This window comes from Aegilops tauschii, chromosome 2 (genome assembly GCF_002575655.3).
Source record: "Aegilops tauschii subsp. strangulata cultivar AL8/78 chromosome 2, Aet v6.0, whole genome shotgun sequence".
NCBI lineage: Eukaryota > Viridiplantae > Streptophyta > Magnoliopsida > Poales > Poaceae > Aegilops > Aegilops tauschii.
Window position 1 is genome coordinate 619,410,134 of NC_053036.3, and position 144,179 is coordinate 619,554,312.

The window sequence follows — 144,179 nt, forward strand, 5'->3', positions numbered from 1 at the left end:
GTGCGTGTGTGTGTTCATAGGGGTGAGTGTATGCACGTGTATATGAGCGCTTGCGTCTGTACTGTATTCGAAAAAAGCCAAAACTATACTTTCACCAAACCAAAAGATGAATTCCCCTTACGAATCCTTGGTGCATCTTGTTACTCTTGGAGTTATGGGGAATCCTATAAGGTTAGAGTCCTTCTGAAATCACCTATATGCAGATTTTCTGTGGAGAAGTTTGTGAATGTGCCAACCACTAGGGCGTGTTTGGTTGCCTGCATGAGGCCCAACCAGGCCCGCGCGGGAAGAAAACGACATGTTTGGTTGGCTGCATACACTGTTGGGCCTGGATGACACGATGTTTAAAGCACTCCTCGGCCTGGCTCCCTGGAACGCTCGAATCGGCAGTTTCTCCAGGGCCAGGCCCGAGCGGTGCACGTGGGCGGCGGCGGCTGCACGTGCGCGGCCACGCTCGAGAAGCCGCGTTGCTTTCCGAAGCGCCGATAGTTATTAGCCTCACCGCCCCTCACCTCTCCCTCTCCCCACTCTCCCCACTCTCCCAACTCTCACCGGTGGCGGCGGATCGGACGAGAGCAAGAAGACCACCGGACTCCATCACCGGCGACCGGACCATCACTTGGCTTGCGGCAATGGCGGTAAGCACTTCTCTCTGTTCGTCATGCACTACTTTTTCCCGTTCGATCCGGCGATAGATTCGATCCACGGCGGAGAGGGGAATGGGAAATAGAGGTAGATAAGCATGTAGAGATAGTTCATACGAGTTCATACTACTTCATACTAGTTCATGCAAGATCGGAATAGAGGTAGATGCGGATGCAGTAGCAGGGGGATTGGGGGATTGGGTGTACACAACGGACACCGGCTAACCGCGGTGGCCGTCACAGGCGTGCGGAGCAGCGGGTCGAGTGGCTGGCCTTCGTCTTCTTGTTCATCGCTCACTTCTACAAGGGCATCCTTGCACCGAAGCTTGAGTGCATCCCCATGCCCCTGGACTTCACCAAGCACTTCGTCGTGGTGCCGACGGAGTTCAAGCTCAGGAACAACACCGGCTGCTCCTGGAAGGTGACGGTGAAGCTGATGAACGGCAGGGTGACCCTGGATCAGGGTTGGTCCACCTACGCAACCGTTCATCAGATCAAGATCGGCTACATGATGACGTTCAAGCTCCTCACTCCCGACACCCTCAAGGTCATCATCTTCGACGACGAAGGCATTGAGGTCGTCAACAAGTGTGGGAAGCACGACGAAGCCTTCGCCGCCAAGGACTAGGGCCGGGGCACCTCCTTCGTAAGTACTATTGAGTCTGCTTTGAACTGTTTATGTTTATGGTTTATGAGTTGAACTGTTATGAAGTGTGGTACTGCTTATCTGAAATATGTTGTTAAGTTGATCCTCTGTTTATACTCTTCTCTGCTTATGATGTGTGCTACATGGTTGTGCCGAAGTGTGCTGGTAACCTCACCAACTAGCCAAAGAGGTTACCACACACCAGGTGTTGCATGCAATCAAACACCATGCCTTGGGTTTGTCCACTAACATGCAGGCAACCAAACACCAGACAGTGTTGTTCAACCCATGCAGGCAGCCAAACAACTTGCAGATGATGCATTTGAGGCTGCATTTGCATAGCCAGGTTGAGTTGAGAAGGCTATGCAATGCAGCTACTGTAGACTACGGCAACCAAACACGCCCCTAGTGATTGAGCTCTTACTATGTGTGGGTGCCCCAAGGAGAAGAATGTGAGCCTATTTTGGTGCTCATTGGCTTTGGCGGTGCCTACTCTTCTCCAACAGAGGGTAGCACTTCCCCAAGAGTGTGAAATTTGGGTTAAATCTTCGTCTCCGGCTTATGGTTATTTTAATCCCCTTTACTTAACTTGTGCAAGTCTTACTCTTGCTAGTTTTGCTTACTTGTGTAGCTAGATTTGCTTTGTAAAATAGGTTGAATCATGCAGTTGCATATTTAGAGAACTTACTCTATCTACCATCCTTAAATTTGTTAAAGGAAGGATAGAAAAAAATTGTCACCTATTCATCCCCATCTAGTCGATATCTTTGATCCTTCATAGAAGATAATACATGTGGTTGCAGAGTGAGAATGTAGTAGTACTAGTAATTTGATGTCGTACAAATGTAGAGAGAAGGGATGATGTCATCCACCCACATGACACACCTGGTACCATCGCCGCCTCCTCGGATATCAGCGGCAGCGTAGGCCAATCACGCACTACTAGGAAAAGGCCTACTAGTGGCGCATCAGTTTTGCCTACTAATGACGCACTACTCGTGCGCCACTAGTACCACGCCACTAGTATTTTTTTACTAATGGCGTACTAATGACGCACCACTGGTGCGCCATTAGTATAGGCCACGGTGCGCCATTAGTATAGGCCACTGGTGCGCCATTAGTATAGGCCACGGTACGTCATTAGTATTTTTGAATTTTGAAGGCGGGAAAATAGTAGTGGCGCACCGTCTAACCCCCACCGTGCGCCATTGCTATTTTTGAATTTTGAATTTGGATCTGGATCGCGATTTTTTGCCCATTTTTTGCTCGTTTTTTTGCACGATATTATTTCAAAATTTGTTCCCGTTTTTGGATCTTGTACGTTCTTTTGACGTGTTCTTTTGCCGGAGAGGAGTTCGCCGGAGAGGAGGAGGAGGAGGTCACCGGAGAGGCGCTCGCCTACATCGCCGGAGAGGAGGAGGAGGTCGCCGAAGAGGAGTTCACCGGAGCATCGGAGAGGAGGAAGGAGAAACCATGAGGGGATGGGAGGAGAGGAGGGAGGAGCAGCTCACCGGAGAGGAGGGAGGAGGAGCTTTTTTTTTTTTGACGTTTCCATCATTTTTTTATTTTTTTTAAACTGAAAAGGCGGTCCACGGGGGGGACCGGGGGGGGGGGTGCATTCGGTGGAAGTGGTGGCCAAGTTACTAATGGCGCACCGTGGGATGGTGCGCCATTACTAGTTCGACTAGTAATGGCGCACCACTCCCACGGTGCGCCATTAGTAGTTTAAATGGCGCACCGTGGGAGTGGTGCGCCATTACTAGTTGAACTAGTAATGGCGCACCATCCCACGGTGCGCCATTAGTAGTTTTGAAAAAATAAAAATAAATTTTACTAATGGCGCACCATGGATGTGGTGCGCCATTAGTATGCAATACTAATGGCGCACCAACACATGGTGCGCCATTACTATTTAGTAATGGCAGTAATGGCGCACCACATGCACAGTGCGTCATTAGTGTACATATTGGCTATAGCTGTTTTTGTAGTAGTGACGGGCAGTGGGCTAAGCACCTCGCACTGCACTCCTCCAGCTCGACGCTCATGTCCACCGATGAGTTGTGTGTGTCAGGAAGCATCGATCACCCCTGTCACCACCTTGAAGTTGTCCGTCGTTGTCCTGCCGGCACAGTCCAATGCCGTATCTTGTCGGCACCCGCATGTGGTATCCTTGACCTCCCACGTCGACGGTGACCCCGGACAATGCTGTTCCCAGCGACGCAGCCGCAGAACCCCGATGATGCCGCGTCGGGGTCGCAGAGGCCGAACGGCCCCCACTTCCCGTAGTCATCGCAAGGATCCCTCGGCCCCTGGAATACGGTTCCACGTCAAGCTGCTCGCGTCCCACTCCAGCCGCTCCACTTTGACGTTGTAGTTCAGAGCATCTCCAGCCGTTCGGCCCCCCAGGCACCGAAAAAGAGCGGCATGGGGGCGAGCCGGCGCTAGATCGGTCCCTGGGGTTCGTTTCTCCCCAGCCACGCCCCCAGGTGCCGCCCCCCAAGGCGCCCCATATTCGAACTCCATCGTTCCCGCTCAAAGAAAAGCGATCATCGCAATAGTTCGGCGATTCAGTGCCACAGTTCGGCGATCAAATAAAAGGACACGCAGTAGTTCGGCGTACAGAAAAGGAAGGACGCGGAAGAAGTACATCAAACGTCGAGCTCAACCTCCGGCGGCGTCGTCGGCGGCGTACGCGGGCTGGAAGGAGTCGGCGCGGCTTCCGGGCTGGTCGGCGTGGCTTCTGTGCTGCCGGGCGCGGCGGAGGCATCGTCGGTGGGGCTAGGCGTTGCGGAGGCATCGTCGGTGGGGCTGGGCGTCGCGGAGGCATCGTCATCAGCCGCCGGGCTGGGCGGCGGCGTCGGCGTCGGCGTCGCCGGTATCTGATTCAGGATGAGGCCGCGCTCCGACAAGAACCACGCCTTGAGCTTCTCGTCGCCGCTCTGGAGCATGTCAGCGCCACCCATTAAGAAGGCGAGGTCGTTGTTCCTCTTCTTCGCGTCTTGAGCTTTGAGTTTCGCGGCGGCGTTGGTCCGGAGCAAGTCGAGTTTGACGGCGCTGCTCGTCATCAAAACAGCCCACCTCGCCTCAGTTTTCTCTTCTCGCTGGGCGGCCCTGGTCTTGGCGTCGGCGAGGCAGTGTTCGATGGACTCTTGCACGCGCGAGGCAGCCGACTCGGCGTATTTCGCCATCTTGGCACCTTTGTTGCCGCCCGGTCGCCCGTCAGCCGCGCCCGCGGTCGGCGCGTCCGGCTTGTACGTCTCTTTGGCTTTGGCGAGGGTGCACCGGACGGCCGCCCATTTCTCGCACCTGTCGATCCGCCTGAAGACGTGGAGGTACTTGAACTCTGCGTCGCTGTTGTCATCGCGGAACATGGCGAACATGCGTAGCAGCTGCGCCGAACGAAAGAACATCAGTCGGCGTGCTCGGCGCGCGCGCGGCGCGCACGACGGAAGGCAACAGTATGAGATACCTGATCCTCGACGCTGGTGCCGCTCTCTGGGCGAGCTGCGACCTCCTCGACGATCCCATGCCATTTATTGCACGCTGTCTGGATGAGCCCCCAATGGTTCGCCATCGTCTTCGCCCCACGCTTCATGTGCACGCTTTTGAAGTAGGGGTCGACGAGCTTCCGCTCGTCGAAGTCGGCCTTGATGCGGTCCCAATACATCTCGATGCTCTGGTTCATGCCGGTGACCGGGTCGAGGCAGACGACCTTCCACGCTTCGGCGAGGCACTCCTGTTCCTTGGACGCCCACTTGATGCGTGGCTCGCCGGGCTTGGCCGCCTTCTTCTTCCTCTTCTTCTTGCCTTTCCTCGTCGGCGCCGGTTCCTCCTCCTCCTCTTCCTCGTCCTCCGACTCTTCCTCGCCGTAGTCGAGCTCGTCGTCCATGTCGCCGAGGTCAATCGAGTCGTCCTGGGTAGTGAACCCGGGGGAAGCGGCGGCGGCAGCCGAGCCGGCTGCGATGATGTCCTCCATGTCGGCCTCCGTCGAGTCGGCATCGCCGAGATGCGTCAAGGATGCGGTTGCGAGTAGAGGACGCGGCAATGGCGTCGGTGAGGCTGCGTAGTCCGGCGGCGAGTACGTGTATGGCGGGTACTGCACGCCGGCGAACGCGGGCGAGGGCGTGCGCTGGACAGGGCGCTCATGGGGGAAGGTGATGTTGGGGTTGAAGCCACCATGGGCGTCCCCATCGGCATAGCCTGGCGACGACGTGCTCCATGGGTGCGGCGACGACGAGAACCCTGCTGGAGAGCCGACGCTTTGCTGGCTCCAGGCCGCGTACGGGTGCCCACCGGGTGGATTCATCATCGCCGCGCGCACCGCCTCCGCTTGTTCCGCCGCCGCAGCCTGCGCCGCTTTTTCCCTGGCCTTCTTGGCCCTGTTGCGCCTGTCGGTGGTGACGGCCTCCCGGCGCTCCACATCCGCCTTCCACTCGGCGTTGCTCATGCCGGGGGCTTGGATAGCGGCGCCCTCGGCTTCCTTTGCTTCGGCTGGGCGGCGGCGGCTGTGGGATCCGTCGCGGCGCGCGGCATCATGTACTTCTTCGGCGGCATGGCGGGCGTTTGGCGGGAGGAGCCGAGCGTTTGGTGGGAGGAATGGAGAAGAGAGGGGAGCCTAGGGGGAAAGCGGGAGAAAACGGCGGGAAAGGGCTTCAGTCGCCGACGGAGCGGCCCCACGCCGCTTTTCGCTTGTGCCGGCGCGCCCAGGCAACACCCGGCCTCTTGGGTTCGGGGCGGGATCGCCGGCTCTGTATTTCGCCCAAACAGGCGCTAAACGAGATCCTGGGGTCGCGACTGGGCCGATTTTCGGTCACCGGCGCTAAAAATTCAACGGGGAGGGGGGGGGGGGGGGGCTGTTGCGGACGCGGCTGGAGATGCTCTCACCACGACGGGTCTGCGGTGCGCTGGGTGAGGCGGGGTACCTATAGGTGATCTCCCACGTCACGGGTCTGCAGGTACATCATGTGGGCGGATGGTATCATTGATCTTCGCTTCGTCGACGATGGGTAGAACTCTACCTCAGGCTGTCAAAATCAGAATTTGGTATGTACATAATTCTCTGAACCCATTAATTGTTGGTGGATCTTCAATCTAGACAGTCTAGTGTTGATAGAGATCCGTTCTTAACGTCATAGAAATTCTGTTTTTTCTTTTTCAAGCGAGAAAACATATAAACTTGAAACTTTGCAAATCCACAACATATATATTAAAAACAACATGTAAAATTGTTTATGGATTTGTTTGTGGACCATAAATAATTAAGTGACAGAACTTATTCAAAAATTTCTCATTATAGATATTTTTATTTATCACGCAAACATAAACATGAAACATTTCTATATGTTGCCCCGCAAAAATATATTCTACATACTGTAGTCCCAAGGAGGCATTAACGTGCGGTTCTTAACACAAAACAGATATGGGGAAGCGGATAAACTAAGCTTGAGCTCATATGAGTTTGATGAACAGTAAAATCCGAAAAAATGAACACAAATTCAAACAAATCTGATTTTTTTGTGGCAACATTTGACTAATGTTTTGCATGCTTGCAAAATTTTATCACAAAATAACATTCGTGGAAGTCGTGGCAAAAAAAATTGATGTGGCTATATACGACGATTTGAATAAAGTTTGTCCGGTTTGTTCAAACGTTGTTTGAAATGTATGTGGATAGTCCGGCTCATGCTTCTGTGTCCGCGGACTAATCCTACGTACCGGATGCGGTGTCCGTTTCGCGGTTAGTGTTGGAGATGCCCATCCATAATGTTCATGGGTATGGATCCATCGTGAAGGATATCAGGATAAAAACTATATACTTTCCTCAAAGAAAATCTGTCTATTTCACGCGTGATGCAACCTGCAACTTCATGATCCTAAGAGGATAAATATCGATTGACAATGTCTCGTCGTGCATGTTGCTTTCGCCTCATCTCTTTTTCTTGCTACATGATATGCCTATGCCTTGCTGATAGTGCTAGCCCAAGTAGCCAGGTCCGTGAAACACACACCGAGAAAAAGTTGCTAGCCACATAACACAGGCACCAACGGTCCAACGCACACGCATAACCTTGATTGTTTTCATCTCCAATTTAAAATCACACTGAGCATCTCCTTGATTGTTTTCTTCTCCAATTTAAATTTTTTTTTTTGCGGGTGCTCTTCTCCAAATTAAAATCACGCTGAATTCATTGGTGATCTGTCAACCAACCAAAAGAGAAGAAAATTTCAAAAAAAAAAAAAAAAGAGAGAGAAGAAAGAAGGCAAGAATCCTTGCTTGATTTGTCCTGTTTGCTTGACAAACACAGTACGACGACATGCTTGACTTGTTTATCCATTTTTCTTCTTCTTTCTCTACAATATCCAATCGCAATAAATTGTTCGTTACTTGCATTCAAAGAAAGGAAGACAATTAATTCACGAGAAACTCGACCTTACTTGACAAAATATTCATCAGTTTCTCTTAAGTCCAACTAATTAAAATCGTGACCAGTTCCTCTTAAGACGTGTCATGTGTACAGTGTATATATCTATCTACTTATAGTAGAGCTTAATCAATCAAGCTAGCAGAGGAGGAGCAGAGGAGCGACGGTGACAAGCAAGAGCAGGATGGCCGTATGCGTCGTCGTCGTCTTCCCGGGCGACCTGGTGGTGGCCACCGCCGGGGCGGCTGAGGAGGTGTCGGGCTCGGAGAGGGAGCTGAGGCTGAAGCGCGGGTTGGAGCCGTAGAGCGCCTGCACGCCGCGGACGTCGTCCAGGGTGAGGTCCGCCTTGCGGCTGCGCGGCTTCAGGCTCGGGTACATGACGGCGTCCGGGACCGACGAGTGCGCCAGGCCCAGCACGTGGCCGATCTCGTGCGTGGCCACCGACTCGAGGTCCACGGCGCCGGAGCCGGGGTCGTCGCCGTCGTGGCCGAGGACGGCCCACCGCTCGGCGGCGTCGAGGTGGAGCTGGCCGCTGGGCGGGGAGAAGGCGTGGCCGAGCACGCCGAGCGGGCCGTCGAAGGGCTCGCCGTCGCCGTGGTCGCCCGCGAGGAAGCCCACGCGCACGTCCGCCGTGTTGTAGTCGCGCATCTCGCGGAACCGCACCGGGATGACGCGCGCCCAGCGCGCGAACGCGCGGCGGAAGGCGGCGCGCACGGCCCCGCGCGGGAGATGATCAGGGAGGGGCTGGTAGGGAGGGTCGGAGAGCACGGCGTAGGTGAGCAGGAAGTGGCCCGGCGCGCGCGCCCAGCGCGGCTGGCCGGCGAAGAAGGCGAAGCGGGCGGTGGCGTTCGTCTGGAAGTCCGGGACGCCGCAGCGCGGGGTGGCGAGGAGGTCGAGCGTGCGGGCGTCGAGGCGGCCGGTGACGGGGAGGCCGAGGGTGGACTGGTAGAGCCGCACCACGAGCTGGCCGTCGGCGTCGTCAGGCGTGGACGCGTAGCCGAAGCGCGCCAGGTAGCGCCTGAGGCCGTCGGTGACGTTGCCGTCCCGCGCCTGGAGCATGCCCGCGAGCGAGGAGGAGGGGTTGGCGTCGCCGTGGAGAAGAAGGTGCCGGGAGCAGCAGCTGCAGCATGGTGGAAACAGGAGCAGGGCCAAGAAGAAGGAGAAGAAGAAGATGGACATGGGCGCGCGCGCATATGGCTACTTCTAGTTCTACATGACTGCGCGCATATAAGAAGAAGAGGAAAGAATGTCGAGGGCCACACCGTAGGACGAAACTTTGACTAGTGTGCTGCTAGTATTGTTGTCCCCTGTCTTATAATTTTGGTGCTCAGCTCTGGCTTCGAAAAAGGAGGAGGAGAACAAAAGAACAAAATGGGGTGTTGTTTGGAACTTGCTGCGTGTCGTTTCTCCTGAGAGACACGGAGTTTTCGTCTCCAGTTCCTCGCCACCTGGATTATGTTCCTGCCCCCATATTTCAAGCTGATGGATGGATGGTCTCGTTGGGAGCGTGCTTCCCGTATGGGGCGTGCTTCGAAATTACATGAAGGCTGTCGAGGCAATGCGCAAACTCAGAGTCACTATATTGGATGTCTCTATTTTTTTTCCATCAACTCGGTAGTTACACATTTAGAAGAATTAAAACACTAATCAGAGCTAGCATTGTATTAAAAATTCTTACGTAGGGGAGAAGGGGATTAGTGACATTTTCATGTCATAAGTTTAAAATGTGTCACTTTTAAGCGACTAGAGGCACTCGTGTACTTGGAAACAGGGGAGGTGCAAGAAGAAGAAAGAATGTTGAGGGGCGGGCTCGTGTACTTTGGCTCGGGCCACACCGACCGCAGGACGAAGCTTTGTTGTCTCTGTCTTAATTTGGAGCTCAGCTCTTGCTTCCAAAAAGGAGATGCAGAAAATGGGGCGTTGTTTGGAACTTGATCCGTGTCGTCTCTTGCTCAGAGACACGGAGCTTTCAGCTCCAATTCGTCGCCACTCGCCACCTGTGTAGTGGAGTATGTTCCTGCTCCCATCTTTATTTCTTTTCTTTCGGAAGCTGATGGGCGGATGATCTCTTTGGAGTACGGACCGGACTCACGCTGCTCCTGATTTTGTGGGGATTGTGTTCTGTTGTTTTGTTGGTGGCGCCAGTTTATGTAGTAGTACTATGTTCTTTTCAAGGTTGACTCGAAACCTTTAATTCATGAAACACAATGTCACACCACTTTTACCCATCTAATAGCAAATTTAGCAGAATCGACGTATTGACCTTCTCCATATCGCAGAGTGCATGGAGCGCGCTTCATAATACAAATATGAAGGTTGTCGAGGCGATGTGCAAACTCAGAGGCGCTATATTGAATGTTTTCATATCTTTTCTCTTCTTTCCTATTTTTGTTGCATCAACTCAATAGTCACACTCAATTAGAAGGATTAAAACACTAATTTTCAACTAATGTTACATTACAAAGTTCTTACATAGGGGGAGAAAAGTTTCTAGTGAAATTTTCATATAGGTTCAAATTTTATCCTATAGCATGATTTTGAGCCCCACGACGTCGATGTGTGAATGCTCTACACGGGGCACATGCATATGTGACGAGTCCACTCGCCCTCCATGTACGGTGGCGTGTCGGTACGGCGACCTTGTCTTCGTTTCATTCCTGTCCCATGCGGTCGTGAGGTCGGAGACGGCTTTCTCAACTCGGAAAAGGCTCAATATGGTGTTAGTTGTTTCCTCGAATCTCATCATATTAGCATCGAATTAGCACACTCCACCGGCCACCGCGAAATTCTCCTATACTTCCTCGTAGTGGATCCATACTTGGGCACTTTGCTCTACGGCCAGTGCCTGCCAAGCGACAGTCTGCTCAAAGATTTTCCTTGGGCGGATTGCCTACGCGTAGGCGGCGTACCACTCATCTCATGCCTCCTTTACAGTGAAGTTGGACACTAGACGTTGCATCAGAGAGACATCTCGGGCGAGTTTGGGATCTTCACATAACCATGCTAGTTATCCCAAATCAGCGCGTGCATTTTGGGATCCCAACCCTTCCACTCAGTGAAGATGGTGAGTTCCCCCTGTAGGGTCTCCTTCATGTCGTAGTGATCCCACTCCTCCTCAGCGATGCCGACAGCCTCCTACGCCGTTTCCTCCTTGTTGAGCAGTCGTTCCTCCATATCCGAGAGTGAAACCTAGCCTGGCCGAAGGGGAGGCAACATCGCAAAAATGGTTATGGAAGTAGAGAAAATGAGGAACTCGATGCAATATAGTGGAACGGGTGACGCGGAAACGTGGCGGGAAGAGGCGTCGGCAATTGGGCACGTGGCGGTCTCCATCAATTGGCCCACTTCCCGATGTCATAGGCGTCTAGCTATCTGCACCATTGAGAGGAAGAAGAGATGAGCCCCGCAGAAGACTGGGAAGGTAGGTGAAAGTTCCCTCCCGCGCGAGCAGTTGGCAAATGGACCACGCTCCGAACCAACACCCCACAACCTTCAAAATATGGAGGATCGTCTTCTTGATATGTTGCGCCCTTCATAAATCATAGTGATCCACTGCCAGATGGCGACTCTACTAGAGCGGATTTTCAATTAAAACCGACATACATATGATTATTATATGGATTGGATCGATATGACGATTTTGCTAGAGTTGCTCTAATATACCTGACCAGACTAGACAAGACCAAGACCATATTTTCGATAAAGGGCATTATTATTAACTCAAAATATAGCATCAAATGGATACAAAGCATGATAAGTCACACCGCACCTCTGCATAAGCATAACTAAGATGCACACAAGCAAGCACCAACAGTCTGACAAAGATTTTTTTTAAATGACATATGCGCAACAATAGACGAAAACTTCCTATGGAGGCCCAGCCCCAGGGAGCTCGTTATTTCAAAAAAAAAGTCATATTTCAAAGTTCCAAATTTTTCCATGGACTGTTTTCTTTTGTACAGCCTACAAAACACAAAAGTTTCAATTTTTTTCACCTTGTGGAATTACATTTTTTTTCAAAACGAGCTCCAAGGAGCTCGGCCTCCAAAAGCCCTCACCCCAACAGTAGAGTCATATAAGACCGATACTATGCCTATGTTAAAGGAGGAGGTGGAATGATCCATAGATTATGTTGTCAACCATATTCGGTAAAAACCTTCATGTCCACCCGCTCCAACCGCATACGCACCGCCTTGAACAGCGGTTAGTACCCCGTTTGGTGTAGCGTAGACCACATATGGAAGAGTGTGTACATCGGAAAATAACCTGCATAGGAGATGAGTTCTTTCATCAAAAATCAAATCATTTCTACATAGACAAAGCGGCCATAATAAGGTATACACTCTCACCCTTGTAAGTGTTTTAAACCTATTTGAAATACCATCCAACCAGTGACCAAAAATATTTGCAACACTTGTGGACGGATACAAGTTGGATGCTATTTGGATGTTGACCATGTCAAACCCAAACGTGCACTAAAAAAAGAGGTGTTTGATTGACTCGTCGCGTGTACAACAGCCACACTTCATACTTCCATGTCAATTGCGATTGGCGAGGTTGTCTTTGGTAAGCACAACTCCATTCGAAGATATCACATAAGTATTTTGACTTTTGGTGGAATCTTAGACCTCCAAATTTTCATGTTATTATCCACCGTGACCTCTGAATGCGTGAGCGCATGGTACATAGAGTCAACTGTGAATGACTTAATTAGATGTAGTGAGGTTACAACGAAACACATCCTTTCTTTCTGCCATGTTAATCGAATCCAAACAGGATAGAAGATTTTTCCATGACATAACACGAAGGATCAATCAAGTCTCGTCTAAAAGAAATATCTGACGGGAATAAAATGAGCAACCACGCAAGAGTATCATTCTTAACACGAACATTGTGGTGCAACGTCGGATATTGTTCTAGAAGGATGGCATTGCCTAGCCAGATGTTCTCTCAGAAATAAATTTCCGACCCATCTTTAATCGTGAAAAATCCAAAGAGGAAAACATATTTATTTGCCGTCGTTAGACCAATACAGAGTGGGAGTCTCAGGTTTTCAATAAGCCTGAGACACAACCTTTTGGCTTAGATATTGTTGCGCAACAAGGCTTGCCAAACGTCATCCTTAATAAGTACTCCCTCCGTTAAAAAATATATATATTTAGAGATTTTAAATGGACTATCACATATGGATGTATATAGACATATTTTAGAGTGCAGATTCACTCGTTTTGCTCCGTATGTAGTTACTTGTTGAAATCTTTAGAAAGACAAATATTTAGAAACGGAGGGAGTAGTTTAAACAGCCATTTTTCAAGTAAGACATCATTCTTGACCTGCCAGTCATGAATGCCAAGACCACATTGGTCTTTTCGCCTACAAACCACGCTTTATTTGACTAATCTATACTTTCTTTTTTATTTAGTCTCCTTGCAACAAGAATCTGTATTTGAAATAATCCAGTCTTTGCAAGATCCTTTTGAGAGTTAAAAAAAGCATATAGAAAATCATATTTGTGAGGACAGAATTGACAAATACTAACTGTCGAGCAACATGCCTTTCTAACTGCTCAATCATTTCTCTAAGCGCTACGAAACATGTTTCTACTCTGCATTAGTGAGACGTTGATAATGGATCGGAATTCTCAAATATTTAATCAGAAATTGGCCTTGCGCACATCCAAACAGGTCAGCGTAATCACCGGCCTACTCGCACAATTCACTTTTTATGAAAGTTAATTTTAAGCCGACATGTGCTCAAGTAGACCAAGACCATACAGACATGTTTAGCTAAACTCAGCTCCCTTATGCAGCTTGCGCCCTCTTTACTTTTTTCATATAAGCCAAGACTAGACGAGGCTATCTTCGGCCAACTTTCTCACCGAACAAAAAGGGAACTAGCTAGCTACTACTAGTTGGAGGGCTCGAGACAGCAGAACCAATTATCAATGTCTTTGAGAAAAGCAAAGGTTACACATATGTCTACTATGATATCTGAATATCTGAAGGAGAATGATGCGGGACCAACAATATGGTTTATTACCTGCTATGGCGCTGCTAGCTAGTTCAGCTTCGGCCTGTCCAAGAAGCTCTTCCCCTAGAGCTTCGTCGCGAAGAACAGCTAGCTGAAGCTCTCATGGTCCACCGTCTCATAGGCTTCGTCTTCGCCGGCCGCCGCCATCTCCGGGTGGGGAGTTCATTACGTACCTGTGGGCTTTGCTTACTCATTCAGATATCCTTGAGAGGCAGGAGGATCATCAAGTTGGAAGCGTGTAGCACTGCACCACCCATTTGTTCATCATGGTGTGGGTCTGTACCGCTTGTTCTTCAGTGACTGCGTTTTCTGTTATTTTTCCTAATAGAAGTGGCATGTAATGTCCGGCAGCATGCCTTTTTTTGTCGGATACACGAACCTCGTGATTGGTTAGTTCGTGACATCTCATGTTTCCAAGCTTGAACATAACTTCTCTGTATTTGGTGATTGGTTAACTTGATCTTATTGTGATGTATTGCGTGCCTATTTACATGATTATCACATCTATTACATGTCTCTTTTTTTTGACAAAGGGTGGATTTTATTGCCCAGAATGAAGCATCAAGAAGATACAAACACAATGAATACACACCCGGCCTATGCATAACTAAGATGCACACAGCCAACACTAACCCACACAAATAAATCCGTCGGCAAATAGCAAAGTAATACAAGACCAAAGCCATGCCTAAGCGAGGAAAAAAAGGACCTGAAGCGATCAACAACGATCGACAAACTACAACAACGACCGTATCCACACGAACTATATCTTGACATCACAAGGACCACGAGATTCTTCAACAGCAACGTCTTCAGGAAGGAAACGACGCTCAAGTGTCGCCGTCACCGAATCAAACCATTAGAGGCCATATTTTAGGTTTTCACCCTGAAAAACAAATCCGAGCATATCCGAGTAATGCCTTCAACAAGGTAACGATGCAAACACATCATCATTGCCAGATGTAACCAACTTGGGTCAAACCTAGGATTTTTCACCCTGGAGCTCAAGATCGGGTACTCGAGAAGTACCATCAAATCGAAGTCAATCATGTGTTGTCGCCACCACTTTCCCCCGATCCCAACAGCTGCATGCTTGGCGAGAAATACCCGACGCTGCTGCACATTCATACCCTCTGCGTCAAGTGTCGTCCATAGATTGCATCTTATCATCGAAAGCAAACTGGCCGGAATAAGAGCTACCGGAACTCACAAAGGAGCCATCCGGCCACATCGCGCAACGCCGTCAGTACGAGCCGCTGGTAGCCGCCATCGGATCTGGAGAGAAAAAACTCACAAAGAACTTTCCATGGCCACCACAAAACTTAGCAAGGTCACCACTGCTGTAGCCAGTCCAAGACCAATGTTCTGCTCAAGCATGGCCGAAGCACATCAATGGTAGCTACAGGAAACACTAGCAGCCCGCCCGTCCCAATGTGGAGACCTACAACACGATGCACCAATCATCTGTTGGTCAAACCACGAGCCCATGGGCATCAGATCGGGGGAAGGATCCAGCAAGCTTTGCGTGCACCCTCGCCCAATTCAGCGGTCGACGCTGCAGACGTCCAGCACAGTACGCCATGGCCTCAAGCCCGGACGCGACGAATCACCAACTCCACCGAGGCAGCCGCCGCCGCCAGATCCAGCAGCCCACGTGGGGAACTGCGCCCAATCACGCGGCCGACGCCGCGCACACCGCTGCCACACCATCCCGAAAAGCGCCCTGCCGCCGCCATCCTAGGAGCCAGCCGAGCTTTGTCGGTCGGCCCCTCCGGCGACGGCAAGACGGAGCAAGGAAACTGGCGGCGCTAGGTTTACATGTCTGACTTCACACTGTGGTATTCAGAAATGACAACAGAAGATCTTCATTGGTTGGCTTAAACGATTACCTCTGCAAATTGTGTGTAAGGTTTCGTTCCAAGTAAATCATACGAAATTTATCTTATCATTCTGTGTGCAGGTGCACCGAAACAGTCGGCTAGCAGAGAATACCTGGTTATGTTGTTGTCAGCAACTTAGGCCCTGTTTGATAGCAAAGTATTTTCTAAGTTTTTGACAATACTACAGTTTTTTAGATTATCATAGTTTTATTTACAATGAGGTGTTTGGCTGTCCTTTAAAACTGTGTTTTCAATACTACAGTATTTACTAAATCATGGTTTTTTCTCTGTATTAAAAAAAAAGCCCCATACCTCTTTTTTAAAAACAGAGCAGCGGTAAAGAACGGCATGGCACTCCGTTATCCTCTCCCCCGCTATTCTCAACAACTCGCCTTTGCTCCCTGCCGCGGCTGCTGCCCTGCCCAAGCGTCCTTTTTTATAACCTGCAAGCCTTGAGCATGGCTGTGTAGTGGAGTTCAGTTTGTGCAAGCTTCGGTTGTTATGCATGCGGATGGTAAGGAGTGGCCAGCTGGGTAACTAGATAGAAAATGCCTCTATGGCCGTGTGCATGGCCGTTCTTTGGCCGGTCGCTATGCAATGGCTAGCTCCTTTAGAAAAACGGACGTGTTTGAAGCAGTACAACTAATTTTACAACGCTGTGTCAAACAGCTTCTCTGTATTGTTAATACTTTAAAATACTCTGCTATGTCAATACCACGGTATTTCATACCAACTGACTAAATTACTGTAGTTTTTGATACTGTAGTTTTTTTAATACTTTGCTATCAAACGGGGCCTTAGTGTTGATAAGTTGTTGCTGTGCCCTGAAGACCTGAACAACATTTTTGTGCGGAGCCAAGCTGATAATGAAAGCCGAAAGGAATGGTATCTTGAGAAGCAGGACCTTGATCAGTCAGCTGGGCGTGTACATAAGAAAGAGGAACGCGGCACTCATGGTTTCCTCGTGGCACAGAGAAGAGGGTACCTGTTATGGCGCTCCTGTTAGAAGGAGGGTGCGAGAGGGCCGGCCGGGGCCTTTTTGCCCACGGCCGGACAAGAGGGAAGGGATTTTCTTCTTAATTCTTGCTTGATTAGATTAATACATCTCCTCTCTTTATATAGAGAGGTTTACTTGACTTCCAAGCAAGGCTTACTTGACACCTAAGCAAGCAATCCTTATCTCTAATTAACCCTAAGACTAACGGGCTATACCGCCAGCCCAGGCCATTAGGCCCATTACATACTCTAACACTACACTCCACCTGGACATGCAGCTTGTCCTCGAGCTGCAGCCTAACCAACTTATAACCATGACTCTACGCAACACAAACCTAACATCTAAAAACAAGCCTTTTACATCTCGACTTGTTTTATTACTCTCAACCTGAAATGGACTGGGACGATTTATTTTGGACCCCTTAACAAAAAGTGGACACCATTCGCACGTCGGACGTGTACGTGTACAGCCACCTGGATCCCATGGACACCATCTGGACAAAGGAGTGCATGTGTATGGGCACCTGGAAGTAGTCGCCAGAGCGACCAGCAGAGACACCCTCGCGGCGGTCAGCGGAATGCAGTGGTGCTACGCGATGCGCTCCTGTTGGTGACACCCTGCCTTCTCCCTGTCGGATGGCTGTTGGTTTGCACCGCACAGAGAAGAGTGGAGGGCTTGCGATGGAGAATGACGAGGAGGGGTGAGCCCCCCCAACCGCCGATGTCGCAGACTTTGAGGTCGCTGCCCGCGGGGAAAATAGCATGCCCAAGATCCTCGACGCAACGGACGAAATCGGGGTCCTTTGCGCAATTTGGTATCAGCTAACTTTGCTTCGATCATGTCTTCCTCCATCGCGCCCGCCCCCGCCGTCCTCACCCTGGAGGAGGTGTCCGGGGCGCTGCGGGACCTAACCCAGGCGGTCCAGGAGATCCGCCTGTTCTTGGTCGGGTCCTACAGGCCGCACCCGGCTGCGCCGCCTATCGCCGCCACCGCGCCGCCGTGGCTGCCGTGGCAGACGCCGCACCAGGCGGCCTCCGCCGCGCTCACCTGGTCGCACCCGGCTGCGCCGCCGTGGCTGCCGTGGCAGCCGCCACATCAGGCGGCCTTCGTCGCGCTCGCCGGGCCGCTGCAGCAGCCGCTGCAGCTGCCATCCACCGCCACCATCGCCCCACCCTGGCTGCAGTGGCAGCCGGCGCTCCTGGCGGGCTCCGCCGCGCCCGGCGCTCCGCCGCAGCAGCCACTGCCACTGCCCGGCGCGGCACCGCAGCAGCCGCTGCAGCCACCGCCGGTCAGCTCCGGCCCCTCATCGACCGCACCTGGGGAGTCCCGATCCACCAGATCAAGTTCCTGCCGTCGCCATCACCGTTTCCCCAGGGCATCCCCATCCAGCAGATCAAGTTCCCGACGTCGCCGTCACCGCTTCCGGCTTGGATCACTACCCGCCACGTGTCAGCAGCGGTGAGGTTGCAGGCTGCTGCGCGCGGCCTCCTAGCGCGTCGGCGTGTGCGGGAGATGTGTGGTCTGCAGCTGTCGCTACTCCCAGTTGCGCTTCACTGCGCAAAGGACCTCGATCTCGTCCACTGCATTGGGGATCTTGGGCATGCTGTTTTCCCCACAGACAGCGACCTCAAAGTCTGCGATGTCGGCGGTTGGGGAGGCACACCCCTCCTCGCCATTCTCCATCAATAGCCCTCCACTCTTCTCTGTGTGGTGCAGACCAATAGCCGTCCGGCGGGGAGAAGGCATGGTGTCACCGACAGGGGCGCACCACGTAGCACCACTGCATTCCGCCGCCGGCTGCCGCGAGGGCGCCTCTGCTGGTCGCTCTTGCGACCACTTCCAGGTGGCCATACACATGCACTCCTTTTGTCCAGATGGTGTTCATGGGATCCAGGTGGCTGTACACGTGCACGCCCGACGTGCGGATGGTGTCCACTTTATGTCAGGGGTCCAAAATAAAGTGTCCCAGTCCATTTCAGGTTGAGAGTAATAAAACAAGCCGAGATGTAAAAGGCTTATTTTTAGGTGTTAGGTTTGTGTTGCGTCGAGTCATGGTTATAAGTTAGGACTAACGGGCTATACCACCAGCCCAGGCCATTAGGCCCATTACGTACTCTAACAGTACCACATCTCACGTTGACGCGGTTATTGTTCTTTGCCTTCTCCTAGTTGCCATTCAGATGGTGTTATCTGAAGCGGTCTTATCAGTATCTGTTGCGCCATAATCATGGCTTTACTTGCACCGGCTGCCTGTGAGTTCCGCTTTCCTTCATCCAAAGAGATTGATCCATTGTTGCCTGCATCTTTCTTCATACTAGAAAAATAAAGTACTACTACACTTGCGTTCACACGTTCACATAGCAGTTCACAGGCTTTGTAGCTAAACTAAGCAACCTTCAGAAACCGAACAACAATTGTACATGCGTTGAGCATCAACAACCATGAGAGGGTACTTTGCCTTAATTTTTCGAATATACAGCTCTCACACCGATTTTTGCTGACACGAAAACTGACAGTACAACTATTTCAGTGTGTCTAAGGACGACTGAAATGCAAAAAACAACCGTAATAGTGATGTCATTAGCGAAAAACCACCACTTTTCAGGCCGTGACAAAAATCACCAGACCAAAAAATCACCGCACCGTTGAACAGGGCTGATTCCGATGGATCTTGCAGTTTGCCAGTGCATCTTCCAGCTGTTTGGGGAAGCATCAGGCTTAAGGATCAATGTGAACAAGTCGGCTGCCTTGCCGATTCGATGTACAGAAGAAGAAATCAACTTGGTATGCACACAGCTTGGATGCCCCTTGGGTTCGTTCCCTATTAAGTACCTCGGGCTGCCACTGTCTTTACGAAAGCAGACCGCGCCTCAACTGCAATATCTCGTGGATCAAATGGCTAATAAACTGTCGAAGTGGAGTGCCGCTCTAATGCCGAAGAGTGGAAGGCTGACCTTGGTGCAGTCCGTCCTATGTGCCATGCCGATCCATGCGATGATGGCGTTGGACTTGCCCATGAAAACGATTGCAGCTATGAACAAGATATGTAGGGTATTCATATGGTGCAGAAGGACGGAAGCTAACGGTGGAAACTGTGCAGTCGCTTGGGAGACAGTTTGCACACCAATGTGGGCAGGTGGTTTAGGATTGCCAAAACTTGCGCTGGATGAACGTGGCCATGCAGTCTAGATGGCCCTGGCTCAAAAGAACAGACACGACCAGGCCTTGGAATGAGTTCAAAATCAAAGTGCCAAATGATTCCATGCTTCTCTTCCAGGCAGCCACGAGGAGCATTGCACACAACGGGGTCACGACACTCTTCTGGGAGGACCGTTGGTTACATGGGCAGAGGGTTCAGGAGGTTGCCCCCTTGATTTACAGCATGATACCAGCACGGACTAGAACTACCAGGATGGTCGGGCATGCCATAGAGGATGGATCATGGGCCCGGGATGTGGGTCCGAATCTAGGACCGGAAGCATTGCAGGAATTTCTTTTGCTTTGGCAGAAAGTTATCACTTGGTAGCCTACGGAGAACATGCAGGATGAAATTACATGGTCCTGGGAGACCAACGGTCAGTTCTCGGTTCGCTCGGCATATGCGGCCAAGTTTTGGGCGAGAGAAGCGGTACATATGACGGATCTAACTGCGTGCGCCGTCACAACGCAAGTTTTTCACTTGGCTTGCTCTACGAGATAGATGCTGGACACCGGATCGCCTGGCACGGCGAGGGCTACTGCACTAGGACGCGTGCCCCTTTTGCGACCAGGAGCGGAAAACAATCAACCATCTATTGCTCATGTGCGTCTTTGCCAGGACGGTCTGGACTGTGATCTGTGAGGCCCTGGGGCGGCCAGATTGGGTGCCGGCACAACAGGACAATCTTACACCTTGGTTGAGCAGCAAACAAGGATCAAACAACATGAGCATGAAGGATCTGCGCACCATCCTAGGGCTAACAATGTGGGAACTATGGAAGCACAGGAATGCCATTGTCTTTGACGGCGCACAGCCTTCGTGTGAGGTGCTGCTACGTAGAATTAGGCTAGAGGGTTTAGTGTGATTGTCGGCAGGCCTACTAAAGGGCGATGTAAACCCCTTTTTTAGTCAGGTAGCGAGGTGGGATAGGCGTGAGGAGTAGAGTGCCTTAAATCTCTTGTAACTATGGTGAAGGCATTCTTTTACCCTTCTTCTTTAATATATGATATGCACATTCGTGCATATTCGAGAGAGAGAAAAAAAGACAGGGCTGAAAACTAAACCATTGTCAATTTTTTTGCTGCAGTGATTTTTGCCATGGTTTGTAAAAAGACCTTTTACGATACATCAGATCAATATTGGCCGTTTATTTTATGTGTTTGGACGGTCCAGATTTGAAAATACGACCAGGGGCAGTTTATGCCGTTTATTGGTAGTATATTTTATGACCAGGGGCAGTTTCGGTAGTTCTGTTTAGCAAATACGCATCTATGGCGTCTTGGGAGCACCAGCAGGGCCAGCTATGCGAGGGATCTCCACTACGACATGCGGAGGAACCGATTTAAGGCGCCGTCCGAAGAACTGCGACGGAGAGAGGGCTGTTGGCACAGGCCCGACCTCGACAACGGAGAGAGAGCTAATCGGTTCCATCAGAGAGGTAGACGTATACACGAAGCAGACTAGTAGGCTCCTGGATCGATTCTTCCCCTGGCTTGAAGGTGCACGTACACGGCTACGAGCAGCCGGCCGGCGGATCGATCTTGGTAGCAACTAGCCGAAACAAGGGCCGTGTGGCGGTTGCGCCGTCGAATATCTTGAGGTGACGACCACAGGCCGGGAGACGCAGCGGCCGGCCCTGTGCGGCCGTTGGCTGCCGGAGCGCCTGCGTCGACAAAATAATGATGAACTGTACTGAGATTTTTCTTTTTTAGAACAGGAGGAATACCCCGACCTCTGCATTTGGACATGCATACGGCCAATTTATTAATTATTAACTCAAGACCTTATAAAGTCGTACAACGGTAAGACCAAAGCCACCATCTGAGCAACCTCTATCGCTACTCCTATCTAGCTGATGAAGGGGCACTGATGATCTGGGCGTAATACCAAACAGACCTCGCAGCCAAACCTAACATCTAAGGCCTGAGGTCCCAACCAGGACGCCTGCCGGGTATGGGCACCCACCAGTCCGGCGTGCTCCTCAACCAGGACGCCTGCCGGGTATGAGGCCGCCACAGCCACCTGCCACATATCCATCTTCAGAGCTGTACTGCTGCATCGGCCTTGCCCGGTCTCGCTGCCGCCGACGCCACCATGACACCAGACAACGTCGACCTCCTGCGCGTGTCCGTCATCACACATCTGACGCCAAGCCTCCGCTGCTCCATGCCGCCAAGAGCCGCCGCCAAGAACATGTAGAAAAGAAACACCGCTCCACCGAAAGGGAGGCAGCACACCCCCACCCCTCACCTGCAGACCCTCCCATCCGATCCCAATGTCCTTGGCGCCGCCTCCAGGAAGGTTACGGTGCACGGGGCGCCGCCGACGCCCGATCCGCATCGGATCTTGGGCTTTCGCCAGGACATGGGTCGGAGTGGAGAGATGGTGTCCTCAGCAGCGCCCCCAAGGAGGAAAGCGGCGCCAAAAGGCGGCGGCGCCGCTGCCGGCCAGCCAAGGCGGCCAAGGTTTCCCTCGGACACCGATCTGCTCCACCAGAACACACCGGAGGTGGATCCGGCAAGATCCAAAGCCAAACCGGGGACTGGGAAGGGATGCATGGAAGGGAGGGGCAATACCTCCAGATCAGGCACGGGAAGATCCGCGCCGCGCTCGGCCACCACCTGCGGCTCGCCGTCCTCACGGCCGAACCCCCAGGCACGCCGCACGCCGCACGCCCCGCCAGTAGGGGCCGCCGCCCCTGGATCCGAGGGCCTCCGCGAGAGAGGAGCGCCGAAGACCCCGCCGCCACCTTCCCCGGCGCCCGCGCGGGCTTTCCCGGCGGTCGTCTCCGGTGGCGGCGAGGGGGGTGGCGGTGGGGGGTGGCGGTGGGGGAGAACCCTAGACTCCCCTGAGTCGCCCTAGGGGCGACGCGAGGGATGGGAGGGGCGGGAGACGTGAACTGTACGGAGAGATGAGGGGCAAACTTATGAACTGTGTGAGAACGAGGGGCCAACCTACGAACTAAGATGAGGGATAATTCTTTTCTTCAGGTGTCAATTGCAATTACTCATATAGAGTACTTATTAATCATTACAATTATAAGAGTAAGAAAGGTCAAATCCCCTAACAGACAATTACCAAAATGTCCTGCAGAAAAAAAATTGGATTAATAATGACCATTAGATCACTTATATACTACCCATTGTTTCCGGTAGTATGATGTACCGTAAAAAGTCTTTTTGTAAAGTGGTGGTTTTTCGCTAACGACACCGCTACTGTGGTGCTTTTTGCATTTCACTCTCCAAGGACATTGCAGGGGAATCACAACACCCTCCGGTAACAGGTTCGGGACATCTCACAACTCTCTACTGAAAACTACCACTTAAACCACATAAGCATACAGAAAAACTTGCACAACAACAAGAATTTTACTATCTTTCTACATGTACTGATTTCATCGCTAGTCAGCAATTCTTCTCAGCAAAAGTCCCCAGCCACGGCTTTGCATGCTACTGTAGAACTCAATTGCCATTTGTTGCAGTCTTGTTATTCCTTGTCGCTGTAGCTCTTGGTAGCTATAATGTTACTTAAAAAACACTGGCATTTAGCAAACTGCTATCGAACTAGAAACGCCTTGGCCCTCTCCGGGTCAGCTATACTTTGTGGCTTTGTAGGCCACAGCACTCCTGTTCCATGCATCCAACGCGATTTTTTTTCTGCGGGTAGGCTTCCAACGCGATTGAATTGGAGGCTGTTAGAACTTCGAAAAGCATCTCGTGTCAACACTTCAGAAGATTAGAGCTGATTCATATCAGGCTGTGTATATACTACCTGAATGCATTTGGGTTAGTGTGGACAGCAACTCTCTGCACCATATGCCATTAGGGTGCATTCTTGAACGGTGAGTGCTCCTACAATTTGTTGCTCTGTGTGACAAACTGCCAAGGAAACACACAGGCGCGTGCGTTCATGGGCCGGCTCAGTTCGGGGGTCTAGCACTGTCTGCACGCCATCTGCGGTTTCTTGTGAGTTTTCTTTCCTTTTCAAATTTTCCAATTGGTTTTTTGTTATTTACACAGAACACAATTTTTTAAATGATTTTTGTGTAATTACATGTACTTTTAAAAAAATGCGTGAACATTTTTGTAAAAATACATGAATACTTTATTAAATAATCACAATGTATTTTTAAAAATGTTCATATACACACAAGAAAATATATTTTACAAACAGAAAATAAAAGGATACATAACAACAAAATAGATGCTTATCTATACCAGAGGGGGTAGCAAATCAAGCGTTTATCCCTCCACAAATAAGCATGGTGCTTTAAATAAACCGATTTATTTTTAAACATCTCACGCATCTTGCTTTGTAGACTAAGACTATCCCCATCGGTCTCCATGGTTTCCATTGGCGAACGGCTGGGGATGGAGAGCTGTGCCGACAATTCCACATTATATGCTAACAAGGGATATAACCGTGCCTCCCATTTTTCTAGGTGAAACTAAAAGGCCCATAAAGGTACTATCATAACTATTTTGAACCTATGATATTTTTGGTACCCGGCCAGAAGGCTACACACAAAGAAAAGTTGGTCGTTCATTGCCACAGGCAGGCCACATAAAGGGGAAAATCAAATAAAACATGGCGCGGCCGCAGCACCAACGGCATTCTCGGGGCGGTCTCGGGAGCTCCTATATGATGCTTTAAGCGTCAAGTAGTCGCCCCATCTCACAGAGGACGTGTCGCCTGGGCCGGCCTATTGGCCACAAGGTGTAGTGAGCGGGCGCATGTAGCGGAATGAACGACGGGTATGAACTAGCTTTTGTAGCGGCCGCCACTGTAGCGACTCGAAGAAGTGTAGCGGATTTTTTTTGTTCAATAAACAAACATTTTTTGAAATTCCGAATTATATAAAATTGGGAATATGTTTTGGAAACGTGAACTTTTCTTGAATTTGTGAATAAGATTTTGAAAAAGGGAATGTTTTTTAGAATTCTGAAAAAAAATTGGAAACAAAAAAATCTGAAATTCTGGACAATTTTTGAAAGTAAACAATTTTTTAAAACTTGAACATTGTTCAAATATGTGATCACTTTTTGAAAACGTGATAATTCCTCAAATATGCCAACCTTCTTTCAGTTTTCCGAACATATTTTGAGAAGAAATATTTTTTTGAAATTGTGAACAGCTTTTTGGAAAATCAAACATTTTTTTAATTTGCAAGCATTATTTTATAAAATTTGAACGTTTTTGAATTGTGAACTAATTTAAAATTTACAAACATTTCTGAAATTGTGTTTTTTCTAAATTCACGAAAAGTTTATAAAAAATTGTGATTTTTTGCAAAAAAGGGAAAAAGAGAAGAAAAAGAAACAAAAATAAAAGGAAAAAACTATAAAGGAACAATTGAGAACGGAAAAACCATTAAAGAAAATAATAGAAAACGGAAAACCGGTACAGGAGCCTTCTGGAAGATTCCTTTCCCAAACTCAGTCAGGAACCTTCTGGAAGGTTCCCAAACCAGAACGTGTGGAAATGTGGTCTGGCCCATCTAACTCTCATTCGCCCCCTCTCCTCCTATGCGTTTCAACGGGGAGCTCCTATTTGACGCTCGTTAGCTTCAAACAGCAGAGCTTCCGCGCAGGGCTCGCGCAAACGGGCCGGCCCATTACCAGGCCACGAGTGAACATAAGAAAAAACGCTACAAACGAAATATTAAAGCCTGGTTGGATTCGAACCGGCGACCTACGCTGTACGGCTGCATCCTCAGCCACTGCACCTAGCGACTTGGATTGGTTGTAAGTACAACGTAAACTTGAAGTACTATGTACGGAGGCAGATCCGGTTTTTAATCTTCATTCAAAAAAAAAGAGAATTCCTTATTTGGCCCTTTCTTAAATTTTGAAAATAAAAATAAAACTAGGAAAACGAGAGGAAAACCAAAAGATAAAAAGGGTTCAAGGAGGTTGTAGAACTTTCCCGAAATCAGTGGGGAAACTACTCGGAATGGACTGACCCATACAGAGGACGAGGCGCGTGGGTTGTACATGTTTCATCGTTATTCCCCGACCTACGCTGGGAATGGGATCTGCATTAGCTACATGTGAGTAATGGGACTGACTATCGAATAATCACCTTTATTTTTTTCTTGAGTTTCGTTGGACTGAAATTCCAGCAATTGCAGGCTTTCTCCTCCACCGGCTCAGGATGCACATATCTTCTCCGTCTGAACGCCCCACCCCTCCCTCCCGCCTCTCCTCCAACGGGGACACCATGGTGAGCTGTGTGTCCTCATCTTCGAGAAGGTCCTGGTTAGCCCTCGCAGCGACATCACTGTCTCGAGCTCGGCTAATGTTGAATCTGATAGACCGTCAAAACGCCCCCCTCCCACCCGAACCAATCAAGCCTGCACCGGCCCTGTCTTGGCCTAAAAAAATTCCAGGCTCCAGATCATTTGCAAACGTGGCGGATAATTAGCAAAATAAGTTGTTCACCTCCAAAAAAAGAAGAAAAAGAACTTGTATCTTTGTACACTGCCCAAGGGAATTGAACTAGCTTGACAAGGCAATATCATCTCCTAGCTAGTTTGTCCAAGGGTCTACTCGAAGAATAATACATAGCTGCCCTGGAAAGAGACTTCATGTTTTGTCAATGGACTACCCAATAGTCAGTCCTGATTTTGGTGTCTACCTGATGGCCAACAACTTCTTAAAGCTAACTATAAGAAATACACAAAAAGACAAATATAATAGTACATACAAAAATCCAACAATAGAAATGTGTGGACCACTGTCCAAGTTCTATAATAGTGTGTCGTGAGTTGGGATGAATGGATAACCATGAACAAGAGATGGTAGGGCAATAACTTTCCAACGACCAAAACTTGGGTCAACTCCCTAAGAGCTTTTGTTTTTCGTTGTGATCGAAATGCTGCAGGTTGCAACAACCTCCATAAAAATACCACAACCATGCATGACTAGTCTATCAAGAAAGATACGTTACGATCGCGAAGAAGATTCAACCGGAGTAGCAATAAAAATCAGAACAAAATTATATAGGTGCCCAATTAGATTGACAAGGACTCTTCCAAGTCCACTTGATCGACGACAAATCAACCTCTCGTACAAGACTTGATCGAGAGTAGTTTCAGTTACATGCCACGTTTATAATTACGTCGCCGACATGCTTGAATCCCAACGGTGATAACAACAGATGCTTGCTTGGCATTTTGCTGGAATAACGCATGCCGCGGTCGACTTGGTCCAGTCAATGAGTGTTGAACCACTTGTCTTGTTCTTCCAATTAGGACCACTCGTTTGAGCTCATTTCTTAACTCTATGGTTGCTCTATCATCACTCCGTACATGTACAATCGAAAGAAATCAACTGAGACTGCAACTTCCAGGAAATTTGGCTACTCCTGGCAGCGAAATGGAATTGTTCCTATTTTCTGTTCTTCCAATATAATGGCGGTGTTCCTGCCCTCTTGATGACTTTCGTCTGATGAGGAAGAAGTTATTTTGAATCTTTTTTTAGATAGTTATTTTGAATATTTATCAGGAACCCTTTTTTTTAACACCGTACAGACGCAAACGCTCATATACACGCACATATTGTCACCCCTATGAACGCACACACACACAACCTACTCATATGAGCACATCCGAAAGACTGAGCCGACATATCATCTTGAAATTTACGAAGTCACCGTAGGCACCTCGTCGTCGACGGAAACGTCTCCTCCCACTGAATGTGCATCGCTGAAAATTCTGAAATAAATCCAGGAATAAATGCAAGCACCAGGACTTGAACTTTGATGAGCTGGGGATACCACGGTCCCTCTAACCATTCAACCATAGGTTGTTCGCATTTATCAGGTTCCTTATGGTGTACCCTGCTCCACCAGATTAAGTACTGCGTAGACTTGCCGCGGGTGTACACATTTTCCAGGATGTATTGTATGCTTTTTGGTAATATTAATTTCGTGGTATGCCGTGCACGTCAACTACGAGCTGTCTGTGGCAATTTCATAAATCTCAAGATTATCAGCTCAGTCTCTTGAATAAGACTAAGATGGATGTAGGTGGGTTTATAAGAGTGAGTGTGCGTGTTAAACAGTGTTAAGTAATATAAGCGTGTTTTTACACTACACTAGTGTCAAAAATTGATATTATGGGACATAGAGAGTATGTTTCTTTTTTACGAGAACATTTTCAATCTATTCATCTTCAATCATGGTTGTACAACAAACACCAGAAATAAGAAAAATTACATCCAGATTTATAGACCACCTAGCGACGACTATAAGAATTGAAGCGAGCCGAAGGCGGTTATTGTGATTATTAACGAAGGCTTAAGACGAGCCCAACTTTGAATTAAGAATTTCATCAATAAGCAACTTCAAAAAGGTCAGCAACCAACAAGAATTACATGGACCCAAAAATTACATATAAAAGACAAGAAAGGGGCAAAAGGTTCATAGTGCAATTTTAGCTTACAACCGAGTGGTGATACTGACAAGAAAAATAAAGAAATAAAGTGCAGCGTGGAGCACCACGTCACAAATGTCCTGAAGGGAAGTTAACACCAAATGACAAAAGGGATACGCTGGCAATCACCTGATTGGTTGCTCAGGCGATTCGGCGGCGAGGTCCATTTAATGCGTGTCCATGGGCCCGTGCAGACGCACCCCTCTCTTCCTCGTCTATCCTTATCCCTTCTTTCGTTGACCCACCTTATCCCTCCTCTCTTTTTCCTTCTCTCAACTCTTCCGTGCAATTGGCCTTCTCCTCTCTCCGTTCCCTCCGGCTGCGACCCAGAGCATCCCCCTATTCAATGTTTCCCTTCCCAATCCTTAGCCATCCCTCCGCGTGAGAAGCATTGCTGCGAGAGGAGTCAGCTGCTGCAGGCGTCCATTGAATCTTCATGGGGTGCGTTGACAGCTAAGACCGCAACACCATCATTGCAGAGGCCCACGTGTTTTGCAACGTCATGCAAGCTGAAGATTACCGCAACATGATGCATCTTGCTGAAGGAAATATGCCCTAGAGGCAATAATAAAGTTATTATTTATTTCCTTATTTCATGATAAATGTTTATTATTCATGCTAGAATTGTATTAACCGGAAACATGATACATGTGTGAATACATAGACAAACAGAGTGTCACTAGTATGCCTCTACTTGACTAGCTCGTTGATCAAAGATGGTTATGTTTCCTAGCCATAGACAAAGAGTTGTTATTTGATTAACGGGATCACATCATTAGGAGAATGATGTGATTGACATGACCCATTCCGTTAGCTTAGCACTTGATCGTCTAGTATGTTGCTATTGCTTTCTTCATGACTTATACATGTTCCTATGACTATGAGATTATGCAACTTCCGTTTACCGGAGGAACACTTTGTGTGCTACCAAATGTCACAACGTAATTGGGTGATTATAAAAGTGCTCTACAGGTGTCTCCGAAGGTACTTGTTGGGTTGGCGTATTTCGAGATTAGGATTTGTCACTCCGATTGTCCGAGAGGTATCTCTGGGCCCACTCGGTAATGCACATCACTATAAGCCTTGCAAGCATTGAAACTAATGAGTTAGTTGTGGGATGATGTATTACAGAACGAGTAAAGAGACTTGCCGGTAACGAGATTGAACTAGGTATTGAGATACCGACGATCAAATCTCGGGCAAGTAACATACTGATGACAAAGGGAACAACGTATGTTGTTATGCGGTTTGACCGATAAAGATCTTCGTAGAATATGTGGGAGCCAATATGAGCATCCAGGTTCCGCTATTGGTTATTGACCGGAGACGTGTCTCAGTCATATCTACATAGTTCTCGAACCCGTAGGGTCCGCACACTTAAAGTTTGATGACGGTTATATTATGAGTTTATGTGTTTTGATGTACCGAAGGTAGTTCGGAGTCTCGGATGTGATCATGGACATGACGAGGAGTCTCGAAATGGTTGAGACGTAAAGATCGATATATTGGACGACTATATTTGGATACCGGAATGGTTCCAGGAGAGATCGGAATAATACCGGAGCACCGGGAGGTTATCTGAACCCCCCGGGGGGTATATGGGCCTTAACGGGCTTTAGTGGAAAGAAGGGGAAAGGAGCAAGGGAGGGGGCGCCCCCCCAGCCCAATCCGAATTGGGAGGGGGGTCGGCCCCCCTTTCCTTCCTCCCTCCTTCCTCTTCCTTCCCTCTCCCTCTCCAAATAGGAAAAGGAGGAGTCCTACTCCTGGTGGGAGTAGGACTCCCCCCCTTGGGCGCGCCTCCTCCCCTTGACCGGCCCTCTCCTTCCCCCCTTTATATACGGAGGAGAGGGGCACCCCATAGACACAACAATTGATCGCTTGGATCTTTTAGCCGTGTGCGGTGCCCCTCTCCACCATAGTCCACCTCGATAATATCGTAGCGGTGCTTAGGCGAAGCCCTGCGTCGGTAGAACATCATCATCGTCACCACGCCGTCGTGCTGACGGAACTCTCCCTCAAAGCTCGGCTGGATCGGAGTTCGAGGGACGTCATCGAGTTGAACGTGTGCAGAACTCGGAGATGTCGTACGTTCGGTACTTGATAGGTCGGATCGCGAAGACGTACGACTACATCAACCGTGTTGTGCTAACGCTTCCGCTTTCGGTCTACGAGGTACGTGGACACACTCTCCCCTCTCGTTGTTATGCATCACCATGATCCTGTGTGTGCGTAGGAATTTTTTTGAAATTACTACGTTCCCCAACAGTGACATCCGAGCCAGGTCTTATGCATAGATATTATATGCACGAGTAGAACACAAGTGAGTTGTGGGTGATACAAGTCATACTGCTTACCAGCATGTCATACTTTGGTTCGGCGGTATTGTTGGATGAAGCGGCCCGGACCGACATTACACGTACTCTTACGCGAGACTGGTTCTACCGACGTGCTTTGCACACAAGTGGCTGGCGGGTGTCAGTTTCTCCAACTTTAGTTGAACCGAGTGTGGCTACGCCCGGTCCTTGAGAAGGTTAAAACAACACTAACTTGATGAACTATCGTTGTGGTTTTGATGCGTAGGTAAGAACGGTTCTTGCTAAGCCCGTAGCAGCCACGTAAAACTTGCAACAACAAAGTAGAGGACGTCTAACTTGTTTTTGCAGGGCATGTTGTGATGCGATATGGTTAAGGCATGATGCTAAATTTTATTGTATGAGATGATCATGTTTTGTAACCGAGTTTATTGTATGCAATGCAATCGTCCTGTAATGCTTTACTTTATCACTAAGCGATAGCGATAGTTGTAGAAGCATAAGTTGGCGAGACGACAACGATGCTACGATAGAGGTCAAGGTGTCGCGCCGGTGACGATGGTGATCATGACGGTGCTTCGGAGATGGAGATCACAAGCACAAGATGATGATGGCCATATCATATCACTTATATTGATTGCATGTGATGTTTATCTTTTATGCATCTTATCTTGCTTTGATTGACGGTAGCATTATAAGATGATCTCTCACTAAATTTCAAGATAAAAGTGTTCTCCCTGAGTATGCACCGTTGCGAAAGTTCTTCGTGCTAAGACACCACGTGATGATCCGGTGTGATAGGCTCTACATTCAAATACAACGGGTGCAAAACAGTTGCACATGCGGAATACTCAGGTTAAACTTGACGAGCCTAGCATATGCAGATATGGCCTCGGAACACTGGAGACCGAAAGGTCGAGCGTGAATCATATAGTAGATATGATCAACATAGTGATGTTCACCATTGAAAACTACTCCATCTCACGTGATGATCGGACATGGTTTAGTTGATATGGATCACGTGATCACTTGGATGAATAGAGGGATGTCTATCTAAGTGGGAGTTCTTAAGTAATATGATTAATTGAACTTTAATTTATCATGAACTTAGTCCTGGTAGTATTAGCATATCTATGTTGTAGATCAATAGCTCGCGATGTTGCTCCCTGTTTATGTTGATATGTTCCTAGAGAAAAACTACGTTGAAAGATGTTAGTAGCAATGATGCGGACTTGGTCCGTGATCTGAGGATTATCTTCATTGCTGCACAGAAGAATTATGTCCTTGATGCACCGCTAGGTGATGGACCTATTGCAGGAGCATATGCAGACGTTATGAACATTTGGCATAGCTCGGTATGATGACTACTTGATAGTTTAGTGTACCATGCTTTACGGCTTAGAATCGGGGCTTCAAAGACGTTTTTTTGAAACGCCACGGAGCATATGAGATGTTCCAAGAGTTGAAATTGGTATTTCATACTCATGCCCATGTCAAGAGGTATGAGACCTCTGACAGTACTTCGCCTACAAGATGGAGGAGAATAGGTCAACCAGTGAGCATGTGCTCAGATTGTCTGGGTACTACAATTTCTTGAATCAAGTGGGAGTTAATCTTCCAGATAAGATAGTAATTGACAGAATTCTCTAGTCACTATCACTAAGTTACTAGAACTTTGTGATGAACTATAATATGCAAGGGATGACGAAAGTAATTCCCGAGCTCCTCGCGATGCTGAAATCAACGAAGGTAGAAATCAAGAAAGAGCATCAAGTATTGATGGTTAACAAGACCACTAGTTTCAAGTAAAGGGACAAAGGGAAGAAAAGGGAACTTCGCGAAGAACGGCAAGCAAGTTTCTGCTCAAGTAAAAAATCCCAAGTCTGGACCTAAGCCTGAAACTAAGTGCTTCTACTGCAAAGGGACTGGTCACTGGAAGCGGAACTGCCCCAAGTATTTGGTGGATAAGAAGGATGGCAAAGTGAACAAAGATATATTTGATATACATGTTATTGATGTGTACTTTACTAGTGTTTATAGGAACCCCTCGGTATTTTATACTGGTTCAGTTGCTAAGAGTAGTAACTCGAACGGGAGTTGCAGATTGAACAGAGACTAGTTAAGGGTGAAGTGACGATGTGTATTGGAAGTGGTTCCAAGATTGATATGATCATCATCGCACACTCCCTATACTTTCGGGATTAGTGTTGAACCTAAAATAATTGTTATTTAGTGTTTGCGTTGAGCATGAATATGATTGGATCATGTTTATTGCAATACGGTTATTCATGTAAGTTAGAGAATAATTGTTGTTCTGTTTACATGAATAAAACCTTCTATGGTCATACACCCAATGAAAATGGTTTGTTGGATCTCGATCGTGGTGATACACATTTTCATAATATTGAAGCCAAAAGATGCAAAGTTAATAATGATAGTGCAACTTATTTGTGGCACTGCCGTTTAGGTCATATTGGTGTAAAGCGCATGAAGAAACTCCATGCTGATGGGATTTTGGAATCACTTGATGCTTGCGAACCATGCCTTATGGGCAAGATGACTAAAACTCCGTTCTCCAGAACAATGGAGCAAGCAACTGACTTATTGGAAATGATACATACTGATGTATGCGATCCGATGAGTGTTGAGGCTCGCGGCGGGTATCGCTATTTTCTGGCCTTCACAGATGATTTGAGCAGATATGGGTATATCTACTTGATGAAACACAAGTCTGAAACATTTGAAAAGTTCAAAGAATTTCAGAGTGAAGTGGAGAATCATCGCAACAAAATAAAAAGTTTCTATGATATGATCGCAGAAGTAAAATATTTGAGTTACGAGTTTGGCCTTCAGTTAAAACAATGTGAAATAGTTTCACTACTCACGCCACCTGGAACACCACAGTGTAATGGTGTGTCCGAACGTCATAACCGTACTTTATTAGATATGGTGCGATCTATGATGTCTCTTACCGATCTACCACTATCATTTTGGGGTTATGCATTAGAGACAGCTACATTCACGTTAAATAGGGCACCATTTAAATCCGTTGAGATGACACCGTATGAACTATGGTTTGGCAAGAAACCTAAGCTGTCATTTCTTAAAGTTTGAGGTTGAAATGCTTATGTGAAAAAGTTTCAACCTGATAAGCTCAAACCCAAATCGGAGAAGTGCGTCTTCATAGGATACCCAAAAGAAAATGTTGGGTACACCTTCTATCACAGATCCAAAGGCAAGATATTCGTTGCTGAGAATAGATCCTTTCTAGAGAAGGAGTTTCTCTCGAAAGAAGTGAGTGGGAGGAAAGTAGAACTTGATGAGGTAACTGTACCTGCTCCCTTATAGGAAAGTAGTTCATCACAAACCGGTTCTTGTGACACCTACACCAATTAGTAAGGAAGCTAATGATGATGATCATGAAACTAGATCAAGTTACTACCGAACCTCGTATGTCAACCAGAGTAAGATCCGCACCAGAGTGGTATGGTAATCCTGTTCTGGAGGTCATGTTACTTGACCATGACGAACCTACGAACTATGAGGAAGCGATGATGAGCCCCGATTCCGTAAAATGGCTTGAGGCCATGAAATCTGAGATGGGATCCATGTATGAGAACAAAGTATGGACTTTGATTGACTTGCCCAATGATCGGCGAGCCATTGAGATTAAATGGATCTTCAAGAGGAAGACGGACGCTGATAGTAGTGTTACTATCTACAAAGCTAGAATTGTCGCAAAAGGTTTTTGACAAGTTCAAGGTGTTGACTACGATGAGAGTTTCTCACTCGTATCTATGCTTAAGTCTGTCCGAATCATGTTAGCAATTACCGCATTTTATGAAATCTGGCAAATGGATAAACAAAACTGCATTCCTTAATGGATTCATTAAAGAAGAGTTGTATATGATGCAACCAGAAGGTTTTGTCAATCCTAAAGGTGCTAACAAAATATGCAAGCTCCAGCGATCCATCTATGGACTGGTGCAAGCATCTCGGAGTTGGAACATACGCTTTGATAAGTTGATCAAAGCATATAGTTTTATACAGACTTGCGGTGAAGCCTGTATTTACAAGAAAGTGAGTGGGAGCACTACAGCATTTCTGATAAGTATATGTGAATGACATATTGTTGATCGGAAATAATGTAGAATTATTCTGCAAAGCATAAAGAAGTGTTTGAAAGGAGTTTTTCAAAGAAAGACCTCGGTGAAGCTGCTTACATATTGAGCATCAAGATCTATAGAGATAGATCAAGACGCTTGATAAGTTTTTTTCAATGAGTACATACCTTGACAAGATTTTGAAGTAGTTCAAAATGGAACAGTCAAAGAAAGAGTTTCTTGCCTGTGTTACAAGGTGTGAAATTGAGTAAGACTCAAAGCCCGACCACGGCAGAAGATAGAAAGAGAATGAAAGTCATTCCCTATGCCTCAACCATAGGTTCTATAAAGTATGCCATGCTGCGTACCAGATCTATTTGTATACCCTACACTGATTTTGGCAAGGGAGTACAATAGTGATCTAGGAGTAGATCTCTGGACAGCGGTCAAAATTATCCTTAGTGGAATAAGGATATGTTTCTCGATTATGGAGGTGACAAAAAGGTTCGTCGTAAAGGGTTACGTCGATGCAAGTTTTGACACTGATCCAGATGACTCTAAGTCACAATCTGGATACATATTGAAAGTGGGAGCAATTAGCTAGAGTAGCTCCGTGCAGAGCATTGTTGACATAGAAATTTGCAAAATACATATGGATCTGAATGTGGCAGACCCGTTGACTAAACTTCTCTCACAAGCAAAACATAATCACACCTTAGTACTCTTTGGGTGTTAATCACATAGCGATGTGAACTAGATTATTGACTCTAGTAAATACTTTGAGTGTTGGTCACATGACGATGTGAACTATGGGTGTTAATCACATGGTGATGTGAACTATTGGTGTTAAATCACATGGCGATGTGAACTAGATTATTGACTCTAGTGCAAGTGGGAGACTGAAGGAAATATGCCCTAGAGGCAATAATAAAGTTATTATTTATTTCCTTATTTCATGATAAATGTTTATTATTCATGCTAGAATTGTATTAACCGGAAACATGATACATGTGTGAATACATAGACAAACAGAGTGTCACTAGTATGCCTCTACTTGACTAGCTCGTTGATCAAAGATGGTTATGTTTCCTAGCCATAGACAAAGAGTTGTTATTTGATTAACGGGATCACATCATTAAGTTGTTATTTGATTAACGGGATCACATCATTAGGAGAATGATGTGATTGACATGACCCATTCCGTTAGCTTAGCACTTGATCGTCTAGTATGTTGCTATTGCTTTCTTCATGACTTATACATGTTCCTATGACTATGAGATTATGCAACTCCCGTTTATCGGAGGAACACTTTGTGTGCTACCAAACGTCACAACGTAACTGGGTGATTATAAAGGTGCTCTACAGGTGTCTCTGAAGGTACTTGTTGGGTTGGCGTATTTCGAGATTAGGATTTGTCACTCCGATTGTCGGAGAGGTATCTCTGGGCCCACTCGGTAATGCACATCACTATAAGCCTTGCAAGCATTGCAACTAATGAGTTAGTTGTGGGATGATGTATTACGGAACGAGTAAAGAGACTTGCTGGTAACGAGATTGAACTAGGTATTGAGATACCGATGATCGAATCTCGGGCAAGTAACATACCGATGACAAAGGGAACAACGTATGTTGTTATGCGTTTTGACCGATAAAGATCTTCGTAGAATATGTGGGAGCCAATATGAGCATCCAGGTTCCGCTATTGGTTATTGACCGGAGACGTGTCTCGGTCATGTCTACATAGTTCTCGAACCCGTAGGGTCCACACGCTTAAAGTTTGATGACGGTTATATTATGGGTTTATGTGTTTTGATGTACCGAAGGTAGTTCGGAGTCCCGGATGTGATCATGGACATGACGAGGAGTCTCGAAATGGTCGAGACGTAAAGATCGATATATTGGACGACTATATTTGGATACCGGAATGGTTCCGGGAGAGATCGGAATAATACCGGAGCACCGGGAGGTTATCGGAACCCCCCGGGGGTATATGGGCCTTAACGGGCTTTAGTGAAAAGGAGGGGAAAGGAGCAAGGGAGGGGGCGCGCCCGCCCCCCCTCCCCAAGCCCAATCCGAATTGAGAGGTGGGCCGGCCCCGCCTTTCCTTCCTCCCTCCTTCCTCTTCCTTCCCTTTCCCTCTCCAAATAGGAAAAGGAGGAGTCCTACTCCCGGTGGGAGTAGGATTCCCCCCTTGGGCGCGCCTCCTCCCCTTGGCCGGCCCTCTCCTCCCCCCTTTATATACGGAGGAGAGGGGCACCCCATAGACACAATAATTGATCTCTTGGATCTTTTAGCCGTGTGCGGTGCCCCTGTCCACCATAGTCCACCTTGATAATATCGTAGCGGTGCTTAGGCGAAGCCCTGCGTCGGTAGAACATCATCATCGTCACCACGCCGTCGTGCTGACGGAACTCTCCCTCAAATCTCGGCTGGATCGGAGTTCGAGGGACGTCATCGAGTTGAACGTGTGCAGAACTCGGAGGTGTCGTACGTTCGGTACTTGATCGGTCGGATCGTGAAGACGTACGACTACATCAACCGCGTTGTGCTAACGCTTCCGCTTTCGGTCTACGAGAGTACGTGGACACACTCTCCCCTCTCGTTGTTATGCATCACCATGATCCTGTGTGTGCGTAGGAATTTTTTTGAAATTACTACGTTCCCCAACACTTGCAATAGGTGACCGCAACATGATTCATGTTGCAAGGGATGACCAAAGGCCCACATGGTTTTCAACACTATGCAAGTTGAAGGTGATCATAACATGGTCCATGTTGTAGCATGCTAAACGTGACCGCGGCATGGTCCATGTTGCAATGGATAACTGCAACATGATCCGTGCTACGATGATCGGACGGCTCCATGGAAAATATCCAATGACACCCGGCTCGGGCGATCTTTGCCAAAGATTAGCCGGCCACTACGCTTGATCCAAGGACAAAAGACTTGTTTTTCTTTCAAGAATGATGACAAAGGACTCCCCAAGTGTACTTAAACTGGTCTGGGATTACAGGATGACCAATCAACCTCCTACAGGATTTAATCGAGAGCAGTTTCGGTCATGCGTGACGTTGAAAAATGACGTCCGCCAACATGCTTGGCATCCGGCTGGGATTGATGACATGCTCTGCATTTTTACTAGAATAATAGACACATCACATGCGCCGGCCACGGTGGTCGCCTTAGTCCAGTCTAATGACTATTGAACCACTTGTATTGTTCTTCAAAGGAGAACCGAGCTATTTTTTTAACTCTATGATTGGATTGCTCTTTTCCTTTTTGTTTTTGAAAGGTCAACCGGAGGCTAAACCATTAGAGCAACTTCACAGTGAACGCTTAAACCATCACGTGGTTTAGACGTGTTTTGTCATCCAACACGGCTGTGTATCCGTTCGGTGGCCGGTCCGTACCTCATTTTTCCCTCAAACCGAAAGTAAACTAGGGGGCTTTGCGAAAGACCGGACAACAACTATGTAGGACTCCGACACCACGGCCCACCCAAAACCCCTCCGGGGCTCAGTGTCTCTATTCTTCCCTCTTTCTCTGCATCTGTTTTCTCTCTCGCTGACACCGCCGCACCACCTCCTAGGCCGCCTGCCAAACCCTTCCTGGAGCTCCGCGACCTCCACCGCTACACCCCGGCTCCCACACTGCTTTTAGCTTCGTCGTTGGTCCACACCTCTCCTCCTCTTCCTCCGCGTAGGTACCATTTGGCCGTATGGTACTCACCACGCCCGACAAGTGTTTGGTGAAATGCCTGTGCTAAATTTTTTGTCCCTTTTTCTTTGAAGCAATGGATTCGGATATGCAGTACATATAAGAGCACTACATTGATTCGTCCGACAGGATTTGATATGTCGTTATTTAGAGTTTGCAAGCTTTAGAAAAAAGAGGCGGATGCTTACGGCTACGGCTGGATGACCGGCTTCCGCATCGGTGTTTGAGGATTGGTCCCCATCGATCTGCAGACACATGCGGTTTGAATATGCCCCTAACATCACCTTGCATCTATAATTGAAGAAAATCAACAAAGATTGCAACTTCCTGGACATTTTTGGCTACTCTTGACAGCGAAGGCGCGACGCGGAATTGTTCCTATTTTACTGGTTTGAGATGGGAAGATGAGAATTTTCTCTTCTTCTAAATTCAAAAATAGAATATAACTACAGTGCTCCTGCCCTGATCTTGACGAGTTCCGTCAAAAAAAGAAGTTATTTCAATGAGTCTGTCTAGGACACATCTAGATGTGACATTAATTATGTCACATCTAACCTGATGTCTACTATGTTTGTGGTTTTTTTTTGTCTCAGTTTTTTTTGTTCCTGGTTGTTGTGTTATTTGTGGAAGCTTAGATGTAACATCCTTAAAAAACATCTAGATATGAATTAGACAAACTGTATTGCAATCTCTATCAGTACATGCGGAATACCATACTACTCGTATTTAACAGCTAATAACTTGAGTACATGCGTGTATCCATTGCATTCTCCAAGAGGCGTCCGGCAGCATGAGGGCGACCAGTCTACTGCGGCTGCTCTTGATCTGCTTCTACCTCCTTTCGGTCCACACCTTCGGCGCCGCCGGTGTTGGTGACAAGCTCGAAAAGGGCCAGAACCTCACCGACGGCGACACGCTCGTCTCGGCCGGCGGCTCCTTCACCCTCGGCTTCTTCTCTCCCGGAGTTTCCACGAAGAGGTACCTCGGCGTATGGTTCTCCGTGTCCAACGCCACCATCGCCTGCTGGGTCGCCAACCGCGACCAGCCTCTGGTCGACAAGTCCGGCATGCTGGTGTTCAACGACCTCGGCAGCCTTGTTCTGCTCGATGGCTCCCGCCGGAAGGTCTGGTCTTCAGATTTCTCCGGCGGCGCTTCCGCCGCGGCGGCTCAGCTTCTCGTGTCCGGCAACCTGGTCGTACTCATACACAATGGCAGCAGCGACGTCTCCCTGTGGCAATCATTCGACCACCCGTCGGACACCTTGCTGCCCGACATGAAGCTGGGCAAGAACCGCTGGACCGGAGCCGAGTGGCAGCTCACGTCGTGGCGCTCGGCGGACGACCCGGCTCCGGGGGACTACCGCCGCACGCTGGAAACCAAGGGGTTACCGGAGCTCGTCGTGTGGCGTGGCAACGTCAAGACGTACCGCACGGGGCCGTGGAACGGTCTCTACTTCAACGGCGTCCCGGAGGTGTCGGCGTACGCGGGCAAGTACCCTCTGCGGGCGACGACGAGTCCGTGGGAGGTCACCTACGGCTACACCGCCGCGCCCGGCGCGCCGCTGACCCGCGTCGTGGTGAACCACACCGGCAAGGCGGAGCGGTGGGAGTGGGACGCGAGCAGCTGGACGTGGACTCGCATATTCCAGGGGCCGAGGGACCCGTGCGACGAGTACGGGAGATGCGGGCCGTTCGGCCTCTGCGACCCCGAGGCGGCGTCATCGGGGTTCTGCGGCTGCGTCGAGGGCTTCAGCTTCGGCAGCCCTCCCGCCGAAACTCCGCCGGCGCAGGAGGTGAAGGGTACCACCTGCCAAAGGCACGCAGCGCTGGACTGTGCCGGCGGCACTACGACGGACGGCTTCGCCGTGGTGCGGGGGGTGAAGCTTCCCGACACGCAGAACGCGTCGGTGGACATGGGCGTCACGCTGGAGGAGTGCAGGGCGAGGTGCTTCGCCAACTGCTCGTGCTTGGCCTACGCCGCCGCCGACATCAGGGGAGGCGGCGATGGTTCCGGCTGCGTCATGTGGGCAGATGCCATCGTTGATCTACGTCTCGTTGACATGGGGCAGAATCTCTACCTCAGGTTGTCAAAATCAGAACTTGGTATGTACATAATCTCTACACTCGCCGTGCATGTTTTTTCCATTGTCTTACAAAAAGTTAACTGACTAGATTTACTCACATTGGACAAACAAATATTAAAAAAAAAGTTGACAAAAAAAAATCATGGTTTTGATTTTGAAATACTCACTCAACTGATCGACTTAGAGACAGAATTCTCAGCACCCGAGTGCCCCTACACCCTCTGTGAACAGTAAGTTATTTTTTTAAAAGTCCACAACTTTGGGACATCAAACATGATCAAACTTTTGATGACCTTGCAAAGTTTTAGCTAAAAACAACATTTGAGGAGCCCTCACCTAAAAAAACAAAACCATTGTTCAAAATTTATGTACATTTTTAGCAGTGATTTTTTTGTGAGGCTCCACGAAGATTTTTTTTTTTGCTGAAACTTTGCAAGAACATCAAATCTTTGATTCCTGAAATTTTCATAATTTTTTTTATGAATTTACTGTTCATGAGGGTGTAGGGGCACTTGGGAGCTGTTACACCTTTCTCAATTAGAAATAGCTATTTCACGATCATCTATTGTAGTGGAGCTTTGCTACAGTTACGGGATGAAACTTACGGATTGTAGTTATGGGCTGATGGTGGCCTGATCCTATTGAGTAACTTTGCGCCCCCCCCCCACACACACACACACACCCCGGAAATCAGGGGCGGAGAGGTTAGCGTGGGGAGGACACGTCCGTCCGTACGAGGAGTCCGTAGCTAGTAGTCCGTAAGTGTAGGATTTTTGATTGTGAGCGTGTTGTACACATCCGGAAGTCTGATCAGATTGTTGTGAGCGTTGAATTACAACTTTTTATTTTTCAGCTGCCTAAGAATAGCAAATCTGATAAATATTATCTGCTTTTAAATTTTGTTTCTCTTTTACTTCTAGTCATGCCTGTATAATTTGCCGTATTTTATTATGTGTAAGCTCACTCGGACGCCACATCATGAAATATTATTGAAATAACTATATTAATTCCAATTTGAAATTTTATTTCTTTAATGGATTCTAAGTCTGTATAAGTGCTCAATTGCATTTTGATCTTTCTCTTTTGCTGCGATAACAGATGACCATAAAAGGTTTCCTGTTATACCTGTTGCCATACCTTTAGCTTCCATTGTTATTATTCTACTGGTCGTCTTTGCGATTTGGTGGAGAAGGAAGCGCACAATCATAGGTAAATTCTGCTCTAATGGCTCAATTTTACAATTATTTTGCATGAAGCAGAAATAAGGAAATGCATGGTTACATGCAATGTTGTAATGTATATAAGCTCTGTTGACAGGTGCTATTCCTCAGAGCCATGCCATGGCCGTTCCCTTAGTTAGTCTAGCTATTATAAAGGATGTCACTGGAAATTTCTCCGAAAGTAATATGATCGGCCAGGGTGGATTTAGCATCGTTTACAAGGTTCTCCAAGAAACACATGATTCTTTCATTTGTTGTGGCATTCCCATATAGAAAAGTATCCGTTGACAAATTCATTTCTGACATCTCAAACTCCAAAATCATCAGGGGCAGCTGCCTGAAGGAAGAACAATTGCTGTCAAGAGGCTTAAGCAGTCGGTGCTCACCACGAAAGGCAAGAAAGATTTTGCAAGAGAAGTGGAGGTGATGGCTGGGCTCCGGCATGGTAGTCTTGTCCGTCTCCTTGCCTACTGCAACGAAGGCAAGGAGCGGATACTCATCTACGAGTACATGCAGAACAAGAGCCTAAACTTCCACATTTTCGGTACTCGCTACTTGCTGGAACAAAAGTGTTTTCTCAAGTTGCTACGAGAACTGAACTTTCTCATGTAGGAATACCAGCAGGACCACCATATATATGGTGGGGAAGCTCCTCAAGTTTTCTCTCATATGTTTGTATCTAATGAATGCATATTTGACATTGACAGGCAATGTTAACCTTCGTGCCTCACTGAACTGGGCAAGGAGACTGGAATTAATCCAAGGGATTGCGCATGGCATTGCATACCTACACGGAGGATCTGGTGACAATGTTATCCATAGGGATCTCAAGCCAGGCAACATTCTGCTAGATGACGAATGGAAGCCTAAAATCGCAGACTTTGGAACTGCCAAGTTGTTCGCTGTGGATCAGATTGGGCCTGATCAAACAATTGTAGTTTCACCGTAAGTAAAAAAATGCAAGCATCGATATCCCTAGGATCTTTGTTTCTCCATTCAAATTGAGTGGAATCAACTCAATACAAATATCCTGATATTATTGAGTTTCTTGAAGGGGGTATGCAGCGCCGGAGTATGCGCGGCAAGGGAACATGACACTTAAGTGTGACGTCTATAGTTTCGGAGTTATTCTCTTGGAGACACTCAGTGGGCGAAGGAACGGCGGCATGCAAGGCCTCCTTTCGCATGTAAGTGCTACTATCTCACAAATGCATCTGCATCTTATAATTGGTCGATACACATAATTGCTTTTCTTCTTGAGACGAAGCATCAAGCTTGAACATATTATAAAAAGATTATCTACACATAATCTTACAGTAGTTGGCGAATCTCCTTTTGCAGGCCTGGGGATTGTGGGAGACGAACATGATCGCAGAACTTCTGGACACAACAATGGTGCCACTCTCCGAGTCTGAGCCCGAGCTCTTGTCCAAGCTGACACGATGCATCCAGATTGGGCTCCTCTGCGTCCAGGAAACTCCATGTGACAGACCGACCATGTCCTCCGTTGTTTCCATGTTGACGAGCACGGCGTCGCAAATCGATCGGCCAAGAAGAAGGCCACCATTGGATCGCGAAGGATTTGTGCCTTCAGATTCGTCACATGGGCTCGAGACCGAACTCTTGATCCCAACTACTACGATTGATTTGACGTAGGACCGGGTCGGACCAGCTGTTGCCTCCTTGTTAGCAACCGGTTTAACTAAAATTCTAGGTCTTTGTTCCGTGGTCTTTTTGGGTACGCACGGTACATAAGCTCTTAAGCTCTCTATATAAAAATGTCGGTCTTTCCTTGTGGCTTATGTTACTATGTCATGAGTGGATGGACTTCCACGTTATTGTGCTCTGAAAACGATGCACATTAACATATGCACTAGCTTCGGGTTTGATATGGCCTTTTAATTACATTTACATGTTCGGAAGTCCAATTGATTTCTAGAAGTTGCAACTGTGCACAGTAAGGTATAACTCAACCAACAACTAAGCTAACCCAGCGGTTGACTATACTTCCCATTCTTGATTTCTCTTAGAGAGATTATGATGTAGTTATATTTCCATATAAATTTCACCTTACAAGTCACTAAGGCTATCTAAAAATAATATGGTTTTTAATGATAAAAAGTTCTCCTCGCTACAGGTTATCTATCAATGTACACAATAGCTATGATTCGTTGTCTATTAATGACATTGTGTACACGGTTCGAGTAGGCGGCCAATGATATTTTTATCCAACATAGGTTACAACATAGTCTACTGAGGCATTATCTAGTCTTGAACGACTTTGTTTTTTGCCGCATTTTTCAGAGAATGTGTGATTGTTTTTGTTATGTCCATCCTAGTCATATAGGGTCGGGGTGTGAATTCATTTTTCTTGTATAGCTTTGATGTGGCGGTAATTTAGATTTGGCATGACAGTTAAGGAACATGCATGCTCCATTTATTTCTGACGCTTGAGATAAAGTGTGTACTCCACAAGTCAACTTTACCAAAACTTGGACTTCACAACACAGTAGTATAATGGTAATGCTAAAAATCAGTCGATTGAGACTTCGCGAAGTCTCAGTCGACGGGCCAGCCGTCCGATCTTCAGCAGCTTGTAGATTTGCGCTGGGGGCGCTTTTGTCCTTGTTTCGGCCTGTCTAAGGCGTGGACCGGCCCGCTTTGTTTTTTCCCGTCGAACCGATGATCCCATATGCAAGCGCTGCTGATGGGCTGGGGCTGGGCTGTGTTTTCAGTGCGGGTCATTCTTTTTTTTTTCTTCTGTCTTTGTTTTTTGGGCCGCATTAAAGTGAAGAAGGGGAAGCGGTCACCCCGTGGTGATTAAGAAGAGGGTAACGTGCCCCTCAAAAAAAAGAGGGTAACGTTTGCTCAAAAAAAAGAGGGTAACGAGCAGTCAGGTTTCATTCTACTTCATCTCTCTCCATTCCCTCGGTCTCAAATCGAAAGAACTCCGCAGGGGGAGAAGAGAGGCCGAGCTCGAAGATTGGCGTGCTACTGCACACCCAAAGAGAGAGGGATGGCCGGCGTTGCTGATGGAGCGAGTTTCCCCCTACCATTCTTCTCCATCACTACAAGGAAATACCTTATAGATAGAAGCTTAGCAGTAGCGCAGGGTATAAACCCACGCTACTACTAAGTTGATAGTAGTAGCGTGGTGTATAAATCCCACGCTACTACTAAGTGATTCCCACCGTACCCCCGGGATCGGCCATAATAGTAGCGCGGGGTATCAATCCCACGTTGCTACTAAGTTGAGAGTAGTAGCGTGGGTTATAAGGCCTACGCTACTACTAAGTAGACCACCCGGACATGCTATAGTTGTAGCGCAGGTGAAACATGCCGCGCTACTATTATTTCGTCGCTGGCTGCGCTGTAACTACAACCGTGTATTTATAAAATGCCAATGCGTCCTGTCGCCTCAATCTCTCCCTCCCCCACATCTTATCCCTATCTGGCCTCTGCATCCTCATCCTCCTCCACCACTGGATCCGGCCACAGCCAAGGTTTCCTCTCACCCACCTTAGAGCGGCGAGGTATGCTACTTCTCCACCCGTCGGCGAGGTGCGGGCGCCGGCCGCTGGCCGACGTGGGGGTCGTGTCGTTCCTTGTGCAGCAGCTCACGGTGACCTACACGTCCGCCAACGGCGAGGACGCGGCTGACACGCTACTCAGCATCTCCCTCCCCGCAGCTCATGTCATCCCCCGTCCCGGTTGTCTCCCATCCGGCCAGCAACAGTGAGCCCCCTCTTCTTCCCGTCTCACTCTTCTTCATGCTCCATGTCAGAAAAATTAACAAGGGAGCCCATGTTTTTTTGTTGTAGATCTCGTCCTACCTAGCTTGGATCCGTGGATGGCGAGTGGATCTGGCAACTTGGATGCTGGTGGCTGCGGCTCATCTCCAACCCAATGCACCGTGTACTAGTTAATGCAAGTGATCAATTGATGTTTGGAGCGTATACATCTCAAAAGCAAACATTTGTGTTGTCTGTCCAGTTAATTAAGATGCTGATTGAATTGTGTACATCTCAAAAGCATAAATTGGAATTTGTGGATTTAAAAAAAAATCCTAATTAGTTAGTAGTAGCGCGGGGCAGCATCCTGCGCTGCTGCTATTAGCAGTAGCGCGTGTGCATCCCACGCTACTACTATCACAACTAGCATGGGATCACAACTAGCTGTAGTGCAGGGTAAAAAACGCGCTACTGCTAAAATTTAGCTGTAGCGTCGTAGCATTAGCGCGGGCACCAGTGCTACTGATAGCCAAAAAACCCCACGCTACTAATAGCCTTTTTCCTAGTAGTGCATCTTTTTCTTGTTTGTCTTCTTCTTGTTCATGGTACACCGTAGATCTGAAGAGATTAGGTTCATTTTTTGTGTGGATCAAGCGAAGATTAATAGCATAGTTATTTTTTCATGTCATTATTGTTTAAGCAGTCAATAGATTGGAGGTGTTTTTTCTGTGGTTCATGCAGATGTAAGGTTTGGGGTAGTTTTTGTAGTGCATCAAGAGCGGCCAGAGTGAGCGGGTGCTTTTGTTTTTTTGTTAGGTGATGCAGATGTAACACCAAGTAAACTGCACTCTTTAGTGTTTAATTTCAGTTAGTTTAGTTATTTTGCTTCTTAGTCTGAAATTCATGTCTGCTACACTGTAGGAGTTCGTCACTGTGCCCCTGTATCCATTAGAGTAGATGGGATTTTGTATGTCCATATCCCCCCCCCCCCCCCCCCCCCCGCCCCCGCCTGTTCTTTTTTTGTTTTGTATCAAATATGTGATTAGTAGTTTCAAGCAGAGAATCACCCCCATAGTTTAGACCTTATTTTCTTAGGTTTGATTCTTTTGTGCGTTGATGCACAATAGTCTCTCGCTCTCGCGTGTCTATCGGCAATGTCGGTGTGGTGGATTTTTTAATGATGAAACTGGATTCTTTGCTTGTAGCTAGATTCACTTACCTCGATAAATAAAGCCCCGTTTTTATGTGTCACCTTTTTTGTCATTCAGATTTTTTGCTGCGTTTTTTGAGGTTCTTTCCAGTAAAGATTATTTTACAACCAGTAGCACTAAATTTCTTAGTAGGCCAAGAGACTGAGATGAAGTGTGTTTCTCCGCTGGATTGTACTGGAAGTCGTTTTTTATCAACATGTTTTTTTATGCTTGTAGGTACATATAGAGAAATTTTTACACCGCTCTGTACATCCTCTGTACAGAGAGTATAGTGCACTTTTTTTACACCCTCTGTTCATGAGTAGGTGACAAGAGAGATGTGTGTTTAGGATTTTTTGCTATGTTGAACATTCTTTTTTATTTTTTAGTATATAAACCTCTGCTAGTTATCCTTTTTTTGGACACTTTTTCTTCTTCTTTTTTATCGGGTGAGTGCTATCACTTATACTGTTCTTAACTGGGATATTTTTGGTGTCTCAAGAAGTGCTTCTCTCATATCCCCTCATACACATTACTGTAACCATTAGTGGGAGTGATTCAATCCCTTGTTTTGTTTTATTCTAGTCGAGAGTAGTAGGTCGAAGAATATGATTTTGCTGAAACATTACTTTCGTGAAATCAGTTCCATGTTTTTTGAGGATTATCTCCGAACTCAAATCCCCTCATATGTATTACTGGGCCATCACTAGGAGTTGTATAGTCCTTTTGTTTGTTTTACTTAGGTTTTTCGCTGAAATCTTTTCTCTCGAAACAAGAGAGGTTTTTTATTACTGGATGTATTAGCAGTAGTGTGGTATGTTTATTTTATTTCTCATAATCCCTATCTAATCTGCAGCATGTTTAATCTGAAATCTTTTTTTTGTAAACAGGAGATATTACTGCTGAAATTTATCACTAGGGAGTGGGTTGTTTATTTTTTATTTTATTTTGCTTCGACTCCTTTTTAATTCAGAAGCATGTTCAAATCTATCATTTTTTTGCGTATTCAAAAAGAGAATGATTTAATGAAAGTAAGTTTCTAGCAGCAGCATGTTTTCTTTAGTTTTCTTTTTTTTCGCCCTAAAAACCATATGAAATTAGTGTGATGTTCATTTTTATTTTGTATATGAATTAATCTGGTCTTTTGATATACTCCCTCCGTCCTTTAAAGAGTGTACTTCCAACTTTGTTGGAGGGTCAAACTATCTCAAACTTTGACCGAGTTTATGCAAAAATATATCAATGTTTGTGAAACCAAATGGGCATACGATGAAAATATATTTTATCATGAATCTAAATCTACTCATTTGATGGCATAAATGTTGGTGTACTATTGTATAAATACGGTCAAACATAAAACAGTTTGACTTTCCAACAAAGTTGGAAGTACACTCTTTAAAGGGCGGAGGGAGTATTCATCATCTTTTTTATCTCCACATCGCAAATGTATGTATGCTTCTTTTTTTCATCAGCGGCGACGCTAATGATATATATCATTATCTCGAAATCCTTTTTCTTCGGAAGCATACAAGTTTATTTTGCACTAAAAATCATTTAGCTGAATATGTATGCATATCAGTAGCACATATTTATGTTTTTGGCCTTTTTTTATGTGCACAGGAGATGGTTTGCAGAGTTTGTCTGAGCCCTTGCTACCGTGAGAGCAACAAGCGGCATCAGCATGTATGTCTGGAAGGAGTTCAAAAATACAGGGGTAACTCCACAGCCTCTATATTTTTTTGTTTCTTTTCATTGTCTGATCCTTATTTTTCTAGTTTATACTCATTATCACAGAATATATTTGTTGAAGGTTTATTTTTCATTGTCTGATCCTGGAGTTTTTGAAATAGAGGGGAGCCCATAGTTTAACGAGTTGTTTACATCCAATCATTGTTTTTTTATCAAGCGTGCCTAGCTCTTCTGATATGGTTGGTTCATTTTTTTTAAGTGTTCAGTGTATCTTTTTTCTAGCCATTTTTTTTCTGGCCCATGTATAATGTACAATGTGAGGGCATAGACTTTTTGTAGAATTTTTATGGTATGTTGTTCGTGTTCAAACGATGTAGGTTGTTTATTTTTTTTGTTTCCGTCACTTTGTCAAAAAAATCCTGATTTTGTACCTTGTTTTCGTGTAGGGTTTTTTCATTTTTTTTTCAGTCATGCCTAGTAATATACACTAGTTTCTAGACTGAATTTTAGGTTTGAGGCAGCTTTTTGACTTTTCTATCAGTGCTGAAATGCTTTTTAGGCAGATTCATGATCGTTTTTTTTGCTTTTCTGCTCAACAAAACAGGTTGTGCCATGCAACGTGAAAGAGTTCATTTCAACGACCTGACAGGAGATAGGCTGAAGTTTAAGGCAAACAAATGGACATACACCGTCAAGTGCCACAAGGGGCCCAGAGAGGGTGCAATGTATGGGACTGGTTGGAGGAAGTTCATTTCAGACAACAAGTTGGGGAAGCTCTTCTACTTGGACTGGCCTTCCTCAAGGGCAGCTGTATGTGTGATTTAATTCGGGAATGGCACCGAAGAATGAAGGATTCGAGGATGAGACCCAACGTACCCTTCTTTTTATGCTATGTTGAACTCTCTAACTCGTATGTCAAGATCCGTCGTTGTGTGTTTATGTTTAATGCAACTAAGTTTGTTATGCTTTTTCGTGGGAAAACTATGAGTATGTTCTATCCATGTTTGAAATATTTTCTTTATTTTTTTCCTCCCCCCAATGATGAAGCATCTTTTTCATTCTTTCCTGATGTGCATTTATTGTGTTTTGTAGTTTCATTAGTTTTTCAAAATGCCTCCACGAACGAGAGAAACAATTCTGAGATCATGTTCTGAAACGAAAATAACAATTGCATATGTGTGTTGTTCATTTATTTGGAGGATTTTTTAAAGAAATGTTGGACAATCATTTAGATTAGTTTTTTTTAAAAGGAGCATATTAAAGGAGCGGCGTCGAGAGAGAGGGGGCCAGTTGCATGCCCCACACTAGGCACGCAACTACATGTCTTCTAAATTGGTCGCAACTACATGTCTTATAACTTGGCTGCAGCTCGACTCCATTTTTTGTTGTACGGGGACAAGTGTCAGTTGCATGTCCCACAACCAGAGGGGGTGGCGTCGAGAGAGAGGGGGCAAGTTAAATGTCCCAACACTAGGCATGCAACTGCATGTCTTCTAACTTGGTTACAACTGGGAACCTTTGTTTTGTCGGAGGGAGCGGCGTTGAGAGAGAGGGGCCCAGCCGCATGCTAAACTGTACGCACGCAACTGTAGGTCCTTTTCCAGCATGGGCGCAATTGCATGTGTTATAACTTGGTCCCAACTCGACCTTTTCATTTTTTGTTGTACGGGGTGAGGGGTAGTTGCATGTCCCAAACCAGGACAGGCAACCACATGCTTTCTAACTTGATCGTAACCGGGTGACCTTTGTTTTTGTAGGAGGGGGCAGCGTCGAGAGAGATGGGGCCAGTTGCATGTCCCATACTAGGTACGCAACTGCATGTCTTCTACAATGGTTGCAACTTGGGGGACCTTTGTATTGTCAGAGGTGGTGGTGTCGAGAGAGAGGGGCCCAGTTGCATGCCCCACACTAGGCACGCAACTACATGTCTTCGAGCATGGTCGCAACTGCATGTCTTATAACTTGGTTGCAACTCTGACTTTGCCAGTTTCATGTCCCACAATGGGCACGCAACTTCATGTCTTCTTACTGAAGGAAATATGCCCTAGAGGCAATAATAAAGTTATTATTTATTTCCTTATTTCATGATAAATGTTTATTATTCATGCTAGAATTGTATTAACCAACATAATACTTGTGTGAATACATAGACAAACAGAGTGTCACTAGTATGCCTCTACTTGACTAGCTCGCTGATCAAAGATGGTTCTGTTTCCTAGCCATAGACATGAGTTGTCATTTGATTAACGGGATCACATCATTAGGAGAATGATGTGATTGACTTGACCCATTCCGTTAGCTTAGCACTTGATCGTTTAATATTCTGCTATTGCTTTCTTCATGACTTATACATGTTCCTATGACTATGAGATTATGCAACTCCCGTTTACCGGAGGAACACTTTGTGTGCTACCAAACGTCACGACGTAACTGGATGATTATAAAGGTGCTCTGCAGGTGTCTCCGAAGGTACTTGTTGGGTTGGCATATTTCAAGATTAGGATTTGTCACTCCGATTGTCGGAGAGGTATCTCTGGGCCCACTCGGTAATGCACATCACTATAAGCCTTGCAAGCATTGTAACTAATGAGTTAGTTGCGGGATGATGTATTACGGAATGAGTAAAGAGACTTGCCGGTAACGAGATTGAACTAGGTATTGAGATACCGACGATCGAATCTCGGGCAAGTAACATACCGATGACAAAGGGAACAACGTATGTTGTTATGCGGTTTGACCGATAAAGATCTTCGTAGAGTATGTAGGAGCCAATATGAGCATCCAGGTTCCGCTATTGGTTATTGACCGGAGACGTGTCTCGGTCATGTCTACATAGTTCTCGAACCCGTAGGTTCCGCACGCTTAAAGTTTGATGATGATTTGTATTATGAGTTATGTGATTTGATGTACCGAAGGTAGTTCGGAGTCCCGGATGAGATCGGGGACATGACGAGGAGTCTCAAAATGGTCGAGACGTAAAGATCGATATATTGGACGACTATATTCGGACATCGGAAATGTTCCGAGTGATTCGGGTATTTTCGGAGTACCAGGGAGTTACGGGAATTCACCGGGAGAAGTATTGGGCCTTAGTGGGCCATACGGGAATATAGGAGAGAGGCCAAAAGGAAGGAGGCGCGCGCCCCCCCTCTGGTCCGAATTGGACAAGGGGTGCAGCCCCATTTTCCTTCTCCCTCTCCCCCTCTTTCCTTCTCTCCTACTCCGGACAGGAAAGGGGAATCCTACTAGGACTTGGGAGTCCTAGTAGGACTCCCCACACTTGGCGCGCCCCCTCTAGGGCTGGCCTCTCCCTTGCTCCTTTATATACGGGGGCAGGGGGACCCCATAGACACACAAGTTGATCTATTGATCTATTCCAGCCGTGTGCGGTGCCCCCCTCCACCATATTCTACCTCGGTCATATCGTAGCGGTGCTTAGGCGAAGCCCCGCGTCGGTAGCAACTTCATCACCGTCACCACGCCGTCGTGCTGACGGAACTCTCTGATACGTCTCCAACGTATCTATAATTTATGAAGTATTCATGCTATTATATTATCCATTTTGGATGTTTATTGGGCTTTACTTTTGGGACTAACCTATTGACCCAGAGCCCAGTGCCAGTTTCTGTTTTTTCCCTTGTTTCAGTGTTTCGCGGAAAAGGAATATCAAACGGAGTCCAAACGGAATGAAACCTTCGGAGAAGTTATTTTTGGAAAGAAAGCAATACAGGATACTTGGAGTGCACGGCAGGAAAGAAACGAGGGAGGCACGAGGCAGGGGGGCGCGCCCACCCCCGTGGGCGCGCCCTCCACCCTCGTGGCTCCCCTGACGTATTTCTTCCTCCTATATATACCAATATACCCTAAAACCTTCGGGGAACAGAATGGATATGGAGTTCCACCGCCGCAAGCCTCTGTAGCCACCAAAAACCTCTCGGGAGCCCGTTTCGGCACCCTGCCGGAGGGGGGATCCCTCACCGGTGGCCATATTCATCATCCCGGCGCTCTCCATGACGAGGAGGGAGTAGTTCACCCTCGGGGCTGAGGGTATGTACCAGTAGCTATGTGTTTGATCTCTCTCTCTCTCTCTCGTGTTCTTGATTTGGCACGATCTTGATGTATCGCGAGCTTTGCTATTATAGTTGAATCTTATGTTGCTTCTCCCCCTCTACTCTCTTGTAATGGATTGAGTTTTCCCTTTGAAGTAATCTTATCGGATTGAGTCTTTAAAGATTTGAGAACACTTGATGTATGTCTTGCCGTGCGTATCTGTGGTGACAATGGGATATCACGTGATTCACTTGATGTATGTTTTGGTGATCAACTTGCGGGTTCCGCCCATGAACCTATGCATAGGGGTTGGCACACGTTTTCGTCGTGATTCTCCGGTAGAAACTTTGGGGCACTCTTTGAGGTTCTATGTGTTGGTTGAATAGATGAATCTGAGATTGTGTGATGCATATCGTATAATCATACCCACGGATACTTGAGGTGACATTGGAGTGTCTAGGTGACATTAGGGTTTTGGTTGATTTGTGTCTTAAGGTGTTATTCTAGTACGAACTCTAGGGCTGTTTGTGACACTTATAGGAATAGCCCAACGGATTGATTGGAAAGAATAACTTTGAGGTGGTTTCATACCCTACCATAATCTCTTCGTTTGTTCTCCGCTATTAGTGACTTTGGAGTGATTCTTTGTTGCATGTTGAGGGATAGTTATATGATCCAATTATGTTATTATTGTTGAGAGAACTTGCACTAGTGAAAGTATGAACCCTAGGCCTTGTTTCCTAGCATTGCAATACCGTTTACGCTCACTTTTATCACTTGTTACCTTGCTGTTTTTATATTTTCAGATTACAAATACTCATATCTATCATCCATATTGCACTTGTATCACCATCTCTTCACCGAACTAGTGCACCTATACAATTCACCATTGTATTGGGTGTGTTGGGGACACAAGAGACTCTTTGCCATTTGGTTGCAGGGTTGCTTGAGAGAGACCATCTTCATCCTACACCTCCCACGGATTGATAAACCTTAGGTCATCCACTTGAGGGAAATTTGTTACTGTCCTACAAACCTCTGCACTTGGAGGGCCCAACAACGTCTACAAGGAGAAGGTTGCGTAGTAGACATCAAGCTCTTTTCTGGCGCCGTTGCCGGGGAGGTGAGTGCTTGAAGGTATATCTTTAGATCTTGCAATCGAATCTTTTTGTTTCTTGTTTTATCACTAGTTTATTCTATAAAAGAAAATTACAAAAAAATGGAATTGAGTTGGCCTCATACGCTTCATCTTTTTAATATCTTTCGTGAGTATGATGGAAAGGAAAATTATGCCAAAGTGCTAGAAGAATAATTACATAGAATGCTTGGCATAAAATATGTGAATGATGAGCATGATTGCAATGTTGTTAGTACGAATTCTTTGAATATCCATGATACTAATGATGATTGCACTAGTTATGATGAAAATGTCTCCTATAAACATGTCAATTTTTGTGGAGTGCATTGGGTTTGCAAGTACACACCAAATAGTGAAGATAGATATTGCAAGAGACATAAGCATTTAGAAACTAAATTGTTGCAAGAAAGGCTAGATGTTTGTGCTGAAATTTTAAATTTTCTTGGGCGTACTTGTGGACTTTGCAATGAAAGTGGTCATTTAGCTATCTGATGCAAATTGTTTCATGATCTAATCGTGTCCAAAAATTGTGATGAGTTGATTTCCCTTGCACATTATAATGAACTTAGCTTGCTTATGGGTTGCGAAGAAATGAAACATATAACTAGGCCTCTTCCAGAATTTGCCCGTTACAAACTTCTTGGTTTTGATCTAGAGGAAATTTATATGTATTGTGCGGGGAATTGCATTGAAAATCCTTATATTGCAATTACATAAAGAAAATAAAACAAATAGAAGATGAAGAGAATGCTAACGAAAGGGAAGAGACTTCCCAGTATTCTCCTATTATTTCTTATGATGAATCAGGTAACGAGGAGGAGCCTTCTATTCAACCAATCTCATTAATAAGGAGCTCCAAAAAGAGGATTGAACCCACACATGATGTGGTGAAGAAGAAGAAAAGAAAAAGGAAGAGAGGTAAAAAGATATCTCTCCCAAATAATGTTGCTCCTATTATTGTTGTGCCTCATGAAAATGAAGATGATGCACTTGATGATGATCTCGTTATGCCTATTGCTTGTTGTGATGATTATGATTGGGAAGATAATGATACTTCTTATGATCTTGAAAATCTTTTTGGCACTTGCTTGGAATATGATAATTGCTATACTATTGGTGTTATCCATACTATTAATGATGAGAGTGATTATGCTTATGATATGAAAAGGCCCAAGCTTGGGGATGCTATGTTTGATGAAGATGATGTTTTTGAGAATATATTTTCTGCAATTAATGTTTGTCCCAAGCTTAGGGATGCTACGTTTAATGAAGATGATATTTTTAGCCTCCCAAGTTTTGATATGCAAATTTATAATGATGATAGCATGCCTTCTACCTATGATGATTATATTGATGAAAGTGGGTTTGGAAGAGTGTCAACTTTAGGAAGTAATGATCCCACTATTTTGGAGGATGTTGAATCTTATAATATTTATAAAAGTGGATTTGGAGAGGTCATGACTTTATTTAGTGATGAGTCCACTATCTTGGAAGAGGTTTCAATCGATTATGCTGAGAACAAAGTTGCTACTTATGATGATTATTGTGATGAAACTTATGCTATAAATAGTAGTGATGATTATATTTATAAAACTTGTCATGATTATGATTCCCCTTTTTCTGAACATTACTCTTTTAATGTGTAAACAATTTATAGTATTCAAGTCTCTTATGATACTCCCACTATTCCGAATGAGAAGAATTTTGCTTATGTGGAGAGTAGTAAAATTTCTATGCAAGTAGATCATGAAAATAATGCTTTATGTGCTGGTTATATTGTTGAATTCATTCATGATGCTACTGAAAATTATTATGAGAGAGGAACATGTGCTTTTACATATTGCAATGATATCAAGTTTCCTCTCTATGTGCTTAAGGTTTTGAAGTTATGCTTGTTTTACCTTCCTATGCAAGTTGATTCTTGTTCCCATAAGTTGTTTTCTCACAAAATCCCTATGCATAGGAAGTGGGTTAGACTTAAATGTTCTAGTCATATTCTTCATTATGCTCCCGTTATGTTTCAATTCTTATCTTTTATGTGAGCATCATTGTCATCATCATGCCTAGCTAATAAGGCAATAAAGAAAAGCGCTTGTTGGGAGACAACCCAATATTTACCCTTACTGTTTTTGTGTGTTCACATGATTATGCTACTGTAGTAATCATGTTTTATAGCTTTTGTTTCAATAAAGTGCCAAGTAAGACCTTTGGGATAACCTACGGTGATAGTTATTTGATCTTGCTGTAAAAAACAGAAACTTTGTGCGCACGAGATTAGTTTTAATAAATCACAGGAACGTGCTTTTCAGTTGATTCCAATTGCATAAGATCAATAAGCAAATTATCTAGGTCCTCCTATTTTGGTAGATTTTTCTGAGTTCTAGAAGTTTGCGTTAGTTACAGATTACTACAGACTGTTCTGTTTTTGACAGATTCTGTTTTTCGTGTGTTGTTTGCTTATTTTGATGACTCTATGGCTAGTAAAATAGTTTATAAACCATAGAGAAGTTGGAATACAGTAGGTTTAACACCAATATAAATAAACAATGAGTTCATTACAGTAGCTTGAAGTGGTGTTTTGTTTTCTTTCGCTAACGGAGCTCAAGAGTTTTCTGTTGAGTTTTGTGTTGTGAAGTTTTCAAGTTTTGGGTAAAGATTCGATGGACTATGGAATAAGGAGTGGCAAGAGCCTAAGCTTGGGGATGCCCAAGGCACCCCAAGGTAATATTCAAGGACAACCAATAGCCTAAGCTTGAGGATGCCCCGGAAGGCATCCCCTCTTTAGTCTTCGTTCATCGGTAACTTTACTTGGAGCTATATTTTTATTCACCACATGATATGTGTTTTGCTTGGAGCGTCATTTTATTTTCTTTAGATTTGCTTGCTGTTTGAATAGAATACCAAGATCTGAAATTATTAAATGAGAGAGAGTCTTCACATAGCTAAATAATTATTTAACTACTCATTGATCTTCACTTATATCTTTTTGGAGTAGTTTGTCATTGACTCGTGTGCTTCACTTATATCCTATGAGTAAATGGTTGAATGAATTGAATATCATAAATCTGAAATTATATATGTTTCATATGCCTTTCCCATGGGGAGTAATACCTTCACATATAAGAAGTAGAGGTGGTAAATTTATTTAAGGTTGGCAAACTCTGTATTGGTCACTTGAACAATTCATGAAAGAATATTGAAGGAAGAGAGATTTCACATATAAATATACTATCTTGGACATCTTCTATGATTGTGAGCCCCATTAATTATTTTCAAACTTGAGCAAATTAGTTGAAGTTGGACAAGGAAGACAGCATAATGAGTTATGCTTGGGTATATTTGTATAGAAGTTATATTGTTATGGATCCTCTAACATGTGGTGCTTGCTATTTAGAATCCTTTGCTAGCCAAAATATCTGTACTAAGCGGGAATACTGCTTGTGCATCCAAATTCCTTGAACCAAGTTTCTTCCATGAGTGTCCACCATATCTACCTATATGCGGTATTTACCTGCCGTTCCAAGTAAATTTGCATGTGCCAAACTCTAAACCTTCAAATAATAATCTATTTTGTATGCCCGAATCGCTCATGTAGCGACTACGGGTTAGTAGTATCTTCCATGCTAGGTGGGTTATTCTCACGATGAGTGGACTCCGTTCATCATTCACGAGAAAATGGCTGGTAACTGGGATGCCCAGTCCCATGATCAAAAGATTGAAATCAAATAAAAAATAATTGCAAACAAAACTCCCCCCAGGTTTGATGTTAGTTGGAGGCACCCGTTGTTTCGGGCAAGCCATGGATTGATGATTGTTGGTGGAGGGGGAGTAAAAAACTTTACCTTTCTGTTTGGGAACCGCCTATAATGTATGTAGTATGGAAGATATTGGGAACTCTTGGTCGTTATGTTGACAATGAAAGCATACCTCTCAAAATTATTTTCATCTCTGTTTTTGCTCTGAGCTCTGGCACCTCTGCAAATCCCTGCTTCCCTCTGCGAAGGGCCTATCTTTTACTTTTATGCAAGAGTCCATAGTATTCCTTCTCATTCCAACCTACACTTTAGTTGGCAAGCATCATATGATGGAAATATCTGAGCATATATGGCCATTCAAATATATTTGATCATGAATTATTACTGTTGACATTACCCTTGAGGTAAAAGGTTGGGAGGCGAAACATTAAGCCCCTATCTTTCTCTGTGTTCGATGAATATTATTTGTTCTAAAAATATGCTTTGAGTGGTAGCAATCATGGAAGACTAAATGATAGTTGAGTATGTGGAGTTTGCTAAATCAAAGCTCTGACATAGACTCTTCCTGAAAATAAGATGAATTGTAATTGTTTGATGACTAATAACACGGTTTGTTAGTTTTCAAGAAAGTTTATGATCTATACTTTAACATGTGAATAGTTTGTTACTTGATCATTCAAAGTTCTATGAGTTGAGCTACTGTTATGACATATAATGAAGCTAGAAAAGGTGATTGAAATTATCATTGATCAAACTTGTGCACCTTCTAGCATTCACACTTCATAAATTATTTCTTTTATCATTTACCTACTCGAGGACGAGCATGAATTAAGCTTGGGGATGCTGATACGTCTCCAACGTATCTATAATTTATGAAGTACTCATGCTATTATATTATCCATCTTGGATGTTTATTGGGCTTTACTATGCACTTTTATATTCTTTTGGGACTAACCTATTGACCCAGAGCCCGGTGCCAGTTTCTGTTTTTTTCCCTTGTTTCAGTGTTTCGCGGAAAAGCAATATCAAACGGAGTCCAAACGGAATGAAACCTTCGAAAAAGTTATTTTTGGAAAGAAAGCAATACAGGAGACTTGGAGTGTACGTCAGGAAAGAAACGAGGGAGGCACGAGGCAGGGGGCGCGCCCACCCCCCTGGGCGCGCCCTCCACCCTCATGGGCCCCTCGTGGCTCCCCTGACGTATTTCTTCCTCCTATATATACCAATATACCCTAAAACCTTTGGGGAACAGAATAGATCTGGAGTTCCGCCGCCGCAAGCCTCTGTAGCCACCAAAAACCTCTCGGGAGGCCGTTCCGGCACCCTGCCGGAGGGGGGGATCCCTCACCGGTGGCCATCTTCATCATCCCGGCGCTCTCCATGACGAGGAGGGAGTAGTTCACCCTCGGGGCTGAGGGTATGTACCAGTAGCTATGTGTTTGATCTCTCTCTCTCTCTCGTGTTCTTGATTTGGCACGATCTTGATGTATCGCGAGCTTTGCTATTATAGTTGGATCTTATGTTGCTTCTCCCCCTCTACTCTCTTGTAATGGATTGAGTTTTCCCTTTGAATTAATCTTATCGGATTGAGTCTTTAAAGATTTGAGAACACTTGATGTATGTCTTGCCGTGCGTATCTATGGTGACAATGGGATATCACGTGATTCACTTGATGTATGTTTTGGTGATCAACTTGCGGGTTCCGCCCATGAACTTATGCATAGGGGTTGGCACACGTTTTCGTCGTGATTCTCCGGTAGAAACTTTGGGGCACTCTTTGAGGTTCTATGTGTTGGTTGAATAGATGAATCTGAGATTGTGTGATGCATATCGTATAATCATACCCACGGATACTTGAGGTGACATTGGAGTATCTAGGTGACATTAGGGTTTTGGTTGATTTGTGTCTTAAGGTGTTATTCTAGTACGAACTCTAGGGCTCTTTGTGACACTTATAGGAATAGCCCAACGGATTGATTGGAAAGAATAACTTTGAGGTGGTTTCGTACCCTACCATAATCTCTTCGTTTGTTCTCCGCTATTAGTGACTTTGGAGTGACTCTTTGTTGCATGTTGAGGGATAGTTATATGATCCAATTATGTTATTATTGTTGAGAGAACTTGCACTAGTGAAAGTATGAACCCTAGGCCTTATTTCCTAGCATTGCAATACCGTTTACGCTCACTTTTATGACGTGTTACCTTGCTGTTTTTATATTTTCAGATTACAAATACTCATATCTATCATCCATATTGCACTTGTATCACCATCTCTTCGCCGAACTAGTGCACCTATACAATTTACCATTGTATTGGGTGTGTTGGGGACACAAGAGACTCTTTGCCATTTGGTTGCAGGGTTGCTTGAGAGAGACCATCTTCATCCTACACCTCCCACGGATTGATAAACCTTAGGTCATCCACTTGAGGGAAATTTGCTACTGTCCTACAAACCTCTGCACTTGGAGGCCCAACAACGTCTACAGGGAGAAGGTTGGGTAGTAGACATCACTCTCCCGTGAAGCTCTGCTGGATCGGAGTTCGCGGGACGTCATCGAGCTGAACGTGTGCTAAACTCGGAGGTGCCGTACGTTCGGTACTTGGATCGGTCGGATCGTGAAGACGTACGACTACATCAACTGCGTTGTGCTAACGCTTCCGCTTTCGGTCTACGAGGGTACGTGGACACACTCTCCCCTCTCGTTGCTATGCATCACCATGATCCTGTGTGTGCGTAGTGTTGAGGATGTAGCTACTAGTGTAACCCGCCCAAGATGGGCCGGGTTACGTTGCGACAGCTCTTCGTTCAGAAGCCCAAGGACAGGTTAAGGATGGCGGTTTAGTAATAGGCCTAAGGCCCATAGGCGACTTAAGGCCCGTAGTAGTAAACCGCCGTTGTGGCATGACTTGTAGTGTAAGGCAAGAATAGTTAAGAGTCCAAGCCGGACACAGTTTATGAGCCGGCCGAAACTCTGAGAGCCGCTGGGCGTTAACCTTTCTATATAAAGGGACGACCTGGCGGCGGTTCAGGACAAGGAAGATCAGATCGATAGCCAAGCAGAGCGGTTTAGCTCCTGGTCATCGAAATCCTAAGCAATACCACCTCAACTGGAGTAGGCTTTTACCTTCAACGTAAGGGGCCGAACCGGTATAATCCTCGTGTCCTTTGTCCCGTTTAACCCCTTTAAGCTTCCTAGCTGCGATGGCTCCACGACTAAGTCCTTGCACGAGGACATCTGCCGTGACAATTCCACGACAGTTGGCGCCCACTGTGGGGCCAGCGCACGGTGGATTTGAGTTCTTGAAGGGCAGCTTCGAAGGGCTCAAGGGATACGCTGTGGGCCGGATGACCAAGAGTCGTCGCGGCAAGCTCTACATCGACGACGCAGGCTAGGGCCCCGACGCCGGCTCAATTGAGTACGGGTACCGGGTCCCCTTCGGCAGAATCCACGTTTTCATTGGCAAGATTGGCGAGCCGGGCCCTGAGCCGGACATCTGCACCGACCCCGTCGAGACGGCTCAGCGTGCAAGACCCGCTCGGACTCTGCCGGCCTTGAAGCGTGCTTTCGTGGGATGTGTCCATGGAGAACTCTTTGAAGGATCTGGATCTGGCGAGGAGACGGCCACCCGCTCTGACGGTGAGTCGTCCACAGGTGAGACCGACTCGTTATATCAACTTCAAGATGGCAGGCTCAGGGGTTGTTCCGATGGCGACAGTATTTCGGACCCCTTTGAGCCGCAGAGCCGGGTTGGAATCTTCATGGCCGGCACACATCCTGTCCAAAACTCCGCCGCTGGGGCAGGAGGCCCTGTGCACTCGCCGGCTCAGGTGCTGATGGATCTCACGGACAAGATGACGGCCCTGTTAACCGCTACGGTCGCCCCAGCGGATCAAGCTCAACATGATGCGGAGGTGGCATAGTTAAAGCTGGATATAGCAAGAGCCAAGGAAGATCTGGCAGCGGAAGGGATCAGGATGGCTGCAGAGCGGGCGGCTCTCGACGCCCAGACTCGGCTGATTCAGGCGCAGTCTTTCCGGCTCACGATGGATCAGAACGCATCCAATGAGACCATGAGAAGGAGGCATCAGAAGGCTCAATCTCGACTCCCTCCGGTTTACGATCCTCGAAACCTCTTCAACACGCCTGGTGCAGGGCCCAGTAACCCGCCAGAAATCACGGCACCCGCGGCTGGAACGCCGATTCAACCGCAAGTGATGGGGCCTCCCCGTGTGAACACTGCCCCGCCTCAATACGTGCCTATACCACCGGGTCATTATGCCAACCCGTTGGAAAACATGATCGCCACAGCGGCGCGACTGGCGGCTCTCCCAGTCGAGGGCGACTCTCCGACGGCGGTCGAAACCCGCCGGGTCAGAGAGCTTCTTCAGACGGCTCTGGCACAACAGGAGGCATATTCATATAGCCGGGACAGGATTCATTCAACCCCTCGTCCAAACCGGAGCCCAAGTTATAGCAGACACATGGTTTCAGCGACCGGCTCAAGCAACGTCCGGCGCCGTGACTTGCCAGTTGGCCACGGCCCGGCACATAATGGAGCCTTTAACGCGGTAGACCAAGACAGAGCACGACAAGAGGTGGAGCAGGCGGCTCAGCTGACAGCTTACCAGCCCCTCCCGGTTTATCCGACGGCTTCTATCGAGGCGGGCGTACCTACGAGGACCGGAGGTGTCCCTTGTCTGGTGTCGGCTCTCCGTAATGAACGTCTGCCCAAGGATTTCAAAGGACCTAGGAAGGTACCTGATTACACGGCTGATTTACAACCCGGAGCATGGATCGAGAGCTACGAGATGGCTATGGAGTTGCTGGAGGTCAGCGAAGCGGCAATGGCCAAATACTTCACCATGATGTTGGATGGGACTGCCCGCACTTGGTTGAAAGGACTGCCGCCTAATTCTATCAGGTCATGGGCAGAGCTAAAAGCCCGGTTCATCCAAAACTTCAAAGATACATGTAGGCAATCTATGTCAATTGTGGATTTGACTAACTGCAAGCAGCAAGAGGGCGAGTCTACAACCCATTGGGTTCGCCGGGTCAAAGAGATAATACATTCGTCTAATAAGATGGATGCCGGCTCTGCAGTCTTAATGTTGGAGCAAAATTGTCGTTTTGCGCCCCTGAAGATGAAGCTCGGGCGGCTCAAGCGCGATTGCAATGATATGGGTACGCTGATGGCGGCTCTGGTCAAGTACGCCGACTCTGATAGTACCAAGGATCCCGCGTCTGATGATGAAAGGATAGGGAAGGGAAAGAAGAATGGCAATGGCAAGGGCCCTCAGCATAAGCCGACGAACCAGGGAGGTAACAAACGTAAGGCTAATGGCAGTATGGAGTTTGTGGCCAACACCAATGCGCAGGGTAACAACCACCGACGCAAGGGGAGACCACCTCCCCGAGCCGGCGGGTCAGGCCCGACGCTTGAGCAATTGTTGAATGAGCCCTGTCCAAGGCATGGCTCTAGGGAGAAGTCGGCCACTCATCTATGGAAAGACTGCGCAATCATGAAAGCCTTCAAAAGTTCCAACGCTTTTAATAGCAACAATGGGCAGGGCGGCGGCTCAGGCGCCGGCGGCTTTCATGGCCCGGGCGGCGGCTCTAATTCCAATTCTCAGAATTTTCAAAGGGGTTTTAATCAGCAATCTGGCCAGGGTAATCAGCAGCAGCAGCAGCAGGGGGGATACCAGACCAATCCAAAGCAGCTCAATGGTGGACAGTATCATGTGTTTACTACCAGTCTGTGCAAGCGGGATCATAAGCTTCATAAGAGGGCTGTGAATGATGTTGAGCCGGCGGTTCCACGCTATTTAAGATGGTCTGAGCAGCCTATTGTATGGAGTAGGGAAGATCACCCTCCCCGGGTTGATAATCCGGGTCACCTGGCCTTGGTGGTGGCTCCTCAGGTCGGGGGGTATAAATTCACCAAAGTGCTCATGGACGGAGGCAGTAGCATCAACATCCTCTATTATGAGACCTTCCCTTGTATGGGACTAACTGATAAAAACCTCAGCCAGTCCAACACTGTTTTCCATGGGGTGGTGCCCGGTAAGTCGGCGTATCCAGTCGGTAAGATCGAGCTGGAAGTAGCCTTTGGAGATGAGTACAACTACAGGGCGGAAAGACTGACTTTTGAGGTGGTTAAAATAAGAAGCCCGTACCATGCTTTATTTGGGCGGCCGGCTTACGCCAAGTTCATGGCACGGCCGTGTTACGTGTATTTGCAGCTCAAGATGCCGGGTCACAATGGGACCATTACGGCTCATGGCAGCCGAAAGATAGCCTTGGAGTGTGAGGAAGGTGACGCTGCTTACGCTGAATCTGTTTGTGCGACAGAGGAATTGAAGTTTTACAAGGATAATGTTGACCCGGCGCAGATATGACGTCTTTGAAAAAGCCAACCACGGAGCATGAGCCGGTAATGAAATTTAAGTCAGCCGATGAGACTAAACTTGTTGACTTTGTTCCAGGTGACTCATCTAAGCAGTTCAGCATCAGTGCCAATCTGGATCCGAAATAGGAAGGCGCGCTCATCGAGTTCATCCGTGAGAACAGGGACATCTTTGCATGGAAACCTTCGGACATGCCGGGTGTACCAAGAGAACTCGCTGAGCACACTCTCAATATTGATCCGAAGTTTAAGCCAGTCAGGCAGTTCCTTCGGCGGTTTAATGAGAAGAGGCGGAAAGCCATTGGTGAGGAAGTAGCCCAGCTCTTGGCGGCCGGGTTTATCGTTGAAGTCTTTCATCCAGAATGGTTAGCTAACCTGGTGCTCGTGCTCAAGAAGAATGGCACCTGGCGTATGTGTGTGGACTATACGGATTTAAACAAGGCTTGTCCGGCTGATCCTTTTGCTCTCCCCCGTATTGATCAAATTATTGATGCTACGGCAGGTTGTGAGCGTTTGAGTTTTTTGGATGCGTACTCTGGTTACCATCAGATCAAAATGGTTGTTAAGGACCAAGAGAAGACGGCGTTCATTACTCCCTTTGGAGCCTTCTGTTATGTGTCTATGACTTCCGGGCGCAAGAGTGCACAGGCGACTTACCAGCGTTGCGTGCAGAATTGTCTTCATAATCAGATTGGGCGCAACGTTCATGCTTATGTGGATGATATTGTGGTCAAATCCAGAGAGAAGGAAACCTTGGTAGATGATCTGAAAGAGACCTTTGATAATCTCCGGGTCTACAAGATGATGCTTAATCCGGCCAAGTGTGTTTTTGGTGTTCCTGCAGGCAAGCTCTTGGGTTTTCTGGTTTCTCACAGAGGCATTGAAGCTAACCCGGAGAAGATCAAGGCAATCACCTCTCTGGCTAAGCCGGCGTGCATAAATGACGTCCAGCGTCTGGCGGGTCGTATCGCTGCTTTGAGTCGGTTTATAAGCCGGTTGGGTGAAAAGGCCATGCCACTATATCAGATGATGAAGAAAACAGATGACTTTGTATGGAATGATGCTGCTAATGCTGCTTTCGAGGATTTGAAAAGACAGCTAGCTGAGCCGCCAGTCCTTGCCGCTCCTGTCGATAAGGAGCCTTTATTGTTGTATGTAGCCGCTAACACACGAGCCGTCAGTGTGGCTTTGGTGGTGGAGCGTAAGGAAGCGGGTAAGGAACATTCGGTTCAGCGGCCGGTTTACTACGTCAGCGAAGTACTCATTGAGTCCAAGCAACGGTATCCACATTGACATAAGCTTGTTTATGGGGTGTTCATGGCAAGCCGGAAGCTTAAGCATTATTTCCAGGGCCACCCTATCACTGTGGTTAGTTCTGCTCCCCTAGGAGATATCATCCAAAACAGAGAAGCCACAGGAAGAGTTGCTAAGTGGGCCATAGAGCTTGGGCCTCATGGTCTAAAGTACGTGCCACGTACTGCTATCAAATCTCAAGCGTTGGTGGATTTCATCAACGATTGGACAGAGCTGCAGGTGCCTGAAGAAAAACCGGATAATACATACTGGACTATTCACTTCGACGGGTCCAGGCAATTGGAGGGCTCGGGGGCTGGAGTTGTGTTAGCTTCCCCTCGAGGTGACAAGTTTTGTTATGTACTACGGTTGATGTTTCCCTGTACTAACAATGCAGCTGAGTACGAGGCCTTGCTCCATGGTCTTCGGATGGCTAAGGAGATGAGCTTAAGCCGGGTAATGTGTTTTGGCGACTCAGATTTGGTGGCCCAGCCAGTATCGGGCAAGTGGGATTCCAAGGACCCGCTCATGGCGGCTTATCGCCGCGAAGTTGATGCCATTGCTGGACATTTTCAGGGTTACCAAGTAGAGCACATCGATCGCAGAAAGAACGAGGCGGCTGATGCATTAAGCCGGTTAGGTTCTCAGCGAAAGCCGGTGCCGCCTAATACTTTCTTGGATATTCTGCATAACCCTTCTGTCAAGTTGCCTACAGAGGAAGACTTGGTTGTTCCTGACCCAGAAGCACAGTTGGTGGCGGCTTTCCACGTTATCCCAGATTGGACAGTGCCATACTTGGCTTACATGGTCCGGGGAGAATTGCCTGAGGATGAAACTTTGGCCAGACAAATAACCCGGCGGTCTAAGTCAATGATAATTGTCAATGGCGAGCTGCATCATCGCAGTGTCACTGGAGCTTTTCAGCGTTGTGTTTCCTCTAAGGAAGGTCAAGAAATTTTACGTGAGATTCACGAGGGGGATTGTGGCCATCATGCCGGCTCAAAATCCCTTGTGGCCAAGGCTTATCGTCATGGTTTTTATTGGCTGACGGCTCATGCTGATGCAGAGGACTTGGTCAGTAAATGTGACGGATGTCAGAAGTTCTCAAGACGGGCTCACGTGCCGGCTCAAGAGTTGAGGATGATTCCAATCACTTGGCCGTTTGCAATCTGGGGGCTCGATATGGTTGGACCTTTCAAAAGTTCCAAAGATAAGAAGACCCACCTCTTGGTGGCGGTTGACAAGTTCACAAAGTGGGTTGAGGCAGAGCCAGTTAGTAAGTGTGACGCAGCCACAGCGGTTCAGTTCATGAAAAAGGTGATATTTCGCTTTGGTTTTCCACACAGCATTATAACTGACAATGGTACCAATCTATCTAAAGGCTCCATGGCGGATTTTTGTCAACGAGAGCATATTCGGCTTGATGTTTCATCAGTGGCTCACCCTCAATCCAATGGTCAAGCTGAGAGAGCCAATCAGGAAATCTTGAAGGGCATCAAGCCCCGGCTTTTGGTCCCTTTGCAATGGACGCCGGGTTGTTGGGTGGAGGAATTACCTTCTGTATTATGGAGCATCAACACTACTCCTAACAGGTCTACGGGTTACACACCTTTCTTCATGGTTTACGGAGCTGAGGCGGTCCTCCCTAGCGACATCCGTCATGACTCGCCTCGAGTGGCGGCTTATGTCGAGGCGGATAATGAGCAGGCGCGTCAAGATGCTCTTGACTTGTTGGACGAACAACGTGATGTAGCAGCAGCTCGCTCGGCGATTTACCAACAAGACCTGCGCCGCTATCACAGCCGCCGGGTTAAGTCCAGGGTCTTTCAGGAAGGTGGTTTGGTGCTCCGGCTCATCCAGGATCAAACAGATGCACACAAACTATCCCCACCTTGGGAAGGGCCCTTTGTGGTTAGCAAGAACTTGCACAACGGGTCATACTACCTCATCGATGTTCGAGAGCACAAAGATTCACGTAAGTCGGAGGAGGAGACCCGCCGGCCATGGAACATAGCTCAGCTTCAGCCTTATTACACTTGAGCCACCGGCTCTCATAATGTACATATTTCTATAGCCATGTATATATGGTGATAAATAATAAAGCAGGACCTCTGTCCTTTTTTCCTCCAAAGGTAAATGTATCATTGTTATTTTCATTGTAATATTACATGGTCACTTGGAGGTTGGTCCGGCTTATGATCGTATTCGAATCTAGCTGTTAAAAAATGATCACTTGGGGGCTTCCTGTTCAAACATAGGTCGTATTCGAACCAAAGAGAACATAGCTGTCGATACCCACTTGATTGGCATATTGCCGAGCTCATTGGGGAGTTTTGCTTGATCATATTTGAATCATAGCTCAACCCCCTTTGAGAACCGACGTGGATCGTATTCGAATCAGCGTCGTTAAACAACTCTCAAGGTCATTTGGGGGCTTCCTGTTCAAACATAGGTCATATTCGAACCAAAGAGAACATAGCTGTCGGTACCCTCTTGATCGGCAACGCCAAGCCACTGGGGGCTATATGATCGCATTCGAATCAGAAGCCCCTAAATTTTTGAAATCTTTTTGTTGCAAACAAGTTCTTTTGATCATATCAAAAGTGTTCAAGGGTGGTTCTTATTCCACCGGCTTAACCTTGATTAATAATGTTGATAGCACATAATAAGCATTATATGTGCTGGTGAACCGGAGTTGAGTTCTTAACCTCATTATTCGGGTTACATAAACCGGAAGTATACTCGAAAGCTCGCAGGTATGCTGTTATGGTTATCTCCAAGATATAATTGAGAACCGGGTTATTATGACTCTGATTCATATTCCGGGTTATATGTACGATATATGACTCTCCATGCGGTGAGCCGCCTAGGGACTTGTGATTTGTTTTCTATGCAGGACAATTAAAGACAGCTCTTTAAACTTAAGGAAAGCAGAGGATCAAACATAACCCGGAAGAATATAAAAGGGCAGTTTAAATAGAGTTAAGCACTACACACGTGCACGATGGCACGACAAAATTAAGTGTTCGTCCTACTCTATTACAGGACTCCCCGAGTCCAAAAGGTGAGGCATTGTTTTTGAGACATAACCATGAGCCGCCTAAGAAATCAAAGGTGCTTGTTGGGTTGAAGCTACCGGCTCATCCCTCTCCGCTCCTCCGGCTGTTTCCATGTCCTGGAAGGTTGATGATTTTCAGTCAATGCCACTCAAGGCTTCAAATTGAGCTTCATCATCAATTAACCCGGCCGGGTCAACTTCAGGGGCGAATGTATGCTTACGAGTCGGAGGAATCAGGCTGACTGCTTCATAATGAGGTGTTGGGATCCTCTGATTCTCTGCGTCATAGCCCGGTTGATATTTGGTAAGGTCTGTATCATTACCAATCAAAGTGGCCACCGGGCATACACTCTTCACACAAGCGGCAAAGTCTTTCTGGTCAAAGGGAGTGCCATCTTCCTTCAAGCTAGGATACCCAAGGGCGATGTCGGCCGGGTCTAGCTCCGGTAGAAACGCCTTGGCCCGGCTTAGAGCGGCTATGGCTCCGGCTCTTGCAGAAGCTCGTCTTAACTCTTGGAAGCGTTGAGGAAGCACGGCAAGCCGCCTGAGTACATCTGCCAGATGAGTGGGAACTTTGTTTGACAGAGCCACAACGGCTAAGGCACGCTGTGACCCGGTGTAAAGTTGTTCTACCAAGGTATAAACCGCCTTCAGCTTGGTCAGCACGTTCTGGTTGAGATTGGAACTCCTGGGACCTGCATTACAAAGTCAGGTGAGTTGATGGCAATTGAGATATTTATGGGAAATGAACGATGTAAACTAGTTACAAACTTACAGAGTAACTTACCAAAGATTGCGGAGACCATCTGAGATACATGGCCTTTTAAGCCGGATAGCTCGGCGGTTCTTTCAGTAAGAGTGGCCTCCGCTTGTTCGGCCCGGCTGAGCAAAGCAGTTTTTTCATCTGCCCAGGATTTTCTTTCTGCTTCAAACTTTTTCTTCAGTTTCTCTTGTGCAGATACACTGAATTCAAATTTGGAGTTGGCCTTTTGGGTTTCACTTTCCTGAGTCTTCAGGCAGTTCTTCAGATCAGAGATTTCCGATTCAAATTTCTTACAGACGACCTGCACAAGTTCCGGGTTACGGTTAGGGTGATTATAATGCAACATTAAGTCCCAAGCACTTTGCAAGCAAAGACACTTGACACTTGGGGGCTAATGTATGCTGAAGAGCTCTGTTTACAGTGCCAGATCATGAAAATAAGTCCCAAGCACTTTGCAGGCAAAGGTACTTGGCACTTGGGGGCTAATGCGTAAAGCTGCTCAACTACTTGATTAAAACAAGGTAAGGACCGGTTCAACTATGCTGTTTAAACCGGCCCTCGAGCGTTACCAGGTAAGCCGGTTTTCTTGCAGTGATTACTAAGCCGGCATTAAGTCTACAACATATTTCATCATAAGTAATAGACTTGGGGGCTGGCATGGTAAGGATAATTATGGAGTAAGCAAGAGAGTTATACCTCAGACTTTTGCTGTATTTGCTTCACCATATCAATTTCCAGGTCCCGGCTGTTCTGCACTTGATTAATATAGCTAGAGACAATATCTCCAATGCTCAGATGAGCATAATCAGTGATGTCCAGCCTGGCCCTGCGGCGTTCCAGAAGCTCTTCCTTGGCAGAGCACCTAGCCAACACGGTGGGTCTTCCCGGTTCAACAAACTCGGTCTGGGTAATTACAACGTCCGGATCATCTGGGGATCTCCGGGTTATCAGAACCTTCCATAACTTGTTCATCATATGGAGCAGTGGCGGTTTCAGGAGCTGGTGCAGACGGTGGCTCATGAGCAGAAGCATCAGGTTCAGTCAGGACCGGCTCTTCGGCCGGCTTATTTTTCTTCGCCCTCTTGCTGGGATTTACATGTACACTGAAAGTCAAAGGGTTAGTGCAAAAACATGAGTAAGATAAGCACAAAATAAGCTGATCATCATTACCCGGGTGCGGTTTTGAAAGCTGGCAGACTAGACTGCATGGAGTCGCCGGAGGAAGGTGAAGTTCCCTGGTAGTTTGAATCAGAAGAATTGAGTGGTTGACGAGTGACACCCGCCAAAGGATGAAAAGGATATAAGTCGGAGATAACCTCAGTTTGGCGCTTCCTTGATGCTTCGGGTAAGCCGGAGGAGAGGTCTGCATCCTTGCTGGTCCGGGTCTGCCTCCGATTTTCATAAATCTGTCGCTTCAAAAGAAATTGAGGATCTTGATAAGCTAAAGGATGTGAAAATCTTACTTTCCGGGTTACTCTTCGGCCTTTAAGTCTTGGCAAGGGCTCCGTGTCGGAGGAAATTATAGTTACCTCTTCAATCACTTCATGACTCGTTCCGGTGTCCTCCTGCTGATAATGCATGTCAATAAGATGGTTAAAAAAGGAGCCTAAAGATTCAAGGGCTACCTCTGACTCGGAGGTGTCTTCCAGGTGAAGCAGGTCCGAGGCGCTAGGTTTACTCCCCTTCTTGCGGGGAGCGGCTTTCCTGGCGGCTTTTTAAACCTTTCTGGCTTTCTTAGCAGCTTCATGGTCATACTTGACCTTCCAGAATTTTTCATTAGCCTGTAAAATACAACAAAGGTTTTTGAAGTTAAGACGAAATCGTTAAAATGGAAGGTGAGGTGTTCAGGTCAATAGTTTACCGCTGGGGCCGGGTTAGCCTTACAGAAAGGACTTAAGCCTGTCCTCCCGCAATCTGCCAGGCTCTTGTTCAGAAGAGACTTGGTCATATCATCAATGACGTCCTCAGGTAAGTCGTCGGGACTGTGCCGAAGAGGATCATCCTTCCGGCCCGTGTAATCACACATTAAGCCGGGGCGGCGGCTTAAAGGAATCACCCGCCAGGCAATCCAGACCCGAAACAGATCAATGCCATTTAGGCCGTTCCCCAGAAGAGCTTTGATTTTGTTGATGGTGGGAATAAGTGGTTGACGTTCAGCTGATAATTTGTCTGGCAGGGGGTGATTTGACTCCAGACGCAGGGCGCGAAAGCCGGGCAGAGGGTTTTCATCAGCCGGAGAAGTATCTTGGTAGTAGAACCATGTCTGGTTCCAATCTTTTGGGTGGCTTGGCGGCTCAGCATAAGGGAGGAGACAATCTCTCTGTCGTTGGATTGAGATTCCACCGAGTTCCAAGCTAGGCCCGTTGGCACATTCATTCTGGCGGTTCAGATAAAATAACTCCCTAAAGAGTAGCAAGTTGGGCTCTTCTCCAAGGTACACCTCACAGAACACTTGGAAGTTACAAATGTTTGACACAAAATTGGGTCCAATGTCTTGAGGTCGCAGGTCGAAAAGGTGCAGAACATCTCTGAAGAATTTTGAGCCGGGAGGAGCAAAGCCCCGGCTCATGTGATCAGCAAATATGACAACCTCTCCGTCCTTGGGTTGAGGTCTCTCTTCGGACGGGTCAGGAGCACGATAGGACATGACCTCTTTCTTGGGCAGGTAACCCGTTTTCACGAAGTCAGCTAAGGTGCTATCAGTAACGTTGGATCTAACCCAGTTGCATGTAATGGGCGCCTTGGGAGCCTTGGGTGGCATTGTGAAGGATGGAAGCCTATAACAAAATAAAATTTCCGGTTCAAATTTAAGCCGGAGGAAAATTTTGGTTCAGTATTTAAGGTGGCGGCTTATGAAGGGGCCTAATGATATATGGCCAATTGTGTCAGGTCATTTAAGCCGCTATGGATATCGTGAGCAATTAAGTTATTTGACTCTGTTATGGATGACCCGGAATATTCATGAAGCATCGCCTTTTTTAAGCCGGTGATATGAGCCGCCATAGCTAACAGATGCAATTTTTGCCGGAGTGTTGCACAAACAAGTTTCACAGGTTGCAGTAATTATTTTGGATCAAACGGTCGTCCAGAAAGGAAAATTTTCTAGACCTAAAAACTGGCACAGAGAAGTTCATAAGTTCTAATGAGGTCTTTTTGCAAGCAAAAGGGATCTGCTAGTATTGGAAATGGGTGCGAAACCACTACCGCAGGAGTTCTGTACTGTTTTTCGAATCAAAAGAAGTCGCGGTGGAAGAACTATAAAAGAACTGAGATGAATTACGAAGAACAGGGAGGAACGTGGAACCCTAATGCGGATCTGACGTTTGAGAAGAAGAGGACTTACAGTTGTAGGTTCACTGCGGAGAGTCGCCGCCGTTCTCTAGACTAGTTCAGGTTGATGCAGCGGCTGAGGCTGAGGAAGACGAGAGGCGCGGCGGCGGCGGCGGAGCTCGGGCTCTGAGGCGTTGAGAGGAGGAAGACGATGGAAAGGGAAGAGTGAGAGAGGACCCGGTCGGGCCTATTTATAAGGGACGGCTGTTAAGTGGGCGCGAGAAACGAGGAGGCTGAAGACATGATTATCCAGCTGCTGAGGCTCCTCGATTTTTGGGATAATTATTAAAGATAAGGATCCGTTGAGATACATTGGGCAGAACGTGCATTAATGGCGGATGACGTCATAGCGGGTTACCAAGAATCCAGAGGATGACATCATGGCGGGTTATAACCTTTGCGCAAACAGAAGACGGAAGATTTTTTTCTTAAGGTATTGAAGATTGACATGAACCGGTACAAATCAATCTGGGGCCTAATGTTGAGGATATAGCTATTAGTGTAACCCGCCCAAGATGGGCCGGGTTACGTTGCGACAGCTCTTCGTTCAGAAGCCCAAGGACAGGTTAAGGATGGCGGTTTAGTAATAGGCCTAAGGCCCAGAGGCGACTTAAGGCCCGTAGTGGTAAACCGCCGTTGTGGCATGACTTGTAGTGTAAGGCAAGAATAGTTAAGAGTCCAAGCCGGACACAGTTTATGAGCCGGCCGGAACTCTGAGAGCCGCTGGGCGTTAACCTTTCTATATAAAGGGACGACCCGGCGGCGGTTCAGGACAAGGAAGATCAGATCGATAGCCAAGCAGAGCGGTTTAGCTCCTGGTCATCGAAATCCTAAGCAATACCACCTCAACTGGAGTAGGCTTTTACCTTCAATGTAAGGGGCCGAACCAGTATAATCCTCGTGTCCTTTGTCCCGTTTAACCCCTTTAAGCTTCCTAGCTGCGATGGCTCCACGACTAAGTCCTTGCACGAGGACATCTGCCGTGACAATTCCACGACACGTAGGATTTTTTTTTGAAATTACTACGTTCCCCAACAGTGGCATCTGAGCCTGGTTTTATGCGTAGATGTTATATGCACGAGTAGAACACAAGTGAGTTGTGGGCGATACAAGTCATACTGCTTACCAGCATGTCATACTTTGGTTCGGCGGTATTGTTGGATGAAGCGGCCCGGACCGACATTATGCGTACGCTTACGCAAGACTGGTTCTACCGACGTGCTTTGCACATAGGTGGCTGGCGGGTGTCAGTTTCTCCAACTTTAGTTGAACCGAGTGTGGCTACGCCCGGTCCTTGAGAAGGTTAAAACAACACTAACTTGACGAACTATCGTTGTGGTTTTGATGCGTAGGTAAGAACGGTTCTTGCTTAGCCCGTAGCAGCCACATAAAACTTGCAACAACAAAGTAGAGGACGTCTAACTTGTTTTTGTAGGGCATGTTGTGATGTGATATGGTCAAGACATGATGCTATATTTGATTGTATGAGATGATCATGTTTTGTAACCGAGTTATCGGCAACTGGCAGGAGCCATATGGTTGTCGCTTTATTGTATGCAATGCAATTGCCCTGTAATGCTTTACTTTATCACTAAGCGGTAGCGGTAGTCGTAGAAGCATAAGTTGGCGAGACGACAACGATGCTACGATGGAGATCAAGGTGTCGCGCCGGTGACGATGGTGATCATGACGGTGCTTCGGAGATGGAGATCACAAGCACAAGATGATGATGGCCATATCATATCACTTATATTGATTGCATGTGATGTTTATCTTTTATGCATCTTATCTTGCTTTGATTGATGGTAGCATTATAAGATGATCTCTCACTAAATTATCAAGGTATAAGTGTTCTCCCTGAGTATGCACCGTTGCGAAAGTTCTTCGTGCTGAGACACCACGTGATGATCGGGTGTGATAGGCTCTACGTTCAAATACAACGGGTGCAAAACAGTTGCACACGCGGAATACTCAGGTTAAACTTGACGAGCCTAGCATATGCAAATATGGCCTCGGAACACTGGAGACAGAAAGGTCGAGTGTGAATCATATAGTAGATATGATCAACATAGTGATGTTCACCATTGAAAACTACTCCATCTCACGTGATGATCGGACATGGTTTAGTTGATTTGGATCACGTGATCACTTAGATGATTAGAGGGATGTCTATCTAAGTGGGAGTTCTTAAGTAATATGATTAATTGAACTTTAATTTATCATGAACTTAGTCCTGGTAGTATTAGCATATCTATGTTGTAGATCAATAGCTCGCGATGTAGCTCCCCGTTTACTTTTTATATGTTCCTAGAGAAATATATGTTGAAAAATGATATTAGCAATGATGCGGACTTGGTCCGTGATCTGAGGATTATCCTCATTGCTGCACAGAAGAATTATGTCCTTGATGCACCGCTAGATGACAGACCTATTGCAGGAGCAGATGCAGACGTTATGAACGTTTTGACAAAAGCTCGGTATGATGACTACTTGATAGTTTAGTGCACCATGCTTTACGGCTTAGAACCGGGACTTCAAAAATGTTTTGAACGCCACGGAGCATATACGATGTTCCAAGAGTTGAAATTGGTATTTCATACTCATGCCCATGTCAAGAGGTATGAGACCTCTGACAGTACTTTGCCACAAGATGGAGGAGAATAGCTCAACCAGTGAGCATGTGCTCAGATTGTCTGGGTACTACAATTACTTGAATCAAGTGGGAGTTAATCTTCCAGATAAGGTAGTAATTGACAAAGTTCTCTAGTCACTGTCACCAAGTTACTAGAACTTCGTGATGAACTATAATATGCAAGGGATGACGAAAGTAATTCCCGAGCTCTTCGCGATGCTGAAATCGACGAAGGTAGAAATCAAGAAAGAGCATCAAGTGTTGATGGTTAACAAGACCACTAGTTTCAAGTAAAAGGGCAAATGGAAGAAAGGGGAACTTCAAGAAGAACGGCAAGCAAGTTGCTGCTCAAGTGAAAAGCCCAAGTCTGGACCTAAGCCTGAAACTGAGTGCTTCTACTGCAAAGGAACTGGTCACTAGAAGCGGAACTGCCCCAAGTATTTGGTGGATAAGAAGGATGGCAAAGTGAACAAAGCTATATTTGATATACATGTTATTGATGTGTACTTTACTAGTGTTTATAGCAACCCCTCGGTATTTGATACTGGTTCAGTTGCTAAGAGTAGTAACTCGAAACGGGAGTTGCAGAATGAACAGAAACTAGTTAAGGGTGAAGTGACGATGTGTGTTGGAAGTAGTTTCAAGATTGATATGATCATCATCGCACACTCCCTATACTTTCGGGATTAGTGTTGAACCTAAATAAATGTTATTTGCTGTTTGCGTTGAGCATGAATATGATTTGATCATGTTTATTGCAATACGGTTATTCATTTAAATTAGAGAATAATTGTTGTTCTATTTACATGAATAAAACCTTCTATGGTCATACACCCAATGAAAATGGTTTGTTGGATCTCGATCGTAGTGATACACATATTCATAATATTGAAGCCAAAAGATGCAAAGTTAATAATGATAGTGCAACTTATTTGTAGCACTGCCGTTTAGGTCATATTGGTGTAAAGCGCATGAAGAAAATCCATGCTGATGGGCTTTTGGAATCACTTGATTATGAATCACTTGATGCTTGCGAACCATGCCTCATGGGCAAGATGACTAAAAACGCCATTCTCCGGAACAATGGAGCGAGCAACAGATTTATTGGAAATCATACATACTGATGTATGTGGTCCGATGAATATTGAGGATCGCGGCAGGTATCGTTATTTTCTCACCTTCACAGATGATTTGAGCAGATATGGGTATATCTACTTGATGAAACACAAGTCTGAAACATTTGAAAATTTCAAAGAATTTCAGAGTGAAGTGGAGAATCATCGTAACAAGAAAATAAAAGTTTCTACGATATGATTGCAGAGGTAAAATATTTGAGTTAACGAGTTTGGCCTTCAGTTAAAACAATGTGAAATAGTTTCACTACTCATGCCACCTGGAACACCACAGTGTAATGGTGTGTCCGAACATCGTAACCGTACTTTATTAGATATGGTGCGATCTATGATGTCTCTTACCGATCTACCACTATTGTTTTGGGGTTATGCATTAGAGACAGCTACATTCACGTTAAATAGGGCACCATCTAAATCCGTGGATATGACACCGTATGAACTGTGGTTTGGCGAGAAACCTAAGATGTCGTTTCTTAAAGTTTGGGACTGCGATGCTTATGTGAAAAAAGTTTCAACATGATAAGCTCGAACCCAAATCGGAGAAGTAAATCTTCATAGGATACCCAAAAGAAACTGTTGGGTACACCTTCTATCACAGATCCGAAGGCAAGATATTCGTTGCTGAGAATGGATCCTTTCTAGAGAAGGAGTTTCTCTCGAAAGAAGTGAGCGGGAGGAAAGTAGAACTTGATAAGGTAATTGTACCTTCTCTCGAATTGGAAAGTAGCTCATCACTGAAATCAGTTCCAGTGATGCCTACACGAATTAGTGAGGAAGTTAATGATGATGATCATGAAACTTCAGATCAAGTTACTACCGAACCTCGTAGGTCAACCAGAGTAAGATCCACACCAGAGTGGTACGGTAATCCTGTTTTGGAAGTCATGTTACTAGACCATGATGAACCTGCGAACTATGAGGAAGCGATGATGAGCCCAGATTCCGCGAAATGGCTTGAGGCCATGAAATCTGAGATGGGATCCATGTATGAGAACAAAGTGTGCACTTTGGTTGACTTGCCCGATGATCGGCAAGCCATAGAAAATAAACGGATCTTCAAGAGGAAGACGAACGCTGATAGTAATGTTACTATCTACAAAACTAGAATTGTCGCAAAAAGGTTTTCGACAAGTTCAAGGTGTTGACTACGATGAGATTTTCTCACTCGTAGAGATGCTTAAGTCTGTCCGAATCATGTTAGCAATTGCCGCATTTTATGAAATCTGGCAAATGAATAAACAAAACTGCATTCCTTAATGGATTTATTAAAGAAGAGTTGTATATGATGCAACCAGAAGGTTTTGTCAATCCTAAAGGTGCTAACAAAATATGCAAGCTCCAGCGATCCATCTATGGACTGGTGCAAGCATCTCGGAGTTGGAATGTACACTTTGATAAATTGATCAAAGCATATAGTTTTATACAGACTTGCGGTGAAGCCTGTATTTACAAGAAAGTGAGTGGGAGCACTGCAACATTTCTGATAAGTATATGTGAATGACATATTGTTGATCGGAAATAATGTAGAATTATTCTGCAAAGCATAAAGGAGTATTTGAAAGTAGTTTTTCAAAGAAAGACCTCGGTGAAGCTGCTTACATATTGAGCATCAAGATCTATAGAGATAGATCAAGACGCTTGATAAGTTTTGTCAATGAGTACATACCTTGACAAGTTTTTGAAATAGTTCAAAATGGAACAGTCAAAGAAAGAGTTATTGCCTGTGTTACAAGGTGTGAAGTTGAGTAAAAACTCAAAACCCGACCACGGCAGAAAAATAGAAAGAGAATGAAGAGTTATTCCCTATGCCTCAGTCATAGGTTCTATCAAGTATGTTATTCTGAGTACCAGACCTATTGTGTACCTCACCATAAGTTTGGCAAGGGAGTACAATAGTGATCTAGGAGTAGATCACTGGACAACAGTCAAAATTATCCTTAGCGGAATCAGGATATGTTTCTCGATTATGGAAGTGACAAAAGGTTGGTCGTCAAGAGTTACGTCAATGCAAGCTTTGACATCGATCTAGATGACTCTAAGTCTCGATCTAGATGCATATTGATAGTGGGAGCAATTAGCTAGAGTAGCTCCGTGCAGAGCATTGTTGACATAGAAATTTGCAAAATACATACATATCTGAATATGGCAGACCCGTTGACTAAACTTCTCTCACAAGCAAAACATGATCACACCTTAGTACTCTTTGGGTGTTAATCACATAGCGATGTGAACTAGATTATTGACTCTAGTAAACCCTTTGGGTGTTACATGACGATGTGAACTATGGGTGTTAATCACATGATGATGTGAACTATTGATATTAAATCACATGGCGATGTGATCTAGATTATTGACTCTAGTGCAAGTGGGAGACTGAAGGAAATATGCCCTAGAGGCAATAATAAAGTTATTATTTATTTCCTTATTTCATGATAAATGTTTATTATTCATGCTAGAATTGTATTAACCGGAAACATAATACTTGTGTGAATACATAGACAAACAGAGTGTCACTAGTATGCCTCTACTTGACTAGCTCGTTGATCAAAGATGGTTCTGTTTCCTAGCCATAGACATGAGTTGTCATTTGATTAACGGGATCACATCATTAGGAGAATAATGTGATTGACTTGACCCATTCCGTTAGCTTAGCACTTGATCGTTTAGTATTCTGCTATTGCTTTCTTCATGACTTGTACATGTTCCTATGACTATGAGATTATGCAACTCCCGTTTACCGGAGGAACACTTTGTGTGCTATCAAGCGTCACAACGTAACTGGGTGATTATAAAGGTGCTCTACAGGTGTCTCCGAAGGTACTTGTTGGGTTAGCGTATTTCGAGATTAGGATTTGTCACTCCGATTGTCGGGGAGGTATCTCTGGGTCCACTCGGTAATGCACATCACTATAAGCCTGGCAAGCATTGTAACTAATGAGTTAGTTGCGGGATGATGTATTACGAAACGAGTAAAGAGACTTGCCGGTAACGAGATTGAACTAGGTATTGAGATACCGACGATCGAATCTCGGGCAAGTAACATACCGATGACAAAGGGAACAACGTATGTTGTTATGCGGTTTGACCGATAAACATCTTCGTAGAGTATGTAGGAGCCAATATAAGCATCCAGGTTCGCTATTGGTTATTGACCGGAGACGTGTCTCGGTCATGTCTACATAGTTCTCGAACCCGTAGGGTCCGCACGCTTAAAGTTTGATGACGATTTGTATTATGAGTTATGTGATTTGATGTACCGAAGGTAGTTCGAAGTCCTGGATGAGATCGGGGACATGACGAGGAGTCTCGAAATGGTCGAGACGTAAAGATCGATATATTGGACGACTATATTCGGACATCGGAAAGGTTCCAAGTGATTCGGGTATTTTCGGAGTACCGGGGAGTTACGGGAATTCACCGGGAGAAGTATTGGGTCTTATTGGGCCATATGGGAATATAGGAGAGAGGCCAAAAGGAAGGAGGCGCCCCCCCCTCTGGTCCGAATTGGACAAGGGGTGCAGCCCCATTTTCCTTCTCCCTCTCCCCCTCTTTCCTTCTCTCCTACTCCGGACAGGAAAGGGGAATCCTACTAGGACTTGGGAGTCCTAGTAGGACTCCCCACACTTGGCGCGCCCCCTCTAGGGCCGGCCTCTCCCTTTCTCCTTTATATACGGGGGCAGGGGGCACCCCATAGACACACAAGTTGATCTATTGATCTATTCCAGCCGTGTGCGGTGCCCCCCTCCACCATAAACCACCTTGGTCATATCGTAGCGGTGCTTAGGCGAAGCCCTGCGTCGGTAGCAACTTCATCACCGTCACCACGCCCTCGTGCTGACGGAACTCTCCTGTGAAGCTCTGCTGGATCGGAGTTCGCGGGACGTCATCGAGCTGAACGTGTGCTGAACTCGGAGGTGCCGTACGTTCGGTACTTGGATCGGTCGGATCGTGATGACGTACGGCTACATCAACCGCGTTGTGCTAACGCTTCCGCTTTCAGTCTACGAGGGTACGTGGACACACTCTCCCCCCTCGTTGCTATGCATCACCATGATCCTGTGTGTGCGTAGGAAATTTTTTGAAATTACTACGTTCCCCAACACTTACTTGGTCGCAACTAGGGACCTTTGTTTTATTAGAGGGAGCAGCGTCGAGAGAGATGGCCCCAGCTGCATGTCCCACACTAGGCATGCAACTGCATGTCTTTTAACTTGGTCGCAACTGGGGAGGGGGGCTTTGTTTTGTCGGATGGGGCCGCATCGAAGGAGATGGGTCCAGGTGCATGTCCCACACTAGGCACACAACTCCATGTCTTCTAACTTGGTCGCAACTTGGGGGGACCTTTTCTTTGTCGAAGGGGGGGCATCGAGAGAGAGGAGCCCAGTTGCATGACCCACACTAGGCACGCAACTGCATGTCTTCGAGCATGGTCGCAACTACATGTCTTATAACTTGGTTGCAACTCGACTTTTGCGAGTTTCATGTCCCACAATGGGCACGCAATTGCATGTCTTCTAACTTCGTCGCAATTGGGGGACCTTTTATTCTGTCAGAGGGGGCGGCGCCGAGAGAGATTGGGCTGAGTTGCATGTCCCACACTAGGCATGCAACTGCATGTCTTCTTACATGGTCGCAATTGGGGGGACCTTTGTTTTGCCGGAGGGGGCGCGTCGAGAGAGATGGGTCTAGTTGCATGTCCCACACTAGGCACGCAACTGCATGTCTTCTAACTTGGTCGCAGCTTGGGGGACCTTTGTTTTGTCGGAGGTGACGGCATCGAGAGAGAGAGAGAGAGGGGCTCAGTTGCATGCCCCACACTAGGCACACAACTGCATGTCTTATAACTTGGTTGTAACTCCGACTTTGCCAGTTTCATGTCCCACAATGGGCACGCAATTGCATGTCTTCTTACTGAAGGAAATATGCCCTAGAGGCAATAACAAAGTTGTTATTTATATATTTTCTTATATCATGATAAATTTTTATTATTCATGCTAGAATTGTATTAACCGGAAACTTAATACATGTGTCGATACATAGACAAAACACAGTGTCCCTAGTAAGCCTCTACTAGACTAGCTCGTTAATCAAAGATGGTTAAGTTTCCTAACCATAGACATGTGTTGTCATTTGATGAACGAGATCACATCATTAGGAGAATGATGTGATGGACAAGACCCATCTGTTAGCTTAGCATAATGATCGTTAAGTTTTATTGCTATTGCTTTCTTCATGACTTATACATATTCCTTTGTCTATGAGATTATGCAACTCCCGAATACCGGAGGAACACCTTGTGTGCTATCAAACGTCAAAACGTAATTGGGTGATTATAAAGATGCTCTACAGGTGTCCCCAAAGGTGTTTGTTGGGTTGGCATAGATCGAGGTTAGGATTTGTCACTCCGAGTATCAGAGAGGTATCTCTGGGCCCTCTCGGTAATGCACATCAGATAAGCCTTGCAAGCAATGTGACTAATGAGTTAGTTGCGGGATGATGCATTACGGAACGAGTAAAGAGACTTGCCGGTAACGAGATTGAACTAGGTATGAATATACCGACGATCGAATCTCGGGCAAGTAACATACCGATGACGAAGGGAATAACGTATGTTGTCATTACGATTTGACCGATAAAGATCTTCGTAGAATATGTAGGAGCCAATATGAGCATCCAGGTTCTGCTGTTTGTTATTGATCGGAGATGTGTCTCGGTCATGTCTACATAGTTCTCGAACCCATAGGGTCCGCGCGCTTAATGTTTGATGACGAATTGTATTATGAGTTATGTGTTTTGGTGACCGAAGATTGTTCGGAGTCCTAGATGAGATCATGGACATGACGAGGAGCCTCGAAATGGTCGAGAGGTAACGATTGATATAGTGGACGATGGTATTCGGACACCGGAATAGTTCCAGATCGTTTCGGGTATTTTTCGGAGTACCGGGAGGTTACCGGAACCCCCGGGGAGAGGCAATGGGCCTCATGGGCCATAGGGGAGAGAGGGGACAACCCACAAGGGGTGGCCGCGCCCCCCCATGGGAGTCCGAATTGGACTAGGGGAGGGGGCGGCGCTCCCCTTTCCCTCTCCTACTCCCTCTCCTTTTTCCCCCTTTCCCACTCCGGAAAAGGAAGGGGAAATCCTACTAGGACTAGGAGTCCTAGTAGGACTCCCCTCTCTTGACGCGCCCCCTGGTGGTCGGCCTCCTCCCCTCATCCTTTATATACGGGGGCAGGGGGGCACCCCAAGGCACATCAATTGTTCTTAGCCGTGTGCGGTGCCCCCCTTCACAGTTTACTCCTCCGGTCATAGCGTCGTAGTGCTTAGGCGAAGCCCTCTGCGGATCACATCACCATCACCGTTGCCACGCCGTCATGCCGACGAAACTCTCCCTCGACACTTTGCTAGATCAAGAGTTCGAGGGACGTCATCGAGCTGAACGTGTGCTGAACTCAGAGGTGCCGTACGTTCGGTACTTGATCGGTTGGATCGCGAAGACGTTCGACTACATCAACCACGTTAATCTAACGCTTCCGCTTTCGGTCTACGAGGGTACGTGGACACACTCTCCCCCTCTCATTGCTATGCATCTCCTAGATAGATCTTGCGTGAGCGTAGGATTTTTTTTGAAATTGCATGCTACGTTCCCTAACACTTACTTGGTCGCAACTGGGGACTTTTGTTTTGCCCGAGGGAGCGGCGTCGAGAGAGATGGTCCCTAGTTGCATGTCCCACACTAGGCACGCAACTGCATGTCTTTTAACTTGGTCGCAACCGGGGGGCATTTATTTTGCCGGAGGGGGTCGCGTCGAGAGAGATGGGGCTAATTGCATGTCCCACACTAGGCATGCAACTACATGTCTTCTAACTTGGTCGCAACTTGGTGTACCTTTGTTTTGTCGCAGGTGGCGACGTCAAGAGAGAGAGGGGCCCAACTGCATGCCCCACACTAAGCACGCAACTGCATGTCTTTGAGCATGGTTGCAACTGCATGTCTTACAACTTAGTTGCAACTCCGACTTTGCCAGTTTCATGTCCCACAATGCGCACGCAACTGCATGTCTTCTTACTACGGTCGCAACTGGGGACCTTTGTTTTGTCAGAGGGAGCGGCGTCGAGAGAGAGGGGCCCCAGTTGCATGTCCCACACTAGGCACGCAACTGCATGTCTTTTAACTTGGTCGCAACTGGGTGAGCCTTTGTTTTGTCGGAGGGGGCCGCGTCGAGAGAGATAGGGCCAAGTGTATGCCCCACACTAGGCACGCAATTGCATGTCTTCGAGCATGGTCGCAACTCCATGTCTTATAACTTGGTTGCAACTCGACTTCATTTTTTTGTACGGGTAGACGCACTAGTTGCATGTGCCACAATGGGCAGGCAACTGCATGTCTTCTAATTTGGTCGCAACCGGGGAACATTTGTTTTGTCGGAGGGGGCGGCGTCTAGAGACATGGGGCCAATTTCATGTCCCTCAGTAGGCATGCAACTGCATGTCTTCTAACTTGGTTGCAACTGGGGGACCTTTGTTTTGTCGGAGGGGGCGGCAACGATAGAGAGGTGACCAGCTGCATGTCCAAATATACTCATGCAACCACATGTCTTTCTAGCATGGTCGTACTTAGTGTCTTCTAACTTAGTTTCAACTAGGGGCCTTTGTTTTGTCGGCGGGGTGGCGGTAAGAGAGAGGGGGGCAACTAGTCATGCAATATGCAAGCGCGGCCCCCCAGACTATAACTATGTCTCTTTACAAACATTTTCGCAACTAGACTTTTTTGCTTGGTCGGAAGGTGGCAGCTCCCCCGTGAATCCTCTATCCTCGCTATGTATCACATGAGCACCATAACACCGCCGTTTTTTGCCATGCCCGCAAACACAAATCAAGCACCCGATCTCACAACTAGTTTGTGTTTTTTCTCTTTTTTTTTGAAACCATATACATTTTTTCTTCTTTCCTTTTTGCATTTTTTTGTTTTCCCAAGGATTTAATAAAAAATCTAATTTGTTTTTTGTATCTGATTCAACAACAGAGCTCATTTTCCAAAAAAGGGAGCATATTAAAGGAGAGAAGAGTTACTTGTCCAGATCCTCAGACACATTTTTAGTGTTGTTTGTGAAGGGAGTGACTATAGACGGTTGCTGCTGTTTTCTATTTATTTCTTTTTAAAGTCTCTGGAATGTGGACCCAGGCTCAACATCTTTCTGGAGGCCACATCACTGTTTGAATTGAGAGAAGAGCATACACAGAGAGAGAAAACGCGAGAGGAAGGAAGCCGCATCACGGGGGCGGCCACATCGAAGGTTTCCGCGGCGGAAGTCGCCGGCGACGAGATGCTCGGCGATCCCGGCGCCCCTCCAGAGTCCTCGCGCCCTGCTGGTGAGGTTAGCTACGGCCCCTTTTCCCCTCTCTCCCCTCCACCCCACAAATCATGCCCCCGTTGCGTGTACGCGAGGTGAAATCGAGCTGCGGGTGTCAATTTTCTATAGTCTAGGGTTCCATAATTTGGTGAGAATCACGATTATGAGAGGGACTTGCAAGTCCAGAAGAGGGATTTGGGGGGGGGGGGGGGGGGGGGGGGGCACACCAGTTCACGGCGGACCACGCCAGTTCCCCATCCCGCTGCACAGCAGCTGCGCCGGTGGTGCTGCCCGACGAAAAGGGGGCAGGGGCAGCTCGGCCGTCTTCTCCATCATCCTCCGGCGCCGCCCCGGTCAGCGAGATGGGGAACTTGGTAGGACTACATCTGAATTTTCTGTGCTTTACGAGAGCGTCTGTCTAATTCTGTTCACTGCCAGTAGACATTCTGTGGTTGTGAATTTACAAGTATCCAAGTTCACTGTCAGTAGACATGTCTGAATTACGGCGGACCACGCCAGTTCCCCATCCCGCTGCACAGCAGCTGCGCCGGTGGTGCTGCCCGACGAAAAGGGGGCAGGGGCAGCTCGGCCGTCTTCTCCATCATCCTCCGGCGCCGCCCCGGTCAGCGAGATGGGGAACTTGGTAGGACTACATCTGAATTTTCTGTGCTTTACGAGAGCGTCTGTCTAATTCTGTTCACTGCCAGTAGACATTCTGTGGTTGTGAATTTACAAGTATCCAAGTTCACTGTCAGTAGACATGTCTGAATTACTTAGGTCAGTACTCCTGTAGTACTACCGTGCAAGTGATCTGCACCTGTTAGTTTTTTTACCACTATAGTTGATGGATTTAGCTATCTTCTGTGTCTCTCAAGGTAGGAGATTTGCTGCTGATAGTCTTGACTAATTAAGGCATCTCTTAATCTTTTCAACATCAATTTTTTCATATTCAAAGTTGTTCTGCTTTTAGCTTCCTCTCTCCAACTCATGGAATGTTGGATTTGTAGTGCCTGTTTTGGTTTTGTTTGTCTGAACTACCGAAACAGACACTTGATGTTTTACATTTCCATAAGAAAATCTGGGAGTGTTTCCTTTTACTAGTTACAATTAGCAATATGTGAACGGATTAACCATCCTCACTTAATCTCTACCACAGTTTTATGACAAGCTTTTATTATCTCAGATTTTTTTTGTTTGCCAGCTAGGGGATATATGGTGCGAATCTAGATTCTGGGATGGAGTTTGCAAATGGAGATGACGATTTTTGGGTATGTTTTTTTTTTTTGCGCTTTTTTTGGGTGTGAATCACAAATCTGAGGGAGCGAATTAGTGTTTTGTTTGGCTTGACCTCGTACTTTTCTGAGTGCGAAATGAAGAGAACAAATTCCATGGCCGACGTTGAAATAGAGGTAGGTAGCTGAGATTTTTTCAAAGGTAACTATTGAATTCTGCTGTGATGTACTTGGACTTGGTTGTTACTGATGTCCCTTCAATTGCCTGCTTGCACTGAGCATTGCCAATGCTTGTTTGAATTTTCTGAGGTATTCGGCATACTGAGATTATTATTATTTATTTTCTAAGGCACTCGCATTTGGCATGACCCTGCATTTTTTTACTTTTCTTGCATGCTAGAACTTGATGTGCAACAGAGTACCAGATTATATTCATCAAGGCAGATAACTTAAAGAGTTTATTTTTGTTGTTCATGAAAGCACATACATGTTGTGCAAATGCACTTGAAGATAGCAAGGTGCAGGTGGCAGGTTCCAGCGACGGCGCCACTACCCCTGCTCGACGCGACCCCTTGCGGTGGCTGGCCTTGTTTGGCAGCCATCCGGCGGCTGCTGCTCTGCGCTGGCCGGTGCTTCCCTACATCGACGGTGACGACACGTGGTTTCCCTCTCGGTGCTGACGGTCCTCTCCGGCGGTCTGCTTCCCCGTCTCCTGCCTGCTCTACTTCGGCGGTATTTGGGGTTCTGGTCTTGGGCCGGGGTGAAATCCCTGCGCAGCGATGGCCTGCGCTGACAACGGCGACACCTGAGAGTGCCGTAACCTCCACGGAGGCGCTGTCATGGCCCAGACTGACCCTCTCCTCGAGCACCGGGGGAAACCCTTGGTCCAGTTCATTGGACAAGGCAGCGGCGGCGTCTCAGCGCCATTCCCTTCTTGAAGGCGTTGCTTGGGTCGCACTTGGAGTCCCCGATGCGGCAACTGGAGATGGTGGCCTCCCCGGTCTTCCGGCGAGGCTTGCTGGTAATGCAATGCTGTGATGAGTGCTTCAGCGTAGAGCGTGGGCGTCCGGGGCGCTATGTACGCCGGCGCCGGCATGTCCAAGACGATGGCTTCACTAGTCCTGGTTGGGTCCTGCCATCCACCTGCCGTCTCCTAGGCACTTATGGGTGGAAGGTACGTTGGCCTGGACAGCCCTGGAGATGCGATCTTCTTTGGAGGCGCCTGGCAACGGCTGTGATGTGGCCTTGAGGCTCTGAGTCTAGTTACCTCACCGTTCATGGTTGGAGGCTGGACAAGGCTAAACCTTTCGTAGTTGCAGTCTGTAGTTGGTAGCACCTCCTCGCCTGCTCGTTTGGTGAGGACGATGATGTGTGTGCGTGTGTCCCTCCTCTTGGGAGGTTGTACCTGTACTACTGTTCTCTTCCTGTTCAATGAAATGAAACGCAAACTCTTTTGCGTTTTCTCGAAAAAAAGATGGTTGGGATGCCAGATTCATCACCGTTTGTTGATGTTGCACATGTTGGACACCAAGGTATGGCTGCTGCACATGGAGAATGATGTTCTAAGTTCCTTTTTTTGGCCACCCTTGTGAACAACCTTTTTTCCAAAAAAAAAAGCAATCTTACATGAACCGGTGTCAGCAGATTAACTGGGACTGGTCCGCAGCTGTTTGGAGTTCTTTGTGCCATAGTTCCGTCCAGCACCTACAAAATGAAGAGAAAACATTGTTGCTGAGGTATATTTGGCCATCCACAAGAAAGGTTCATTTTTTCTATGCCTCTGTTTCTTTTTTCTTAGTTCACACTATACATTCTTGATCTTCTGTAGTCACCAAACTAGATGTTAACTATGCTACATTTTTCTCATCTTTTTCTGTACACTAGGCAGGGTCATGTATGATAATATCCTTGTAATACAACCCCACTGTAGCAAATCTTGAAAAAAGTTCAGTCTTTCTTTTTAGTGTCTTGTGCAGGGGAGAGGGCAGCACCCTACTGATTTCTGTTTTAATTACCAAGCCATATTATGCCCTAAAACATGAACCAATCAATCCATATACAACTTTTGTAGGGAGGAGTCCAACATCAATTTTTCATGGACATACAGTTAAAAATAAAATGATTTTCTGCTGTCAGAATTGCTACAACACACATGCCGGTCAAATACTACTTGATTCAGTTTTGCCTCTTCTTGAATTTTTCCTACCAATTATAACTCTAACCTCTGTCCCATCAGGAATCTTCCATACTGCTGCAGGATTGCTGTTACAAACATGAGAAGAGAGAAAAGAAAATCAGATCTAGAACAAATCAGAGAAGAGAAGGCGGGAGGAAAGGTGGGAGGGGGAGAAAATCAGGAGATCAGACGCCCTTACACTAGTGAGTTTCTCCATGCTTGTGGGCATGAGGTTTTGCCTGGGTTCAGTCAAAAAGTACAGTTCATAAAGCAGAGCAGCAAATATATTTTTTATCTTTTCCTATGTCGTCCGGGCCCACAAGCAAACAATGTCATGGCCCAGCCCAACAAACAAACAAACAGGAAAAGAGAAACCAGCCCAGGTGTTAAGCCGGTTCAACCCAGCAGATAGAGAGCTACTTAACAGGCCTAATCTACATATGATGACGTCAGCCGACTGTGAAGTCTCAGAGACCTAGACAGTCCCTTAGTAGTATAATGCATGTAGGATGCTACAAAATCATCAAAATGAGTGTAGTTGTTTTGAAATAGTAGTTACAACAATTAGTACACTTACTAAGATCCACATTCCCGGTGCAATTCAAACAAGAGTTAAATACACTAAGGGTGACTCAGCTTGTTCGGCGCGGTCAGTTTGGTGTCTAAAATTGTAAAATACATGAAACTGGTGCTCAAACTTGTCTAGCTGTGCAAATACGGTGCCTCCTTCCGTTTCCAGGCGTACGCTATGCCCGCATGGCGTGACAGCGTGGCGGTGGTTCACATGTAAGTGACTGAGAGCAAGGGGAGGAGCTGGGTAGCCTGCGCGTGAGGAATCGCCTCATATTTTATTTAATCATGTATTAAAGCCAACAGTAAAAATAAATTGCATGACTTAGAATCCATGTTGAGATCTCACGGTCGCAGATTGCATTATACGCACAGGCTATCAACCACACCAAAATATGCACAGTGGACTTCCATGAGGTCGAATTATATATACAGCGTTGCTTTGCAAAAGGTTACTTTGGAGCACGGGCATTGTGCCTGTTTCTCTGAAGTTCAGAGAATTGGATTTTTACAACTAAAAAAAATTCCAAAATCTTTATACGTGCACACATAGAAGTGTAATATATTGTGTGAATCTTCATCAAAATTCGCATTTGTATGTAGAGATAAAAAAAAAGATACATACATTCAAAATTTTGCTTGTTATTTGGCTGGAATTTTGTCTTTATTGCAAGGCATAATATAACATAAATTTGTATGAAATTTGACAGTCAGAGCACATGCATACGTTTCTGGTGTGAAAAAAAGCTGAACTTTTAAGTGACAGTTTTGAACCTTAAAAAAACATGCCCAGTGGCCACCGTGCTCCGAAAATCCGATTTGGCCGCTATGTACCTCTTCAAGCTATTCTTTTATATATGGTACTCATTTGGGCCCACACAAGTTTTATTTTTATTTTTCAAGTTTGTGTTTATTTTTTGTCTTTGATATCGCTTTACCTTTTGAATGAAGAAATGCAAGAAAAAGTTACAACTGACATAAACTTAAAAGAAAGCGCTAGTGCATTTCATGTTTTCGGAAAATGTTTCACATGTATTCAAAAGTTATAACGTGTTTTCAAAATTCATCAGGTTCAACATGTTTTAAAATATGTTCATCAAGTATTAAAAAATTGTTGTGTAAAATTATCCTTACAATTCTACAAACACGGTTGACATGTTTTGATACATTTCTAGAATTTAATATTATTACACTGTAATTTTCATATATGTTGAATAATTTCAAAAATACAATGCTGTCAATTTTTTGATAATTTTGTATTTCAGAAATACAATGAAGGTACACCATAATCATGTATCCTTCTGGTCTAGAATGAAGATATATAAATTTACACAATAATCTTAAATATTTTTTGAAAATTTTAAATCCATATAATTTTTTGAAAAAGTTAATTACCTCTTCAAAGTACACAATGAAAAGATAAAAAATAAACAAAAATACACAGTAAGTGCATATCGATAATTGTTGTATTTTTTATATGGGAAATTTGCGTGTCATAAAACTAAACAGGAACTTGGAAAAAGGTAAAAAAAAAACCGATGGATTATACATCAGAAAAATTGCAAAGCAACACGTGGAATTGGTCTACATAACTTTCTAGCTATTACTTGTACATACCGGATAGTTTTCCCATGTGGGCAGATCGTGACGTTTGGTAACCTGGAGGTGCAGGTTCAAAACACCGTCATGGTGATTTTTTTAAATATTATTTCTCTCTAGTATACACTGTATTTGAGGGCTTTCCTACATAATTAAATAAAATACAAGGGATGTTTCTGCAAAATAGTTCCTCCCCGCACATATCCACTTACATGTGGGCCATTGCCATGCTGGCACTTCACGTGGGCAGGCCGTATGTTTGAATACGGAAGGAGGCACCGTATTTGCACGACTGGACAAATTCGGGCACTAGTTTTATGTATTTTGCAACTTTAGGCACCAAACAGATCGTGCAAGACAAGTTTAGGCACCTCCGGTGTATTTAACTCTTGAAACAATGGAGTGCTAGGACGTTGAGCGGCAGAGGAAAAAAAAGAAATGAACATGCATCACTACAGTTGTGCAACTGCATCGGTCAAAGGGAGCACTATTATTTGAAGCGGTGAAGCCATGACGAGGTTTTAAAATTTGAAAGTTAGGACAATGAAAATTGGGGAAGAGGGTCGGCAGGAGAACATTGAAGGGAGGAACAGTGGCTGAAGGACAATTACTGTGAAGGAGCGCCGACGGAAAATCAATTGGCAAATTGACTGTTGATATTGTTGGATTAAGGAAAACTGCTTTCCCATGAATACTCATAAAATGATGTCTCAATCAAAAGATGTGAGTTTTTCAAAAATATAAGTCCAAAAATGCAACGAGGTGTTGGGCTTAGGGTGTGTTTGGTTCGGGGGATACTTTAGGGTGGTTGTGGGTATTCCCAACCACCTGGCTAGGGATAGCCACTTTTTTTGTTTGGTTAAGGGGTGAGGGTAGCCACTATTTTGTTTGGTTCAAAGGATGAAAAGTGGTTGAGGATATCCATTAGAGCGTTTGGTTTGAGGGATAAATAGTGGATAAGTGTTACAACTACTTTTTTTATTAAGCATGTGAGGTTACTCCCTTAACATACAAATTTTTAACATACCGCAATAATAATTGCTTCACTCATTTCCCTTTTTCTGGTTACCAACAAATGTCATCGTGTGTCCCTGTCCCTTGAGGGATAGCCCGTCAACCAAACACACCCTTAACGGCAATCATATACAAGAAGAGAAGACAGTGATTCACAGCACGGATCCTTCCAATTGGGCGGCCCAATACCGCACAATGTAGCTGCTCAGGGCCAGGAGGCACTTTTTTTTGAGAACATGGTCAGGGGACACATATGACTCACTTTTAGTAGCCTCACCTGAAGGCTAGTGCGAGATGGACCGGCCCAGGCACAGGAGGCCACAGGTCACAACCTCATTTTTTTTCATGTTTTTTGTTTTCATTTTTTGCTTCAATTTTCTTACTTTCGTTCGTACTTATAAATATTACATAAAACATTTTAAAAATTCAAATTCAGCATTTGAAATTTTTTATTGAAGCATTTGAATTTTTTTCAAATGTTTATAGAAAAATGTTTGCCATATATACAAAAATATACAATGTGTATGGCAAAATGTTGATCATCTATCTGAAAAAAGTTAAACATGTATAAAAATATATTCCTTGTGTATGCAAAATAAATGTACAACATACATTAAATTAAAGTACACATAAAAATTTATATTCAAAAAAATTATTTTGTAATTAAAAATTATTAGACATGTATATAAAAATGCTCCAGACATATACAATAAATGTACATTATGTGTGAAAAAATGTTGATTGTTTACTGAAAAATGTTGACCATGTATTTAAAAACTGGTAATCTTATATTTGAACAATGTTAAACATGTATTTAAAATATATTTTATATATACCAAAATCACAATGTTTATGGACAAAAGTATACATAAAAAACATAAGGTTTCCAAAAATATTAATCATCTATTTCAAAAAGTTAAACGTGTATAAAAAATATGGTTCTATTGTATACGAAAATGTGAATGCGTACTAAATAAAGTTGACATGTGTTGAACAGAAATGAAGCCTCTGAAAGTCGACAAAGAAACAAAATAACAAAGAAACCAAATAAAAAAAGAAAACCAAAAGCAGAAAATAAAACCTGATCAAAACAATGCAAACGAATGGAAATAGAGAAAGCCGAGGAAAAAACAAAGAAAACCGATGAAACCAAGAAATAAACAAAGGAAAACAAAAAAAATAAAGAAAGAAAAGCAAACAAACGAGTGAAAACTGAGAAAGAAACAAAGATAAGAAAAACAAGTGAAAATGGTGAAAGCAACTATGAAAACCTATGAAAAAACATAGGAAAAAAGAAAAATTGAAAAATATATGAAGAAACTGATTAAACTGAATGAAAACATAAAGAAAACCAAAAAGAAAAGAAAACAAAAGAGACCTAACCTGTACGTCCAGCAGTCGAAGACTACATCCAGGACCAAAAAAAACAGTCAAATGGCCGGCCAGTTACAAACGGGGGCGAAAAAAGTTTAAGGGTTGCGCAAGCCTACGACGGAGTGGTCCGGTCCAATTGCTACCCATGTTTTTATTGGTACAGTATTTCTACTGGTTTTCGGACCCTTTGTTCCTGGACCGGTTTTTCCTTGTTGGTTTCTACTTCTGGGTTTTTTCGTTTTTTGTCTTTTTGTCTTTTCCTTTCTTTCTTCGTTTTTTCCTGTTTCTTTTTATTATTTTTTGTGTCCTTTTTCTGTTTTTCATAATTTCAAAGAATTTATAAAAAGTTCAGAATTTCCAAATTTGTTCAATTTTTGAAAAATGATTGGATTGCAAATATTTGGTCACGTTAGAAAAAATATCAGAATCCAAATATTTTTTCATGTTTTTAAAATTTTATTCACATTTCCCAAAAATGTTCGGCAATTTGAAATCTGTTCATGTTTTCAAAAACTGTTCACGTTTTTTACATAGATCTTAAGAATTTGAGTAACCTTTTACAAAAATTGTTTGGAATTTTGAGATTTGTCCACCCTATAAAAAATTGTTCACACTTTTTGTATAGAATTTTAGAATTTTGTTCACACTTTTCAAAATTTGATCACTTTTAAGAAAATGTTCAAAACAATGGAATTTCAAAATTTTGTTCACGTTTTGAAAAGTGTACAGGAAGTCAGTTGTTCACATTTTCTAAAATTGTTCGTGTTTGTGAAAGAAGTTCAGAGTTTCAAAAAGGTGTTCAAATCTTTAGAAAAATATTCAGATATGCTGTTGTAATTAGTTCTTAAAATATCATGGTGCATATTAGTCACTAACAGGTATCTTGTGCCGTGGCTAGCTACACGCCATATAGCGAGGGGAACCGAGTACGATCGCTGGTACTGCGCTCTTTTTTTTTTTGTGAATTTTACACCGCTCGCTACGGCCCACTTGTGTTACCCGCCTGTGCGAACCTCTGCAAATATGCCGCAGCGAGCGGGAGATAGGAGGTCCCCGCAAGGTTTACTCGCTATGTAGTGATGAGATATACCGATAAATCACGAATGGACATGGTGCCACGCGAGGATGTAATCCTGTCCATCAGCTCCCACGTGATTCGTGCAGTTTTAATACACAAAGCATGTATACTAATATCTCTTGACCGTATTCAGGTAGTATAATTTTCTTTTCCGCTCTGAGCGCATTTAGTTCTGTCAGTCTGAATCGGTACCTGCAACACGCATTGAGTTACTCTCCATTTATGTGCTACCAGCTTCAGGCGATAGGGAAAAACATTAGATGCTATCACACATTACATGCTACCATGCACCCATTTTTCAAAAATCGTATTTAAACGTTTCACAAAATTCTGAAAAAAATTGTGTGTCTACAATCTGTAAAAAGGTCGAATCAAAATTCGGAACACACATTGAGAAACAAGAAAGACAAATTTAGTATGAATAGTGCCAAAAAAAGACAAAAGCCAGAATGAAACTATTTACGTTCGGATTTGTACTTTTTGTTTCCCCATGTGTATTTCGAATTTTTGACTTGAACTTTTAACAGGTTGTCGACATATGTCTTATGAACACTCATAATTATTCTCAGAATTTTTTGAAACATCTAAATATGTTTTTTGAAAAATTGTATCATGGGAACACCTAATGTGTGGGAGCATAGGATATCCACCCCAGGCGAGAGGAGGAGATGGGTAGGAGTGGCAGTTGTGAAAATAATCCAAAAACTATGTCAGAGACCAGACGTATGCTGGCCTTTCGTCAACAATGATGATACCTGGCCCACATCTTGTTTGCCATTGATCCCACCATAATGATGTTGATTATGGCTCATTGTCAAAATCCACCCTAGCAGATGTACTCATGTTCATGTAATTTGCTAGTATTATTTGCATCCTTATCATGTTCCTTTAGTAGTAATGAAGACCACAACGCAACTGCTCCTAAATGTAATACTAGATATAGATATTTGTGTTAACATTTTTTATTTCAAGAAAGACTAGTAACTAAATTGTCTCAGACCCCTAACATCATTAGGGGAGGCACTATCACAATCCCGGAAAAAAGTTATCAAGAGTAAGGAAAATTATTTTGTTTCCGTTCGCCCTACAGTGGCATATGAAATGGACGACGGAAGAAATTTAGCAACACTTTTCCCGCAGGATCTCTTGCAAGAACAAGTACTATGAACAACTTAAAAAAAGTACTATGAACAACGGTTGACCAAAGAAGAAGAAACGAGTCGTTAACCCCATGCGGTTTAATTACCAACATTCAAGGTGTGCAGGAAAACCACTGGGCCATTAAAGATGCGCAGCACCTCACATTGATCTCTCAAGTACATATCCAACTTCAATTAAGATGCCCAACCACCAGGTCATATACCCGTATTTGCTGAATTAACCTAGCGTAGCGTTGGCGTATTCATTTAACCGCTATATAAAGTGTTAATCACATAGCATGCATGGATTGCCCAGATTACATCCTCGCGTGGCACCATGTCCTAAAAATCCGCGTCCTGAGATATACAGATTTTGTGGGTCAGGAGTAATGTAGCGTTGGCTACTAGCGATCCTGCAATGTGGCGAGCCGGCTCTACCACACCGCTTTTACTGCAGCAATCGGGGAATGGTACCTATGTTTTTTTTTCAATTTTAGACTTTCCTAGAAATAGATTTTTCTATAAAAACAAATGGTTTCGGAAAATCAAAACAATTTTTATTTCTGCATGTTTCTAAAAACACAAATATTTTTGGAATTCAAAACATTTTTATATTGGTAACAATTTTAGAAAACTCCGATATTTTGCACAAATCTGAAACTTTTGTGAAAATGCTTTTTTTTGGAATTTGTGAACAAATTTTGAAAGCAGAAACATTCTTTGAATTGCTGAAAAATATGTGAAAACTTGATTTATTTATTTTTTGAAAAATTCCAGTTTTTTTTACAATATGCGATTTTTTTGAATTTTTCAACAATTTTCTTAATTGAGAACATTTTTCTGAAAACACGTATCGATATGGAGCACAGTTTTGTTCAGCTTTCTTATTTTCTTCCATTTAATATTTCACTTTATTATTATTATTATTTTCCTTACTTGATTCCGGGTTTAGTTGGTCTTTTCTTTATCATGATTTCTTTTAGGTTTGATTTTCTCCTTGTTTTTCTTCGGTTTTTGTAACATGCACTTTTTTCCTTTCATGTTTCTTTTTTTTGTAGATTTAATGTTTCTCCATCATAGGGTGAATCATTTTTAAATATACAATGAACTTTTTCAAATACACATTCAACATTTTAATATAGAGTGAGCATTTTTTTGTATAAGTGAGAAGTTTAATACAGAGTAAACATCTTTTAAATACATACTGAACTTTTTTCAAACTGTACACTAACTTATTTAAATACATGATGAACAATTATTAAGCACATGGTCATTAATATGTTTATTTACATCATGAACATTTTTCAATATTGAACGCTGCAAAAAAATTACCCAGCTTTAAACATCTAACTGTAAACCCAAAGAAAAAACCCACTCAACAAAGCGCACCACCCATCATCGTCAGAACGAGCTAGACCATTAGGCTCGAGCCTACAGCAGAGCCTCGACCTTTTTTTGGTGGGTTGTTGCATAGCCCGAACTTTATGACGCTACAGAATGTCATATATGATGTCTCGATTAGAAACTTCCTATTTGACAGTCAGTGGCGTCAATTAGTTTTTTTAGGAGAAAGCTAAGTATTATTAATAAAAAAAATCACATGAAGTGGGATACAATATGGATCTTGAGGGTGGAACCAAACAAGGCGGCCCTCATGCAAAGAATTTGAAAACTTAGCTAGACTAACTGCTTCTGTACTCTCCGCTCTTCCTTCAAAAGTAAATTTGCAGTTAAAACTGGACGCTTGCTGCTTGATCTCCCTGGCAATACTCCCATAGCTACTACTCGTCCCTTCATATATATCCTTGATAATCTGCTTCGAATATGATGCAACAACAAAATTTTGGAGTTCCAAATCTTCAACAAGCAACATGGCCTCTCAACAGGTAATTGCTTCCAACGTGGTAGCATCAGAGATTCCACGAAGAACTAGGACCAAACTGCCCATAAATAGACCTTCTGCATCTCGGCACACCGCTACTGCCGAGCCACCCAAGCCAGACGCACTACACTAGCGTCCGCAAGGGTCTTAGCATAACCCGGTGGTGGTGATTTCGGTCTTGTAGCAGCGTTTCTTGGTGTAACATGAGTCTTGGTACCTCTCACCGAGACCTCTCAGTCAGTGGTGTCAATTAGTTGAGGCCATACTAAAGCGACGTGCAAACAGGCCGGCCCACTCTGGCTAGCTCACTTGAGCGATTTTTTGTATTTTTCTCTTCGGTTTTCTAGTTATAAAACGGTTGTAGGATTTATTTATGGAACTAAATATTGGAAAACCTACTAATGTTGAGTGTGTGTTTAAAATAAGATTAGTGTAAATTTAAAAATGTTCATGGTGTCTTAAAAAATAATATATTTTAAAAAGTTCAACATATATTAGAAAATAGCGTGTGTATTTAAAAAAGTTCACCGAATATTAAGAAATGATTATAATACATATAAACAGTAAAGTGCAAAAAAGAGTCTAAAAACAAGGAGAAAAGGATAAAAAAATAAATGTATAAAATAATTTAAAGCAAAAAGGGTCCCAAAAAAAACCACACTAGAAATAAGACTGCAACAGCGCAGTGGACCCCTGAACTGGGTCGGCCGAACTTGCCTCGTTTGCGGGCATGGCCTTGACAAGTGTCAAATAGGAATTTATCTTTTGATTGGTGCACGTGCTTCTGGCGGTTTAATAGAAACAGATGTGACTTGAGGCAGAGACATGCGACCCCCCTACTGGTTGACTCTGGTGAGGCAACGCATATGGGGAACAAAAATACTTTCTCTTTCGAATTGGCGTGGTTCGAAAGAGAAGGCTTTTTGGATCTGATAGCCAGGGAATGGGCTAAAGATGCAGGAGGTCGGACTTCCGTTGAGCGATGGCAGAATAAGATTAGGCACTTGAGAAGCTTCTTACGTGGGTGGGCTAAACATCTTAGTGGGATTTATAAGGCTGAAAAGGAAAGGCTCCTTACACTTATTCAGTCCCTAGATTTAAAAGCCGAGTCCACAATTCTAGAGACCACGGAGCTTCATGCTAAAATTGATGCGGAGATGCGATTGAAAGAACTTCTCCGTGAAGAGGAATTGAAGTGGGCGTTGCGAGCTAAGGTTCGCAAAGTTGTCCAGGGGGACGCGAACACTCAATTCTTTCACATGATCGCTAATGGCAAGCATAGAAAGAAAAGAATCTTTCAGCTTGAGCAAGACGAAGGAACGATTTTAGGATAGGAAAACCGCCTCCGAAGGATAATTGTGTATCCCTGGATGAGTCTAGGATTGAAGATGTTCCTCAACTTGCTGCAGATGAGAATGATATTTTGACTGCCCCATTTTCGAAGAAAGAGGTGTTTGAAGCCATTTCACAGATGAAAAATAATAAGGCTCCAGGGCTGGATGGATTTCTGGCGGAGTTTTATAAAAAGTGCTGGCATATTATTAAGGGGGATTTGATGCCGATGTTCCATGATTTATTCTCTGGACAACTTCAGTTGTTTCACCTGAATTTTGGAACGATAACTCTGCTTCCTAAGAAAACAGAGGCTGTGAGAATTGAGCAGTTCAGGCCGATTCGTCTTCTTAACGTTAGTTTCAAGATTTTCACCAAGGTAGGGACTAATAGGCTCACGCAGATTGCGCATTCTGTGGTGCAGCATTCCCAAACTGCTTTCATGCCAGACAGAAACATCCTAGAAGGGGTTGTGGTCCTTCATAAAACGCTCCACGAAATTCACACGGAAAAACTAGATGGAGTTGTTTTCAAGGTGGATTTCGAGAAAGCATACGATAAAGTCAAATGGCCCTTTCTTCAACAGGCCTTGCGTATGAAAGGTTTTGATCAAGCCTGGCGACGTCAGGTAGAATCTTTCAACAAAAAGGGAGTGTTGGAATTAAAGTGAATGACGACATAGGTCATTATTTCCAGACACATAAGGGCCTGAGACAAGGTGATCAGATGTCTCCTATTTTGTTCAACATTGTAGTCGATATGTTGGCAATTCTAATAGGAAGGGCTAAGGACGCTGGTCAGGTAGGTGGCCTGGTACCTCATCTAGTTGATGGAGGTGTGTCTATCCTACAGTACGCCAATGATACTATCATCTTTATGGAGCATGACTTGGCAAAAGCGAGAAACATGAAGCTGGTGTTATGCTTATTTGAACAATTGACCGGGTTAAAGATTAACTTTCATAAAGCCGAATTGTTCTGTTTTGGAAGAGCCAATGAGGAACAAGAGGCTTATAGGCAATTGTTTGGGTGTGAATTGGGGGCTTTACCTTTTACATATTTAGGTATACCAATTCACCATCGTAAGCTAACAAACAGAGAATAGAAGTGCATTGAGGATCGATTTGAGAAGAAACTGAACTGCTGGAAGGGCAAGCTCATGTCATACGGAGGCCGGTTAATTCTTATTAATTCGGTTCTCATGAGTATGCCTATGTTTCTCTTGTCTTTTTGTGAGGTTCCAGTTGGAGTTAGGAAAAGGCTGGACTTCTATCGATCCCGATTCTTCTGGCAGAGTGATGAACTAAAGCGAAAATACAGGCTAGCCAAATGGGACATTATTTGTAGACCAAAAGACCAAGGGGGTCTTGGCATTGGGAATCTTGAAGTGAAGAACAGATGCCTTCTCCGTAAGTGGCTGTATAAGTTATCTGTTGAAACGGAGGCCACATGGACGCAGATTCTTCGTAGTAAGTACCTTCGCTCCAAAACTTTGTCCCAGGTAACAGTGAGGCCGACGGATTCGCCTTTCTGGAAAGGACTGATGAGAGTTAAATCGTTTTTTTTCAATAGGACAAAGTTTATAGTCAGAAATGGTACCACCACGAGATTCTGGGAGGATAATTGGCTAGGGGAAACACCCCTAGCGCTTCATTATCCGTCCCTATATCGTATTGTTCAACGACGGGATGATTCCGTTGCATCAGTGCTTCAGTCCACCCCCCTCAATATTCACTTCAGGAGGACGCTTGCCGGAAGCCGTTGGGAATCCTGGATCCATCTTGTGAGTAGACTGATGGAGGTTCAGCTTTCTCAACAGCCCGATCAGTTGCGCTGGAAGCTTACTAGGAATGAAGAGTTTTCGGTTAAATCCATGTATATGGATGTTATCAATTCTAACTCTATTCTTAGTTCCAAACATGTTTGGAAAGTCAACGTTCCTTTGAAAATTAAAAGTGTTTATGTGGTTTGTGCATAAACAAGTCATTTTAACTAAGGACAACCTGGCAAAACGCAACTAGACAGGACCTACAAGATGTAGTTTTTGTAATATCGATGAATCCATCAAACACCTCTTTCTTGACTGCATGTTAGCAAAAAATTTATGGCGGTCGGTTCATATAGCGTTTAACATTACTCCTCCGAATTCTGTTAGCACATTATTTGGGACGTGGCTTAACGGGATAGATTCCGAAACAGCGAGACACATTCGCGTAGGAGTATGTGCTTTATTATGGGCAGTTTGAAACTGCAGAAATGATTTGGTTTTTAACAGAACAACAAATATGCATTTTTTGCAGGTTATCTTCCGAGCCACTGCGTTGATCCGTATGTGGTCGCTACTCACTCCGACGGAGGCCAGAGAGCGTTTGGTTACTGGATCTATCCGGTGGGAGATGGTAGCTCGGGCTATTTTCAACCGGTTTGGATGGCGGTCATGTAATAGGATAGGCAATTAGTTTTCCTATCTTTCTTTTGCCAGCCGGTTGTGGCCTCATGTTTGCTTACTTTGTTTTGCTCTCTATGAGCTTTTTTCCTTTCGTTCAGACTGTAAGACCTTTGTTGAACCTATTTGCTTATTTATATAAATTGGCCATATGCATCTTTTTGATACAAAGGCCGGGGAGTCCTCCATTAAAAAAAATGCGATTGCAATGCTAGCTGCAAATCACAAGTCTGTCACAGGCGGGCAAATGGCATCATAGCCGGCAAGAATCGATGACTTGATCGTCGACCGTGCTCGGGCTCCAAAGGCTGGAAGTTGTCGACGAAGCCATAGGGAGGTGAGAGTCTCGTAACATGGCTCTCGAGGACAGCCACATCGTCACCTCTTCGGTTGGGCTTGTGGCAGTGGTCGAGGACGTCGTCTCCATTGGCTTACGCAGTCGGTCTACTCCTAGTGCGCCGAGGTTACCTTACAGCTATAGGCTAACTATTATTCAATCTATAGGGACTTTTTATCACTTCCCGCGCTATTAGCATATACTACTAGCTAATTGCCCCTGTGCTGTAATAGGGGCATACATATTCTAGTGGTTCAATACCAATTGTGTCTGACATATCTTACACCTGCCACATTTTAGATTTTGGTAAGACTAGTTTACCCCCGCGCGGCGGCACGCCGCGCCCGTCGATACAGTGCGGTTATATGGATTATGTTTCTTCTTTGTAATAAGTGTTGTTATTTTAGGATGCCAGATGATTGCATGAAAAACTATGGATGTAGGAAAAAAAGATGGGAGGATGATGCATGTGAACAAACAGGGGAAAACACGATGACACATCTCTAGTAGGGATGATTTATTTTTCCGAACATGGTGCGAGTCATTGCCAGATTAGATCATCTGGTGTAGCCTCCCATTGGATTAGCTCCTATGATGAAGTAGTAAAGAGACGCAAATAGTCGGAATTATATATACACCGTATGTAGTTAATAATTTTTTCCTTCTTTCATACATTTTTTTTACTATCACCGAGAAGTGACCGAGCCAAGCAGGTGGCCAATCTCGTGCACCGTCGCCGACTACTCCAGGGAAGCGATCGCGTCCAGCGACGCCAGGGACACATCGCCGGCGGTAACCCATGCCTTTGAGGCGCCCAAGTGGAACCAGCTCGCTGGCGTGCCCGTCGGCCGTCGAACACCTCGCTATCCCATGGTGGACGTCGACAACCTCCACGTGGTAGCGACAATGATGCAGTTTCTTGATCGGCGGAGTAGCAGCGACGGAGGCTGGACGCAGCTCCTCCCCGCAAGCCCGGAGGTGCAGCGTGGGGAGAGCCCGCGGGAAGCCACTCTGAACCTTGGAGCGCGGCTCCACAACTCGCGATGGCCGAGCTTGCTCCGTGCTGCACGTCGAAGAAAGGAGGAGCCTAGGAGGGAGGGGCATTCCCGGCGAGGCGGTAAACGAAGCTCCTTTCCATCCCACACGAGAGAAGCGGAGAGAGGCTCGATGTTTTGCGCCGACGCTATTTCTCACTGGTGCTTCGGTTGAGATGCGGAAGGGAGTGATGACCACAGAGAAGAGGAAGGAGAGATTTATAGATGCTTATGGCGGTGGACGATTCAACCGGAATCTTCCGGAAAACACCTCGATCATCAAGGCCGGTAAGCCGCAGAGGCATCCGGAAGAAGAAGAGATAAGGAAGGAGAAGTAAGCCGTGAGGCAGATAAGAAAGCTACGAAACGGTGGATTGGACGGGATGCATGCAACACACATGCGAGGGAGACAAAAGGAATGTCACGTATCTAGCCTAGAATCGCGCTCGAGCGGTGCGGTGGCTGTCTTGGCCATATCCCTCTGTCGTCTTGTAACTGGATGTAGTTGCCTGTCCCGCTGCCTGCGCATGTGCCTTGTAACTGGACATAGTTGCCCATTCCCCAATCACCGCTTCGTCAGACTGCTATTGGTCGGCCGCATATCAAAGCAATGTGTACCGATTGGTCTGCATGCATGAGGTGACTGATTGCCCACGTTCCTTTGCTAAGCATCGATTTGCTTGTTTCTTGTTTGTTCCCGACGACGAAAGCAAAACTTGAAACCAACACACCGCATGGCTGACTTAATTACAACATAAATGGCTAGAAGCACACGACAGTGAAGCAAGCACGTTCAAAAAATTTAGCCGGTGCATATACGCCCACACATGCATTTGTACACAGCCACATCCCAGAAAAATGCACGTGTCAACAGCCCAAACGCCCATAGGTTGCTTTCAAGATCAAACAACCATTTGAACCAAAATCGCTAAAGACACCCCAAGTGCACACGGGAAAATGCGAATCAGTTAACAAAATTTTCATCGAAGGCCTACGGCCACCGCGTGATCCTACACGGTAATCTACCAAAAAAAATGCACGTGTCGCCATCTAGCTGATCAAAAAGTCACTTTCACACAAGTGGGTAAATCTGGAGGCAAAAACTTTTCGAGATATAGTGGTTTTGGTATTCGAATTGATTTGAGTATGTGAAGGGAAACACAAGGAAAATTTGGATTTAGAGTAGGTGTTGGTAAGATTTAATTTGATTTAGGTATGTGCAAGGGAAGACAAGAAAAGTTTTGATTTAGTTGAGATTTTGATAAGATTTGATTTAATTTCACTGAGTTAATGTAGGACATGGTTTTTATAAGATTTGATTGAGTTAATGTAGGACATGGTTTTCAGTAGGACGAGGAAAGGAAAATACCAACTTGATTTAGATATTCTAAACCAAGGAGGTGAGGAGAATGTACCAACCCCCTTTAATAATAAAGATTACAAATTAGGAAATGAGCAATTCTTCCTCATAGGACTTCTTGCACACCATAATGCGATATTTGTGCGATGGTGTGAAACCATCACTTGGTCATAGTGTGATGCCCCCTTTATGCGATCCTTCTCATTTTCATCAATCCCTAGTTTGAAAGGTCTAAGCACATGTATGTTTCATCTCCTTTATGCAAACATAGGGGTGACTTATCGTTCTGCAAATCCAGCGTTTAATTCAAGAGCAAAACACATTGAAATTTCATTTTGTTTGAGAAAGAGTAGCACACACGCAGTAAGAAAATAAGATTCATATCTTCACATGACCAAGTGGCAGATAGTTTCACCAATTATCTTCCTTGTCGGACTTTTGAAGAATTCAGTTGCAATCTCAACGTGTCTGCATTGTGATTAAGGGAGGGTGTTACGATATGTTTAGATGAGAAAACCAAACTACATTTCATGTTATGTCTAGTTTCCTTGCGTATCAATCTTTCTAACCATCACATGTAATCTTTAGGCATATGTAGGTATCGAGATAAGCACCCTACGGGGTGTGAGGCGCTTCGTGATTATCCTACAAATTCATCGTCCGTTCGTGAAAGAACATAGGAAAGTTACAAAAATGAGCTCCTTTACGGTGATTGGGGCAGTACTGGGAGTACTTTCGAGTACTTACCCCTCCGATTTTTATTAGCCGTCTGATCTGGTGGGGGATTGAAATGAATTAACCTAATTAGTTTAATCAGAGAAGGGCATAATGGTTCAGGGTAAAATATTTTGTTTTCAACCGATCACGTCCACGACGTCTAGATCCAGTCCTCGTTCTTGTCAAGTCCTCGTTCTCGTCCTCTTCCTTATGTCCGACGAGCCCGACGAGAGGAACCAACACCGTCGTCGGCGTCGTCCTCGTCATCCACCTCGTCCCCTTCACTATAAATGACGTGCCCGGCGGCAGGAAGAAGATTAAGGCGCGACATCTGCGGCGGCAGTGTCGGCGGCGGCGCTATAGGAACTCGCCCCCGCCGATCACATCGCTTCCGGACTTGCATCCTAAGGTATGAATCACCCGAATCTCAACTACTCCCTGTTTGATTGGCCCGTTGGAAGCAACTCTTGACAGGAACTCCAACTTCCTCGTAGATGGATCTATACTCTGCGGTTGGCCCCTCGGTTAGGCCGCCGGGAGATATCAATGCTTGTTCTGAAAGTAGGCTTGTTTTTCTTGATGCAGCAGGATATATCAATGCCTGTGGGAGATATCGCCATAAACTTACTTTTTTCCTAGCCTGCACTTCCTACTTAGATTTGTTTAGTCATCATCAATTTAGGTTTCCCTAGTGCATGCAATTCAATTTAGAATTTTTCATCATCCATGGTCACTTCACTAGTTTATGGGGGACCCAGTTTATGGACGTTTATGATCGCTTGCCATAACATGTACAAGGAGCAAAGTTTAAAATTCCACGCAAGATTTCGTACTGGGTTTTGCATGCATTTATGTTTGTCCCTTCAGATTTTTATTCGTCCGAATTGTAATGCAGGAAGACATGGCGGATGTAAGTCATGAGTCAATGATGGAGTACTATCATATTGCCAAAAAGATGTTTAATAGTGAGGATGAAGGTTATACATTCTATAACAAATATGGTCTTGAGAAAGGTTTTAGTGTCCGGAGAAGCTATGTCGAGTGGGATGGATCCAACTGCCATATAATTTTAAGGAAATTTTTGTGTAGTCGTGAAGGGGTTCGTGAAGAGAAGCAAATGAAGAGGAAGATGGAAGATAGAAAGAGGAGGCCACGGAGTATAACTCGTGTAGGGTGTAAAGCTAAATTGGTGATTGCAAGACAGGAGGAAACAGGTCAGTGGTTTGTGAAGGATTTCATCGATGAACACAACCATCCTCTAGCCCCACGGGATCTGTCGTGTCTTTTGCGTTCACACAGAAGAATTAGCGATGAGCAGAAAGCGAACATTGCAGACATGAAAAAATCTAGGATCAGAAAACACCATATTATGGATATTATGTGCATGCAATATGGTGGATATGATGAGGTTGGATGCATTATGAGGGACATTTACAATTTCTGCCATGCTAACAAGCAGGAAATAATTTCTTCCGGGGATGCTCAAACGGTGATCAATCACATGGTGGCGAGGCAAGAGCGAGATTCAGATTATTTTTTCAGGTACTTGGTTGATGAAGCTGGCCATCTGAAGGGACTGTTCTGGTGTGATAGTCAATCCCGACTTGACTACGAGGCTTTGGGAGACGTTATTATTTTTGATAGCACATACAGAACCAATAAGTACAATCTGCCATTTGTGCCGTTTGTCGGGTTGAATCACCACCGCAGCACCGTTATTTTTGCATGTGGTATCATTTCACATGAAACAAGCCAGGCATACGAGTGGATGTTGCGGACCTTTTCTGATGCTATGGGACAGAAGCATCCTATATCTGTGATCACGGATGAGGACCTTGCAATGCAGAGAGCAATCAGGGTGGTGTGGCCTGACTCAAACCATAGGCTCTGTATATGGCACATTCAGCAGAACATTGTACGCCATCTGCATGATGACGCGGTAAAGGATGAATTCAGACCTTTCATATATGATACATCTTCCATTGAAGAGCATGAGAGAAAATGGTTACACTTCTTACAACGGAATAAAGTAACAAGTGAGGACTCCTGGCTGCATCAGATGTATAAGATGCGAATACTGTGGTGTGCTCCATATCTTGAGGGCCGTTGTTTCCTAGGATTGAGCAGCAATCAGCGGAGTGAGAGTTTAAACTCGGTGCTACATACGCATCTTGAGGCTAAGATGACGTTGTTTCAAATGCTAGAGCACTATGAGCGTTGCCTTGCGTCGCGATGCTTGAACGAGGCTCTCCAAGACGTCGAGGCCTTGCAGTCCGTTCCGTTCACAGAGGAAAATGCTTCAGTTCTTGAGAAACACGCCATGAAAGTTTTCACTCCTGCTGTGTTGAAGTTGGTCTTATGGAGCATAGATGCTGTCAAGAAATGTGAGATCAGAGAGGTAGTTGATGCAGGAGAAGTTACCACATACGTTGTGTCTAAGAAGGCAAGAATGGATAAAAAGATCGAAGTGCGCACGGAGTCGAAGGAAGGTCTGCTTCGCAGTATCAGTTTTTCTTGCCGCAAATTGAAATGCGCAGGCACACCATGTTCCCACATATTTTACATATTGGGAATTTTACAAGAAGAAACACTGCCCAGGTGTTGTGTTCCCACTAGGTGGACAATGAGTGCAAAATGTAAATTCGCACCGACCAGAAAGAGCGAAATGTATGCATACTCTGCAGCCCAACAAAGGTACCGTAAGCTAAGGAATTTTAGTCACGCAGCATGTTTCAAGGCATGCCACTCTGATGAGGCATTTCAGCATCTAAAATGGGTTTTGGAAGGACAAGATGTTTGCAAGGGATCAACAAGTGAACAAGCTGATAGTAAGGGATCAACTAATGCTCAGGGTAACAACATTAGGTTTGGCCCATTGATGCCACAATCGGCTAACCTTGATGGTGAAGGTTTCGAAAAGGTTCTGGATCGCGTGCATGTGCCAGGCCGAGGTGCTCCGAAGAAAAGGCTACAGGCAAAGATGAAGAAAACAAGAACAAAGGGTAGATGTAGCTATTGTCATGAGGCAGATGGTCACAATAGACGTACGTGCGCCAAATTGACAGAGGTACCTAATATGCCGTAATTTAATGTTTTCATGTGTCCAAATATATCCCATGGCATTAATAATATCCTTACGTGTAGGATCTCAAAGCAGAACTATGATAGCTACAACATTGTGCGCACGGTCGGACAACAAGTACGTTCACGATCAACCTGATGTTGGCGTGTGCATTGTTGTCTATGTCTAGTATCGTGTGACCTTTTGTCTAAAATACTTCATTCTGTCAGTTAGTGACTTCCTCACAATGTATGACTCAGCTATTTGGTTGTCCACTCCCTTGTAACAGTATGAGTTTGGGATATTTTTTTGCATTTTATATGTGAGTTTTTGAAGTGCAACCTCAAGAATCATGGTTTCTTCGTGGCCAGTGTGTAGCTTGTTTATGTTGCACGATAAAATGTGGAAATAGATGTAATGGAGGAATTATATTTCGCTCCCGAAAACAAAATAAAAGCTGATAAATCCGAAAAATACATTAGTCATCCATGCTCTCCAATTGAAGAATATACAGGATCAATACAGATGATGAATCATACTCATCCTACATATCCTCCATGTAGAGTGCAAGGAAGACCAATGCTTGTAATAATAAAATAGATGAAGGTATTTAAGCAGGTGCAGGACTTGCTCGGGGGGCGAGGTGGGACTAAAAATGTTAAGTCCGGGCACGAGAAATGGTGAATTTTTTCAACTCCTCAAAGGTTTTATATTTTTTTGATTTTTTTGAATTTATACTGCGCTCTAGACTGACTGATCAAAACATCGGCCTATACCTCTAGGGAGCATTGTAAAACATATATTTTACAAATTTTCTTTGATAGCCATGTTTGGCACATGTGGGTCACCGTGTAAAAGAAAATGTGGGTGATTCAGAGGTGGTGGAAAAAATCACCTTTGTTCAAAAACTGGCTTAAGTTTTAGACCAAATGGTCCTTCCGGAATGCGGTGATTTTTTCGACCTCCTCAAAATAACCAAAATTTGGCACACATGATCTCTTGCACAAACAAAGCTAGGTTTCCAAGGTTTTATATTTTTTAGAATTTTTTTGAATTTATACTGCCCTCTAGACTGACTGATCAAAACATCGGTCTATACCTCAAGGGGGCATTGTAATATTTTTGTTTTCTAAATTTTCTTTCATAGACATGTTTGGCACATGTGGGTCACCGTTTAAAAGAAAATGTGGGTGATTTGGAGGTGGTGGAAAAAATCACCTTTGTTCAAAAACTGGCTTAAGTGACCAAATGGTCCCTCCGGAATGCGGTGATTTTTTCGACCACCTCCAAATCACCCAAATTTTGGCACACATGATCTTTTGCACAAAGAAAGCTAGGTTGCCAATGTTTTATATATTTTTGAATATTTTTGAATTTATACTGCCCTCTAGACTGACTGATCAAAACATCGGTCTATACCTCAAGGGGGCATTGTAAAATATATTTTTTCCAAATTTTCTTTCATAGACATGTCTGGCACATGTGGGTCACCGTGTAAAAGAAAATTTGGGTGATTTGGAGGTGGTGGAAAAAATCACCTGTTCAAAAACTTGCTTAAGTTAGACCAAATGGTCCCTCCGGAATGCGGTGATTTTTTCGACCACCTCCAAATCACCCAAATTTTGCCACACATGATCTCTTGCACAAACAAAGCTAAGTTTCCAAGGTTTTATATTTTTCTGAATATTTTTGAATTTATACTTCCCTCTTGACTGACTGATCAAAACATTGGTCTATACCTCAAGGGGGCATTGTAAAATATATTTTTTCCAAATTTTCTTTCATAGACATGTCTGGCACATGTGGGTCACCGTGTAAAAGAAAATTTGGGTGATTTGGAGGTGGTGGAAAAAATCACCTTTGTTTCGACCACCTCCAAATCACCCAAATTTTGGCACACATGATCTCTTGCACAAACAAAACTAGGTTTCCAAGGTTTTTTTTGAATTTATACTGCCCTCTAGACAGACTGATCAAAATATCGGTCTATACCTCAAGGGAGCATTGTAAAATATTATTTTCCCAAATTTTTTCTTTCATAGACATGTTTGGCACATGTGGGTCACCGTGTAAAAGAAAATTTGGGTGATTTGGAGGTGGTGGAAAAATCACCTTTGTTAAAAAACTGGCTTAAGTTAGACCAAATGGTCCCTCCGTAATGCGGTGATTTTTTCGACCACCTCCAAATCACACAAATTTTGGCACACATGATCTCTTGAACAAACAAAGCTAGGTTTCCAAGGTTTTATATTTTTCTGAATTGTTTTGAATTTATACTGCCCTCTAGACTGACTGATCAAAACATCGGTTTATACCTCTAGCGGCATTGTAAAATATTTTTTTCCCAAATTTTCTTTCATAGACATGTTTGGCACATGTGGGTCACCGTGTAAAAGAAAATGTGGGTGATTTGGAGGTGGTGGAAAAAAATCATCTTTGTTCAAAAACTGGCTTAAGTTATACCAAATGGTCCCTCCGGAATGCTGTGATTTTTTTGACCACCTTCATATCACCAACATCGGTCTATACTGCCCTCTAGGTTTCCAAGTGTACTTTATAAAAAAATAGTAGTAATTCATTTGGGATGAAGTAACATGTGACAGATGAAACATAATACTAATTGATTTGGGTTCAAAAACATGTGACAGATTAAAAATAGTAGCAATTGATTTGGGATGAAAAACATGTGACAGATGAAAAAAAACCACCCTTACTAGCAGTACATTTAAAGACATATATGCAAAACAAATGTGTATTACATGTAAGTGAGTGAGCATGTGTAAAATTTTGTTGGTGATATGAAGAAGATCAAAACTAATTTCAACATGAAAAAAATGCCCACCTACCACTAGTAGAAAACAGGGCTTAGGTCACAGGGCAGTTTTCACATTAGCCCCGGTTCAGTCACGAACCGGGACTAATGTGAGCATTGGTCCCGGTTCGTGAGCCCAGGGGGCCGGCCGGGGCCTCGTGGGCATTGGTCCCGGTTCGTATGGACCCTTTGGTCCCGGTAGGTGGTACAAACCGGGACCAATGGGCCACGCTCCTGGCCCACCACCCTTTGTTGGGGAACGTAGCAGAAATTCAAAATTTTCTACGCATCACCAAGATCAATCTATGGAGTAATCTAGCAACGAGGGGAAGGGGAGTGCATCTACATACCCTTGTAGATCGCGATGCGGAAGCGTTGCAAGAACGCGGATGAAGGAGTCGTACTCGTAGCGATTCAGATCGCGGTTGATTCCGATCTAAGCGCCGAACCACGGCGCCTCCGCGTTCAACACACGTGCAGCCCGGTGATGTCTCCTGCGCCTTGATCCAGCAAGGAGAGAGGGAGAGGTTTGGGAAGACTCCATCCAGCAGCAGCACAACGGCATGGTGGTGATGGAGGAGCGTGGCAATCCCGCAGGGCTTCGCCAAGCACCGCGGGAGAGGAGGAGGAGGGAGAGGGGTAGGGCTGCGCCGAAAGAGAGACGTTCTCGTGTCTTGGGCAGCCCCAAAACCCCAATATATATAGGGGAGGGGGAGGGCTGCGCCCCCATCTAGGGTTCCCCCCCCCAAGGGGTGCGGCCAGCCCTAGATGGGGCTTGGGGGGGGGGGGCGTCCAAAGGGGGGAAGAGAGGGGGCGCCCCACTAGATGGGCCTTAGGCCCATCTGAGCCTAGGGTTTCCCCCTTCCCCCCTTTCCTGCGCCCTAGGCCTCTTGTGGGGGAGGGGGGGGGCGCACCAGCCCACCTGGGGCTGGTACCCTCCCACACTTGGCCCATGCAGTCCTCTGGGGCCGGTGGCCCCACTTGGTGGACCCCCGGGACCCTCCCGGTGGTCCCGGTACATTACCGATATCACCCGAAACTTTTCCGGTGACCAAAACAGGACTTCCCATATATAAATCTTTACCTCCGGACCATTCCGGAACTCCTCGTGACTTCCGGGATCTCATCCGGGACTCCGAACAACATTCGGTAACCACGTACAAACTTTCCCTATAACCCTAGGGTCATCGAACCTTAAGTGTGTAGACCCTACGGGTTCGGGAACCATGCAGACATGACCGAGATGTTCTCCGGTCAATAACCAACAGCGGGATCTAGATACCCATGTTGGCTCCCACATGTTCCACGATGATCTCATCGGATGAACCACGATGTCGGGGATTCAATCAATCCCGTATACAATTCCCTTTGTCTATCGGTATGGTACTTGCCCGAGATTCGATCGTCGGTATCCCGATACCTTGTTCAATCTCGTTACCGGCAAGTCTCTTTACTCGTTCCGTAACACATCATCCCGTGATCAACTCCTTGGTCACATTGTGCACATTATGATGATGTCCTACCGAGTGGGCCCAGAGATACCTCTTCGTTTACACGGAGTGACAAATCCCAGTCTCGATTCGTGCCAACCCAACAGACACTTTCGAAAATACCTGTAGTGCACCTTTATAGCCACCCAGTTACGTTGTGACATTTGGTACACCCAAAGCATTCCTACGGTATCCGGGAGTTGCACAATCTCATGGTCTAAGGAAGTGATACTTAACATTAGAAAAGCTCTGAGCAAACGAACTACACGATCTTGTGCTAGGCTTAGGATTGGGTCTTGTCCATCACATCATTCTCCTAATGATGTGATCCCGTTATCAACGACATCCAATGTCCATGGTCAGGAAACCGTAACCATCTATTGATCAACGAGCTAGTCAACTAGAGGCTTACTAGGGACATGGTGTTGTCTATGTATCCACACATGTATCTGAGTTTCCTATCAATACAATTCTAGCATGGATAATAAACGTTTATCATGAACAAGGAAATATAATAATAACCAATTTATTATTGCATCTAGGGCATATTTCCAACACCTTTACTCCCGGTTCATACCACAAACCGGGACTAAAGGGCTGGTCCTAGTTGCGGCCAGTGTTTAGTCCCACCTCGCCAACCGAAGGGCGCTCACACCAGTTTATAAGCCCGTCCCTCTATGCCTTGTTGAGCTTCTCTTAAAGTGAAAATAGATGCCCTTATACATGAAATTTCACCTAAATTCACGGTAAATTGAAATTTACTGTGAATTTAGGTTTAATTTTCTCTATAAGCGCATCTATGTTCATTTTTTTATATTTATAAAATAAATAAACCTTAATAAAATAAATAAAACTAAATAAACCTTAATAAAATAAAATAAAATAAACTATAGTAACTACAATAAATAAACCTTACTAAATTAAGTAAAAATAGTAGTAGTAAAATAAATAAAAATAGCAGCAGTAAAATAAATAAAAATAAAATAATTAAAGTAAAATACATAAGTAATTAGAAATAAAATAAATAAGTTTCTTGTTGTAAGTAGAAACAAAACCTTTTCAGAGTTCATTTGAAATGCTTTTCAATTTGAGGGTCTTATAGCTCAAAATAATTAGTAAATGCATGAAAAATAACAAATGAAGTCAGAAAGGATTGAAAAATGATGATGTGGCTTTGAATGGTGCATTTTGAACACACAAAAAGTCAGGAGTTCAAATAAGTTTTAAAAAATGAAATCCCTTTGTAACAGACGAGTTTCCGGATGAAATCCTGATACTTTGAAAGAGATTGTCCGTTTTGTACACGAAGTGCATCCAGTTTTTGCCGTAACCCTCTCAACTTTCTTGCACATGCTATGTGGATGAAATGATGATATCATGCCAACTTTCAACCTTTTCAGAGTTCATTTGAAATGCTTTTCAATTTTAGGGTCCTATAGCTCAAAATAATTAGTAAATGCATGAAAAATAACAAATGAAGTCAGAAAGGATTGAAAAATGATGATGTGGCTTTGAATGGTGCATTTTGAACACAGAAAAAGTTAGGAGTTCAAATAATTTTTAAAAAATGAAATCCCTTTGTAACAGACGAGTTTCCGGATGAAATCCTGATACTTTGAAAGAGATTGTCCGTTTTGTACACGAAGTGCATCCAGTTTTTGCCGTAACCCTCTCAACTTTCTTGCACATGCTATGTGGATGAAATGATGATATCATGCCAACTTTCAACCTTTTCAGAGTTCATTTGAAATGCTTTTCAATTTTAGGGTCTTATAGCTCAAAATAATTAGTAAATGCATGAAAAATAACAAATGAAGTCAGAAAGGATTGCAAAATGATGATGTGGCTTTGAATGGTGCATTTTGAACACATAAAAAGTCAGGAGTTCAAATAAGGTTTAAAAAATGAAATCCCTTTGTAACAGACGAGTTTCCGGATGAAATCCTGATACTTTGAAAGAGATTGTCCGTTTTGTACACGAAGTGCATCCAGTTTTTGCCGTAACCCTCTCAACTTTCTTGCACATGCTATGTGGATGAAATGATGATATCATGCCAACTTTCAACCTTTTCAGAGTTCATTTGAAATGCTTTTCAATTTTAAATAATTAGTAAATGCATGAAAAATAACAAATGAAGTCAGAAAGGATTGAAAAATGATGATGTGGCTTTGAATGGTGCATTTTGAACACACAAAAAGTCAGGAGTTCAAATAAGGTTTAAAAAATGAAATCCCTTTGTAACAGACGAGTTTCCGGATGAAATCCTGATACTTTGAAAGAGATTGTCCGTTTTGTACATGAAGTGCATCCAGTTTTTGCCGTAACCCTCTCAACTTTCTTGCACATGCTATGTGGATGAAATGATGATATCATGTCAACTTTCAACCTTTTCAGAGTTCATTTGAAATGCTTTCCAATTTTAGGGTCTTATAGCTCAAAATAATTAGTAAATGCATGAAAAATAACAAATGAAGTCAGAAAGGATTGAAAAATGATGATGCGGCTTTGAATGGTGCATTTTGAACACACAAAAAGTCAGGAGTTCAAATAAGTTTTAAAAAATGAAATCCCTTTGTAACAGACGAGTTTCCGGATGAAATTTAAACTATTCAAATTTGGAAACTAATGGAGTAACAGAAAGTTTATAATTATTCTGAGCTAAAAGCAAAAAGAATAAAAAAATAAAGCAAAAATCAAAAGAAAATAAATAATTCAAAAAACAAAAAAATACTGGAAAAAATAAAAAAATGCCGCCTAATGGGCCACACGGCCTGCATACGACTAGAAACCCATCTGCACATGGGCCAGGATGCAGGCCCGCAGGCCCAATAGGCCCAACATGGCAGTGACAAAGGTAGGCATGTAATGCCTGCATATTAGAGAGGAGCTCAGCACCTGAGCTGCAACGCAGCTTATAAACAGGTGCTGAGCTCTCTCAGCTAGCGAGGTGGGACTAAACTTGCCACCGCACCGCGCCAGCACATTAGTCCCGGTTGGTGGCTCCAACCGGAACGAATGCTCCCCTTTGGAAGCAGAGGGCTTTGGTCCCGGTTGGTGGCACCAACCGGGACCAAAGGGTGGGTATTGGTTCCGGTTTGTGCGTTGAACCGGGACCAAAGCCTTTGATATATAAGCAGCACTTTGGAAATTTTCTGATTTCCATCGCCAGTGTCCCCCCGCCCGACGACGTCGCGAGCTCGATCTACGCCGCCAGGCTGCCCCGCCGTCGTCGCTGTCGCCCGTGCCCCCGAGCCCATGCCATCGCCCGTCGCCGTCGTCCTCCGCCCCCCGCCGCCGTCGCCATCGGCCTCCGCCGCGCGCCCCCGAGCCGTCGCCCCGTACGTCACCGTCGCCGCCCTCCGCCCCCGGCCCGCCGCGGTCGCCGTCGCCCTCCGCCACCCTGTGAGCGCCGCCCCGATCCCCTCCTCCTCCTCCCTGTAATGGCCGCCGCCATTGCCGCTGCGCCCCCTAGCTATTATATGTGTACGTAGTTTAATTTAGATTTGTAATTTAGTTGTATTAATTTGGATGTGTAGTTAGATGCGTAGTTAATTTAGTTGTTGTAATTTAGATGTATTAATTTAGATGTGTAGTTTAGATTTTTCATATTTAGAAGTCATTTATGTATGTTCATATTTAGAAGAAAAAGGAGAGAAAAAAGGAAAATAAGAGGAGGAAGAAGGAGAAGAAGAAGAAGAATAAGAAGAAGAGGAGAGGAAGTAGAGGAGAAATAAATAAGAAGATGAAAAAGAAGAAAAAAAAGAGTAGAAGAAGAAGAAATAGAGGAGAAGAAGAAGAAATAGAATAATATATTATTCTATTTTTTCTTCTTCTCCTCTATTCCTTCTTCTTCTCCTCTTTTTTTTTCTTTTTTTTTTCTTCGATCTCCTCCTCTATTCCTTTCTTCTTCTCCTCTTTTTTTTCGTCTTCTTCCTCTTCTTATTTTTTATCAGGTATGTCGTTGTCGATATATGTACCCCCCTCCCCGATAACTTTTAGTAAGTACTACTTAGAAAGTGTTTAATAGAATTAGTTAGAAAAATAATAGAACTAGTTAAACTAGCTAGTTTATTTTTAGTAAGTACTACTTTATTCTATTTATAGTAAGGAAATTAATAGAACTAGTTGGTTTTTTTAGTTAAAGCAATTATTCCCGCATCGACGTCGACGATGCCTATCCTGCATCCTCGTCGTCGACTCGGCGGAGGAGGCCGGCTTGATCAGAGGGGCCATGTCCGGGACTGGGCTCCGCCGGGCTGGTTTTGGGAGGTGCTACCTTCCGGTGGGCGTAGGTTGGTGAGGAACCAGCCCGTCGTTGACCCGATCCTTGTTTGGTGGCGCTCGCGTGGGCCAGTGACGGTGCCGAGGCTTCCGGACACCGCGGAGGTGGTACGTCACCGTGTCAGCGAGGAGGACCAGCACGTCCGTCGCTACATGGTTGCGTTGGAGGGCAGGTCCGACAATACCTGGCAGGTTCTTCAGGGATCTCACTGGAGCTATGATCCTGTGATGGTTCCGTCCCTTTGGGTGTCCACCGCCCGCGCCGATACCCGTCGGGCGCTACTGTTCTAGCTGTACTAGCGATGCTATATGTATGATAGTATTCGAGGTGTATTAGTGATAATATTCGACGATGTACGGACGCATGGAGATGATGTAGTTTTGCTTATAATTGAATGCATCCTAATTTGAATACTACTTTTATTTTGTGATTTGATTTTGCTTATTGAATGCTCAAAGTGGAAAACTACTCCGATCCTAGTTTGAATGCTAAAATTGGAGAGCACTATGATTAGTTGATAGCTTATAGGGTTTTTGTTTTCGCAGAAATCTAGGAGCCCCCGGCCCCTCCATCATCCCCGCCGTCGTCCCCATCACCGCCCCCCTCCGACATCGAGGTGAGACCAGCCAAATCCTCTTTTAGAAAGATAATTAAACGATATTTCGGGTTGACTGTAAGTCTCTGTCGAGTCTTCACCATATATGAGAGGACGAAGAATCCCGACTGTTGTCGTGGGGGTAGCTTCTCCTTCGTTCCCGTGTGCTAGTCAATTTGGTGTAATGCACTCGAGAACGAAAGGAGGAGCTACCATCACCGACGGTCGCAAATGTCAGAGAGGAATCAGTGAGGGAGAGTTCCACCTATATATATGAGAGGACGAAGAATCCCGACTGTTGTCGTGGGGGTCGCTTCTCCTTTGTTCCCGTGTGCTAGCTAGACATTTTGGTGTAATGCACACGGGGACAAAGGGAGGAGCAACCATCACCAACGGTCGAATGTATACACCATGTGAGCTGAGAGTTTTCAAGAAAAGACTCGACAAACCGATAGTCAACCCGTGATGAATAATAATGATCTAACTTAGGTTTTTAGTACATATATTTAATTGTAGATGTTTAATATTTGAATTATGAACATAGGAAATGTCGTACTCGGACGACGAAAGTCTCCCGGGGGAGTGCGACTGGTGCCACGACGACCGAGGTCAGTGCGACAGGCCTCACCTGGACGAAGATCGGCGCTTCAGTATTAAGCTGGAGGAGACGTTCGATGTTGAAACGGTACGCAACGACAACAAGTGTTATTCTTTCGTAATTAAGCACAACTTCAACTATTTCAACGTGTACTTTTCATCTTTTACAATTCGGCTAGCTTATCCCATGCCATGCAAGACGCTACGTCTTGGAGAGGATGGGTTTTGAAGACCATGAAAGTATGGAAACAAAGAAAATTCACCTAAGGACCCATTATGATATAGATTTTGAAGTAAAGCTGTATAATTCTGAGAGCGTAACCCATTTTGGTTGCAAAAATTGGGAAGCATTTTGCAAGATGTATGGTTTTGATGAGGGTATGCTTGTCCCCATGGATCTTGGTGATCCTGACATCGAGCAAGACAATATGGACATTTGGGTCCTTGTTGATATGCCTCCAATTCTACCGCTATGTGAGTTTCTCAAACATAGTTATTAGCTAATTTATATTGTTCATTTCAAAATAGTTGACAGCTTATTTTCATTGACAGCTTATTTTGATTGTTCAAACAATGTGCGGAACATGGTAGACAGAACCTACTACACCGATGGCTCTGAGTTAACTTATAAGGAGAAAACTCATCTGGTCGGATTTTGTACTGATATTGAGAATTACAATATCTACAATCAAACTCCTCAACATTATGGTCCTCAATACGTGCCACTAGTGCACGTGTTGAACTACGGTAACTACTATGGAGATACCCTGGTAAGATTTCTTACTATTACGACATCCGTGCATATTTTGCATAGTTCTAAAACTAGTACATTATCATTGCTAACTATGAAGTTATTACTATGTTTTTCAACAGATAATCCCAGAGGATTGTGTGCCTCATTTGATGTATCAGAATGGTAGGCTTGATATTTTGAATATACAACCAGGTCATCCTACGAATCTCAACTGTCCATACCGGATTTCTAAAAGAAGTGGAGACATGCAAATCAAAGAATGGAAAAAATGTATGGACAGTCGCAAGGAGGTTCTTGGAAGCAAAAGGAAGCGAGGCGCAAGAATTGGAGACAGGATGATCTCCATTCTCCATAATGGAGAGTCAGGGTCTATATTGTTTTATGCTATTTTACCTTAAAGAGGGTATTTCGGTCCTACCTAATACTGATGATCATGTGCTAAGAACAATTAAGTAGGGTTGGTTCGATGACTGTGAGGATGATGATCGTATGACTTGTTATTAATAACGAGTAGAAGTTGTATGATGATGATTAGTAGGACTTGTTATTATATATGATGATGCATGATGCGCGCATGAAGAGTTATTATATATCAGCGGGTGAAATGAACATGGATTGGATTGAAGTGAAGGCAACATGCATGTGGTGCGTGTCGAAAGTAGTACAATCCAAACTTGATCAAGTCCGGATTAGTATTACTTTCGACATGCACCACATGTTGCCTTCACTTCAATCTAAGCCATGTTTAGGCATAGCAGTACGTAGCGTTGGTAAACCAAGCACGAAGATATAAGAGAGGACACTTCTCTCTAATAGCTACCTAATAACAACCTAAATTAACCCCCCAAAACCCCCCAACCCCCCCCTTTCAAAAAAAAAAACAAAAACCTGAGCTCCTGCCAGGTGCTGACGCGTGGATGCCTATTGGTCCCGGTTGGTGGCACCAACCGGGACCAAAGACCCTCCTGCCTGGGCTCCCCGCACCAGCCACGTGGACGGCCTTTAGTCCCGGTTCGTGTAAGAACCGGGACTAAAGGCCTAGGCATTAGTAACGACCCTTTAGTCCCGGTTCCAGAACCGGGACTAAAGGCCCTTATGAACCGGGGTAAAAGCCCCTTTTCCTACTAGTGTACCAGAGGCAGGAGATTTCATACACCACGGCCTGTATACGACTAGGAACCCAACAGTTTATGGGCCAAGATGCAGGCCCGTGGTGCAGATTACTCTTCTGCTGGTAGGCCCAACGAGGCAGAGAGCATGATGATTAGGCAAAGTACTGCCTGCATATGAGAGGAGCTTGAGTGGGGAGGCACAGCCGGGTATATAAGCTGGTGCGTCTCCCTCTCGCTCGGCGAGGTGGCACTAAACTCCCACTACCGTCTGCTCTGCCCTTGTGCGCCCATGCGATGGGCCAGATTAGATGGGCTTTCACAGGCCAGCCTATCCCGCATGCTGGACAACGCGTGGGTCTAGATGTCTAGGCTGGCCCATGCTTTTCCTTTTTTTTATTTTTTCCTTTTCCTTTTGTTTACATAAAAATTACCTGACCACTCAAAAAATAACATAAAAATTACATGACGCCTCGAAAAATGACATACAAAAAATTCAAAAGGTATTTTTATCAAACACATCTTTTTAAATATTTATATTTTATTTTCTTATAAATAAGTGACATTTTCAAAATTCTAATAAGTAGGATAATATAACTTTATTAAAAATATATATTACATCTTATTTCAAATTCTCTTTTTTGCATTTTCTATAAATACGAAAAAATACATCAGTCATCCATGCTCTCCGATTGAAGAATATACAGGATGAATACAGATGATGAATCATATTAATCCTGCATATCCACCAAATAGAGTGCAAGGAAGACCAATGCTTGTAATAAGCAAATAGATGAAGGTATTTAAGCCGGTGCAGCACTTGGTCGGGGGGCGAGGTGGGACTAAAAATATTACGACGTTATCCTGTCACGAGATCGGCGTGACATGGGCCGACCCGCGCTGAATTGCTTGAATGGGTCGGGCTTTGGGGGAGGAGGCATGGCGGACATGGGAAACCTACGTGCATGCATGGCGTCGGTAATCACGCCTGCACGAACGGACTCCACAGCAGGCGGATGGCGCGAGATTATCGAACTGGGCCCGACAGGCGTACATGTACGGGGCCCGCACCGATTAATTCGGTCGGCCTGTCTCCGGGTGACGACGCGCGCGCGTGCGACGATCCTTTCTCGTGCGCTTTGGCGGGGATCCCGCCTGCGCTTCGATGCGCCCTGACACCGCACCGATCCCAGAGCAGATCTCGTCAGGTCTGACTCCGCGGATCCCGAGGATGATTCGCCAACACTTTTCCCATGTTGTGCCACATAAAATGTCCGTTTGGTTTATTTCCTGCACCGTTTTGCAGCAATTTTTTTTCAGTCACAGTTCTACATGATCCTGCAGCACCTGTCGCAGGGTCTTCTACCGTGTACACAAACATCGCTAGCACATGTGCGGACAGATCGACGACCACGTAGCATGAATGTACATAAATGTTCTGAAGTAACTGCAGATTTATTTTTCCACAAAAGGCCTACTCACTAACAACTACTCCCTCCATTCGTAAATATAAGTCTTTTTTGAGATTTCAGTATGAAATATGTATGGAGCAAAATGAGTGAATCTACACTCTAAAATACGTCTATATACATCCGTAAGTAGTTCATACTGAAATGTCTTAAAAGACATATATTTAGGAACGGACGGAGTGTACAATTGGGTATAAACACATGCATGTCGCGTCGGAAATGGAAATCACATTCTAACAAAAATGTTGTTACAAGACCTCCATCGTGAATGTATTGTTCCATAACTGCGAACATTCGTAAAAAAACCAAAAAATGTTGTCTCCAGCTTAAAACATTTCAAATAACATTAGCCCTCGTACGGAAGCTCGTCTCCGGTGCCAAAATCCAGTGACTTCTTGTAACATCCCAAATTTTCAATTTGGAATGTTATACATTAGATCATCATTGCATAGCATATTTTATTGCATTTTGGCAAATCCTCGAAAATCCTAAGCAACTCCAGGACCCTCGGAGAGAGTTGGGGATTTTCGTGGTTTTCATATTTGATTTTTATCAAATAATGAAACGAGAATTTTTGGTTTTAATTATTTTTCTCTCCGAAAATATTTCGTATTAAAATAAATGAGAGGAGAAAATATGACTTCTCCAAAATAATTGAAATATTGGAGGAAAAATATTAAATCAAATATTTGATTTTATTTGCTATTTTAATTGCATAAAAAAATTGCACGTTTTCAAAACTGCATTTTTGGGCCAAGAAAATGTTCATCTTGTTTTAATTATTTTAATTAGACGGTGAAAATTTGTTTCGGCAATTTTGGATTTTTACTTATTTTTCTATGATTTGTTTAGGTTCGGCGAAATTATTTAAAAAAAAAGCTGAGCGCGCCGACTGGGCGGAAGCCCAGCCGACGGCCCAGCCAGCCCCGCGCCTCGTCTCCCTCCTGGAGTCGGACGCCGCCGCCGCTGTGTCCCGCTAGGACACCGCCGCCGCTGTGTCCTGCTAGGACACCGCCGCCGCCTTGCCCCCTCCCCCACGCCACCCCCTCCCCTCCTTAAATACCCCACCCCGCCCCCTCTCCCTCACCCCGTTCCCCACCCCGAGGAGCCCGACGCCGAGCCGAAGCCCGACGCCGGAGCTGAGCCGCCGCCGCCGCGGGAAGCCCCGAATGCCGCCGCCCTCGTCGCCCCGCCGCCTCCCGACGACGCCCGCAGCCCCGCCGCCCCTCGCCGCCCCCTCCCGAGCCCACCGGAGTCCCGCCCGAGCCCCGCCGGAGTTCCGCCGGATCAAGGTAGCCGTGCCGGTTAAAAAAAACCATTCGTTTTTTTCGAAACCCTAGTTTTTTTAATAGATCGGTTTATTTTTTTCGGTTTAATTAATTAGTGAACGTTCACCGATCCGTTCGTTTTAACGAACGTGATCGTCGGTTAGTCGCTGTTAACGAACGTCCGTTCGTTTAACTGTTCGTCAGTTTTCTTTTTCGACGGATTTTTCACGATTATTCCCGATCACGATTTCTGATCAGATTTTCGTTCTGGTTTAACTTTTCGCTCGTTTATCGGAATGAGGCGATTCAAGCGCCTAGAGTTTCGTCTCGAAATTCTCTTTCTGTTTAACCTACTGAAACAAGTTTTTGCTACTGTAAAATTTGACCTAGATCCAGATTAGTAAACAAAGCTTGTTTCTTTCGCCGTTTGACTTTCGTTGCTTCGTTTGATTTGATTCTTTTTGCAAACCGAAGTTCTTAAGTTAAACTTTCTGGTTAGATCATTCATTTGAGTTTTACCTGTGCATTTGATGAGTGCTTATTGTATGTATGTTTGTTTGCGATAGAGTACCCGGAGTGCGCCGCTTGCTACTTCGAATCGCTAAGTTTGACGGATCATCAGCAAGGCAAGTAACACTTTGATCATACCTTTACTACCCAGTTTTATTGCATTAGACCAACCCTCAAACATTGCATGGTTAGGATCTAATTAAATTGTGGGTATTGGGAAGTAGTTGAGGTAGTACCTATTACCTGTTTATTATCAAACCCTTGGGAGTTACTATTACGTTGCTTATATTGCTATGCTATGCTCGTAGACGTGGATTGGGTTTGAGAGATATTCACGACAGATGTGAGATTGTTAATTAATGGTTTACTTAAGGTGGCAAGTAAAACTCACATCTGGGTCGATTGAGGCACCTGGAGAACCCAGTGTTGCCTGTTTTTCTAAGGACCGCCACCCAGGCTCAAAGGGATCATAAGATTATTCATGCTAGAAACTTCCGTGTGCAGCCACAAGCTATTATGGGCTCTAGCATAGTTGAGTAGGTTACATGATCTCTTGAAGAGGTGGGCTAGCAGATGTAGGGGAAAGTAGGTGTAACTGTCCACCCGGAGTAAAGAGTTATTGTTTCTGAAAGACTGTGTCTCGGTCATCCGTTTCTCAAACATCATGTAGTGCGAGAATCAAGCGGAGGCGATCGAGTCTTGTGGGGAAATGTGCGCAAACCTCTGCAGAGTGTACAAACTAATCATGGTTAGCCGTGCCCCCGGTTATGGACATCTTGAGTATCTAGTACTTGGATTATCATGTGAATCTCATCACCATGTTACTTAAATAAATTTTGTTGGGTTAATGATGATACATAATTGGGATTGAGATGCTGTCAACCATCTCAATGTTTAACAACCACCATGATAGTTAAATAAAATTTATTCCTTTGCAGTAGGGAAAAATTGGCTTTTCGCAAAACTGTAACCATAGAGCTTTCTACCAGCCATATATGCATGTAGTATAGCATTATTATGTTCATTACTCTCTATGTGTTACATTGCCAGCATATTCCATGTGCTGACCCATTTTCGGGCTGCAACGTTTTATGTTGCAGACTTTTCAGACGACGAGTAAGGTGCCTTAGGTCATGGTCTTATACTCAGTGATGCCGTTGAAGTTGATGGACTCACTTATCTTCCAAGTCTTCCGCTGTTATCGTATTAGATGGCCTTAAGCCATATTTATCATACTTATTTTTCTTTTGAGATACTCGATGTAATAAGTGTGTGATTGCTACTCTGTTATAAATCCTCCATTTGTACTGTGCGTGTCAGCATTACTGATCCAGGGATGACACTAAAGCACAGAGCACAGACTGTTTGAGGTCTGGTCGCTACAAAGGTGGTATCAGAGCACACGCTGACTGTAGGACACGACCACTAAGCTTAAACCCTAGAACACTACTCTCTTCTCATTTCTGACTCCTCTCCACTTTCTACTCTTTTAGGAATGGCGGATGCAAGGAACAAGTTCATGCAACCGGATGAAGATACACCTTTTGGACGACACTTGAAGGAAGTCACTAAGTAACTGAATATCGGAATCCCAAGCTTCACCGGGACCGACAACGCCACACTACCAGAAGAGGAGCGCTGAAAGATTCAAGTTCAAGTTCCAGGAAGGACGTTTATGCCAATCACTGAGCCTATAGAATTTTCCTTTGATGCACCAACCTGGAGTTTAGGGAAGAGCATGGCAGCCCACATCTCTATGGGACGCATTGGAGACGTCTACCACAGGGAGCTTAAGGATACTATCTATCAGATTTGTGGACGCCGAGATGAGCAATGGGAGATGATCAGCACCAAGAAGGATGGATCAATTGCATCTTTCATCCAGGAGCAAAACCAACACATTCGTCGCCAGGAGAACCAGATGTGCTCAGGCATGATAGATCTGAAGAAGGCATTGACCAAGATCACGGAGTTGGAGGAAGAACTCAAGGCTATGCACGATGGATATGAGGAGGAGATCGCCACGTTGTTGGAGAAGAATGACGACCTGATAAAGAAGATCGGAGTATTCATGGGAGACCCAGCTCCAGGAGGAGAAGACGACGATTCTACTTGCCCGGATAACTACATCCTCATCGACGACACCGACTCAGACCCTAGTGAAGATGACTTTGTTGATGAAGCTGGAGCGGATATCATGGAGTCTTCGACCGATCAAAATTTCTAGTAGACCACCAAAATCAGTAGTAGTATTCCCCCATGTATATAGTATAGTTCGAGCACTTTGTAACGATAGTTAGATCGATTGTATGCCTTGTTTGATTGATTGAGTGATATTGATTGTGTTTGTCTCATGAGCATATGGGTAGTGTTTTCCCTCTAGACCTCATTCTATTCTAAATTCTCATCTTTTCTAAACCTATCAGATGCCTCTGAGACGCGACACCAGATTTGTTTTCCCACCGGAGATCACTCAGTTGATTCAGAAGCAGAATGCCCTGATGCAAGTGTTAGTACAGAACCAAGGCAACAACAACAACAACCCACCACCACCACCTGTTGATCACTTAGCCCGTTTCTTGAGGCTAAATCCGCTGGTGTTTTCCAGCAGCACCGAGCCGATTGTTGCAGATGATTGGCTCCGCAAAGTTGGAAGGGAGTTGACCACTGCAGGATGCACGGATGCGGAGAGAGTGCGTTTTGCCGCACATCAGCTTGATGGACCCGCAACATCATGGTCCATCAAACTCCTCAACATTATGGTCCTCAATACGTGCCACTAGTGCACGTGTTGAACTACGGTAACTACTATGGAGATACCCTGGTAAGATTTCTTACTATTACGACATCCGTGCATATTTTGCATAGTTCTAAAACTAGTACATTATCATTGCTAACTATGAAGTTATTACTATGTTTTTCAACAGATAATCCCAGAGGATTGTGTGCCTCATTTGATGTATCAGAATGGTAGGCTTGATATTTTGAATATACAACCAGGTCATCCTTCGAATCTCAACTGTCCATACCGGATTTCTAAAAGAAGTGGAGACATGCAAATCAAAGAATGGAAAAAATGTATGGACAGTCGCAAGGAGGTTCTTGGAAGCAAAAGGAAGCGAGGCGCAAGAATTGGAGACAGGATGATCTCCATTCTCCATAATGGAGAGTCAGGGTCTATATTGTTTTATGCTATTTTACCTTAAAGAGGGTATTTCGGTCCTACCTAATACTGATGATCATGTGCTAAGAACAATTAAGTAGGGTTGGTTTGATGACTGTGAGGATGATGATCGTATGACTTGTTATTAATAACGAGTAGAAGTTGTATGATGATGATTAGTAGGACTTGTTATTATATATGATGATGCATGATGCGCGCATGAAGAGTTATTATATATCAGCGGGTGAAATGAACATGGATTGGATTGAAGTGAAGGCAACATGCATGTGGTGCGTGTCGAAAGTAGTACAATCCAAACTTGATCAAGTCCGGATTAGTATTACTTTCGACATGCACCACATGTTGCCTTCACTTCAATCTAAGCCATGTTTAGGCATAGCAGTACGTAGCGTTGGTAAACCAAGCACGAAGATATAAGAGAGGACACTTCTCTCTAATAGCTACCTAATAACAACCTAAATTAACCCCCCAAAACCCCCAACCCCCCCCCCCCCCCCCCCTTTCAAAAAAAAAACAAAAACCTGAGCTCCTGCCAGGTGCTGACGCGTGGATGCCTATTGGTCCCGGTTGGTGGCACCAACCGGGACCAAAGACCCTCCTGCCTGGGCTCCCCGCACCAGCCACGTGGACGGCCTTTAGTCCCGGTTCGTGTAAGAACCGGGACTAAAGGCCTAGGCATTAGTAACGACCCTTTAGTCCCGGTCCAGAACCGGGACTAAAGGCCCTTATGAACCGGGGTAAAAGCCCCTTTTCCTACTAGTGTACCAGAGGCAGGAGATTTCATACACCACGGCCTGTATACGACTAGGCAACAGTTTATGGGCCAGGATGCAGGCCCGTGGTGCAGATTACTCTTCTGCTGGTAGGCCCAACAAGGCAGAGAGCATGATGATTAGGCAAAGTACTGCCTGCATATGAGAGGAGCTTGAGTGGGGAGGCACAGCCGGGTATATAAGCTGGTGCGTCTCCCTCTCGCTCGGCGAGGTGGCACTAAACTCCCACTACCGTCTGCTCTGCCCTTGTGCGCCCATGCGATGGGCCAGATTAGATGGGCTTTCACAGGCCAGCCTATCCCGCGTGCTGGACAACGCGTGGGTCTAGATGTCTAGGCTGGCCCATGCTTTTCCTTTTTTTTATTTTTTCCTTTTCCTTTTGTTTACATAAAAATTACCTGACCACTCAAAAAATAACATAAAAATTACATGACGCCTCAAAAAATGACATACAAAAAATTCAAAAGGTATTTTTATCAAACACATCTTTTTAAATATTTATATTTTATTTTCTTATAAATAAGTGACATTTTCAAAATTCTAATAAGTAGGATAATATAACTTTATTAAAAATATATATTACATCTTATTTCAAATTCTCTTTTTTGCATTTTCTATAAATACGAAAAAATACATCAGTCATCCATGCTCTCCGATTGAAGAATATACAGGATGAATACAGATGATGAATCATATTAATCCTGCATATCCACCAAATAGAGTGCAAGGAAGACCAATGCTTGTAATAAGCAAATAGATGAAGGTATTTAAGCCGGTGCAGCACTTGGTCGGGGGGCGAGGTGGGACTAAAAATATTACGACGTTATCCTGTCACGAGATCGGCGTGACATGGGCCGACCCGCGCTGAATTGCTTGAATGGGTCGGGCTTTGGGGGAGGAGGCATGGCGGACATGGGAAACCTACGTGCATGCATGGCGTTGGTAATCACGCCTGCACGAACGGACTCCACAGCAGGCGGATGGCGCGAGATTATCGAACTGGGCCCGACAGGCGTACATGTACGGGGCCCGCACCGATTAATTCGGTCGGCCTGTCTCCGGGTGACGACGCGCGCGCGTGCGACGATCCTTTCTCGTGCGCTTTGGCGGGGATCCCGCCTGCGCTTCGATGCGCCCTGACACCGCACCGATCCCAGAGCAGATCTCGTCAGGACTGACTCCGCGGATCCCGAGGATGATTCGCCAACACTTTTCCCATGTTGTGCCACATAAAATCTCCGTTTGGTTTATTTCCTGCACCGTTTTGCAGCAAATTTTTTTCAGTCACAGTTCTACATGATCCTGCAGCACCTGTCGCAGGGTCTTCTACCGTGTACACAAACATCGCTAGCACATGTGCGGACAGATCGACGACCACGTAGCATGAATGTACATAAATGTTCTGAAGTAACTGCAGATTTATTTTTCCACAAAAGGCCTACTCACTAACAACTACTCCCTCCATTCGTAAATATAAGTCTTTTTTGAGATTTCAGTATGAAATATGTATGGAGCAAAATGAGTGAATCTACACTCTAAAATACGTCTATATACATCCGTAAGTAGTTCCTACTGAAATGTCTTAAAAGACATATATTTAGGAACGGACGGAGTGTACAATTGGGTATAAACACATGCATGTCGCGTCGGAAATGGAAATCACATTCTAACAAAAATGTTGTTACAAGACCTCAATCGTGAATGTATTGTTCCATAACTGCGAACATTCGTAAAAAAACCAAAAAATGTTGTCTCCAGCTTAAAACATTTCAAATAACATTAGCCCTCGTACGGAAGCTCGTCTCCGGTGCCAAAATCCAGTGACTTCTTGTAACATCCCAAATTTTCAATTTGGAATGTTATACATTAGATCATCATTGCATAGCATATTTTATTGCATTTTGGCAAATCCTCGAAAATCCTAAGCAACTCAAGGACCCTCGGAGAGAGTTGGGGATTTTCGTGGTTTTCATATTTGATTTTTATCAAATAATGAAACGAGAATTTTTGGTTTTAATTATTTTTCTCCCCGAAAATATTTCGTATTAAAATAAATGAGAGGAGAAAATATGACTTCTCCAAAATAATTGAAATATTGGAGGAAAAATATTAAATCAAATATTTGATTTTATTCGGATTTTATTTGCTATTTTAATTGCATAAAAAAATTGCACGTTTTCAAAACTGCATTTTTGGGCCAAGAAAATCTTCATCTTGTTCTAATTATTTTAATTAGACGGTGAAAATTTGTTTCGGCAATTTTGGATTTTTACTTATTTTTCTATGATTTGTTTAGGTTCGGCGAAATTATTTAAAAAAAAAGCCGAGCGCGCCGACTGGGCGGAAGCCCAGCCGACGGCCCAGCCAGCCCCGCGCCTCGTCTCCCTCCTGGAGTCGGACGCCGCCGCCGCTGTGTCCCGCTAGGACACCGCCGCCGCTGTGTCCTGCTAGGACACCGCCGCCGCCTTGCCCCCTCCCCCACGCCACCCCCTCCCCTCCTTAAATACCCCACCCCGCCCCCTCTCCCTCACCCCGTTCCCCACCCCGAGGAGCCCGACGCCGAGCCGAAGCCCGACGCCGGAGCTGAGCCGCCGCCGCCGCGGGAAGCCCCGAATGCCGCCGCCCTCGTCGCCCCGCCGCCTCCCGACGACGCCCGCAGCCCCGCCGCCCCTCGCCGCCCCCTCCCGAGCCCACCGGAGTCCCGCCCGAGCCCCGCCGGAGTTCCGCCGGATCAAGGTAGCCGTGCCGGTTAAAAAAAACCGTTCGTTTTTTTCGAAACCCTAGTTTTTTAATAGATCGGTTTTTTTTCGGTTTAATTAATTAGTGAACGTTCACCGATCCGTTCGTTTTAACGAACGTGATCGTCGGTTAGTCGCTGTTAACGAACGTCCGTTCGTTTAACTGTTCGTCAGTTTTCTTTTTCGACGGATTTTTCACGATTATTCCCGATCACGATTTCTGATCAGATTTTCGTTCTGGTTTAACTTTTCGCTCGTTTATCGGAATGAGGCGATTCAAGCGCCTAGAGTTTCATCTCGAAATTCTCTTTCCGTTTAACCTACTGAAACAAGTTTTTGCTACTGTAAAATTTGACCTAGATCCAGATTAGTAAACAAAGCTTGTTTCTTTCGCCGTTTGACTTTCGTTGCTTCGTTTGATTTGATTCTTTTTGCAAACCGAAGTTCTTAAGTTAAACTTTCTGGTTAGATCATTCATTTGAGTTTTACCTGTGCATTTGATGAGTGCTTATTGTATGTATGTTTGTTTGCGATAGAGTACCCGGAGTGCGCCGCTTGCTACTTCGAATCGCTAAGTTTGACGGATCATCAGCAAGGCAAGTAACACTTTGATCATACCTTTACTACCCAGTTTTATTGCATTAGACCAACCCTCAAACATTGCATGGTTAGGATCTAATTAAATTGTGGGTATTGGGAAGTAGTTGAGGTAGTACCTATTACCTGTTTATTATCAAACCCTTGGGAGTTACTATTACGTTGCTTATATTGCTATGCTATGCTCGTAGACGTGGATTGGGTTTGAGAGATATTCACGACAGATGTGAGATTGTTAATTAATGGTTTACTTAAGGTGGCAAGTAAAACTCACATCTGGGTCGATTGAGGCACCTGGAGAACCCAGTGTTGCCTGTTTTTCTAAGGACCGCCACCCAGGCTCAAAGGGATCATAAGATTATTCATGCTAGAAACTTCCGTGTGCAGCCACAAGCTATTATGGGCTCTAGCATAGTTGAGTAGGTTACATGATCTCTTGAAGAGGTGGGCTAGCAGATGTAGGGGAAAGTAGGTGTAACTGTCCACCCGGAGTAAAGAGTTATTGTTTCTGAAAGACTGTGTCTCGGTCATCCGTTTCTCAAACATCATGTAGTGCGAGAATCAAGCGGAGGCGATCGAGTCTTGTGGGGAAATGTGCGCAAACCTCTGCAGAGTGTACAAACTAATCATGGTTAGCCGTGCCCCCGGTTATGGACATCTTGAGTATCTAGTACTTGGATTATCATGTGAATCTCATCACCATGTTACTTAAATAAATTTTGTTGGGTTAATGATGATACATAATTGGGATTGAGATGCTGTCAACCATCTCAATGTTTAACAACCACCATGATAGTTAAATAAAATTTATTCCTTTGCAGTAGGGAAAAATTGGCTTTTCGCAAAACTGTAACCATAGAGCTTTCTACCAGCCATATATGCATGTAGTATAGCATTATTATGTTCATTACTCTCTATGTGTTACATTGCCAGCATATTCCATGTGCTGACCCATTTTCGGGCTGCAACGTTTTATGTTGCAGACTTTTCAGACGACGAGTAAGGTGCCTTAGGTCATGGTCTTATACTCAGTGATGCCGTTGAAGTTGATGGACTCACTTATCTTCCAAGTCTTCCGCTGTTATCGTATTAGATGGCCTTAAGCCATATTTATCATACTTATTTTTCTTTTGAGATACTCGATGTAATAAGTGTGTGATTGCTACTCTGTTATAAATCCTCCATTTGTACTGTGCGTGTCAGCATTACTGATCCAGGGATGACACTAAAGCACAGAGCACAGACTGTTTGAGGTCTGGTCGCTACAAAGGTGGTATCAGAGCACACGCTGACTGTAGGACACGACCACTAAGCTTAAACCCTAGAACACTACTCTCTTCTCATTTCTGACTCCTCTCCACTTTCTACTCTTTTAGGAATGGCGGATGCAAGGAACAAGTTCATGCAACCGGATGAAGATACACCTTTTGGACGACACTTGAAGGAAGTCACTAAGTACCTGAATATCGGAATCCCAAGCTTCACCGGGACCTACAACGCCACACTACCAGAAGAGGAGCGCTGAAAGATTCAAGTTCAAGTTCCAGGAAGGACGTTTATGCCAGTCACTGAGCCTATAGAATTTTCCTTTGATGCACCAACCTGGAGTTTAGGGAAGAGCATGGCAGCCCACATCTCTATGGGACGCATTGGAGACGTCTACCGCAGGGAGCTTAAGGATACTATCTATCAGATTTGTGGACGCCGAGATGAGCAATGGGAGATGATCAGCACCAAGAAGGATGGATCAATTGCATCTTTCATCCAGGAGCAAAACCAACACATTCGTCGCCAGGAGAACCAGATGTGCTCAGGCATGATAGATCTGAAGAAGGCATTGACCAAGATCACGGAGTTGGAGGAAGAACTCAAGGCTATGCACGATGGATATGAGGAGGAGATCGCCACGTTGTTGGAGAAGAATGACGACCTGATAAAGAAGATCGGAGTATTCATGGGAGACCCAGCTCCAGGAGGAGAAGACGACGATTCTACTTGCCCGGATAACTACATCCTCATCGACGACACCGACTCAGACCCCAGTGAAGATGACTTTGTTGATGAAGCTGGAGCGGATATCATGGAGTCTTCGACCGATCAAAATTTCTAGTAGACCACCAAAATCAGTAGTAGTATTCCCCCATGTATATAGTATAGTTCGAGCACTTTGTAACGATAGTTAGATCGATTGTATGCCTTGTTTGATTGATTGAGTGATATTGATTGTGTTTGTCTCATGAGCATATGGGTAGTGTTTTCCCTCTAGACCTCATTCTATTCTAAATTCTCATCTTTTCTAAACCTATCAGATGCCTCTGAGACGCGACACCAGATTTGTTTTCCCACCGGAGATCACTCAGTTGATTCAGAAGCAGAATGCCCTGATGCAAGTGTTAGTACAGAACCAAGGCAACAACAACAACAACCCACCACCACCACCTGTTGATCACTTAGCCCGTTTCTTGAGGCTAAATCCGCTGGTGTTTTCCAGCAGCACCGAGCCGATTGTTGCAGATGATTGGCTCCGCAAAGTTGGAAGGGAGTTGACCACTGCAGGATGCACGGATGCGGAGAGAGTGCGTTTTGCCGCACATCAGCTTGATGGACCCGCAACATCATGGTCCATCAAACTCCTCAACATTATGGTCCTCAATACGTGCCACTAGTGCACGTGTTGAACTACGGTAACTACTATGGAGATACCCTGGTAAGATTTCTTACTATTACGACATCCGTGCATATTTTGCATAGTTCTAAAACTAGTACATTATCATTGCTAACTATGAAGTTATTACTATGTTTTTCAACAGATAATCCCAGAGGATTGTGTGCCTCATTTGATGTATCAGAATGGTAGGCTTGATATTTTGAATATACAACCAGGTCATCCTTCGAATCTCAACTGTCCATACCGGATTTCTAAAAGAAGTGGAGACATGCAAATCAAAGAATGGAAAAAATGTATGGACAGTCGCAAGGAGGTTCTTGGAAGCAAAAGGAAGCGAGGCGCAAGAATTGGAGACAGGATGATCTCCATTCTCCATAATGGAGAGTCAGGGTCTATATTGTTTTATGCTATTTTACCTTAAAGAGGGTATTTCGGTCCTACCTAATACTGATGATCATGTGCTAAGAACAATTAAGTAGGGTTGGTTTGATGACTGTGAGGATGATGATCGTATGACTTGTTATTAATAACGAGTAGAAGTTGTATGATGATGATTAGTAGGACTTGTTATTATATATGATGATGCATGATGCGCGCATGAAGAGTTATTATATATCAGCGGGTGAAATGAACATGGATTGGATTGAAGTGAAGGCAACATGCATGTGGTGCGTGTCGAAAGTAGTACAATCCAAACTTGATCAAGTCCGGATTAGTATTACTTTCGACATGCACCACATGTTGCCTTCACTTCAATCTAAGCCATGTTTAGGCATAGCAGTACGTAGCGTTGGTAAACCAAGCACGAAGATATAAGAGAGGACACTTCTCTCTAATAGCTACCTAATAACAACCTAAATTAACCCCCCAAAACCCCCAACCCCCCCCCTTTCAAAAAAAAAAACAAAAACCTGAGCTCCTGCCAGGTGCTGACGCGTGGATGCCTATTGGTCCCGGTTGGTGGCACCAACCGGGACCAAAGACCCTCCTGCCTGGGCTCCCCGCACCAGCCACGTGGACGGCCTTTAGTCCCGGTTCGTGTAAGAACCGGGACTAAAGGCCTAGGCATTAGTAACGACCCTTTAGTCCCGGTCCAGAACCGGGACTAAAGGCCCTTATGAACCGGGGTAAAAGCCCCTTTTCCTACTAGTGTACCAGAGGCAGGAGATTTCATACACCACGGCCTGTATACGACTAGGAACCCAACAGTTTATGGGCCAGGATGCAGGCCCGTGGTGCAGATTACTCTTCTGCTGGTAGGCCCAACGAGGCAGAGAGCATGATGATTAGGCAAAGTACTGCCTGCATATGAGAGGAGCTTGAGTGGGGAGGCACAGCCGGGTATATAAGCTGGTGCGTCTCCCTCTTGCTCGGCGAGGTGGCACTAAACTCCCACTACCGTCTGCTCTGCCCTTGTGCGCCCATGCGATGGGCCGGATTAGATGGGCTTTCACAGGCCAGCCTATCCCGCGTGCTGGACAACGCGTGGGTCTAGATGTCTAGGCTGGCCCATGCTTTTCCTTTTTTTTATTTTTTCCTTTTCCTTTTGTTTACATAAAAATTACCTGACCACTCAAAAAATAACATAAAAATTACATGACGCCTCGAAAAATGACATACAAAAAATTCAAAAGGTATTTTTATCAAACACATCTTTTTAAATATTTATATTTTATTTTCTTATAAATAAGTGACATTTTCAAAATTCTAATAAGTAGGATAATATAACTTTATTAAAAATATATATTACATCTTATTTCAAATTCTCTTTTTTGCATTTTCTATAAATACGAAAAAATACATCAGTCATCCATGCTCTCCGATTGAAGAATATACAGGATGAATACAGATGATGAATCATATTAATCCTGCATATCCACCAAATAGAGTGCAAGGAAGACCAATGCTTGTAATAAGCAAATAGATGAAGGTATTTAAGCCGGTGCAGCACTTGGTCGGGGGGCGAGGTGGGACTAAAAATATTACGACGTTATCCTGTCACGAGATCGGCGTGACATGGGCCGACCCGCGCTGAATTGCTTGAATGGGTCGGGCTTTGGGGGAGGAGGCATGGCGGACATGGGAAACCTACGTGCATGCATGGCGTCGGTAATCACGCCTGCACGAACGGACTCCACAGCAGGCGGATGGCGCGAGATTATCGAACTGGGCCCGACAGGCGTACATGTACGGGGCCCGCACCGATTAATTCGGTCGGCCTGTCTCCGGGTGACGACGCGCGCGCGTGCGACGATCCTTTCTCGTGCGCTTTGGCGGGGATCCCGCCTGCGCTTCGATGCGCCCTGACACCGCACCGATCCCAGAGCAGATCTCGTCAGGACTGACTCCGCGGATCCCGAGGATGATTCGCCAACACTTTTCCCATGTTGTGCCACATAAAATGTCCGTTTGGTTTATTTCCTGCACCGTTTTGCAGCAAATTTTTTTCAGTCACAGTTCTACATGATCCTGCAGCACCTGTCGCAGGGTCTTCTACCGTGTACACAAACATCGCTAGCACATGTGCGGACAGATCGACGACCACGTAGCATGAATGTACATAAATGTTCTGAAGTAACTGCAGATTTATTTTTCCACAAAAGGCCTACTCACTAACAACTACTCCCTCCATTCGTAAATATAAGTCTTTTTTGAGATTTCAGTATGAAATATGTATGGAGCAAAATAAGTGAATCTACACTCTAAAATACGTCTATATACATCCGTAAGTAGTTCCTACTGAAATGTCTTAAAAGACATATATTTAGGAACGGACGGAGTGTACAATTGGGTATAAACACATGCATGTCGCGTCGGAAATGGAAATCACATTCTAACAAAAATGTTGTTACAAGACCTCAATCGTGAATGTATTGTTCCATAACTGCGAACATTCGTAAAAAAACCGAAAAATGTTGTCTCCAGCTTAAAACATTTCAAATAACATTAGCCCTCGTACGGAAGCTCGTCTCCGGTGCCAAAATCCAGTGACTTCTTGTAACATCCCAAATTTTCAATTTGGAATGTTATACATTAGATCATCATTGCATAGCATATTTTATTGCATTTTGGCAAATCCTCGAAAATCCTAAGCAACTCAAGGACCCTCGGAGAGAGTTGGGGATTTTCGTGGTTTTCATATTTGATTTTTATCAAATAATGAAACGAGAATTTTTGGTTTTAATTATTTTTCTCCCCGAAAATATTTCGTATTAAAATAAATGAGAGGAGAAAATATGACTTCTCCAAAATAATTGAAATATTGGAGGAAAAATATTAAATCAAATATTTGATTTTATTCGGATTTTATTTGCTATTTTAATTGCATAAAAAAATTGCACGTTTTCAAAACTGCATTTTTGGGCCAAGAAAATCTTCATCTTGTTCTAATTATTTTAATTAGACGGTGAAAATTTGTTTCGGCAATTTTGGATTTTTACTTATTTTTCTATGATTTGTTTAGGTTCGGCGAAATTATTTAAAAAAAAAGCCGAGCGCGCCGACTGGGCGGAAGCCCAGCCGACGGCCCAGCCAGCCCCGCGCCTCGTCTCCCTCCTGGAGTCGGACGCCGCCGCCGCTGTGTCCCGCTAGGACACCGCCGCCGCTGTGTCCTGCTAGGACACCGCCGCCGCCTTGCCCCCTCCCCCACGCCACCCCCTCCCCTCCTTAAATACCCCACCCCGCCCCCTCTCCCTCACCCCGTTCCCCACCCCGAGGAGCCCGACGCCGAGCCGAAGCCCGACGCCGGAGCTGAGCCGCCGCCGCCGCGGGAAGCCCCGAATGCCGCCGCCCTCGTCGCCCCGCCGCCTCCCGACGACGCCCGCAGCCCCGCCGCCCCTCGCCGCCCCCTCCCGAGCCCACCGGAGTCCCGCCCGAGCCCCGCCGGAGTTCCGCCGGATCAAGGTAGCCGTGCCGGTTAAAAAAAACCGTTCGTTTTTTTCGAAACCCTAGTTTTTTAATAGATCGGTTTTTTTTCGGTTTAATTAATTAGTGAACGTTCACCGATCCGTTCGTTTTAACGAACGTGATCGTCGGTTAGTCGCTGTTAACGAACGTCCGTTCGTTTAACTGTTCGTCAGTTTTCTTTTTCGACGGATTTTTCACGATTATTCCCGATCACGATTTCTGATCAGATTTTCGTTCTGGTTTAACTTTTCGCTCGTTTATCGGAATGAGGCGATTCAAGCGCCTAGAGTTTCCTCTCGAAATTCTCTTTCCGTTTAACCTACTGAAACAAGTTTTTGCTACTGTAAAATTTGACCTAGATCCATATTAGTAAACAAAGCTTGTTTCTTTCGCCGTTTGACTTTCGTTGCTTCGTTTGATTTGATTCTTTTTGCAAACCGAAGTTCTTAAGTTAAACTTTCTGGTTAGATCATTCATTTGAGTTTTACCTGTGCATTTGATGAGTGCTTATTGTATGTATGTTTGTTTGCGATAGAGTACCCGGAGTGCGCCGCTTGCTACTTCGAATCGCTAAGTTTGACGGATCATCAGCAAGGCAAGTAACACTTTGATCATACCTTTACTACCCAGTTTTATTGCATTAGACCAACCCTCAAACATTGCATGGTTAGGATCTAATTAAATTGTGGGTATTGGGAAGTAGTTGAGGTAGTACCTATTACCTGTTTATTATCAAACCCTTGGGAGTTACTATTACGTTGCTTATATTGCTATGCTATGCTCGTAGACGTGGATTGGGTTTGAGAGATATTCACGACAGATGTGAGATTGTTAATTAATGGTTTACTTAAGGTGGCAAGTAAAACTCACATCTGGGTCGATTGAGGCACCTGGAGAACCCAGTGTTGCCTGTTTTTCTAAGGACCGCCACCCAGGCTCAAAGGGATCATAAGATTATTCATGCTAGAAACTTCCGTGTGCAGCCACAAGCTATTATGGGCTCTAGCATAGTTGAGTAGGTTACATGATCTCTTGAAGAGGTGGGCTAGCAGATGTAGGGGAAAGTAGGTGTAACTGTCCACCCGGAGTAAAGAGTTATTGTTTCTGAAAGACTGTGTCTCGGTCATCCGTTTCTCAAACATCATGTAGTGCGAGAATCAAGCGGAGGCGATCGAGTCTTGTGGGGAAATGTGCGCAAACCTCTGCAGAGTGTACAAACTAATCATGGTTAGCCGTGCCCCCGGTTATGGACATCTTGAGTATCTAGTACTTGGATTATCATGTGAATCTCATCACCATGTTACTTAAATAAATTTTGTTGGGTTAATGATGATACATAATTGGGATTGAGATGCTGTCAACCATCTCAATGTTTAACAACCACCATGATAGTTAAATAAAATTTATTCCTTTGCAGTAGGGAAAAATTGGCTTTTCGCAAAACTGTAACCATAGAGCTTTCTACCAGCCATATATGCATGTAGTATAGCATTATTATGTTCATTACTCTCTATGTGTTACATTGCCAGCATATTCCATGTGCTGACCCATTTTCGGGCTGCAACGTTTTATGTTGCAGACTTTTCAGACGACGAGTAAGGTGCCTTAGGTCATGGTCTTATACTCAGTGATGCCGTTGAAGTTGATGGACTCACTTATCTTCCAAGTCTTCCGCTGTTATCGTATTAGATGGCCTTAAGCCATATTTATCATACTTATTTTTCTTTTGAGATACTCGATGTAATAAGTGTGTGATTGCTACTCTGTTATAAATCCTCCATTTGTACTGTGCGTGTCAGCATTACTGATCCAGGGATGACACTAAAGCACAGAGCACAGACTGTTTGAGGTCTGGTCGCTACAAAGGTGGTATCAGAGCACACGCTGACTGTAGGACACGACCACTAAGCTTAAACCCTAGAACACTACTCTCTTCTCATTTCTGACTCCTCTCCACTTTCTACTCTTTTAGGAATGGCGGATGCAAGGAACAAGTTCATGCAACCGGATGAAGATACACCTTTTGGACGACACTTGAAGGAAGTCACTAAGTACCTGAATATCGGAATCCCAAGCTTCACCGGGACCGACAACGCCACACTACCAGAAGAGGAGCGCTGAAAGATTCAAGTTCAAGTTCCAGGAAGGACGTTTATGCCAATCACTGAGCCTATAGAATTTTCCTTTGATGCACCAACCTGGAGTTTAGGGAAGAGCATGGCAGCCCACATCTCTATGGGACGCATTGGAGACGTCTACCGCAGGGAGCTTAAGGATACTATCTATCAGATTTGTGGACGCCGAGATGAGCAATGGGAGATGATCAGCACCAAGAAGGATGGATCAATTGCATCTTTCATCCAGGAGCAAAACCAACACATTCGTCGCCAGGAGAACCAGATGTGCTCAGGCATGATAGATCTGAAGAAGGCATTGACCAAGATCACGGAGTTGGAGGAAGAACTCAAGGCTATGCACGATGGATATGAGGAGGAGATCGCCACGTTGTTGGAGAAGAATGACGACCTGATAAAGAAGATCGGAGTATTCATGGGAGACCCAGCTCCAGGAGGAGAAGACGACGATTCTACTTGCCCGGATAACTACATCCTCATCGACGACACCGACTCAGACCCTAGTGAAGATGACTTTGTTGATGAAGCTGGAGCGGATATCATGGAGTCTTCGACCGATCAAAATTTCTAGTAGACCACCAAAATCAGTAGTAGTATTCCCCCATGTATATAGTATAGTTCGAGCACTTTGTAACGATAGTTAGATCGATTGTATGCCTTGTTTGATTGATTGAGTGATATTGATTGTGTTTGTCTCATGAGCATATGGGTAGTGTTTTCCCTCTAGACCTCATTCTATTCTAAATTCTCATCTTTTCTAAACCTATCAGATGCCTCTGAGACGCGACACCAGATTTGTTTTCCCACCGGAGATCACTCAGTTGATTCAGAAGCAGAATGCCCTGATGCAAGTGTTAGTACAGAACCAAGGCAACAACAACAACAACCTACCACCACCACCTGTTGATCACTTAGCCCGTTTCTTGAGGCTAAATCCGCTGGTGTTTTCCAGCAGCACCGAGCCGATTGTTGCAGATGATTGGCTCCGCAAAGTTGGAAGGGAGTTGACCACTGCAGGATGCACGGATGCGGAGAGAGTGCGTTTTGCCGCACATCAGCTTGATGCACGGATGCGGAGAGAGGCGCGGCATGATCACCTTCGTCACCGGCATGACACCATGATCTCCATCATCGTGTCTTCATGAAGTTGTCTCGCCAACTATTACTTCTACTACTATGGCTAACGGTTAGCAATAAAGTAAAATAATTACATGGCGTTTTTCATTGACACGCAGGTCATACAATAAATTAAGACAACTCCTATGGCTCCTGCCGGTTGTCATACTCATCGACATGCAAGTCATGATTCCTATTACAAGAACATGATCAATCTCATACATCACATATATCATTCATCATATCCTTTTGGCCATATCACATCACATAGCATACCCTGCAAAAACAAGTTAGACGTCCTCTAATTGTTGTTGCATGTTTTACGTGGCTGCTATGGGTTTCTAGCAAGAACGTTTCTTACCTACGCAAAAGCCACAACGGTGATATGCCAATTGCTATTTACCCTTCATAAGGACCCTTTTCATCGAATCCGATCCGACTAAAGTGGGAGAGACAGACACCCGCTAGCCACCTTATGCATCAAGTGCATGTCAGTTGGTGGAACCTGTCTCACGTAAGAGTACGTGTAAGGTCGGTCTGGGCTGCTTCATCCCACAATGCCGCCGAATCAAGATAAGACTAGTAACGGTAAGCGAATTGAACAAATCGTCGCCCACAACTACTTTGTGTTTTACTCGTGCATAGAATCTACGCATAAACCTGGCTCATGATGCCACTGTTGAGGAACGTAGCAGAAATTTAAAATTTTCTACGTATCACCAAGATCAATCTATGGAGTCATCTAGCAACGAGAGAGAGGGGAGTGCATCTACATACCCTTGTAGATCGCGCGCAGAAGCGTTCAAGAGAACGGGGTTGATGGAGTCGTACTCGTCGTAATCCACATCACCGATGATCCTAGCGCCGAACGGACGGCACCTCTGCGTTCAACACACGTACGGAGCGGGGACGTCTCCTCCTTCTTGATCCAGCAAGGGGGGAGGAGAAGTTGATGGAGATCCAGCAGCACGACGGCGTGATGGTGGAAGTAGCGGGATCTCGGCAGGGCTTCGCCAAACGCAAGCGGGGAGGAAGAGGTGTCACGGGAGGGAGGGAGGCGCCAGGGCTTGGGGTGCTGCTCCCATTCGCCTCCCCACTATATATAGGGGTGGAGGGGGCTGGTTTCTTGCCCTCCAAGTCCATTGGGGCGTTGGCAAAGGTGGGGGAAAGAAATCCCATCATTTCCCTTTCCCACCGATTGTTATCCCCCTTTTTTAGGGATCTTGATCTTATCCCTTCGGGATATGATCTTATTCCTTCTAAGGTGGGATCTTGGTGCGCCTTGACCAGGGGTGTGGGGCCTTGCCCCCACTACCCACGTTCATGTGGGTCCCCCCATGCAGGTGGGCCCCACTTCGGAACCTTCTAGAACCTTCCCGGTACAATACCGAAAAATCCCGAACATTTTCCGGTGGCCAAAATAGGACTTCCCATATATAAATCTTTACCTCCGGACCATTCCGGAACTCCTTGTGACGTCCGGGATCTCATCCGGGACTCCGAACAACTTTCGGTTAACCGCATACTAATATCTCTACAACTCTAGCGTCACCGAACCTTAAGTGTGTAGACCCTACGGGTTCGGGAGACATACAGACATGACCGAGACGACTCTCCGGTCAATAACCAACAGCGGGATCTGGATACCCATGTTGGCTCCCACATGTTCCACGATGATCTCATCGGATGAACCACGATGTCGAGGATTCAATCAATCCCGTATACAATTCCCTTTGTCAATCGGTACGTTACTTGCCCGAGATTCGATCGTCGGTATCCCAATACCTTGTTCAATCTCGTTATCGGCAAGTCACTTTACTCGTACCGTAACGCATGATCCCGTGGCTAACTCCTTAGTCACATTGAGGTCATTATGATGATGCATTACTGAGTGGGCCCAGAGATACCTCTCCGTCATACGGAGTGACAAATCCCAGTCTCGATTCGTGCCAACCCAGCAGACACTTTCGGAGATACCTGTAGTGCACCTTTATAGCCACCCAGTTACGTTGTGACGTTTGGTACACGCAAAGCATTCCTACGGTATCCGGGAGTTGCACAATCTCATGGTCTAAGGAAATGATACTTGACATTAGAAAAGCTCTAGCAAACGAACTACACGATCTTGTGCTATGCTTAGGATTGGGTCTTGTCCATCACATCATTCTCCTAATGATGTGATCCCGTTATCAATGACATCCAATGTCCATGGTCAGGAAACCATAACCATCTATTGATCAACGAGCTAGTCAACTAGAGGCTTACTAGGGACATGTTGTGGTCTATGTATTCACACATGTATGACGGTTTCCAGTTAATACAATTATAGCATGAACAACAGACAATTATCATGAACAAGGAAATACAATAATAACCATTTTATTATTGCCTCTAGGGCATATTTCCAACAGTCTCCCACTTGCACTAGAGTCAATAATCTAGTTCACATCACCATGTGATTAACACTCAAAGTTCACATCGCCATGTGACTAATACCCAAGAGTTTACTAGAGTCAATAATCTAGTTCACATCACCATGTGATTAACACTCAATGAGTTCTAGGGTTTGATCATGTTATGCTTACGGGAGAGGTTTTAGTCAACGGATCTGCAACATTCAGATCCGTGTGTGCTTTACAAATCTCTATGTCATCTTATAGATGCAGCTACCACGCGCTACTTGGAGCTATTCCAAATAACTGCTCTACTATACGAATCCGGTTCACTACTCAGAGTCATCCGGATTAGTGTCAAAGTTTGCATCAACGTAACCCTTTACGACGAACCCCCTTTCCACCTCCATAATCGAGAAAATTCCTTAGTCCACTAGACACTAAGGATAAGTTCGACCGCTGTCATGTGATCCCTTCCTGGATCACTATTGTACCCCTTGACTAACTCATGGCAAGGCACACTTCAGGTGCGGTACACAGCATAGCATATTGTAGAGCCTACGTCTAAAGCATAGGGGACGACCTTCGTCCTTTCTCTTTCTTCTGCCGTGGTCAGGTCTTGAGTCTTACTCAATACTCACACCTTGTAACACAGCTAAGAACTCCTTCTTTGCTGATCTATTTTGAACTCCTTCAAAATCTTGTCACGGTATGTATTCCTTTGAAAGTACTATTAAGCGTTTTTGATCTATCCTTATAGATCTTGATACTCAATGTTCAAGTAGCTTAATCCAGGTTTTCCATTAAAAACACTTTTCAAATAACCCTGGATGCTTTCCAGAAATTCTACATCATTTCTGATCAACAATATGTTAACAACATATACTCATCAAAAATTCTATAGTGCTCCCACTCACTTCTTTGGAAATACAAGTTTCTCATGAACTTTGTATAAACCCAAAATCTTTGATCATCTCATCAAAGCGTTCATTCCAACTCCGAGATGCTTACTCCAATCCTTAGAAGGATTGCTGGAGCTTTGCATACTTGTTAGCATCTTTCAGGATTGACAAAACCTTCTGGTTGTATCACATACAACCTTTCCTCAAGAAAATCGTCGAGGAAACAATGTTTTGACATCCTATCTGCAAGATTTCATAAATAATGCAGTAACTGCTAATATAATTCCAACAGACTCTTAGCATCGCTACGAGTGAGAAAGTCTCATCGTAGTCAACTCCTTGAACTTGTCGAAAAACATCTTAACGACAAGTCGAGCTTTCTTAATGGTGATACTTACCATCATTGTCCGTCTTCCCTTTTAAAATCCATCTGTACCCAACAGCCTTACGACCATCAAGTAGTTCTTCCAAAGTCTATACTTTGTTTTCACACATGGATCCTCTCGGATTTTATGGCCTCGAGCCATTCGTCGTAATCCGGGCCCACCATCGCTTCTCCATAGCTCGTAGGTTCATTGTTGTCTAGCAACATGACTTCCAAGACAGGATTACCGTACCACTATGATGTAGTACGCATCCTTGTCGACCTACGAGGTTTGGTAGTGACTTGATCTGAAGTTTCATGATCACTATCATAAGCTTCCACTTCAATTGGTGTAGGTGCCACAGGAACAACTTCCTGTGCCCTGCTACACATTAGTTGAAGTGATGGTTCAATGACCTCATCAAGTCTCCACCATCCTCCCACTCAATTCTTTCGAGAGAAAATTTTCCTCGAGAAAGGACCCGTTTCTAGAAACAATCACTTTTGCTTCCAGATCTGAAATAGGAGGTATACCCAACTGTTTTGGGTATTCTATGAAGATGCATTTATCCGCTTTGGGTTCGAGCTTATCTGCCTGAAACTTTTTCACATAAGCGTCGCAGCCCCAAACTTTTAAGAAATGACAGCTTAGGTTTCTCTAAACCATAGTTCATACGGTGTCGTCTCAACGGAATTGCGTGGTGCCCTATTTAAAGTGAATGCGGTTGTCTCTAATGCCTAACCCATAAACGATAGTTGTAATTCGATAAGAGACATCATGGTATGCACCATATCCAATAGGGTGCAGTTATGATGTTCGGACACACCATCACAATATGGTGTTCCAGGCGGTATTAGTCGTGAAACAATTTCCACAATTTCTTAATTGTGTGCCAAACTCGTAACTCAGATATTCATCTCTATGATCATATCACAGACATTTTATCCTCTTGTCATGACGATCTTCAACTTCACTCTGAAATTACTTGAACCTTTCAATAATCCAAACTTGTGTTTCATCAAGTAAATATTCTCAGCATCTACTCAAATCATCTGTGAAGTAAGAACATAACGATATCCACTGCGTGCGTCAGCACTCATTGGACTGCACACATCAAATGTATTACTTCCAACAAGTTGCTCTCTTGTTCCATCTTACTGAAAACGAGGCCTTTCAGTCATCTTGCCCATGTGGTATGATTTGCATGTCTCAAGTGATTCAAAATCAAGTGAGTCCAAATGATCCATCTGTATGGACTTTCTTCATGCATATATACTAATAGACATGGTTCGCATGTCTCAATCTTTTCAAAAATGAGTGAGTCCAAAGATCCATCAACATGGAGCTTCTTCATGCGTTTTATACCAATAAGACTCAAGTGGCAGTGCCACAAGTATGTGGTACTATCATTACTATCTTATATCTTTTGGCATGAACAAGTATATCACTACGATCGAGATTCAATAAACCATTCATTTTAGGTGGAAGACCATTGAAGGTATTATTCAAATAGACAGAGTAACCATTATTCTCCTTTAATGAATAACCGTATTGCGATAAACATAATCCAATCATGTCTATGCTCAACGCAAACACCAATAATAATTATTCAGGTTTAACCCCAATCTCGATGGTAGAGGGAGCATGCGATGCTTGATCACATCAACCTTGGAAACACTTCCAACACATATCGTCATCTCACCTTTAGCTAGTCTCCGTTTATTCCGCAGCTTTTATTTCGAGTTACTAACACTTAGCAACCGAACCGGTATCTAATACCCTGGTGCTGCTAGGAGTACTAGTAAAGTACACATTAATATAATGTATATCCAATATACTTCTGTCGACCTTGCCAGCCTTCTCATCTACGAAGTATCTAGGGTAGTTCTGCTTCAGTGACCGTTCCCCTCATTTCAGAAGCACTTAGTCTCGGGTTTGGGTTCAACCTTGGGTTTCT

General features: G+C 45.0%; 2 protein-coding genes and 2 long non-coding RNA genes across 6 annotated transcripts; 3 read left to right on the forward strand and 1 right to left on the reverse strand.

Moving 5' to 3' along the window:
- Nucleotides 1-7,656: 7,656 nt before the first annotated feature.
- On the reverse strand, nt 7,657-9,331 carry LOC109739289 (metalloendoproteinase 1-MMP). The gene has a single exon (XM_020298371.4). The coding sequence runs from the start codon at nt 8,889-8,891 to the stop codon at nt 7,851-7,853; it is 1,041 nt and encodes a 346-aa protein (XP_020153960.1). The 5' UTR covers nt 8,892-9,331; the 3' UTR covers nt 7,657-7,850.
- Nucleotides 9,332-39,095: 29,764 nt separating this feature from the next.
- On the forward strand, nt 39,096-43,539 carry LOC109752625 (receptor-like serine/threonine-protein kinase SD1-8). 2 transcript variants are annotated; one of them, XR_012203546.1, is made up of 7 exons: nt 39,096-40,486; nt 41,566-41,676; nt 41,785-41,909; nt 42,015-42,295; nt 42,395-42,632; nt 42,742-42,874; nt 43,029-43,539. XR_012203546.1 is itself a non-coding variant. In XM_020311525.4 (7 exons), exons 1-7 carry the CDS (start codon nt 39,175-39,177, stop codon nt 43,341-43,343), a joined length of 2,451 nt encoding a protein of 816 aa, XP_020167114.1. In that variant the 5' UTR covers nt 39,108-39,174; the 3' UTR covers nt 43,344-43,539. The 2 variants fall into 2 exon arrangements, 1 of the variants encoding a protein (XP_020167114.1); XM_020311525.4 differs by having other exon boundaries at nt 39,108-40,486; nt 42,015-42,231.
- Nucleotides 43,540-45,005: 1,466 nt separating this feature from the next.
- On the forward strand, nt 45,006-46,260 carry LOC109752624 (uncharacterized). Its single transcript, XR_002230320.4, has 2 exons — nt 45,006-45,422; nt 45,509-46,260. It is a non-coding gene; the product is annotated as an uncharacterized lncRNA (long non-coding RNA).
- A 37,767-nt stretch (nt 46,261-84,027) lies between these two features.
- On the forward strand, nt 84,028-88,046 carry LOC109752626 (uncharacterized). 2 transcript variants are annotated; one of them, XR_006670801.2, is made up of 4 exons: nt 84,028-84,232; nt 85,410-86,972; nt 87,085-87,201; nt 87,677-88,046. It is a non-coding gene; the product is annotated as an uncharacterized lncRNA (long non-coding RNA). The 2 variants fall into 2 exon arrangements; XR_006670800.2 differs by having other exon boundaries at nt 84,029-84,232; nt 87,085-87,176; nt 87,677-88,009.
- The last annotated feature ends 56,133 nt before the right edge of the window (nt 88,047-144,179 follow it).

What these genes read in the sequence shown, in the direction of transcription:
- LOC109739289 (XM_020298371.4), bottom strand. Translation starts at nt 8,891, where the DNA reads ATGTCCATCTTCTTCTTCTCCTTCTTCTTGGCCCTGCTCCTGTTTCCA.
- LOC109752625 (XM_020311525.4), top strand. Translation starts at nt 39,175, where the DNA reads ATGAGGGCGACCAGTCTACTGCGGCTGCTCTTGATCTGCTTCTACCTC. An exon ending in AAGGAAGCGCACAATCATAG is followed by an intron (nt 41,677 to 41,784) that starts GTAAATTCTGCT and finishes CTCTGTTGACAG; the next exon opens with GTGCTATTCCTCAGAGCCAT. An exon ending in TGCAAGGCCTCCTTTCGCAT is followed by an intron (nt 42,875 to 43,028) that starts GTAAGTGCTACT and finishes CTCCTTTTGCAG; the next exon opens with GCCTGGGGATTGTGGGAGAC.